At 45.7% G+C, this 115,480-nt stretch overlaps 2 protein-coding genes and 1 long non-coding RNA gene across 10 annotated transcripts; 1 reads left to right on the top strand and 2 right to left on the bottom strand.

Annotated features, from left to right (window-relative positions):
* Nucleotides 1–11,681: 11,681 nt before the first annotated feature.
* LOC120101536 (uncharacterized) lies at nt 11,682–12,457 on the bottom strand. Its single transcript, XR_005502121.2, has 2 exons — nt 12,319–12,457; nt 11,682–11,990 (listed from the first exon to the last, which is right to left on the bottom strand). It is a non-coding gene; the product is annotated as an uncharacterized LOC120101536 (long non-coding RNA).
* A 25,379-nt stretch (nt 12,458–37,836) lies between these two features.
* Nucleotides 37,837–94,624, bottom strand: Mrrf (mitochondrial ribosome recycling factor). 8 transcript variants are annotated; one of them, NM_001008354.1, is made up of 7 exons: nt 94,485–94,505; nt 89,504–89,715; nt 82,982–83,137; nt 78,487–78,605; nt 72,445–72,536; nt 52,537–52,696; nt 37,837–40,653 (listed from the first exon to the last, which is right to left on the bottom strand). In NM_001008354.1, the coding sequence occupies exons 2-7, from the start codon at nt 89,685–89,687 to the stop codon at nt 40,576–40,578; spliced, it is 789 nt and encodes a 262-aa protein (NP_001008355.1). In that variant the 5' UTR covers nt 89,688–89,715; nt 94,485–94,505; the 3' UTR covers nt 37,837–40,575. The 8 variants fall into 8 exon arrangements, with proteins under 8 accessions (NP_001008355.1, XP_038961194.1, XP_038961196.1 ...); XM_039105266.2 differs by lacking the exon at nt 94,485–94,505 and adding an exon at nt 93,872–94,208; XM_039105268.1 differs by lacking the exon at nt 94,485–94,505 and adding an exon at nt 83,597–83,693 and having other exon boundaries at nt 89,504–89,641.
* Rbm18 (RNA binding motif protein 18) lies at nt 94,577–114,415 on the top strand. The gene is made up of 6 exons (NM_001107838.1): nt 94,577–94,710; nt 97,660–97,788; nt 104,780–104,906; nt 107,736–107,822; nt 109,503–109,588; nt 112,507–114,415. Exons 2-6 carry the CDS (start codon nt 97,676–97,678, stop codon nt 112,664–112,666), a joined length of 573 nt encoding a protein of 190 aa, NP_001101308.1. The 5' UTR covers nt 94,577–94,710; nt 97,660–97,675; the 3' UTR covers nt 112,667–114,415.
* Nucleotides 114,416–115,480: the final 1,065 nt, after the last annotated feature.

The raw sequence follows: 115,480 nt of genomic DNA, 5'->3' as shown, positions 1-115,480 counted from the left end.
CATCCAAGTGAATGCCCAGGTTGGGGGAACATCCTTGTTCTTCTAGAAGGCTCACAGTTCAGGGTCACCTTTCCCAGCTCTCCTGTTCCAGAGCCAATGTCCTGAATGTGGACCCTGTAGAGGGCAGCTGACCCTCTGGTTGTTGAGATGTCTCTTCTGCTCCAGGTCAGGTAAAGGAAATTCTACCACCCAAGATGGGACTAGATCGAAGTTGCCCTTCCATTCCTCCTTTGAGCTGTCAATGTTTTGGTCACTCTGGCCTCCTTAAACCCAAGAACAGGGTCTAGCTGACTGAAAATGTCACAAGAGGCTGGTTGCTTGTATGGGACGAGCACTGGTGTGAATAATCCAGGAAAGGGGTTGCAGAGATGGCTGGGCAGTTGGGAGCACTTGCTGTGCTTGCAGAAGACTTGAGCTTGGTTCCCAGCAGCAGCCCCATGGTGGCTCACAACTGCCTCTAACTCCAGTCCCAAGGAAGCTGACACCCTCTTCTGTCCTCTTTGAACACCAGTCACACCTATGGGGCATGCGTGCACCCGTGTGTGTGTGTGTGTGTGTGTGTGTGTGTGTGTGTGTGTGTGTGTAAGCAAAAACACTTAATACAACATAAAATAAAAAGAATCTAAAGTAAAAATGGTCAAATAATAATGAACAGGGAAAACTCATGTGACTGAGGAGACCAGAGCCAAGTTCATCAAGGTGCCAGCTGGTTCATCCGTCTGCCAGGGTAACCACGAGGATGTTGTTGTCTGCCTCAGTTTCCCACTGAACCCACTGGTCAACACTCCCAGCAGCCCCACAGGCATCTCTGGACACAGAGCCGGAGATGACCAAAGAACCCAAGCTATTCTGAGGCAAGGTAGCAAGAGCCGATTCCCTACCCCCACCCCACTAGTGAGTGACAAGGTTTTCTCTCTGAGGGCCCCACCCCCTGCCACATACACACACACACACACACACACACACACACACACACACACACCAGTCACATGCCCTCCTGCCTACCTAGCTCACATCTGAAAGTTACTGGGGAGGCCCCACCCAGCATTTGGAAATCCCAAGCTGACTCTCACCTGAATCATTTATGAGCCCAACTACACCCACCCCACCTCTGCCGCTGGTTCAGGGAACAGGAAAGTTCTGTCGTCAGTGGCCTCAAATCTCCTCAAAGCTTGGTCCCAAACTCTGGTTGCTCTCCACTCTCACCACAGCCTTAGGCTTTCTGCTGCCTTTTGTGAGACTCAGTTTCCCCCATCTGAAAAATGGGGTTACTACTTCCATTTCTGCAGGAGTCACCCCAGGTGGGCATCCAGCCTTCACCAGCATTGACCCTTCGTTTCCTTCCCTCCTGAGCAGGAGTGGCTTCGTGGAAAGGTCCCTTCCTCTCCTCTGTACCTGCTCAGTGCCAACCTTTCACTATGTATTGGAGATAATGAAAATAGGATTTCTTATGTATCCTACTATGTATATGTCACCTCCAAGGGGTGTGTGTGTGTGTGTGTGTGTGTGTGTGTGTGTGTCCCTTTCCCACTGGACTATGAATCCAATAGTGTCGTTTCCATTTACAGAGAAAGAAGACTGAGGCCCAGAACTTTAGTGGTTTGCTCGAGGTTACACTAAGAGAAAACAGAACCCCTGCAGGCAGTGGGTAGCTGGGATGGGGACTTGGGGGGGGGGTGTCCCATTAAGTTACACAACTCAGTCCACCAGAGAGCCAAGGATTGAAAGCCACAAAATCCACTTGTTTGTCTTTCTTACTTAATCCCCAAAAACAGCTCTGAGAGGAAAGTATCACAATGCAGAAGGAGAGGCAGAGGCTCAAGGATTCCTCTAAACCTTGGCTGAGTAGAGGAGGGGGAAAAGGAGGAACTATAGCCACCACCATAGCAATTTGTAAGCCACAGGCAGGGAAGTCAAGGCTTCCGTGCATCATCTCTTTCGAGTGACAACAGCCCCATGTGGTAGGTTTGTTTCTTCCTATTTCTATGAACAGGCGAGCAAGCTGACCTGCTAGAAGCTACAAGCTGTTGGTGATGGAGCTGAGATCGGAGCCCTGATCTGTTGGATCTCAACTTACAGGTTTAATAACCTGCCACATTTTATCACTGCCTCTCCTGGACTCCCAGTCCTGAGTCTCCAAGAGACAAACACCCAGATCCTGCCAGGGATGAGCAGAACAAATAGGTAGGCAGGAGGCTGTTGTATGGAGAGTTCCCTGTTCCTCTGGGAAGTTTCCACTGCAGTGTCTGGACAAATCTCACCACCCGATTAGCCCTGTGGTCCTTCTACCAGTGTCCTCCTCACCCTGCCCCTACCATCTGAGGAATCTACAGAGAATCAGATATCAGTTCCTGAGATCATGGGGGCTCAGTTGCCTGTGTGTGTGTGTGTGTGTGTGTGTGTGTGTGTGTGTGTGTGTGTGTGTAAGGGACCAGATTTTTTCAAGTGGTGGCTGTGACTATAAAATATCACTCTGCCCCAGCCTACCCCAATCACAGTTGAAGAAAAGATAATGCCACAGCGTTCCTTTGATATGTGAATTACCTTTATAACTGCTTAGAACCTTCCATAGCTCCCACTGCCCTTGAACCTTAGCCTAGACTTCTAGCCTTATCACTGCCTAAAGAGCCAAGGAATGGGGAACCCAGAAGATCTGATTTCTTGTAACTAAACCCCTTGAAATTCCTGTGCAACCTTGAGTAAGTCACCTTCCCTCTCGGCTTTCAGTTTCCCTACTTGATAATCGAGCTACTGAGCATGAGGAATTGGGGGTTTGGGGGGGGGGTCCCCAGAGTCTGACCTACCTAGGTTTAGAACCTGACTTTCATGGTTGAGCTGTGTGATTCTAGTAGCTCATTTGATGTCTTTGAGCCCGTTTTCCTCATTGGGCGATGAAGACAATAATAGCTACAATGAAGAGATCGCTTAGCCCAACTCATAGCTCCCAGGAGGCATTTGGGAAATGACCAGTACTTGGTGTCATAATTATAAGTAATAACTATACGATGAATTCGAGTCTGTCACTGCGGTCCTAGATTATGGCTATCTAGAGGGAACTTTAGAGAGAATGATGGCAGGCATGGGCTGGCTTCCTGTGTCAGGATATGTTTAGCTGCACATGACAAAAAAAAAAAAAAAACATGGGAAATTTTAATCAAAAGATGGGGAATTTTCTTCCTCCAATGGCAGGAAGTGTCATGGCAGAGATTCCAGTCGAGTCCAGTCATGTCATGAGGACCTTATGTCAGTCCTGTCATGTCAGTCAGTCCTTATGCTGGCTATATCTGTGTGTTGCCACCCCCAGGGACCGTGCTCCAAGTGTAGCCCAAAGATTCCCACTTCTCTTCCGCCAGTGTGTGTCACGTGGTCTCCCTTGACCGCAAAGGAGCTTGGGAAATGGAGTTTTGTAACGGGCAAGCAAAGGGCAAGACGTGTGGAATGGAGCTTGGCGGCTGGCTATCAGATGTCTGTCAAAAGTCAAAAAAAGAGTGTCTGTGGGGTGGGCTGACTCCTCTGAAGAACACAGGCACAATCAGAAACTGCAGTTCCAAGGCGAGTCACACTTTCCAGCCAAAGGAAGTTCAAAAATAGCAGGACCATAGTGAGGCACAGCCAGGAGCACCCAGAGAAAGTCCAATTCAGCTGCCAACAGGTAGCAGAATTTAATGTCTCCTCTGTACCCTGTGGCCTCTTATAAAATGAACCAATCATGTAAGAAGCAGCCATGTCTAGACACAGGGCACCTCATCCTTGGCAAACTTATGCAGTGTGGCTTAGAAACTTAGAGGGCAAGAATTCATACTTCAAACAACTCCTCAGTTCTCCGGCCATAGCCCTACAAGTCCACTGTCTGGAGCCTCTCAGACAGGAGTGGACTGGCTTGCCCCATGTACGGAATGTGTTCCAGCTTTAATGTTTTGTTAATCGCTCAGCGCCATTTAGCCATATATAGCCAGGAAACATTCTCGCTCATAACCGGCTTCTTATTTAATCTCCGAAGCAACTCTTCGATGTGAGGGGGTTCACCTATGAATGGGGGCGGGGGAGTTGGAGAAGCAGGGATCGTTTCCAATGTAAGAAACAGACATTTAAGGTCACTTTGGCAAAGTTGCTGAAAATTGGAGGACAGATATGGCTACATCCAAATTCATATTCATTCCCCTCTCCCAGGACTTGAGTTTCTCCAGGTTCACACTGCCCTCATGCAGTCCTGTAAGATAGGATGACATCTTTCCCCTAACGGTGTCACAGAAGTGAGACTATTCAGATAGTTCTGCCTCAGCTCTGGCAGCCACTCTTGAACCAACTGCTATCACCAGGAAGACGTAATGCCCTGATTATTCTGGCTGATCAGTGTTAGACTGTGCCTTCTGCATGACAGATTTGGGAACAGGGTGTTTCCACAAGAAACCAGAGGGCAGCTATCAGAAGAAGAAGACCAGGTTTGCTAGGGCGATGGCTTGGACAGTACTTGGTAAAGTACTTGTCTTGCAAGCATGAGGAGCTAGATTCAGATTCCCCAGGACCCACATAAAGAGCCTGGTGCTGCAGTGCCTGCCCATAATTCCAGCTCTTGGCAGAGACAGGAGGATCCCTGGTGTTTGCTGGCCAGCTAGACTAGACTAATCTGTGAGGTCCAGACACAGTGAGAGCCTCTATCTCGAAAAATAGGGCAGAAAGCAATTGAGGACGATAGCCACTATCAAACTCAGGCTGCACATATACACACACACGTGTATACACACAAACGTGTGTTGCACACACAGTTTTGTACATAAGTCAAATTAAAAGAGGAAGGAAGAGAGGCAGACAACAACTGGGGTCCCTCTCTCCCTCTAGGCAACAAGGAAAGAGCAGGTATACACTAAGAGGCAAGGAAACTTTGCCTCCAGGCAATCCCATAGCTGGAAGGCGAAGGAAGGAAGCCTTTGACCTTGGACCTGCATGGAGAGATGGACATGTTGAGGAGAGCCCAGCCTACTGCAGCATCCAGGTGTCTTCTTCTCTGCCCTCAAGGCACTGAGGATGGTTTGTTGGAGAAGCTAGGGTCCAGGCTGGAGCAGGAGAGGACATCGGCAGAGTAGCCAAGGCTCACAAGGACAATGAGACACTGTTCAGACCCACTGTTACAGGGTGAAACCAGGGTTCCCTCTGTTGGCTTCTTAGTCTCTGTAGTGAAAAACAGACTCCAACGGAGCCTAGAGTTTTATTAGAGTGTAAGAGAAACAACAGGGCAGGTAAGCTATAAATCTTAGAGGGAGAGAGGGAGAGAGAGAGGCAGAGGCAGAGGCAGATACAGGGACAGGGCTGGAGTCATTTCTTTTACAACTGGCATCAGCAAACAGTCTCATGGCATGAAGGGAGGGAGGGGGCCGCTTCAAGGAACCAGTGAGAAAGCCTCACGTCTGGGAAAGCACTCAGCTTTGGCCAGTAAGTATCTAAGAAATAAGGAAAAAGTTACACAGTGAGTTAGGGCTCAGATGCGTGGGCAAGCATGGCAGGGCTCCACTGTGGTGCCTGGTGGAAGCTCTGTAAGCATCTGTCTCCAGGGCAGGGCTTCTGGGAAGGGAAAGTATATTATCTCGTTAAGATCATTCATCAAACCCCCTCCTTAGCATGTCTCCTCCAGATGACTCAGATTTGGAGAGGTCTTGGCTGAGTGATTGACAGGCCCAGCTGCATTAGGGACAGGCCCGGAGGATCTTGGGTCTCCTCCCAGGGCCAGAAGTAGATACTTAGACACTAATTTTTTGCCCGGGAGGAAGTACCTTTGCCTTAACGGGCTTCATCCTCCACCTTTTCATATGGTAATCTGAATTTTAAGGAAGGACAATATTGATATCAACAGGGAAACAAAGATGGGGTCCAAAGCGTCCAAGGCTATTTAGAACTCTCTCTGAAGCTTAAGACAAAAGCCATTAAGGAACCAAACCAGAAACTAAAACCCTCATACTATCAGCATGTCTTGACTCCAGCTAGGACAGGATCAAAGACATTTCAGGCTTCTAGCTAAGATACAAACCCCTATCTTCAACTGCATTAAACCAACTCTGATTATATCTCTTGTCCCCATCAACCTGATGAAACACCATGGCCAATCAAGTTGGGGAAGAAAGGAGTTTGGCTCACAAGTCCACATCGCTGTTCATCATCCAGAACTCAAACAGGGCAGGAACCTGGAGGCAGGAGCTGATGCAGAGGCCATGGAGGGATGTTGCTTAGTGGCTTGCTCCCCATGGCTTGCTCAGCCTGCTTTCTTATAGAACCCAGGACCACAAGCCCAGGATGGCCCCACTCACAATGGTCCAGACCCTGCCCCATTGATCACTAATTAAGAAAATTTCTTACAGGTTTGCCTGAAGCCCGATCTTATGGAGGCATTCTCTCAACTAAGCCTGCTTCCTCCCTGATGACTAGAGCTTGTGTCAAGCAGACATAAAACTAGCCAGCACAGTCTCTAACTATGTTTTTTTAGAGGTGGTGTCTGAGCCTCACAAAGACAAAGTCACTTGTGCAAGTCACACAGTCAGAATGGCAAGTCAAGGCTCAACCCAAGTCTGGAATGATTCCCAGGATTGTACTCCCTCTTAAATAGTTTATTCATGTGTGCTAACTGACATTTTGTGAGGGACTGGCCTACACAGGACAAGAAGCTAATAGTGAGCTAATGGTGATCATAGTGTGTCACCAACCCAAACTCATATCCCTGCAGGCCCAGCTACAGTCCCAACTCCCTCTTCCATCACCCCGTGCAAGCTGGGCTCCTCCCATTGGGCACAATGCCTGCCACAAAGAAAGCTCTTAGCAGGCACATGTTAAATGAATGAATGAACTACTCCAGGAGAAATGATCTCATACAGATCCCAGCAGGACCATTCACTATCTGGATGTCATTGAACAAGTTATTTGGCCTCTCTGGGCCTTGGTTTCCACATCTGTAAAATGGAGGTGATGCCAGTACCCTCTTAGGGCTGTTACAGTATTCGTGTGAGTTTTGCAAAACATCTAAGATCCTGCCTGGTGCATTACGCCAGTATTTATTAAGTAAGTTAGCAAGAGTGAACGAATGTCTAGTGTGTGTGTGTGTGTGTGTGTGTGTGTGTGTGTGTGTGTGTGTAGGGGGTAACTGTGTTCTCATTACACACCTTGCACACATTCTTGTGTTTGTGATTTTTCTGGAGCCTCTCCTTACTGGGAGGAGAGCTAAAGTGGGAGAGCAAGAGAAAGAGAGAGAGACAAACAGACGGAGACAGAGAGAGCAAGAGAGAGAGCAAGTGAGAGACAGAGACAGAGATGACAGAGACAGAGAGTAAACGAGAGACAGAGAGAGCAAGTGAGAGAGAATGAGAGACGACAGAGAGAGTGAGTGAGAGACAGAGTGAGTGAGAGACAGAGAGTGAGTGAGAGAGAGTGAGAGACGACAGAGACAGAGAAAGCTAGAGAGACAGAGAGAGTGAGAGACAGACAGAGAGTGAGCGAGAGACAGAGAGAGCAAGTGAGAGAGAGAGATGCACCTGTGAATCACTGAGGTTCTGGAAAGGAAGCAAAGCATCCACCCCAGACCACAGGACCACAAGAAAGCACTGGGTGGTAAACACTGAATCCTGGTCAACCACATGCCCATACCACCCGCTCCCTGAAGCAGATTGGGTATGTGGACATTTTAGAACCCCAAAACTTGGGGCCCTCCCCCACTCCACCTTCTGGATAGCACACAGGAGTGAGCTCACAGCTCTGCTCCATTCCACCCACCCCATAAATACCCAGCTGGCATCCTAGCCAGCTGCTAGGCAGCCCCTTGACACCAATACGAGTCCTCTCAGCAATCTGGCATACTGTGGGGCGTGCATCCAGAATGGAAGGGGAAGGGTGGGGAAGGAGTTGGGGTTGCCTTGCAAGAACCGACCAGCCTAGACCTTAGGAGGCTCCCAGCTCCCAGTGCTGAAGGTCACGAATCAGCATGTGCCTTGCCACTGCCCAGCAGGAGCTACAGACAGAGATCCCAAGGACAATGGCATCTTCTCTTCTTTTACTGCCCTTAAATCCACCTAATCCAGTCCTCTCTGGCACTCGCCTTCCATCCTCCTTCAAACCCATGCCTCTCCCGCTGGTTTGTCACTCCTCAGCTCACATCCCAGCCTTTCTGTTCTCTTTTCACTCTCTTGCCAGAGAAGACCATGCCTGCCTATGCTTTCATCACAGTGTGGCCCTGGCATTGTTTCAGTTCCTTAGGCCGTAGTTTCTCTACAGCACAGTGAAGGAGCCTGGGAAGGATTTAATGTAACAGTAGGTGTGAAAATACTAAACACACAGTAGGTGTTCAGTTAGTACTACATTTTCCCCCAAGAGCCTAAGAGGCTGAGAGGAAGCATTCTGACCTCTACTTTCCCCTTTTGGTCTTTAAAAAGTCCTCCAAGGCCAAGCAGTGATGATGCACACCTTTAGTCCCAGCTCCCAGGAGGCAGAAGCAGGTGAATCCCTGACTTCAAGGCCGGCCTGGTCTGTAGAGCCAGTTCCAGGACAGCCAGGGCTACACACCGAAACCCTGTTTCAAAAAAATGTAAATTGAAAATTTGCACCTAGAACTCCAGAACTTGACAGGCAGAGACAAGTGGATCTCTGTGAATTCCAGGTTAGCCAGAGTTACACAGTAAGACTCTGTTGCAAAAGGAGGAGGAAGAGGAGGAAGAAGAGGAAAAGGAGGAAGGGGAGGAAGAAAAGGAGGAGGAGGAGGAATAAGAAGAAAAACAAACTAAAACCAACAATAAAAAACCCTCAACAAAAAACCCTCAATCAAACAAACAAACTAACTTCCTGCTTGTAATTCAATATGTGCATATGAGTGTGTGTATGTGCACATGCCTGGATACAAGTATGTATGTGTTGCATGGTGAGTCTGCAGAAGTTTGTGCACGTATGTGTTCCTGCAAGTGTGTGCATGTATCTCTGTGTAAAAAGATAGGTGTCTGACTATGCACGTGCATCTCTGATGTGCACACATACATCTGTGTGTATATATACATATATATAATATATATACATATATATGTGTTTGTATGTGTTGTATGTATGCCTGTAAGTGCACAGTATTTGTATATGCATATGTGTGTGCAACTATACTGTGTGAGTATAGGTATATGTATTGTAGTATAGATGTGTGCTTACATCTGCCTGCTTTTGTTTATGTGTACAAGTATATATGACTGAGTGGATATGAATGGATGGGTATTTCTATATATGCCCATGTGTTTGATATATAGTTGTTTCTATGCACACATATGTATATGAGTGTGCAACTTTTATGTGGATTTAACTATGTGCACAAACTTTTGAGGGGACATGTGTGGATGGGCACATGCACCCACATGTATCAGCATTTTCTAATGTGTATATTATGTATGTGGATTTCTTGTGTGTGTGTGTGTATATGTGATTATGTATACTTGTGTATGTGTTTGTCTATTTGTGTATGTATGTGTACAAATATATATGTATGTTTGCCTATATGCACATTCCTGTGTGAACTTGTTTGTGTACATGTATCCAAGTGTGTGTACATATATTTGTTTAGTTTGCATATGTGAGAGTAAATGTATGCACATGCGCACACACATGTAATCATATTTGTGTATGTAATCTGTGTGTGCATATGTATGTATATGTATGTGTTGTGTGTAGCTTTGCTACCCCACCAAAGCTCCAGGAACAGGCATACTACCAGCCCTCACCCAGCTTCCCTTATCTACAGATAAACGACACGGACACACACATTGTTCATTTTCAGCTTGCCTTCTTGGCACAATTGCTGGGCATTATTAAGCTCCCACAGCTAGCACGCCCTTATCAGTACTCTTAGCTCCACACCTGTCTTAAACTTTAGTTACATCTAGTTTCTGCTAAACACCCATAACCACCCACCCATAGGAGTGGCCTATGTGACCACTCCACTTTGAGATCTCAAGTGGCTAGTCAACTCTTCTCCATCAGAAGCATGATGAAATTCTCCTCTCCTCCCTTGCTTCTGTCTGCTTGTCTCCAGGACCCAGAAGTCCCAACCTATTCCTTCCACCTAGCTTTTGGCTCATGCCTTCTTTACTGACGGATCAAGAACCAATTGGGAACAGGACCTTATCATCAGAACCACCCCCTACATATATGTCTGCACATGTACAAGATACTGCATATATGTTTCATGCTTGTGTGTAGACATGCATGTACAGATCCATACATGTTTATTATGTTTGCATGTGTGTATTCATGTGTGTGTCATCTGTGTGTATATGTATTGGGAGGGTGTGTGTTTGTATCTATACATGCATCACATTTAGTATGTCCCCGTGCGTATGTGTGCAAGCATGTATTTGTGAATGTGTGCACATACTTGTTTACATATATCCACAAATGTATGTGTTCGTGTGTTTATGGGTGTGAGCCTATATCTTTGTGTATTTGTGCATTTGCGTATGTATGTATACATGCATTTACTTGTGTACCTGTGTGTTTATGTGCTCATGTGTGTTTTTATGTATTTTATGTATTTATGTGTGTATGTGTTTCCATATGACTTTAACTGTGTACACATGGGATATTTTATCTGTGTCCATATATGGGTGTGTGTGCATGACTCTGTGTGTGTGTGTGTGTGTGTGTGTGTGTGTGTGTGTGTAATCTGAAGAAACACTGGGAGGTGATTTCTCATTACTTCCAATACTTTGGCAATGCTCCATTTGAGAATTCAGATCTGGACTCTCCATCACTCCACAAAGGAGTTCACTAGGGCCCAGTACCTTGCAGGGCGATGGCTGCCTCCAACTGCAGGAGCCACATGCTCTGTCCTTGGCTCCTCTGCCACACAGACCTCATTCTACTGTCCCTGCCCTCTTTTCTTGTCATTATTTATGCATTCTGTGCTCTCTCCCTCCCTCATTCTGACCGTGGGTAGCCCTGCCTCTTCGTCTCTGCCCTGACTTGACCTCTCTGGCTATCTCTGTGCTCCGCGTCTCTCTCAGGTTCTAACTCTTCCCCCTCTGCCTGTGTCTGTCAGTGTTGCTGGCCAGACTTGCTTCATGTTCCACACTTCCCCCGGGAGTATTCTAATCAAAGATGCCTCCTTCCTTCCACCACCAACCTCCAGCCTTCCCCACTCCTTCCCTCCTCCTCCCACCCCCACCCCCCTCTACACCCCCACCAGGAAAAACTGTCTGAGGAGCCCTTAGAGGATGTAGCACTGTGCCTAGAGTACTAAACTCTGGAGCTAAAGCGCCCCTCCCTCCCAGCCAGGAGACCTGAGCAGGCACAGCACTGAGAGAGACTGTGAGGGGCTTCCCAGGACCAACAGGAGTCAGATGAATGGAGGGGAGCATGGTGCTTCATATCTCAGACTCTGAACACAGAGGAAGGAGATTCGGGTGCAGGAAAGTAAGGGGCAGAGAGCCCACCCACAAAAGCCACATGACTGACAGTCTCCGTGGGAGGCGAGGGCACCAGAAGCAGTCTGTTTGCTGCTTTGGTGGTTGATTGTCCTGCAGCACTAACTTAGCCTTCTCCCAACTCCGGGAGGGCGGGGGTTGGGGGGGGGGGGGCACCAGACACAAGAAGGAACACCTCTGGTCCAAGGCAGAAAAGAAAACCAAGCTGAGGGCTACCCACCTCCTCCCACACACACACCACAGGCAAGAGGAGAGTTTACCACACCAAATTCAGAATTCAGCCACCAAGCCCTTGGTCACAGCTCCCTGCCCAGCCAGGTACACCCCCCAAGACTGCCTCAGGCAGATCAAAAGCCTCCGGGCTGAGAGCCAGGGCTGCATTCCTTCTGCCCCACCCACCACCAGCCTCCCGGGCAGTCCAGGTTCCAACAGGAACCCGTTTTTTCCCCAAGAACAGGGCCGGGCAGAGGAAGGACCCTTCATGCTCCGTGTCGCCGCACCAGCGTTCTGGAGGTGGCTCTTGGCACAGTTTGGCCCTTCTTCCTTGGAACTCTAGGATATCTGAAAATAGAAAAGGAGAAGAAAAAGCTGTGGTCGCTGTGGTGGACAGAGGAGAAGCAGGGTGGGGGTGGGGCTGAGCCTGTGGACAGAAGACACATCAAACCTGACCTCCAGGCTCCTCTGCGACCTGCTCTGCACCCCTTGAGTCTCTCTGCAGTCACCCACCCACACCTCTGTTCAACAGCAGGAGACTGAGGTCCCCCTCACCCTCACAGGAAAGGTTGACCAAGAACACATTACAGAGCTCAGCCCAGAGCTCCTGGCCCCCAGAACTCTCCCAGTAGATTCTCAGGGTAAGAGTCAGTTTGAGGGCTTGATTTCTGCTTACCTGCTCTGAGGGTCAAGTTCAAGTGGTCCACTCCCAAACCCTAGAGTGCCTTTTCTCTCAGTGCCAGAGTTCAGCCTGTGCCTGGAAACCCTGAATCCTGGCTCCCTCCCAGGGGCTTCCTCCCTCTTCCCTCTTCCCTCTTCCCTCCTCCCTCCCCCCTCATCCCTCCTCCCTCCTCCCTCTGCTCTCTGGATGACCTCTACCCAGGCGATCTTCCTTCCCCTTTTTCAGGCCCTCTCTCTCCACCCAACCCTGGGCTCAACAGAGACTGGGACAGATGTGAAGGGCCCTAGGCCCTAGCCTCCCAGACAGCAGTGTGTGGACCTCAAACGGCCTTTGGCAGAAGGATAGAACTACCCTGTGTACAGCCTCCTCCCCTCCCCCAACCTCATGGCAGATGGTGGGGAGGGCTACCTGTGTACTAGCTCCTTTACCTGAGGCAGTTTGGGGAGGGGGGCTACACTTTGTGCTGGCTCCTACCCCCTCCTCTGGCAGATGAGTGGGGCTACCCTATGTGTCTTCCCCCCCCCCTCACCAGAACACAGCCTCCTCCTAGGAAGGCACTGGAGCATATGAAAATGGAATTTAATTTTCTAATCTCCAGAACCCGTGTGTGGTACACTGTCTCCTGTCTTCCTGTGCCTCACGGCCCTTTAGGCGGGCTGCCACCAAGCCCCTTTCAAAAGGCCGTTCAGGAGCCAGAGTCCTGCCTGGCTTTCCATGTGCCCACGAGCCCGCGGGAGAGTCGCCTGTGAGCTTCTCTAACATGGAGATAATTAGACACACAAGGATCTAAATGAGAAACACGATGGCGTGAAGGCTTGGCCCTAAACCTGTCGTGCGGTTACTGTGCTTGAGCGGGTAACAGGCTCCTTATTAGACCTGTGCCTTCTGCATGCAGATCCTTTCTCCAGATCTGGTTTTCAAGTTCCATCCTGTGGTGAGGAGTTAAGAATTAACTTAATAACTGGCTGCCCGGTGCTTACTCTGTCTGAGCACCAGGATGGGAAAGGACAGGAGAGACACCCTCTTGCCCTGCTCAGGGGGAGATGGGCACAGACAACTGGCAAGGCTGTGGAGATGATAGAAGAGGCAGAAACATACACAAAAGGCACCTAGCTCAACCCTAATGCTCTTCCCAGAGACAGCAGCATGTGCAAAGGTCCAGGGGTTGAGGGGCGGGGCCTCTGGGAAACAGATGGGAACTGTGTACTAATGGTTAAAACTGCGAATGCACATAAGCACCACAGCATTCTAGATACGTCTGTGTAGTCATGGACTGGGCTTCACCCTAGGCTTCTGGCAAGTTCTCTGGACCTTCTGAATGTTCTGTCTCCTTGGGGCAGACTAGATACTCTCACAGATGTGACTCGGGTTGGGCTAACCACGCTTGCCTTGTCTTAGGGTGGGGGACTGGCCGTGGGAGAAACCAAGCACATGGCTTAAGTCATGGGACTTTGGATCAGGCAATATCCATCAGTCTGGAGACAGAATGTGGGGACGCTAACCAATCCCCCCATCCCAGTGACACCATGCAAATCATCTCAGAACATGGAAGTGCAGGTAAAGGTGACCCCCTGGACATACTCCATAATATCACACCCTTTTTTGGGAGCAGCACATCCAGACAGACAGAAAGTAACACAGGGCTCTGTCTTTTCCTTCAGTCGCCCTTCACACGCACCCTCCCTGAAACTAACCCGTAACCTGAGCACACCAGCTCCTGGGGAAGTTCTGTGAGTCCTTCTAGAGGATTCTCAAACCTGAGAGTGGTTCAAGGAACCCCTCGCCTAGCAGGTGGAGTGCCACAAGTCAAGACAGCCCTGCCTGAGCATGGCTCCTCTAACCTTGTAGAGGACCCAACTTATTAGATGGGATTTCTTCTCACCTGAAAGATATCTCCCTGAAGGAGGCATGGTCATCTTTACTCTGCTTTCTAGACTGGGGCACTGAGTCAAGCAACCCGACTGAGGTCGCAGGACCATCTAATACCAAACGTGAGCTCTGAAAGTGGAGCCAGGCACTGGAATGCGGGCCTGGACCACTGTGAGGCACTTCCCAGAGGCTGCGCAGGGAACAGGGGAAGATGGGACTGGAGCTGAGCTGGTCTTCAAGATGGATAGCAGGAGATGTATTCCGTAGCTGCCTAGCGGGTCTGGGGTCCCAAGAAAATAACCACACGATCCCAAGTATTTCAGCAGGGCAGTAAGTTTGATTTGTGCAGAGGGTGCACAGTCATACCAAACCAGTCGGAGAGTGGGTCCTGCGCACCAGGGTTCCTTCCGCCTCACATCCTTACGTGACGGCTCATTTAAAGTGTCACCGTTGATAATCGGGATGTGATTTTGAGCAACTAGTACACACATTTTTGACTTCAGGAAGCGCTGACCTCGGGGCTGGAGGCGCGGCTTCTAGAACTTTCACGGGGAGAACCAACCACCTGAAACTCCAATCCTAAGGGATCTGACGCCCTCTTTCGGCTTTCCTGGGCATCAGGAACACCAACAGGCTTGTGGGCAAAACACACAGATACATAACAAACAAAACTCCAGATTAAGAAAATAAGTGCTGACAAGGAAGGAATTTGACTGTCTTCCAAGTAGCTTCTTTATATTTGTTTTTAAATGAAACGTGTCTTGTTATGTGTTTAGAAAGATACTGAGTTTCCTTTTTACATTTTCCACACAGGCTGGATTTGAAATGAAGAGAAAGGAAGGAGCTAATTATGAACTTCAGGCTTCTGCACACACAGCCAGGGTTCTGGATTCCCATGCCCAGTAAACACAAAAAGCAAGGCACGTGATAGGCTCGTACCTCGGTCCTTAGAGCAGCTTTGCGCAACCCCCCACCCCGCGCGCGCACAGGACCGTATTCCGAAGTGACCACAAGGTGGCAGCAGAGGCCACCTTTTTCATGTCTGCTCGGGCAAGACTCTCTGGAGAAGGAGGCTTCCTGCTGGCCAGGCTGGAGGGTTTGTCTGCCCCTGACCATGGTGGAACTGGAATGGGACCTCTGCCAGGGCCTCTCAGAAACAAATTCCTGCACTCACGGGGTTCAAAGGGCCTGGTGAAGAAGGCAGGAGAAGTGGGCTCCTGCACTGCTTAGCCAGAGCAGGTGTCCTACCTACCCTGTGAGGCTTGTTTGGGAATTGAGGTAACATTTTTTGTTTGAAGCAAAGTCCTGAGACAGCCGCAAGTCTACCCACATTGGAAAACTGAGACCAAACTTACACCGGCCTGCTATTGTTAGAGTGGAGTTGGGAAACCTTGAACAGCCGGAAACCCCCTCACCTGTCTTCATCCCTATTACTCCAGTGTCTTGCCCACGCACCCAAACAGCACCAGGCGATCTGTGGCGCACATCCTTATCGATTCCGTGAGAATTCCCTCCTGCCCCTCTCCCACCCCACTGAGTGGACCCCACCCCCCAACATCAGCCCTGGAGGCTTCCCAGGAAAGGTGCCGTATCCCCTCCCCCACACTGTCCTGTTGTTTGCACCTCGGCCCTACAGCAGGCGCTCCAAGCAGAACCTGAGTGTCCAGGGTAGGAGGCTATGCTTGACTGCCTGGGAGCAGTATGCCTAGCCTCCCCCAAGTGGAAGCCAGCCGAGACCAGTGCACAGGGAAATGTGTGGCTTCTGCACAGAGATCACGGTCAATGCAGAGGTGGTGGCCGGTAAACTCATCACAGGTCACATGCAGGAAGCCTCCCTGGCTGGCTGTTCGCTGAGCACTTACTATCTACTACGGGCACAGTTCCAGGCCTTGCGATCAGCACCGAGGAAGACAGAGGGGTGGGGCTGAATTGCAGACAGCACGCACCCAGGGACAAAGCTTCACCGGCTAGGAAGACTGGTGTCCCTTCTTTACCCAAGGACCCTGTCTGCTCACGGAGCTGCAGGAGGGGGAATGCCCTCTCACAACAGGACTTCCCCACCGCCACTCTAGGTGCTCAGTCAGCGGGGACCCCTCCTGTACCCCTGCGACTGTGCCAGGCTGCTTACAGATCAGGCAAGGGATTAGCACCAAGACTAGCACACTGGAACCTATTCATTTTGGTGTCGGGAGGAAATGATGGGCCAACACGCTGCAGGCAGTCACTCAGAAAAGGCACAGAAAGACAGAAGGGGCCAACAAGACAAATCAGCAGGCAAAGGTAATTGCCTGAGTTCCATCCCCCCCAATCCATATAGCAGCAGAAGAAAGGCTACCCCTGAAAATTGTCCTCTACACACACACACACACACACACACACACACACACACACACACGGGCGGGGGGGTGGATACAAAATATTTTGAAAAAAAATCAAGTAAGTGGGTTTTCAAACTATGTTCTTCAAACTAGGGATCTGCAGGAGTGTCCTGGGTCACCACCAGGGAACAGGGGAAAGGCCACTCAGGCATCAGCCCCGTAGCCTTCCACCTTTGCTGGTCACAGATCCATCCTGGGCTTCACAGGTCAGTTCTTGTTTGAAGAAGAATCCTGCTGGCTCAGGAAAGGCAAGAGGTTTGGCTAGAGTCACACAGGAGAACTGAAAGCCAAGGCCGACAAGAGACACCTGAGATCAGAGGTCAGCCTGGAGCTCCCAAGTCAGAGCCAGAGACAGTAGAACACAGCTAGAACAGGAAGCCACAGAAACTGGAGCCGGAAACCAAAAGAGGGTGAAGTTGTCATGACGTGGGGTCTGGAGGTCAGGGCCAAGGTCACATCCCATTGTCGGAGGTCAGTGAGAGCCATTCCGTATAGGTGGGGAGGGGGCTGCATTCAGTAGGTATTTGTTGAGCATATGCGTAGGCCCAGAACTACAACCCACGGTCATGAGCAAAGCAAACCCTTTGCTCTCCCTCAGCTACCTGGGGTACAAGGTAAACACTATCAGAAGAAATAACTGCTAGGCATCTGAGCTGAAGGAAAGACTGCTTGTAGGTGGGCTGGTTCCTATGGGGTGGTCAAGGAAGGCCTCCCTGAGGAGGTGACATTCGAGCCCTAGACTGTCTGAACCTGGGCCAGCTGTTCAGATCCTATCCTGAAAGCCTGCAGATCCACTCTGGAAGGAGAGGCTGCCAGAGGGGCAGGAAGTCTGGCCCCCTGTAACTATATCCCCAGGAAGGAGGAAGCCTGGACTCGCTTTCAGCAGCCCTATTCATCAAGGCCCAGCTCTAACCCCAGGCAGTACCCGAGGCTCTGCCTGGGGAGGAGGCAATGAGGGAGAGAGGGGAGAAAGGGTGGGAGGGAGGGTAGCAGGGAGAGAGCCCTGCAGACAATAAATGCTTCCAGGTTCCCGGGAGCATTCTGCGGGTCACTGCCACATCTGATTTCAATTACCCTCGGTGTAGGGTTCCCGGGTGGGGGGCAGGGGTGGAGAAGAGGCAGTTCCTCCATGATCAGAATCTCTAGGCCCAGCCATCCAAGGTACTTCAGGACAGGTCCCCAACATTTCAATAGGCAAGAGACAGAATCCAGAAAGAGAGGTCCGGGTCCAACTGTGGGTGGAGGTCACCTTACTTCACAGCCATTTTGCTGTGTGACCTCAGCCACATAGTGACAGGACATCTCTGAGTCTCTGATTCTTCCTGCCTCACTGCAGAAGGTATGGGAACTCAGTGAGTAACTGTGCAGCTCGTTCACCCTCATAGTTAATTAGGTACCAACTAATAATCAATGATTATTAATTAATTAGCACCCTTACTAACACCTAAAATAGTGTCAATTCGATCTGCTACAACCCACAGCCACAAAGGTGACTGTCTCAGGCACACATAGAGAAGGCCCCTGGGATTATCAAACTTCTGAGCTAGCAAGTCTTTGTGATTGGCAACCTTAAGCCAATATTGTCCTCTCCCAGGCCTCAGTTTCCCCATCCATCACAATACTCGCAGGCAAATCCCTGCCCAGAAGAGGGCCTTTTAGGCTCTAATGTAGGAAGCCCCCTTTTGCAGCAAGAGAACTCAGTAGAGCCCTGTTACTAGTTTTTCTTCAGCTAGTAAAACTCCTCTTCGGAGGTGGGCTGAAGAGTGAGGAAGCTAGAGGGAGTTAAGGGCATCTCGGATCTGACCCTGAGCTGTGCTATGGAGGAAATTAAAGGAGACTGCATACAGGGATTCGAACCTAGATCCAAGAGCTTTAGAGCAGAGCGGATGCCAGGGGTCAGCAGAGCGCGAGTTGCAGGCGGACACAGCTCTCCTCTCCCCAGTGCGCGCAGACCGGGAACTCCCCTCCGGCCTCAGCCAGGGAACAATGCGCGGCTTCCTGCCCGCCCTGCGCCGCCGGGAAACCAGTTCCCCCTTCGGGTACACGAGGTCGCGCCCCGGGAGACCGCAGGAGGAGCCTCCCCAGCCCGCTGGGCAGCGCGCAGGAGTAATCCGGGAGGCCAGGTTATTGCCTGGATGCTCAGTGCATCCGCGGTGCCAGGCACTGGTCCTACTCCCCGGGTGGAGCGCTGTGTCTCAGCGCCTGAGCCTCAGTCGTTGCTGCTTCAGCAGACACAGCTTGGGCAGCAACCCAGGCCCTTGGCTAGACACTGGGAACTGAGGCACCTGATTTAGCGAGCTAGTGAGGAAGAAAGCCAGCCATGGGCTTGTCAATCACTGTGCAAGCAAGAAGACCTTTGTTCGAATCCCCAACGTCTACAAAAGAAGTCATCCAGGTGCCTGTGCCTCTGCAATTTGTGTGGGAGAACAGAGACAGGTGGGTCGTAGGCGTTCACTGAAATATGCTCTCCTGTGGTCTCTGACTGCTTGGGCACGCACCACTGCACCACCAAAATGTGCATAATCCACTCAAAATGAGTGATGTCTTACATTAAAGTTACGTTATATTTTGTAGAGCACAATAAGGAGACTGTCGTGGGGACAGGGCTGTCCTGAATGCAGTCGTTATTAATAATTTAGTTTTAGGACGACATTTAGCAACAGCACACAGAACATGCATTGCTAATAAACAGACGAATCTCGAGAGCAGATACAACATACCAACCAATCCACACACCGCACCCTGGTTTACACGCACGCACGCACCCGCACAGCCACATACATCTAAGCACTATGCATGTGCAATACGTGTGTCCACTGTTTTTGTACTATACACAGGCCATGCCTGCTCCTTGAGTGGCTGTCACTACTCTGTGTAAGTTCATCTGTGTCATAGATCTCAACTATGTGTTCCCTAATTTCAAAAGTCATGTGTGCGTATCAGTCATCTCAGGACACCCTTCCACAAGGATTTGTATGTCAAGTGTTGTGATCTTCATGTGAAATGTACAGGCGTGTGTGGATCACGAGCCCTTTGAAAGTGTAATCAACACACGACATGTAAGCACAGACGAGCTTCCTGCATGTTCTGCACACATTCTCAAAGCTAGGGTATGCCGCATGTGCACATATCATGTGGGTTCTGGCTGTGTGCTCGACCGGATGGAGCTTAGTAGATTATGTCAGTCACTACTTAGGAGACATCTGTGCCATAGGTGCTCCCACTCATCCAGGCGGAGCGACGTTACCTCACGCAGCAGTCAGACTACCTAGGTTTGAATCTGAATCCTGCTTCACTAATACCCAGCCTGCTGAGGGCGTCTGTTTCCCCGTTAAAGGTCATAAGCACACAGTACAGCACCAGGGATCTACCTGTTCAGCAAGTGACGGCCGAGAGGCTTGGAGCGGTGGGCAATAGACCTACCGTGGAGGTAAATGTCGACTGCCAACTCCACACTATCTGAAATCACCATGGAGACGAATCTCTGGGCATGTCTGTGAGGGAGCTTGTCGACTGGGTTAACTGAGGTGGATTTAAATGTAGGCAGCACCATCCCACGGCTAGGGAAGGGCTGTATAAAAAGGAGAGGGGATGGAACAGCATTGCTCTCTTCCTGACTATGGGAGCCGTGGGAGTAGACGTTCACGTGACATGCCTTGCCGCCATGGTTGACTGGACCTCCAGACTGTGAGATAAAATAATATAAAATAACATAATAAAAGGAAAGGGGTATTTTTCACCTTTATTTATCTATGTGTGTGAGTGTTTGGGGTGGGGGGAAACATGCTACATGTGTGTGGAGATCAGAGACCAGCCCCATGGGAGTCCATTCTATCTATCCACCAGGCTGGTTCCAGGGATCAAACCCAGGTCCTCAGTCTTGGCAGCCAGAACTTTTACTCACTGAGCCCCAACCCTTCTTCTATAGAGTTTTTAGTTATTTCTAACAAGTGTTTTAGTCAGAAACAATGAAAGTGACAAGTACATCCAGGCCCACACAACCAGTCAGTGGAGAAGGCAGGCCTTGGTCCCAAATCTCCATCACCATAGTTCAAGGTTCTGAAGTACTTCATAGTCCTGATCCACAGCTCATGACCCCAGATGAGAGCGCTCTCTCTCTCTCTCTCTCTCTCTCTCTCTCTCTCTCTCTCATACACACATGGTCACTCACATACCCACATGCATACTACCTTACACACTCACACACTCTCACAAACATAGTCACACACACACTCTTACACTCACACACACACACACTCACATAGTCCCCCCCACACACACTCTCTCACATAGTCTTATACACACAGTCTCTCACATAGTCTTATACACAGTCTCACACACACACATACTCTCTCCCACACTTACACATACTCACACACATACTCCTACACACATTCATATCCACATTGACACACACACAGTCACACATGAACACACTCACACATAGTCACACACATGAACACACTCACGCACACTCATACACATTCACACAGTCACACACTCACACACATACACTCCATACATATTGTCACACACACACTCACTACACACTCACAACACACACTCACACTATCTCTCACACATACACTTATACACATTTACACATACACTCACACTCTCTCACACACTCATACACATGCACACACATATAGTCACACACACATTTACACATACACTTACACACTTACATATATACTCACACACACACTCAACATATACTTGCACATACACTCACACACATGCACACACACACGATCTCTAGGCTATCTATGCTTATAGCACATGACTCTCTGGTGTCTATCTAGAGATTCAACTCACTCACCAGCTCTATAACCAATTCCATGCACCTCCAGGCATGCACTGCACTGGAGCTGAGGGACTTGATCCACGGCAAACCAGCACACGCTGAGAACACATACCGTATGTAACCTGTGTACACATGGCCTACATATGTACCCATATCTGATATCTCAGCAGCATTAATACACAGCATAAGTATGTGGCCCTCCCGTGTGCCAAACAGATGGATCAGCCACACACCGACCATGCACACACATGACTTCTGTGTCATTTGCACCCATCTTCACACCTGCACTCCACGCACCCCACATACAGTGTGCATGCCACAGATGCTATACGCATCTCCTGCGTTGTGGCATCTGTATCCTGCTAGTGCACACATTCAGCACAACCTGAGGTCAGATGTCACTCGTCACCAGTGAGGGTGACTTCTGTGCCCATTTCCAAGTCCCTATTGACGTCCGAGTCCAGTTCTTCTGGGTGGGAAGGCATAGAAATGTGGGTCAGTGAAGTAGGGCCTGGACACCCACTGCAGGAGAAAGAAGGTGGCCACTGGCTTCACAGTTGATGACCAGGAAATTATAGTCGACACAAAACCAAAGCAGCCTCTTCGCAGGCCAGGTAATCAGGCCTCTCGCAGATTTGGCCTGACAGTTTAAATGTTCTAATTCCGCTGCCAAGACAGGCTCCCCCAGCTCCAGTCTCGGCCCAGGCCTGGCCTGCTGTCATCGTAATTAGACCCACGTTTTCATTACCCTGAGATTAGACAGGTCCCCTCCGGCTGGCCAGAGGACGCCCACAGCTGCGTGGTAACCATCCTCTGCATGCCTGTATTTACCTGATTATGGAGTTTACTTTATAGCAATTGCTCCAGAGCCCTGAGGCCTCTTTTGCCCCACTTTTGCCCTCCCCCCCCAGGCCCTAGAGGCCTCAAGCAAACCTGGACAAGTGGATTCTGCCTGACATCCTGACGTCACCTCACTGAGCCCTATGGTCCTGGAGGCCCTACACAGACCTGGGACCTCTTTATAAAATACTCTTAAATTTGGGAAAGGAAAGAAAAACATCTCAAGAAGCTTCTCTTGGGGTACATAGGAGTCCCTACAGGGAACCTTCCCTCCAAAGCTGTGTTTCATTTATTCATTCAACAAACACATACTCAGTTCCTGAGTTGAAACGTTCTTCTGGACGAGGGAATCCATTCATTATACACCAGCTGCGTGCCAGAAGAGACTGCGCACAGGGCCACTGCCCTCTGGGAGATCCATCTGGAGGGGAAACCTGTGGATTTTCACAGCCTTTGCCGTGCGTTAAAGTAGAGTCATTCGGTCTACAGGGTCATGTAGAGTTAGTGGGGGGATGGAAGACCCAGACAATGTGGCGGTCTGCAGAAGAAAAAAAAAGTGGCGTGTGGAAGGAACTGAAAAGAGGAAGAATAATAAGGTGACTAAAGATAGAGCTTGGGGTGCAGAGAACAAAGCGAGACCTGAGACAGGGGCCCAAGCCCTGACAGCCAGGCCTGATTACCTCCATGTTATCCTGAGGACATAGGAGCCACGGGAGAGTCTTGAACAAGAAAGGGACTCACTCACTGTGTGCCAGGCATGGATCCAAGCATCCTGCATACAGTGGCTCAGCATTCCCTCACGCCAACCCCATGAGGCCGGCGATGCAGGACCACAGTCTCATCTTCAGTGAGCTTCGGGCATCTGACGTTAAAGCCCACCCAAGGTAAGACAGGCTGTTTGGACATTGTCTCCCACGACCTGACGCACACGTTCCTGTCTTGTGGAAGATATTCGTGGACTTGCCCATGAGAGGCGCCCAGGCCCCAGACAGTATAAGAGAGGGCTCTCTTTGGTTCGCTGACTGGCTGGCTGACCTGCAGCACAGGCTGACTTTGAACTTGCTGCGTAGCCAAGAATGACCTTGGAGCTCTGATCTTCCTCCTCCACCTCCCAGGTGCAGCCATGGGCCACTGTGCCCAGCTTCATTAATACTTGGAGTTGAACCCAGGGCCTCATATATGCTACACAAGAACACAGCCAACTGAGTCACTGCGTCTGCTGGACTTTACAATCGAAAAGGCTCGCGCCTACCCGACTTCTCTGGTTACAGGGCAGGCGCTGTAGATGGGAAATCTTTAGTACACAGCTGAGGCGTCTGTCACAGGCTAAGATCAATGCCTACTGCAGGGGATGCCCTGGAGCAGAGACTGCAGTTGGAGCCACAGACTGACCATAGCACACTCGTGAGCATGAGAGCACACACACACACACACACACACACACACACACACACAGAGAGAGAGAGAGAGAGAGAGAGAGAGAGAGAGAGAGAGAGACTCTTTTGGGTTTTGATATGGGCTCTGGGCCTGGTCCAGGGGTAGTGCTGGTCCCTAAACCAGCTCTATATCCATCCCTGTGCTTGCAGGCACAGCCCTGCCTTACAGCTGGTGAGCACAGGCATCGGACTTGACTAAAGTCCTAAAGCAAGAGGACAGGACTGGGGCGGGCTGCATGGTGTCATTAGGATTTTTCTGGGAGGGGGTGGGGGGACAGCAAGAAGAAGGCATTAACTGTACCAAATGGGGCAGGAAAAAATGTACTCCTCAAACGCAGAACAAGGTCAGAAGCCCTAGGACCAGGTAACCAGACAGCTTAGCCCCAGGACCTAGGCACAGCCAAGCTCATGACCCTCCCTTCCCAGCTCTTCCAGAAAACCCTCCTTGATTCCTTTGAGTCGGGCTCCCCCTTCTATGCATCCAGACCCTCTGACAAGGCCCTTGTTACCCCCCTCACTCAAAGAAGGTGTTTCTGAGGCATGTTACATACACGGCTTCTCCTCTCTAGAGATGCAGGGTCTTGGAAAACAGTGCCAGCAGGGGACTGAGCACTCAGTTCTGAAGGCAGCTAAGTTAGGGTTTGAATCCCAGAAAGGACCCTTGAAGATGTCATCTCTTTCTCTGAGTCTCAATTTGTCCTTCAGAAGGTGAAACGAATGGACTGGTGTGAGAACAGACAAGACCCCCATCTGGAGCGACCGGTGCTGCTGTGGGCACTCTCGCTTTGCTGACACCTAGCAAAGTCCTCCAGTAATCCCTTCATGCCTTTCCTCGAAACAGACAGTGCCCAGTGTAAGCCAATCAAGCAAAGGCCTCCAGCCTGCTCGCCCAACTGCACAGTGGAGCCCTCTGCCTCTCCTACCTGACACTTCCTTGGGATCCTTGGCTGCAGCTGGTTTGGATATCTGTGCCCCTGTCCCGGGGTTTCTCTCATTCACACTCACTCCCACACCATTCCTGACCCCAGTCCCTCTGCATGCCCGTGTCTGCCTGCTTCAATTCTACCACTCACTGCCAATTCAGTCACTTACTCCTAGCAAGTGTTTTTCTTCAATGTTTACATTGTGCTCAGACCTGATGGTGGCGGAGACAGGACCACCCTCGTCTGCTTAGTGAGTGGTGCAAGCCTTGAGTTCTCAGCCCCATCCTCCAGATGGCTAAGAGCAGGCCTGCCACCGCTTGGTCTACTTTATGTGTTCCGTCCCGTTCCATCACGTCTAGAATAACGACCAGTCTGATCATGCCTTTGATAAGTATGATAACTTGCACGTCTGCATGCCTTCTTTTTCCTTCTGGGCCTCAGACTCTTGACTACCTGTGTCATATCTCTAACGAATGAAAGATGGTTGCCTCCCTGCTGTCCTTGACCAGGAGGAGAAGATGGATGGCCAGGGAAGGCCATTGTAGGAAGGTTCTGGAGAAGTCAGAAATCAGCCTACCTTGCTCCTCTCTCCAGGAGTCGAAGCTCTATGTGGGACAGCTCTGCGGTCTCAGATCACCCTGTTCTATTCAGAGGCTCACTCTGGCCACAGCAACAGACACCACCGAGAGCAGAGAACAGGCCAAGGGACCAAGCTAGATAGAGCTAGGAAAAGGCAGAGGGAGAAATGTGCCCACTTGCATAGTAGAGGCCAGAAGGCCCAGGAAAAGCAGAAGGTAGACTGCACAAGCAACTCGGGGTGACGCTGGAGATGGGAATGGTCCCCAATGGGCAGCCAGAACAAGGAAGCCCCTCCAGACCACAGCAGAAGATTCTGGCTTCAATACTGTGTGACTTTTTTTTACTAACCCTTCCCCTCTCTAGACCTCAATGGCTCTACTGGTTTAAATACAGATTCCCGAGTGTCCACAAACCCAGTCTAGGGAAGGGACAGAAGGGCCTGAGTCAGGCTGTGCAGCACTGATTACGACCCGTTCATGCTCCATGGCTGGCAGTCACTCTATCTACTTCGGGGGCCCCATTGTGTCCAGGGTGAAGATAATAGGTCAGGTACATCCCTACAAGGGCCCCCCCACAATGTGTGCATGTGCACATCTATCTCTAGGTCCCAGCTACTCTGTTCTTAGTGTGCCACATCTGCATTCAGAGGGAGCTTTCCTAAAGAAGTTACCAGAAGGAAGTGAGGTGGGACACAAACAGACCTGCCTTCTGGGCACCGGCAGCTTCGATGCTGTCTCTTTGGTAGTTTAAAGTGTACAGCGGGATTCCCTTTCATCTCCTTTCCCCATGGCCTCCATCAAGATGCTGGTTTCACCCAGGTCTAGGACCCATGAAAGCCACTAGGAACACCTGGAGGCAAACACTGACGAGGGGCTCAAGTCAGCCTTAGAGACTCTTTCCAGCTCTAGGGAAGGTGACTTAACTCCCATGGTGGACTTGCTACCTGCTGACCTCAAGGCTACTACGAGGTGAGCAGCAGAGATGGGCTGAGAGGTCCAGAGCCAAGGTGCAGACAGACCGGTGCTTCATCAAAGGGTCCTGGGAGCCGGAAATGAGTTCTGCATGGAGAGAGCTACCCAGTCCGAGGGGAACAAGCAGAGTCGCCAAACATCTGTAAAGTAGGCATCTCAACTCTTAGACTATTCTCTTCCTTCATCACAAAAGAGCTGGAGAAATTGAGAAAGAGACCCGGAGAACAACTGCTCCAGACAGGTTTCAACTCTGCCAAGTGTCTTAGGCTGGCTTTCACCGTTTGCTGATTGCTCTCAGGACCACAGCGTAAGCTCCCACAAGGAATAATGATGCTCTGTAATGATAATAACAACAGCGCCGTGGGCTCTCATCAGGTCAGAGCCACCACGTAGCACGAATGCTCAGGGAGACCCACCAGCTGGTTGCTAAAACCGTAAAACACATGTTGTTAAAGAGTCTCTGCCGAATCACCTCTAACATCCCTCCGCGAGCCCAGGTGCCGAGGTCAGGGGCGCCACTGTCCATTTTGGGCCCAGGTAGAGAGTCTGCACTCTGAGCATGACTATGCCTCGGATCACCTGGAGAACCGACTGGGAGCCCTGGACCGGCGTTAAGGCTAGACACAAGTCCCCTCCACCGCACATCACCCCTGGCTCCTCGAAGCCCTGGCTCCTCGAAGCCCCTCTCCCAAAGCCTGAGCAATCAAGGCTGCCGCCTCCCCCGGCTGGAGCTAGTGCCCGCCTCCTCTCAGCCCCTCCCCTCCGCTGCAAACCCAGCTCATTTGCATGTGGATCGCGCCTGCCACCATGGGTGCTGGGGTCAATTGAAACTCAAGAAAAGAGAAGAAATTTATGCAAAACTGTTGATTGCATTTGTATGTAATGAAATCATCCAATATTCATCTGACTATAGAATCTAATCTGAGAAGAGAACTGAAGGACATGAGTGTCACTGCAAAAGCGTAATGAGCCACTGTAGTGATTAAAAAAGCTCTTGAGCCTTCTGAAAAATCCAGGCAGAAATAGCGTCTAATCAACTCTGAATATAGGAGGCGAGATTGGGCTGGCGCGCTGCGCACGGCCCGCCCGGGCTCTGGGGGTGCGCGGTAAACCCTGGCGGTCGCGGTCTGTGGGTGCCAAGCGCCTGGCCACAATCAGCTGAGGCCTCAGTGCACAAAGCAACCCGCCTCTCTCCACGCAGAAAGAACCCAGTGACAGCGGCTGCGTGCGAAGAGCGGCTTGAGGTTTCCGCGCCGCCTCACCCACCCACCCACCCACCCACGGCACAGAAGACCCCCTCCTGAGTCTTTGCTCCAACCGGAAGGGTTTGAGAATCCGGGTCTGCCACACCTGGATGCTCCTTGGGTCCAACCAACCACAAGCAGGGGAGAGTCGTGTCTCTTGGAAGCCTGGACTGATCCCACTGAGAGAGGTGTTCTCTGACAAAATCCCTCTCTACTCTGGCGACGGGCTTGGTCTTCCTATACTTGGCATTATCTTATGACTTTACCTGGGGCGGGGGGAGGGGAGGGTGTCAGTCTCCTCCTTCAGGCTGAGAGATCAGCAACCGTGTGGTCACTGGTTCACCTCTGGGACCTGTGGAGGCAGCCTCAGAGGATATTCAACAAGCATGGACTAAGACGCAGACGCGTTTGAGGACTGATAAACCCACCCCATCCAGCAGACAAATGCGTTAAATCCATTTGTTCATTCAGCCGGTCCTTGCCAAATGGACAGTGTGTGAGGCTTCCTTGGTGGCACTGAGCAGGCTGTGGGGATTAAGAAGGTTCTTGCTCTCTCAGTACTCACAGCCTGGGCAGAAGAAAGATACAAGACTACACACAATCAGATCCGTTGTTGTGGTGAGGCGGAAGGTCCAGGGGCATGGGATAGCTTTCAGTGGACACTGATAAAACAGCCTGGGATCTGAGTCTGGAGATGAGGTGCTGGGTTTCCCAGGTTCCAGTGCCCCTTCACAGTGAACTGTACGGAGACACATGGATGGTTTCAGGAAAGGAGACACAGAGGGGCTGCTGGGACATGTCCTCCACTGTGGTCTGGTTCCAAGAAGGCAAGGAAGGAGAGAAGTGAGGCAGGTCCTCAGTTGTGAGTCATTTATGAAGGACCCACCCCTCCCAAGTTCAGGTGACTTGGGCTTTCTAGAGCTGCTCCCCTGGCTAATGCTCTCTTAAACTGTAGTTTAAGGGCTCCCAGCCTCTCCGCATCCCCTTTTGTGTGCGAATCTCTGGGATGTTTTATTCTTTTTGTCTCACTAACTCATCTAGGGAAGGCTACCAAAGGCTACTTACTCCATGCAGCCGTGGTCACTTCAGTCGGGAGCATTCTGGGCAGAGGGAAGACTATGCAAAGTCTCGGAGGGGATGGGGAACTGGACTGAGCAAGGGGACCCAGCTGGAGCGAGGATCCTGGTGAGCACCTGTCCTGGTCAACTTCCTCTTAAGACCTTAGGGCAGGAATGCTAATTTCTGGGAGCAGTAGAGAGCCTCTGCCAGGGAGGGTCATGGTTTGCATTTTGAAGAGTTAGTCAAATAGAGAAAGACCAGTTAGGGGGCTCCTAGTCTCTGGTGGAACAGAGATGGCCCCAGGTTGGCCATCCTCCAGCCATGGGGAGTCACTGGAGGCTGTGAGGAGGGCCACCCCACTGGAAAGGCTGTCCCGAGAGGTTTGAACTGATGGTAAGGGATGGAGCAGAGGAAGGGGGGAGTCAGAAGCAGGAGCCAGCTGCAGCGGCCCACAGGTCAGCATTGCATCTCTGTGGGAAAGCGGTCTTTCTCCTCGTTCGAATTTATGGCCAAGACAAGTTGCGTATTATTAAGACGGTTCTAAGTGGGAATCAATCGGTTCTGAGAATCCAGGACACGCTATGATGAAACTCCTTGTTTTAAAAACAAACAAACAAACAAACAAACAAACAAGCCCAAGCAGGGAACTGGTGACGCCAAAGGACCTTTGTGAGTCATTTGCAGACTTTCAGTCTTAAATTCACCAAAACCGAGGAGTCCAAGTGGATGAGCTCTGGATTCTTTCCCTGTTTCCCAACATCTGTGCTTTTGATCCCTATGAAGAGCTAAAGACACCTCTGGATCCGTTGTCTTAAAAAAAAATCCCAGTGTGGTATCTGACAAGCTATAGATGAGACTCCTACAGAGAGTGGAGACAGGAGACAGTCAGGAAATGTGGGCTCAAGACCCAACTTGGACACTCACTTTTGCTTTTGATGGGCAGTTCACCCACATGTGCATACACATGTGTGAGCACTGGCACACACGCGCGCGCACACACACACACACACACACACACAATATCACACACACACCATATCGCACACACCTTCACCTCACTAGCACCTTCTCTACACCAGGTGGAGTGTCCTGAAGTGGTGAAGGCTCTCAACTTGCCAGTTCCCAGATCCACCCTCACACAACGTTCTTGAGTCCCAGATCCCAGGAGTTACTGCTTCGTATGAGGCAGCCCGCCTTTCTGTCTCACCCTCTCTGCAAATAGTGGATGCCCAGGAATTGGGGAGGGGTAGGGCTGATATCTTCTTTGTCATCCTCCACAGTTGCCTCATCTTATTGCATTTTGGTTTCTCTGGGGCTGGTAGAATTTGGGGTACAAGACTGTAGGGTTTAAGCATTTTAAGTGTATGTGTGTACACATGTGAGTGCACGCATGTTGTCATAGCACATGTGTAGAGGTCAGGGGAGAACTTTCAAGAATCAGTTCTTTCCTTCTACCAAGTAGGTCCTGGGGATGAAACTCTGTCTCCAGGCTTGATGGTAGATACTTTTACTTACTCTGGGCCATTTCACTGGGCCCCAAAGCAGTGGGTCTTGTTAACAATGTTGTTACAACAGTTCCCCAGATACAGTGCCCAATGTGGTCTTCTCTTTCCTCCCAACATCATTACAGCAGCTGCCCCTGACTCATTCCCATTCTAGAAGCCATGTGTGGGATTTCAAGAGTCTACACTCCCCCAGCCCCTTGTCTGACTGTGTGTTGTGAGATGTGATCAGAGCACCCTGACTTAACTTCACAGGAGGACTAGATCTAGTCTCAGACACCTGAACAACCCCCGGAGTTGGCCCTGTGCATGAGGCCCCTGCTCCTAAGAGGCTGCTTTGCGGGGATATAGGAACATCATTATAGGGGACATGGGAGGAACGTTCTTAAAACTCTTAGCAAGAGGAGACCAGAGAGGAATCCTGGGAAGGGAGATCCCCTCATGTGGAGTCATTTAGGGTAGGAGGTCTCAAGCTCTCTCCCTCCCTCCCCTTCTCCCTCTTCCAGTCCTTCTCTTCCCTTTCTCACTCCCTTTCCTTTTTTGAAAACTACTTAAAAGGCAAGCCTGATGGGAAAGGTGAGATGGCTCAGTGCGCGGTCGCCGCTGAACCTGACAGCCTGAACTCCATCCTCCGGAAGTTGTCCTTTAATTTACACACACACACGCATGCACACGACATGTGCACACACTCATACACCAGATATGTGAATAAACACACAGACATAAAAGCGATGGGTGGGAAAAATAGAACTGGAGAGTGCTGTGTATGCAGGTCACGCCTACGTACAGTCTCAGTATGTAGGAGGCTGAGACAGATGGAGTTAGAATTTGAGGCCAGCCTGGACTACAGAGGGGGCCCCTATCTCAAAATTAAAAATAGAAATACTCAGGGCCAGGCATGATCGCACACATGCTCAGAAGCCAAAGGTAGGCAGATCTCTATGAGTTCAATGCCAGCCTGGTCTACAGAGCAAGTCCCAGGGCAACCAGAGCTACACAGTGAAACCCTGACTCAAGAGAACCAAAACCAAAACTGGGGCTGGAGAGATGGCTCAGCCATTAAGAGCACTGGCTAATCTTCCAGGGGACTTGGGTTCAAATCCCAGCACCCACATGGTGACTTTCGGCTGTCTATAAATTCAGTCCTAGGGGATTGTATACCCTCTTCTGGCTTCCATGGGCACTGCTCACATACGTGAATATACATGCAGCCCAAATACCCATTTAAAAATAAAATCAACTAAAACAACGCCCAGAATACACAGTAACAACCATCCCTGTGAAAACATACGCGTACACATAAATATCTATACATTCTATGTGATTGTCAGGGTACCACTCCCCAGTGGTTTATAATGTAATAGCTTTCTCTCACAACCCGCTCTCCTTTTCACTTTCTAATGCAAAAAGAAATAAAGGAAAGAGAGAAAAAAAAAGTCGGCAGTCATTTTAGGAACAGTTGCTATGTGTGACCGTCTGGATTATGAAAGCAATGTTGTGTATGTGGTCGTGCTTCCTTCTTCTACGGCCTTTGTGCTTAGAAGCTCCATTCTACCACCCTGGCTTCTCAAGACCTGTCCCTTAAAGGTCCACTACTGACCTTCCAGGTAGAGGGAGGGGCTTGAGCAGAAGCCCCAGAGGAGTTCAGGTGTACTCTGGACACAGAGAGGGTGTGGGGACAGGCCCTCAATTATCCCACTTCTTTGCTCTCCCTGGGGAAGCTTCTGCTGTTCTTTGTATTCATTGTCTCTTTAATGACCTGCTGGAGTCAAGTACCCATTGTTCTCTAGGCTGGGGCAGCCTCCCAGGCTTTCCTTCCCTGCCTTCCTCTGGCAAGAGCCCTTATCTAGTCCTGCAGCCTGCCAGCCCCAGCTGATGCAGCTTCCTCCACCCACACCCCTCCAGGGCCCGGGCTGCTGCGCAGAGTGGGGGGGGGGCATCAGCTTCCACCCACCTCCAGGCTGCTGCTGGTGGCGGGGATCAGCTTCCACCCACCTCTCTCCCACTTTTCTTTTTAAAAAGCTGACTCCTCTCTGTCTTCAGTTTCTATCACCCCCATGTATCTCAGCCCCTGTATGGGTAAGCGTCTCCCATGGCAACATGAAACGTCTCTGTCACTGTCACACTCCTCACCATCTCCCCTCTCGCTGTCAGTCTCTACCTGGGAATATCTGTGCTTGCAAGTGTGTGGCAGTGCTTCAGATCTCCATGTTTGTCTCTGTCCCCTTTCTGTGCAGCACTGTCTTCTCTATCTCCCTCTTCTCTCTGAGGACGTGCCTCCCCTATGCCCCCTCCTCCCTTTCCCCACTTGCTCCACTCTAAACCCTCCTGATTGACTATTCTCCTGTTTTCAACCCTGGCCTCACCACCACTGCATGTTCACCCAGGGGTCTCTGACACAAAACAGGGGTCAAACCGCCTCCATTAGCTCCTTTTCTCCCTAGTTCTAGCTCCAGCTTCTCTCAGATGTCAGCACCAGGAGTGGGCGTGAGGTCCGATAGCTCCCAGACTCTGAGATTCGGGCATCTGCTGAGTTAAAAATAGACAAACAAATAGGAACCGGCAGAAGTTAAAAAAATAAATAAATAAAGACCAGAGAGATGGCTCTGCGGGCAAAGGCACCCGCAGCCAAGCCGTGTGACCTGAGTTCTGTCCCCAGAACCCACGTGGTAGGGGAGAGCCAACTCCTGAAAGTTGGCCTCTGACCTCCACACATGGGCCCATGCACGTACGCACAAAATAATGTGATTTGAAATAAATGGTAGGTGAGAACCAGTAAGTGTGCAAGACCTCATTTTTTTAAACGGGCTTAAAAAAAAAAAAGGCAGCAGCAGCATTGGCTTCTCATTACACAATAGAATGTTTAACACCGAAGACAGGAGGAAGAGCAAGAACCAGGGATATGCCACCATCTTAACTGACATTTCTAGGTTAAATTTAGACAAAGTCTATGAATGTGAGAGATGGTTTAAGAGATCGTTTGCTGTATTGACTGTATTCTACTTATTTTGCCTTAGGTGAAGCTGATAGGGCTCCCCAACAGGGCCCCTCTTCCTGGTACCTGTAGAAAAGCACAGTGACTTTTATTAATAAAAAGCACAAACTGGAGCAGGATCTAGAACCCCTCCAAGGCCACTCAGCACCCCATAGAGTCCTTTCCAGCCCCCCTACTCTCAGTCTCTCAGTTAACTTCTGGGGGTGCCTGGCTTGGAGTCAGGCATCAGACTGTCTGGATTCCCAGCATCCTTTGTATCTTTGGCTAAGTAAATTGATCTCTGTGTGTCTATCCTCATCCATAAAATACCAAGTGGCCCCTAGGTTGCCAGAATAGTAGGGCCCAGCACTTGTTAGCCACTCGTATTATCTGGAAGGAAGGGGTGGGGAGCTATTTTCATTGAGACCAAAGCCTGGAGAGGAAAAAAGACATGTGACCAGCACTGTCCGTGGGCCATCAGGGAGCCCCACCACAGAGAATGAGTCAGTTTGGAGAAGTGCCTTAGAAAAACTTTAGACAGGGGCTTGGAATCTCACCCAGGATGCCTTGGAATGCAGGGGTCAAAAGGTAGGCACAGGATTAGGTTGAAGACAACTGTAGCAGGCTGTGTACCAAACCCAGGAGCTAGCCCTTGTCAGGAAAGAGGGCACTCTTATTAGGAGCAATGGGAAGCCTGCTTATTAATGGACATTGCTGGCTACAGAGGCCAGCCACAAGGTGCCTGCGTGGAGGGAAGAATGGTAATGCCAGTCCTAGGGACAGTACACAGTGCCTTCCAGAGTAGCCCAGAACCCCTCGTGCAGGCTTAGCCAGTGAAGACTGAAGGTCCAGGGTGAACATGTTCCAAAGACTACAGAGACTTTGAGTGACTGGAGAAAATGGGACGTCATTTGTCTTCAAGACTAAGCAGACCCTTGGAAGTGGGCAAAATGTTTCTTCCAGCCCTAGTCTGCACCAAATACAGTGCTGGGCAGAGATGTAAACCCTGCAAGGAACACAGAGATCCTTGCAAGACACTTGCAAGGGGCTCCTCTAGAGTTAGGTACAATTGCCTCACGGGTGGAGCAAAGAGTGCAGAGCCCCTGTGGAGGTTTCCTGGGACCTCTGCCAACCCTGTCCCAGTAAGAACCTCCCAAGGATTTGTCTTGAACAGAGAGTCACTTTGAAGAGAGGAGATGACTTATTGGACAGAGAACGGCAGATGGTTAAAATGTCTCAAAACATATGGTTTGGCCCTGGGCGGGTAAACCTGCCATTTAAGTAAGGACATAGAGAAGGCGGGGTCTGCTGAGTCTGAAGGTGTGAGGTTGTTAAAGCAGAAGGAACAAGTGAGTAGGAAGGTGCACTTGCTGAGAGGAATGGGGAACAAAGAGCCTCCAAGTCTTGGCGACTTTTGCCCATTGGGGCAGGTTTAGGGCAGGACACACTACCCAAAGAACATGGTGGAAGGAAAGATGGAAAGTGTGAGAAAGCTGCCTGCCATCTGAGGAAGGGTAACAAGGATCCAAGTGGTGGTTGTACCTAGGTGGTTTGAGAGCTACTTCCTAAGGAGATACCGAAGCCGGAAGTCAATAGGAGGAGGCTAAAGAGTCTGTCTAATTCACTGGCAGTGTGGGATGGGGCAATAAAAGGGTTCTGGGGAGCTGGGCAGTGGTAGCTCGCACCTTTAATCCCAGCACTCAGGAGGCAGAGGCAGATGGATCTCTGAGTTCATGGCCAGTCTGGTCTGCAGAGCGAGTTGCAGAACAGCCAGGGCTACACAGAAAACCCCTTTCTCAAAAGAGAGAGACAGAGACAGAAAGAGAGACACAGAGACACAGAGACAGAAGGGGGTAGTTCCAGAAAGTTTTGGACCTTCTTTTCAGGTTTACTTTACTCACAGCACAGGAGGAAGGATAGAAGAGGACTGGAATGGAACAAGAGACCAAGGTCATCACTATTTATTTGCTCATCCAGTCAACCCCCTCCTCCCTCTGAGCAGAAGCAACTGTTCTCAGTCTTAGTGTCAGTATTGCAGAGCAAGTGAGGTCTCTAAACACGTCAGCATTGTCAGTGTAAAACGATGGCAGGGAGCTTTGTGAACACCCAGATATAACTCATGCATGGATGAATGCTCTTTATTATTGGAAAAGAAAAATTCTGTAACATGAATATTAAGGACCTAACCCAAGTAAAATAAACCAGTCATAAGCAGGTTTTGCGTAAGTCTTCACAGGAGGATCCTGAAAGAGAAAAGACAGTGCTGGCCCAGGGTCCGGAAAGTGAGACAGAAGTAGTACTTGTTAGATGGGTATAGGTTTCAGTTTTTTGAGATGAAGAGTTCTGGAGATCTTCTGGACAGTGTTCGATGACAAAATACACTTAACCACTCCAGCCCTCCACTTCTTCCTCCCCTTCATCCTCCATTTTTGTTTGATGTACATTGGTGTTTTGCCTATATGAGGGTGTCATATCACCTGGAGCTGGATTACGGACAGTTGTGAGCTGCCATGTGGTTGCTGGGAAATTGAACTTGGGTCCTCTAGAAGAACAGCCACTGTTTTTAACCACTGAGCCATCTCTCCACCCCCCCTTCGTTCCTCCCTCCCTCTCTTTTCTTTCTTTCCTTTTTTCCCTCTGAGCCAGTGTTTTTCTTTGCAGCCCTGGCAGTCCTAGAACTTGCTTTGTAGACCAGGCTGGCCTTGAACTCTGAAGGCACATGCCACCACCACCCAGTTTAAGAACACCATTTCTAAACTTTATTTCTTGGGTGCATATAAATGTTGTCCTCAGCATGGAGATTGCTCCTTAGCTGTATATCATGGAATCTGAGCTCACAGAGAAGGCGTCAGCAGCAGCTTCAGGAGCATGGGCCTTTATGGCAAGTCTCTTTCCTAACAGCAGAGTTGGGCTTACTGGCTCCCAAGGGGAAAGAGGAAGGCACACTCTGCAAACCAAATGGCACCTAGCAAACCAGGCACTGGCTGCTGCTGCTGCTATTGTACCGCTATTGACTACATGCTTGTCATTTTGCTCACCCCATGTTCTCTGACAGGCTCTAGAGAAGGGGCTGCCAGGTGAGGTGAGAATTTGCTATCCTACCATCTCACTGGGTGTTTAAGGGGCCAGGGCCTACGGATACTATCTTAGGTGGTCTTCCGTCTGAAATGGCTTGCTGCTTTATTCAGCAAGGGGCTTCTCTTCCATTATTGTCCCTTCCCGTGAGAGCACCCCATGCATTTGGAATAACTACCAGTGAAGCACGTAGTTTATGATTCTGCTTCAAAGTTAGATCTAGGTTTGCTCTAGTGCTTGCTAGGCTGCATGACTGCGGTTACATAAACACAGGTAACAGTAGTACCTATGTCAACTAAAATTCAGTGGAGTGACGCATGTTAAGGTCTGGCATGGTGCCTAGTTCACAGTGGACATTCAGCATACACGTCTGCAGCTACAGGACAAAGAGTGGAATTTACCAGATCATCTGAGAATAGGGATCTTTGGTTTTGTTTTGTTTTTTTAATAAAAAGTTAACAATTATTTTCTGTGTGAGTACGTGTGTATCACAGCACGCATATGGAGATCAGAGGACAACCTGAGGGAGTCAGTCCTCTCTCCTTCCACCATGTAGGTCCCTAGGATTGAACTCGGTCAGGCTTGGCAGTAAGAGGTTTTACTTGCTGAGCTGCTGCACCCACTTTTTTTTAAAAGATGGGATTAGCCCAGGCTGGCCTTAGCCTCTTGCCTCTGCCTCCCAAGTGTGAGGTTATACCCGTAAGTCATAAATCTGGTGAACAGTGATCCTTTAATCATCAAAAAGAGAAAAAATTATAAGTAAAAACATCCTTCGGTGCACTGGATTACAAAAACAGACCGTAGTGCAGGGGAAGGGGCTGTCTATATATACACATGGACAGATGGCCACAACAGCTTTAGGTTAAGAAAAATAAACCAGAATATGAGCAAGTAGCCCTCCTCTATTCATACTTTATTTTAAATGAAGCTAAGGCTGGAGTTGTGAGAAATTATTTTAAAAATTTGTATGAACATGTGAGTGTACAGGTGCATTTGTGTGTGGGGGCACATGTGAGTGTGCAGGTGCATTTGTGTATGGGGGCACATGTGAGTGTGCAGGTACATTTGTGTGTAGGGGGAACATGTGAATGTACAGGTGCATTTGTGTGTGGGGGCACACGAGTGTTCAGGTGCATTTGTGTATGGGGGCACATGTGAGTGTGCAGGTGCATCTGTGTAGGAGAGCGGCACATGTGAGTGTGCAGGTGCATGCAGCCAAATGAGTGCAGGAGTCAGAAGAGGATGGCAGGTACCATCTTGTTACTTCTTACCTTATTCTCTTGAGACGGGCTTTCTCACTGAATTGGACACCCATTCTTTGGGCTCCAGTGGGGTGGGGGAACACATAGCTCCTGGGATCTGTCTCTCTCAGCCTACCTAGTGTTGGAGTTATATGTCTGGCTTTTTATGTGGGTGTTGAGTAAATCGTAGGTCAAAGTACGTGCAGTCAGCACCCTTAGCAGCCAAACCATCTCCCCAGTCCTGTGAAAGGTCATTTAAACATTTTTAAATTTCTTTTTGTGTTTTTGTGCATACATATAGACCAAAAGTAAAGTTTTTCTAAACAGGCTAAAACTGAATTTTTTTTTTTTTATTTTTGAGAGCTACTAAACTGAGTAGAGGAGGTAGTTAATGCTAGGCTAGTGTGAGAACTTTGATACCCGGCTAGCTCTTCTTAAGACAGAGACTGTCAGGGGAGGAGGGGATGGAGTTAGCAGTTCCTGCATGCTGCTACCTCAGCACACCCAACCAGGCAGTCGCCTTCTGGTCCCCGCCACCAGCACACCCTAACACACAGGCCAGCAGAGCCTCTTTGATAAATATCGACCGAAATAGAGCAATCAGCTGAAAACCATTTGCTGAGCTGTCTCACCGCCCTGGGCTCAGGGCTTTCCTTTATTCATTTATCATGATATATGGCTTTGGCCAACATACACACAGGAGAGAAATTGTTGACATGTGGAACCCAAGTACTGAAAATCTTTCATCCCTCCCCACCCCCGTCTGTTCACCAAATAAGTTTTGTTTATTTAAAGACTACAGAGGATTTGGCTGTTAAGAACCAAATGCCTTTGGAGTGGAGTTACAACATAATTTATCATTTCCTCTGTTTATTAAAAAAAAATCCTGCATCTTTGAGCAGCACATTTGCAGCGAGAATTCTGGTCACTCGCAGAACTGAACCCTGGCAAAGCCTCCACCTTGTGGCTCCAGAAGCTCTCCCCTGGCAGCCTAACTTCCCATTTGTCTCTGGCTTTGAGGGTAAGTAAATGGGGTGGGAGGGCATGTTAGTTCCTTTCATCCCTGGCCTAGTCCTAATTCGCACTGGCTATTTCCCAGCAGGTCCCACTAGTGTGGGCAGAGGCAGCAGCAGCAGCAGCTTTAGTAGCTAGCGCAGGTTCCTTGAGCCACATCTCACCACCTAGACCTCGAACAGACCTTCCTGCTTGGGGCACTGTGAGGGCCACTCAGTTCAGTGTAGTGGCACTGCTCAAAGCCAGCAGTCACAGCCCAGCAGCCTCTGTGTTCTAGCACATAATAGGGCACGGGAGAAACAGCTGGTGCCCACTGCGTCCTGACAGGACAGCAGGTGGCAGTGGCTTCTTCAGGTTGGACAATCTGGCAGTGCTGGGAATGTGGCCACCCAGGGTGCCTCGGAGCATATTCCTGCTTCCCAGTATCCCACCTCCCCTAATCCCCTGAATCGTGTTCATCTGTACGCCTCAGAGCATGCTTTATAAAAAGCCAGAAAACCTACCTCCCAAGCCCTGAGCATCATCCGCTGATTAACCAGATCAAAGGGGGGGGCCGGGAACTAGGTTTGTGTGGTCCAGACTTGCGATTGTTGTCAGAAAAATAGGGCATTTTTCAGGGCGGAGTGCAGAACCCCAGACTCCACAGGTAGTTATGTCTCAGAATTGACTCCATACCGGATACCTGGTTGGTCTGCACTGGAGAACCGCTCGGTATGTGGTGGAAATGGTCATTCGCCTCTCACTCTGTTCGGTGGAAAGAACAGACTCTGGAATCAAGCCTACAACTTTTCTCTCTGCCTAGCCGCTTGCTGGCTGTATGACAGGGCTTGAGAAACTGCATCTTGTACAATGGAAATGCCCCTAGCTGGGCAGTGGCCCACACCTTTAAACTAAGCACTCGAGAAGCTGAGGCAGGAGTACCGAGTTCAAGGCCAGCACAGTTGGTATACAGAGTGAGCTCCAGGACAGTTAGGGCTATGTAGAGTGACCTTGTTATCAGAAAAAGAAAGGAAAATAAAATGTCCCACCACTTTCCCACTCCACTGTCTGGAGGACTCAGTACCTAACACTGCCGTGCCAGTTTCCATATTTGTAAGTGCAGGTATCTGTCTCGTTTTGTGATTACAAATAATGCCTAAATATAGCTTTATTATAATTAAATGAATGAAGGAATGTCTGCAGGGGAAGGGAAAAATGACTGACTTAACTTGGCACTGAAAGCCACAGCGCAGCAAGTGAGATGACTCAGCAGACAAAGGTGCTTGGTAGGGAGGATCTGGGTCCATCCCACAAGGTGAGAGCTGACTCCTGGGAGCTGTCTGACCTGACCTCTACACGAAAGCGATGGCACGGCAAACAGCAATGAAAAGAAGAAGAAAAAGACAGTCACAACAAAGGACCTGTCTATCAGGAGAAATAGTAGCTCATTACCAAATAAATGTTGACAGAGACAAGAGTGGAGTGACGGAGAGAAGAAAAACATTTGGAGAGCAGCTAACAATCTCACAGCATAAATACATGGACAACTTCAAGTGTTACTGTGTCATTCTCTCTGGTAATTTTTCTCCAGATATAGACTAACAGAAAAGAAAAACAGAGGTTTAAATAAGAGTAGCCCAGCCAAAACTGGGGCCTAATCTGGAGGCAGAGAGACTGCCCAGAGGGAGCAACTGACCACAGTAAACAGGGCTGGTTGTTAGGAGCGGAAGCTCGGTCCACATAGAACAGCATGTGGGACGACAACCTAGAGGCAAAAGCATTGCTCTTGGTTGCTTTATAAACAAGCACTGGGGCTTTCCATCCAAACCTCTCTCTCTTTCCTCTGTGGTTGTTATTTTCCAATTTATTTAGGCTTGATCATTAGCAGTTGGACTGAAGGTCCACGTTAATCCAAATGAGTTTAACACAAGGGCAGGGGATGATTCACAGTTTGAAAGGAGGCTCCTATGTTGAAGAGAGGAGCTGCTAAGCCTGACGGTGGCCCTAGTCTTGCCATGACACCACAGTCATGGTCACTGCCAGAGTAAAGGTCCTCTGCCTTCACACCAGGAGACATTCTCTGAGGGCCTTCACACCAGGAGACATTCTCTGAGGGCCTTCACACCAGGAGATTCTGAGCAGAGCAAGGAAACGAGGAAGAGATTCCATACGTCTGAGCATCCCAACAGGAAGCTGAGTGGCTGACGGAGGAGCAGCAGTGTCAGCCTCCCATGGATGGTCAGGGCAGTGGGCGCACACGCTTGCCACCCACTGCATGATGGATGGTCAGGGCAGTGGGCGCACACGCTTGCCACCCACTGCATGAGCAGACACTGGTGCTCGGCTGTGACTGCTGACTTTCATCCAAGAAGTTCTTTGGTCTTTGCTGCCAGATGCCGGTCCAGCTCCGCCACCGTGTCGTCTGCCATTTGGCTGATCTGCAAGGACAATTTAAGTTTGATGACTGGGGCAGGGGGCAAGTGTTTCTGAAACGTGCAAAGGTTACTGGGAAATACTGAGAGTGACAAAGCTCACATTACTGAGGCCAGCCAGGCTCTGCACTAAGAAATGTATGCTGATACTGTTATTGATTATTAACGACGATCCTGCAGGGTAGGTATGATTATTCCTCTTTTACAACAAGAAACCCAAGACAGATCATTTATTCCGGGCGACAGTCAGAAGTCAGAATACTGAACTTTAACACACAGGAGTCTGACTGTACAGCCAACGTTTAAAACTGTAACACGGTGCAGAAAAGTCAGCCTTGCTGCCTCTTAGTAAGCCCCACAGCAGTGGTTCAACCTTCCCAGTACCGTCACACTTTAATACAGTTCCTCAGCTGTGCTGACCCCAACCATAAGATTATTTCCGTTGCTACTTTTTTTTTTTTTTTTTGTTCTTTTTTTCGGAGCTGGGGACCGAACCCAGGGCCTTGCGCTTCCTAGGCAAGCGCTCTACCACTGAGCTAAATCCCCAACCCCCCGTTGCTACTTTTTAACTGTGATTTTACTACTGCTGTGAATCATGATGTAAATGTCTGATATGCAGGATATGTGACCCCTGTGAAAGGGCCGTTTGACTCCACAAAGGGGTCGTTGCAACCCACAGTTTGAGAACAACTGTTCTAGAACATCTACACCTCAGCTACTCTATTTCAGAAGGCCTTTAGATGAACGGATGTTAAAGACAGTAAGACCTTAGAGGTAAACAGAAAGAGAAATGCACATCCGATCAACAAACACAGCCAATTCAATAGACACAAAAATGCAAATTAAAACAAGATACACCTTCAGCTGTCATTGCTAACAAAACTTGATGTTGTGGTTTCTAATTGCAATATTCAAACCCAGCAAGCTACAGTGAATGGATACGATTCCTTATCACAGGTAGAAATTCAAACAGGCACAAATGTTTCAACTGCAATATTATCAAGCCAACATGATCTGAACATAAGATTCTTCTATTCTAATATTTTATGTATGTGTTTTGGCCATGTGTGTGTCTGTGTATCATGTATGTGACTAGTGCCTGAGAAGGCCAGAGAGTCCCTGAAACTGGAGTTATAATGAGCCACCACATAGATGCTGGGAATCAGACCTGGGTTCTCTAGAATAGCCAGTACTTTAAACCACTCTGCCAGCTCTCTAATCCCAAGTTGCTGTTGTTGGGTTTTTTTTTTTTTTATTGTTTTTATTTATATGAGTATGGGTACCATGTGTGTGCCTGATGCCTTGTGAACTCCCTGAAACCAGAGTTATGGATGCCATGAACTCCCATGTGGGTCCTGGGAGCTGAGTCTGAGAATGAGGGGTGTTGCTCACCAATGAGCCCACTCCCCTGCCCCTGGCCTCCACAAACGCTGAGGCTCAGCGTGTAAAGATGTTGATGCTGTCTTTTTAAAATCCTTGACGTTTTTACGTCTGCATAAGTTTATGTGCACTGCATTAAGTGTTGGTGCTGAGGAGGCTTAAAGGGCTTGTCATATCACTTGGAATGGATGTGGGTGATGGGAACTGAACTTGGGTCCTCTGTAAGAGCAGAAGTACTCCTAACTGTGGAACCAACTCTCTACTTCCCCAGCCCCTGGCTTAATTTTGAATAGTAAAAAAACTCAGAAAATCTACAGTTGCAGGATAGGAAGCAGATGAATACAGACAGGTATTGCAATGGTCATGTCAAATTCTCAAGGAGAAAAAGTACAATTCAAGTTTGGGTTACATTTGTAATAATAAAAAATGCATTTGAAATATGCTCCAAGATACTCATAATATCTTGGAGACATGTTCATGCTTTCTTTCAATTAAAGAAGAAAATAATTCAAGATTGAAACTTCTGTTTGAATATCTATAGAAGAACTAATCTATAAAATATCTAAACAAAAGTTATACACTTTAAAAAACAAAGACACGTCCCCAAATCTTTCAATTTTCTTTAAACATTCTTTCGTAACACATTCCTTTTCCTTCTTCAACTCCTCCCAGACCTTCCCCACCTCCCTACTCACCCAACTTCATTTCTTTCTCCCCCCTTTCTTCTCTCTCTCTCTCTATAAAGAAAGAAAGAAAAACGAAGGGAAGGAAGGGATGAAGTCTGTGTAGTGTGTTTACTGCTTGCTGGTCAGTTACTCCTGGACATAGGGCATGTCCAGTGACACTCCGTTTGAGAAAGCTCATCTTCCCTCTTCCAGAAGGTTCATCCACAAACAGCTTCTTGGTTAGGGTTGGGACCCTGTGTGCACTTCCCTTCTCCATGCTGGGATGTTGTCTAGTTCACACCTGTGTAGGTCTTGTGTTTGCTGTCCCTGTCCCTGTGAGTTCATGTATATTAGGCCTGTTGCGTCAGAAGGCACTGTTTCCTTGGAGCCATTCTCCACCTCTGGCTCTTAACAATCTTTCTGCTTTCCTCTTGCACATGAATGCTTGAGTCTTGGAAGGAGGGATTTGTTAAAGAAACCCTTTAAGAGCTGAGCGCTCCGAAGTCTCAGCCTTTGACCAGTTGTGTTTCTGTGCTAATTACTATCCACTGCAGCAAGCTTTTCTGATGAGGGCTAATCGATACTCTGTTCCTTCAGCAGAATAATAACGGTAGGTTTTCCCTAGCCACATGACCTGCCTAGTCTCAGTTTCTTGGCAACTTTATCAGTGTCATGGATGGGTTACATTGCATGGAATGGGCAAACAAAAGCAAAAATAAAGGGAGTGGTTTGGTTACTCCTATAACATGTGCGTCATTATTACATCACCATATCTGGCGGGCAAGCATCTGTTGTAGGTCACAGGACTGATTTATAGCTAGGTGAAAGTGATTACTCTTCTCTGCCAGGACCATGCAAAGGACTTCCTAGCACCATGAAAGCTAGTTGGTAGGAGTGAACTTCCAGTTTGAAACCAGCTCCATTTACAAATTTGACAACAGAAGTAAATTGTCTTCAGTAATAGGGCTTATCATCAGCTTATAGAGAGTAATCAATAGTCTTAGTGACTCCTTGAGTTTTTCTTTAAAAGGAAGTGGTCTATGGGAACTTTATGGCCAGCAACTCAACAAGATGTAACCCATTCTTGGCAGTGGAAGTTTTATTTGGTGGCATAAGACATATAGTTGGGGTATTGTCTACCCAATATATGGTGACTTCATTTAAATTCCTTTTATATATGTATACAACACACTAAAATCTTAACATTCTATCTTTTAGTGATGGGAAGATAAACGATGTGTTATTCAGGTCTGTATTGGTCATATACCTAAGACAGAGCACATAGCAAGTTCTCAGGAAGTACTTATTAAGAGAAAAATTGTTAAAGTTCTCTGTGTTTTTCTGCAGTAAGTATGCGTGCCTTTCTAAAAATGAAAACATGATTTAGTAGGTGGGTGCTGCAGGCTCCCTTCTAAGTCTAAGTGGAGCTGAAATGAAGGCAGGCAGCTTTGGCAGGAAGCTCCGAGGGCTGGCCCAGTGTGCAGATCTTGTGCTCGGCAGCACGGCAGCTGCTTGACATCTTTATTCGCCGACCACAGGCCTCAGCCAGGAATTAGAAACTAAATACATAGTTAGAAAGAGCAGAAACTGAAAAGGAGTTGCAGCACTCGGTCCCAGGCAGGAACATAGCCAAGCTCTCGTCTCGCCATGCTAAAAGCTACACAGCTTTCAGCTGGGAAAGCACAGCTCCTGGGGCTGCCAGATCCTCTGGAAGAGTGGCTAGACTCAGAATGGCAGCTTGTTCCCTCCTCAGGAGTCAAGTCACAACTGTCTGAGATGCCATTCTCCCTGGAGCTGCCTCAGGTAGGCCAGGAGCTGTGCCTAGCAACACCAGCACTACAGGCTGCCAGCCTGGGCCAGCCAAGGGTGAAGGCTGTAGTAAGGTTATCTGAGCAGGAGGACTGAGAAATTGAGGGGAAGGCCCAGGCTAACAGTCTGAGAACACAGGAGAAGACAAACAAGTGACATTTCCACTCTTGAGTCCGTGTCCTCACCCATCAAACTGAGGGTGCAAGTCCCTTCTCTTCAGCTAGCAGTTTAGTAAAAAACAAGGCTATACCAGCATGCAATAATCTGGTTATCCTATGCTGGCTGTGTTCCTGCGACTTTTACCACCACTTTCTGACTTCAAGCTAAGCCATCAACAAGAGTATCTATTCACCTTTTACCAAGCCCTTGGCAAGCGTCTACCTGCAGGTTTACCATTTTTACCTCAGACTTTGTCAGACTGATGATTAGTGTCACCCACCAGCTCCTATTGCCCAGTGCTTACTGCATGACAGGCCTGGTTAGCACTCCACACTGTCTTCTTTAGTATGCTTTCACCTAGCAGTTGCATAAAAGTTCTCCTGTATGAAATGTTTCTGTTAACTCATTTGTTGACATCTGACCATTCCACATTACCCCTATAACGCAGACACAACAGCTACTGTGCCCATTCTACAGAGAAGTAAGCCAAGGTCATTTGGGCAAGCCTGCTCTGCCCGCTAACTTTTTATGTGACATGTCATGGCTCCTGATGGACAGTGTAACAACTGCACTCCACAACGCCCAGCCTACCCTTCCTTATTCAGCCACATCTTGCTAGAGTCACTGAAAGGGTCAGTTCCATTTTCTTTAAAATCACAAGGTTGAGAACCAGAGGGGGAGAACAAACAGTGACCATTATCAAGGAGCATCACACAGTAGTCACATTAAGCATGTGTGCCTGCCTGCTGCTCCTCCTGTCACTCCTGTGAGATGGACACAGACCGTCCCACCTGACAGGTGGGCATAGGGGCTCCCAGATGAGTGAAGCCATTTGCTCCCTTTCACAGCTGGGAAGGTAAAGAGCTAGGGTCTGAATGCCTGACTCCAAAGCAGGAACCATTTTCTCAGGCCTTGCTTTATGAGAGTAAACAACATTATCACCACCAGCAGCACCAGCGGCACCAGCGGCACCAGCACTGTGTGTCTGCTGGTTACAAGTCCAGGAAATGGAAGGAAGCCAAGGACAGAGAAAGGAGCATAGGAGCACAGAGAACAGCTCCAGGCAGGCCTGCACAAGCCATTCTTCCTGCGGCTCGCCTTACCAGGTCTAGCCCTGTCTGCCTCCTGCCTGCAGGGGCCCTCCCTTCCTTTAGCCCCACCAGCACCCGGCTTCCTTCATTTCAGAGAGTGCTGTTTCACAGAGAAAGACAGCAGTGAAAGGATCTTGGCCAGAGCCACTGGTGGTTCCTGCCAAATGCTTTAATGTTCAGCAGCCCATTTATGGCGAACTGAAGTGAAGGTACCACAGCAGGCTGGCAGATGTCAGGTCCTGAGTAGGAACATCTTGGTCCTGTAGCAGAGGTGCCTGGGCTGAGGGCTGAGAGACTCGGGGGCAGACACAGTGACTGAGACAGACCTACAGCTCAGTCGTTTCAACTGTATGCACCAAAGATGAAAGAAATACTGTTACAAAATATTTCAAGAGAATCTGGCCTCAGAAGAATTTTGAAAACTATTTAAAAAGAGGTCAATTTCACAAAATAAAAGGCTGTTCAGAATCCCATCAGTGAACATTTTGATAATTACAAGTTACCAATCTTTGTATGTCTATGTATCTTTAAAACTTTTTTATTAGATTTATTAGTTTCATTTTATGTGTGAGTATTTTGTGTGCACATATATATGCATGCACACCACACACATGCTTGGTGCCCACAGAGGTCAGATCCCCTGGAACTGGAGTTATAGGTGGTATCTGAACCTGGGTGCTCTTAACGACTAAGCCATCTCTCCGGTCACAATTTTCTTTATAAAAATATAATCGTAATGTTACTATATAGTCCGCTGTTTAAAAATAACACTAAAGTCATCTGGGCAGTGGTGGTGCATATCTTTAATGCCAGCATTTGGGAAGTGGAGGCTGAGTTCTAGACTAGCTTGGTCAACAAAATGAGTTCTAGAACAGCCAAGAATTAATCAGAGGAGGGCTGGAGAGATGGCTCAGTGGTTAAGAGTGGTTGCTCTTCCACAGGTCCTGAGTTCAATTCCCAGCAACCACATGGTGGCTCACAACCATCTGTAATGGGATCTGATGCCCTCTTCTGGTGTCTGAAGATAGCTACAGTGTATTTAAATAAATAAATAAATAAATAAATAAATAAATAAATAAATCTTTCAAAACAGAAAAAGAAAAAAGTTAAAAAAGAAAAAAGAATTAAACAGAGAAACCCTACCTCCAAAAAAAGGGTAAGTTAATAGATAATTCTAAAAATGCCCATATCAATGAAGTGAAATATGTTTTTTAACTTCTATATAGATTTCGATTAAGATAATTCCAATGGACATAAAATTTTCCAGAAGCTTGGTTTCTAGTTTTTCTGCTATTATACATAGCACACTAATGGCATACACAGTCCCACTGATTAAGGCTGACAATTTCTTTTAGATATATCCCTAAGCCATATTTCAAAAACAAAGAGTTTTAGGTATCTGTCACACTATCCTCTATGAAAACTACACAGATTTATAATAACAAGAACATACAGACAAACTTTGAAAGGGGATATAATGCTAATGGTTTGTCAGTTCTCATTCTGTCACGTGATAGATAGGTGGATACAAATAAATTCAACAAAAAAAAACGTAAGTCCAAGCGAAGTACGACAGATAGGGTGGCCTCAATGAACAAAATCATACAGGTGTTTGTCTGTGTGTCTGTGTGTCTGTCGTGCTTGCTGGCCTTGGGGCTGGAGTTACAGGTGGTTGTGAGTCACCTTGTGGCTGCTGGGAACAGGACCTCTGGAAAAGCAGCTAGAGCTCTTTACTGCTGAGCTTCTCTAAGCCCCAAGAATGGTTATTCTGACTATACGGAAGTTCGGTGAAATATAGACTTTAACTTAATTTTAGTGTGCAATGGTTTTTATAATCAAGGTTATTTAAAAAATAAATATATTTTAAAAATAACCCATTTCTCAAGAGTGCAAAAATAAAGATGATGATTTTAGGACAAATTGTAAGCTCATGTTAAATTGTTTTAATTCAGCCAGCTATGGTGGCACATGCCTGCAATCTTTGTACTCAGGAGACTAAGAACTATGATGAATCTACATAACAAATACCTGGACAGCTAGGATTACACAGCAGGGTAATGTCTCATAAAAAGGGAACTTGAGTTTAATGTTAGGACCCAGTAAGAGGTAAAAGAATCTGGGTACAGTGGTGCACATCTGTGACCCAGCACTAAGAAGACCTGGGCAAGAAGATCATGAGCCCCAACTCAGGTACATAAAGGAAACCACGCATGTGTGCTAGAGACACTTATATTCTAAAAGCTTGAAGTGACTTGGGAAAGATATATTAAGAGCCTTAAAAATAATGCATTTCTAGACTGGGGGAGAGGTTAGTGGTAGAGCACTTACAAAGTGTATACAAGGTTCTCAGTTCAATCACCAGCACTGGGGAGACAAGACCTAAGAAACCACTGCATTTTTCTATTCACTAATCTACACTTGGTATGTTCCACCCTAAGAAAACAAAGATTTGTAAAGAAGATATTCTTTGTAACTTTGTTAATATAATTTTTTTTAAAAAATCAAACAAAAATTTTAAAATAAAAATATCTAAGCACATGAAACTCAAGAAGGATGACCAAAATGCAAATGTTTCACTCCTTCTTTAAAAGGGGAACAAGAATACCCTTGGGAGGGAATAGGGAGGCAAAGTTTAGAACAGAGGCAGAAGGAACACCCATTCAGAGCCTGCCCCACATGTGGCCCATACATATATAGCCATGGATGAAGCAAAGAAGTGCAGGCCGACAGGAACTGGATGTAGATCTCTCCCGAGAGACACAGCCAGAATACAGCAAATACATAGGCGAAAGCCAGCAGCAAACCACTGAACTGAGAACGGGATCCCCGTTGAAGGAATCAGAGAAAGGACTGGAAGAGCTTGAAGGGGCTTGAGACCCCATATGAACAACAATGCCAAGCAACCAGAGCTTCCAGGGACTAAGCCACTACCCAAAGACTATACATGGACTGACCCTGGACTCTGACCTCATAGGTAGCAATGAATAGCCTAGTAAGAGCACCAGTGGAAGGGGAAGTCCTTGGTCCTGCCAAGACTGAACCCCCAGTGAATGTGACTGTTGGGGGAGGGCAGTAATGGGGGGAGGATGGGGAGGGGAACACTCATACAGAAGGGGAGGCGGAAGGGTTAGGGGGATGTTGGCCCGGATATTGTGAAAGGGAATAACAATCGAAATGTAAATAAGAAATACCCAAGTTAATAAAGATGGAGAAAAAAATATCTAAAAGCAGAGCTTCTAAGAGACAATTTTGCATATGACAAGCCATGAGAAGTGGCCATTTGCAAAGATTTTACAAACACATAAACAGCCAGTGCCTTTAATAACAAATGAGAAATTAAACATGGACTCAAAGCTATGCACTGAAGGAAAGGAAAGGACTATTTCAAATGCTGAGAGATGCCTCCGCACTGCACTTACGGGGGTGATTCTCCTCAAACTGTTAGACAGTCTTCATATTTTTATAATGAGCAGATATTACTTTGATAGTTAAGAACAAAAGTAATAAAGAACTTAAACTGTTGATGAGGGAATAATCAGCTAGCAGCTTTGATTATATAAAGCAAAACAAAACCCAAAGCAATGGCAAACCCCCTTTGGTGCTGTCTGAAAGGAGAAAGGAGCATGTTGAAGAGGGCACAGGGCTGCCTCCAGCTGTTTTCCGACCCAAACTCCAAACACTGGGCTATTAGCAGTTGCTAGCAAGGCTAGGAATTAACATGGAAATGACATGTGTCCACTGCAAACCTTTACACCAAGAGACCACGACACAGTGTGCGAGGTGATATTTCACAGCCTGCAGGCGCCCCCTCAGATGCTGATGACGGTCAACTGAGACAGCGGTGACTGTCTTCATGCTGCCTCACAATAACCAGGCACCAGTTCAGTCTCAGAAGAACAGAGTATTTTCACTTTGAAAGAGTAACAAACAATAGGAAACACTGAAAAGAAAGGACAATCTGAAAAGGATGGGCAGCCAGTGGCAGAAAGGCGGCTTCTAGCAAGGTCTCTGTCAAGTGTGTTTTAACAAGAACCCTGATCACCTATCTGATCATTCTTTCTTCAAGGAACATGGACTCTGCACTCTAAGGCAGACTCCAACTTGCTGAATGAGGAGAGGAGCCTGGCAGCTTGGGTGATCCGTGCAGACTACTACCAGGAAGCACACAAAGGCCCTGTGTCCACTGCAGAGATGGATCCCCTAGGATATCAAGACAGAGCAGGCTCTCCTTGGGGAGATAGCTTAACCTATGAATGTCCCTTTGAGCAAACACAGGAGGTTAAAAAACAGGAGAGGATTTAAATGCTAGGCATCCTAACAGCACCTTCTAACATCCCAGGAGCCCTTTCAGAGTAGGAATTACCAAACCCTATTACAGGAAAAACAGATCCAGGGGTCAAGCAATCTTTCCAAGGTCACAGGACAGCAGCTGCAGAATGGTTTTTCCTTTTGCACACATGCTTCTGGTTCTCCTTTACAGTATGTGTTTACAGAATTATCAGGGAAACATTTAAACCACATGCCTCAAAGCTAGAGGTGGCTCAGCAGTTCAGAGCACTTACTGCTCTTGCAGAGGATCCAAGTTCATTCCCAACACTTACATCAGGTGCTTTAGCAACTCCAACCCTTGCCCCAGGGGATCTGAGATCCTCTTCTGGACCTTTGCAGGAACTTCACTCACCTGTATAACCCTCACCTAAACACACATGTATACATAATGTTAAAAATCTTAAAAGACAGAAAACAAAAAACAACAACAAACCCACCAGATCTAGGCAATATACTGAATGAGAAAATGTAGGAGCAATACCCAGGAGTCAAAACTCCCCAGAGGACTGCTGGCTGATCTATAACGAGAATACTAACTACTGATCCAAATGAGAGTAGTGACTCATTCCATCCCCTCTCCTTCTCTGTCTGCTGCTGCTTCTTTCATGCTCCATCCTGCCCCGTCTTATTTTCAGCTTCCCTAACATGATACTTTCATTGTGCACACGGCAGCTTTGGGGCCTATGAAACACTTAGTTTGATTCTGAACATTACTCAGTCCATCTTCTAAATCCTGATAAATCCCCTTTCTGTCTCCGATCTTGCTCCTACAATGTTGTCTACCTGGTCACTGCTACTTTTCATAAGCACACATGTGATCTCTCTGTCTGAAATACAAGATCTTTCAAAATAGTCAGTGTGTGAGAACTGCTTGGGAAGCAATTAAAAATTCCCAGGTACCATTCCAGGTTCACTGACTTAGAACCTGGAACAGGCCTCGAGACAGGGGGGTGGGTACAAGTGCACACGTGTGCGCACACATGTGAAGACCATGCCTTTTTTATCAATCACTTTCCACCTTGAGTTTTGGATCAGGGTCTCTCACTAAACCCGGAGCTCACCTTCAGCTGGAATGTCTGGCCAGTGAGGCCCAGGGTTCCTATCTCCACACACCTCCAAACCCTCTGCTGGGATTACAGGCAAGCCCTCTACACTCCGCTTTTCATGTGGGTTCTGAGGGATCTAACTCAAGTCTTTATTCTTGTGCAGCAAACATGTTTCTGACTGAATCACCTCCCTAAGTCCATACACCTTCCTTTCCCTAAGGGTAAAGTATTATTCATCAAATATTCACACACGCCCTTTAGACCTCTCTGAAGTCAGCGTATACTTCTTGGCAGCAATGCTATCTGGCTTGGGCTGAATAACAACAAGTTAGCCAATGGGAAAGGCCAAGAGCAGGTCCTTAAAACAAGCTTAGGTGCTTGGATTTATACACTTGCTGACTCTGGAAGACTGAGATACACAAAACACACATGAGCCCAACCAGTGATGTGAAGCTGAGCTCACAAGCCCAACCTAGAACAGATACACCCATCTGCCCCACAGAGAGAAGAATAAGAAATGATGTGGATTTTCTAAATCACCCCATTTTGGGTAGCTAGTTATGCACTATTATTGTGGCTACTGGTAACGGATACAGATGTATAGCCTGGTGTGAGGACATTCTGGGCATGTTCACACTCAAACTCCTCACTCTGCTACATAAAACCTTTTATGACATGGTCACTCTGTTTTCTTACCCATCGCCTAGACTCATCCTAGGATTAAGACCTGCAGGACCAAAGGTAGTGCACACCTTTAATCCAAGCTCTTGGGAGGCAGAGGCAGGCAAATCTCTGTGAGTTTGATGCCAGTCTGGTATACAGAGGGGGTTCTTAAAACAGCCAGGATAAACACCACACCTCTGCCCACCCTGAGCTCCCTGGCCCCTGTCTCACCCCTTCCCATACCAGCACTCAGCACACCGAGAACATGGCTGTTCACTCCTTGGCAGTTAGAAAGCAAAGCAAGTAGCTCTAGGGTCAGTTTGCCTAGGTTTGGATTCCATTTCTACTACTGTGAGCAAGAGGGCTTGCAGAGGTCCTCTGACTTCCCTGGAGCTGGCCTCCTCTCTGTCCCTTACAGCTCTGGGGTGCTGCTGTTTCAGCAATGGGGACTGGACCGAGGGCCTGGTGAACGAAGGCCCTTAGGTACGCCTGCAGCCTCTAACTGGGTTTTGTAGTGAGAAATAGTGTCCAGCACAGAGCCTAGCACCACTCAAGGATCAACAGCATTGTATCTGTTCCTATGGATCCTTCCAGGGTCTAACACTGGGCTAGTCTTAGAATAGAGACACGGTGTTGACCCTGTGAATTAAGTGACCAGAGCTTCTGGTTTGCTGGCCTTGCTTCAGGCACGAGCACACAGATTCCTTGGGTGAGATACACAGATGCTCCATCTGTTGGCCACAGTACCTGCTTCTCGATGAGCCTAATGGTGTCCTCTGAGGTTTTGTCCTTTGACTTCTTCAGTTTATTCATTGCATTAGTGCGAACCTTCCGTAAATTTTCTTTGGCTTTGTTGGTGTTCTGTTTGGCCAGTTTCACCAGCATTTCTCTGTGTTCCCTGGTTACTCTGAAAAAGACACACACACAGTTCAACAAAACTATTCTTTCTAGTAAGACCCTGACCTCCAGCCAAGAATGTCATACTCTTCTGTTCACTAGCCCAGCAGTCTACTGCTCTGACCCCTCAGCTCGTGACCTTCACACTGCCAACAGATGTCAATGGACATGCTCAGTCCTGTGAGTTATCAGGTAAAAGCACGTAAGAGACACTAGGGAACTAGAGAGAATAGGCAGACCCAGAGTCAAAACTCAACCAAGCTACTTAAAAGATACAGACATGCCTTCTCCTCAAAATCCCTGCTGTCCGTGGGACAGCTGTCTAATGTCTGTCGGGTAGGAAGAAGCTGAGTAAGATGAGTCTGTAGTGAGATGAGCATTTAGCATGGACCCTGACACATTTGATTTAATTTAATGTAATTATTTTGTTTTTTTCCAGATAGGGTTTCTCTGTGTATCCCTCGCCATCCTAAACTTCACTCTGTAGATCAGGCTAGCCTCAAACTGTGATCTGGTTGTCTCTGCCTCCCTAGTGCTGGATTGAAAGCCACACCCAGATGAGTGTTGGTTCATATTATCAGCATCCTCATCATAAATACAAGTGTAAACCACAAAGAAAGGCATGTGACCACACACCGCAGTTCCTATTCCCATTGAATCACCATGACAACCTATAACACAGCCCAGCATAAATGTCCTGTCTTCCTTTCTCCATCTTGTCAATACCAAGGGCTAGGAGCTGAGGTAATGGATTAGGATGAGGACAGCAGAACTTCATCCTGCCCATAAGGAAATCAGCTAAAAAAAGAGTCAAAAAGTTATTTACCAGAATGTAAGAAGTGTTGTGGTGACCAATGTGGGGAAAGAGAAGGAGCCTCAGAGCCGCAGCTCTGCTCGACAGAATGAGGTCTAAACGTGGTAGGTCACTAGGTCCACTCACCACTGCTCTGTCTCTTGCTCAGGGCAGAAGCAGGAACACATGTTCCCCACCCTGAGATGAGGCTACACAAACTGAATGACCTAAGGAAATGTGTACACACATGTTGGACTAACTCAGCTGGCTGCTTTGTCTTCAGAGCTTGTCTTTACTTAAAATTCTTTTTTGTTATGGGAGAAAATGGTATGTAGATCCAGGGCAGAAGACTTTAGAGGCAACATGTTCCCCTGGATTACAGTACAAGCTAAGACAGGCCCTCCATCAGCTCAGGTCTAGGATGACTATAAAGAACAGCACCTGACCATAGTTTGAGAAATACACTCAGCTGTTAGAATCCACAGTGAAGTGCTATAAACCATGGTGATATGAAGACTGCTTGTTACTGCAGCATAATCCACATTATCCTAATATACCTCACTAGATCTAAAGAGTAAGATATATTTCATTATTACTGTTTGTTATTGAAGGAAATCAGGATAGGAACTCAAATAGGGCAGGACACCTGGAGACAGGAGCTGATGCAGAGGCCATGGAGGGGTGCTGCTTACTGGCTTGCTCACCATGGCTTGCTCAGCCTGCTTTCTGATAAACCCCAGGACCACCAGCCCAGCTGTAGTCCCCATCAATTACTAATTAAGGAAATGTCCTACAGGCTAGACTACAGCCCGATTTTATAGAGGCATTTTCTCAGCTGAAGCTCCTTTCTCTCCAGTAACTCTAGCATATATCAAGTCAACATAGCACTTTCCAGCACAAACCCCATTTTATATGTGAAGAAAAGCAGGTCCTACCAAGTGTAGAATCTTCGTTGCTGTTTGGGGGGGTTTTGAGAAAGTCTCACTATGTCACCCATTCTCAGTTGGAAATTATGATCTTCTTGCTTCAATCACCTGAGTGCTATGATTATTAGGCACACACTGCCAAGTCCAGCCAAAGTCTGGTATATTATGTGACATCAAACCTGGAGTGGCCTGTCTGAAAGGCCACTGGTTGGTTTATTATAACAAAATGCTCTGCTCTGAAGTGGCATCATTGGCAATGCTTCTTGACCTCAGATCAACAATCCTGAGGAGGCTGAGGAGGAGCACCCCACGTTCTGGGAGCACGCTCAGTGTGCACCAGTGAGAGTATATGACATCTATATGCTGCTTTTTCCCACAACAAAAAGAATTTTAAGTAAAGACAACCTCTGAAGACAAAGCAGCCAGCTGAGTTAGTGACCCACTAACCCTCTGCAAACCTTCCCTCAAATTAAGAGTCCCATTCTTCTCAAAGGAGAAACTGAGTCTCAGAGACGGTAAGTGACTGCCCATGAGCTTGAGTGACAGGACTGGGACTCAAACCTCGTTCTTTCTGGCCTGTACCCTTGTAATCTATTTCAAATAAATCATGAACTTTTGCTTCCAGGCAGAAAGCTTTCAAAGTCGTAACACGAAGCTTGGGGCTGAAAAGGACAAAACCACCATGTCAGGAGTTTAGGGATTTGGATCTGATCTTGTTACTTTTATGGTTTTTAATTCACTGAACAAAAATCATGCTGACAAGTTTAGGTCTCTTTTTTGTTTTGCCAAAGCATATGTCAGTATAAGAAAGGAACAGGAAAATTAAAATATGATCCACTGATTCAAAAAACCTAATCCTGCTGAAATACTAGGAGGGGCAGAAAAGAAGCAGGGCGAAGGCTGGAAGAAACATCTTAAACCTCTCCAGAAAGATCTTCTTGAAGTACTGCGATCTTGTGTTTCATTCATAATTTCCAATAGGTATCCCACTGCTGAGAAACCTTTAACAAAAAAAGCTAACTAACTTTTCACTGCTTTGTTTATATTTCAAATGGGAGGGAAAAAAAACCCACACATTAAAAAAAAAACAAACATGAGTTAGGACTTTAAAAATACTCAAAAATAAAAGGATATATATATAAAATTACATGTAGCATTGCCATAAATATCAGTTTCCAAGGATAGCAGTGTATGACTTTTACACTGTTAAAAAACATTTGTGTTAGGATTCAAATACACAGCCAACTGTCAAAAAATGTATAAGGGAGAGGAGTAAGGTATATATGAGGAGAGAGGAGCTGGGGGTACTATGCAGAGGAAGTGCCAACAGGAAGAAGGGCAGATGCACTGGTGGATACTGAGTGTGTACTGTGAAGAAATACAGAGCAGACGGTCCCACCATATTACCGTCTCTGTCACCCAGAAGACACTCATCAAAGATGAGAACGACGTCTCAGAGAGGAACTCGGAGAAGCAGATATAAGAACACGGAGTATAAGAGACAGAGCACAGTAGCCTCAGATGCATCACAGTGCTTATGGACGTCTTAATCAAACACATTTAATGATTTCCTCATGAAGCAACAAGGGCACATCTGCTTCAGAAAAAGAAACACACCACATAATATTATGGAAATGCCCTAATCCCTTTCCAGTCCAGTGACTATATACATCTGATCATCTGCAGCTCACATTCATGGGACTCGGGAGCGCACTCATGTTTGTATTCCAGGCGCCTCAGTGGCCACTCCAAACCGGTGCACACTTGTTTCTCGAGCAACGGTTGAGCTCCTCATGCTCCATGCTCCATCCCGTGCTGGCTGATATGCAGAAGAGGCACGCCTGGTCCTTTCTCAGAGACTGAAGAAAGGCAATGTGACCAGACTGGAGAAAGTGGGAGACAAAGACTATCCAAAGTGAGGATGCTGGAAGGGCTGACAGGTGAGACACACAAGCCCTTCAATGTCATACTGGGCCAGATGCTATTCAGCCTTCAAGACGATTGTGATTCTGATACACATACACATGGACAACCTCAACTGAAACAAGCCCAACTCAAATGGACACATTGTATGACTCCATCCATGTAAGGTTTCTAGAGCAGGCAGAGGAAGAGGCAGAGGCAGGAAGCAGAATGATTCCTAGGGACTGTGTGCATGTGTATGTAACTCTGACACGTACAGTTTCCTAGGGACTGTGCATGTATACATAACTCTGACATGTACAGTTTCAATTTTACAAGGCCCTTACACTGACAAGTAATTTTTAAAAACTAAAAACTGGTATTTTATTACAATTTTGGTTTTGTCTTTGTTTCTGTTTTGAGACAGGGTTTTTCTATGTAGCCCTGACTATCCGAGACCTCGATCTGTAGACCAGGCTAGCCTCAAACTCAGATGTCTGGCTGCCTTCGCTGCTGAGCACTGGGATTAAATGCATGCACAATCACAGCCCAGCTCACCATTTTGGGCTTTTTTTTTTTTTTCCATTTTTGGTTTTTTTAAAGAGAGGAGCCCTGGCAGATTGTTCCTACAAACAACATGAAACACCATAAAAGAGGCTCAGGAGGCAAAGGAAACCCAACTAGACCTGCATTTTGTATAGACAACAATGTGCATACCATATCTAAGGAGAGGGAAGCCAGGGCCCCACCCTGCAGTGCGGCAGCCTCTTGGCTGGGTGATGAAGACAGCAGCCTTTTCCGCCAGGGTCACAGAGCCTCCCAGCACGGAGGCAGGGGTTTTGGCTGGGCCGGCAGGGTCATACTTTGTTTGTACAAACTCCGCCAGGCAGGTCTTCCAGTAACATCCTGGATGGGGGCCTTCCTGCAGAATTCCTTGAGCATGTTCCCATGAACAATAAGCAGAGGGCATGCCCCTCTGGTAACCAACACAGAGAAACCCACCGGCTGAAATGATACTCCCATTGTTTCTACCAAATGGGACACATGTACCAAGTTACTCAGGGAAATCCCTGTTGAGTTGGGTCATTACAGCAAACCCACTTAGGATGTTTTTGGTCACTTAAAAGATGGCATTAAACACAGAAAGGCCTAGAAGTAGAATCCAAGAGCTGTGCTACTTGCTGGCTTCAGAACTTTGAATACCATACTCAGCCTCTCCAAACTCAGTTTCTTCATACTTAGGAGAGTGTGGCTATTACTAAAAGGCGGATGCAAGGATTAAATGAAATGACGGGTGGCAAGGGCTTGGCACACTGCCAGCACATATGCACTGCAGGAGTGCTACACAGGATGGCTGCACTAATTGTTCTAACCACAGACTCTCCAAGGCTCAGGGACAATAGGATATGAGTGGGGAGGGAGAAAACACTCAAAAAGGGTTTGGTTCCTTAAAGCTTTGGCCAGAGTGGATGGATAACACAAAGGATAGGAAGGACAGAGGGCCAAGCCAGTGGCACAGCCTGTAACCTCCATTACCTGGGAGCTAAGGCAAGAGGACAGCCAAGTTCAAGATCTTCCTGGACTACAGGGTGCGTTCAAGGCCTGTTTTGGCAACTTTGTGGGACCATCTCAAAACAAAAAGTAGAAAGAGGGCCAGGACATAGCTCAGTGGAGGGGCACTGGCTCTAGCATATGGGAGGTCCTGAGTTCAATATCAGCACTACCAAGAAAAGAAAAAAACAGGAGAGGGCAGCAACAGGCAGTGGGGCTGCAGAGACCGTGACTTCTGCTCTGACAGCAGAGAGAGCACAGTAAGAAGGCAGCTGCACTCTAGGGAAAAGCGTATGAAAACACATCCCTGACAATTCCAGAGAGAGCGTGTCACCCCCTCGCTGGGCAGCTGGGAGCCTTCCCTCCCAGGAGCACAGACCAGCAATCAGTCGCAGACACATGCCCTGCTTCGTTGTTTGCTGGTATGAGCTACTCAATGGTTTGGGGCTTCAAGCCCTGAAGGAAATGTTTTTGTTTGTGCAGCCCGGCCAGATTTCCTATGCTTCTACATACCCTACCCCACCCTCCCATTATCCCATCTTGCATCTTGATCTCTCATAAAGACATCAGACCAAAGAGAATCATACGCTTGGGAAGGATTCCTACCACCTATGCTAACAGAGAAAGGAGAGAGGTCAGGAGTCCCAACTCCAACTCTCAGCTGACACACACGCGCGCGCGCGCACACACACGCGCGCGCGCGCGCACACACACACACACACACACACACACAGACACACACACACACACACACACACACACACACACACACACACAAGCACAGGTTTGTGGACAAGTGAGACCAGACCTCTCTAACCTCTGCTCTGCCAGTCTGAGTAACCATGACACTAGCTTTTCCTCTGCAACTGTGGACTGGTGGAGCACTTGAGGCAGGTCTCCGAAGATATTAGTGAGGTTTGAGGCCCAGATTTTTCATGTCTAAGCTTGTCTCAGTTTCCCTGCCTGTCAAACACATCGAAGTCTACATCGAAGTTAACTGGATTATGTGGGAGAAATATGATGGTACAAAGTGGTGTACTCGTAAACATTATCCACTATTACTTTCTCATCTATTAGATATAAGACTGGGGACGAGGTGGGGACGAGGGAATGTTGCCTTCTGGACATTAAGACACTCAGCTGGAAGTGCGTTTACTGCTGAGTCTGAGAACCTGAATGTGATTCCTGGGATCTCACAGTGGAAGGCGAGAACCAGCCCCTGAAGTTTTCCTATGACCTCCACACATGCTGTGTGTGGCATACAAACCATAAGCAATGGTAAGTAAATGTTTTAAACCACTGTCTTCCACAAAGACTAAATGGTAGATGCTGGTAAGGGAAAGCATATGCAGGCACTAAACGACAAATTCTTTAAGTTGTCAACATAAAGAATAAATGATGGAGCGCCAGGGTATAAATCAGTGGTAGAGCATTTGTCAAGCATGTGCTAGTTTCCACACCCAGCACCAAGGAAAGAACCCAAAAGGCGCTGTCTTTTACTGAAGAACAGCTCAGTGGCTACAAGCTTAGGCTCTGGAGAAAGGTGACCCATCCCTACACCTACTCCCAGTGTGGCACTAGTCACAGAGATCCAAAGAACTTCCTTCCCTGTGACTGGGGTTTTCTATTCTATAAAACAGGGATGATAACAGGGCCCGAGGGCTGTTATGATCGTATAATATAATACACAGTAGACCAGGAAAAGCAGGTTACACATAGTGGATGCTCACACTCATTCATACCACAAACACTGGTACTATTACTACATACTTACTACATGCTAAACCCCATTCCAGGGGCTAGGGATACATAGATGAATACAATTAACACAGCTCTTCTTCTCCTCAGAGTACTCACATTCAAGCAAAGGAGAGACAGACAGTATACAAGTAAATATACAAAATGGCATAAATGTATGAGAACAATAGAGCGAGAGCCTTGCTATCTGTGGTATGGTGACATTTTGCTCAACCATATCTGCCTCGCCATCTGACTCTAACATCCTTTCTGCTTCAGTAACGGTAACACCTGCAGAGCTCTTTCCAAGTGCCAAGCTCTAAGCTGATGCGTGCTGTATTAACTCAGTGAATGTCATAACACTTCAGTGACATTAGTGTATGCCCTGGGTTTTATAAATTACAAAGCAGAGACTCAGATGAAACAGTAGGCCTAAGCTCCTGCTAGACTGACCTGAATTAATGGCAGAGGGTGGTGACACAGAAGCTCAGGAGAGACCCAGCAATTGCTACAGTACAGTTCAAAGTCACCAAGCCCAAGTCAGACCATCGGGCTTTCTTCTGACTTGATTTTTTCTTTCAAAATTACCAAAGTCTATATATGTGTAGGCCGTATAATCAAGCAGCTTTACCAATACGTCCTGGGATGTGCCAACCATGCACACTCCCCTGTAACAAGAGCTATACGGCCGGAGAGAAAAATAAAGGGAACAATTGGTAACACGGTTAAATCACGAACTCCGGAAGCAGATGGGTTCAAGTCTGAAAAACAGCTCTTCCACTTATGAAGAGCCTGGGCAAGTTTTTAAACTTCCTAGCCCCAGCTTCCCCGTTTTACTGTAGTCACTTCAAAAGGTTACTTCTATAGCTGAAAAAAAAAATGAGACAACTATGAAAAGATATGTGCAAAATAATAAAGCAACCTATGGTACCACAGACATTTAATCCCATGTCCATAACTTGACTTAGGGTGGGGAGGGAGCTCATTATAAACTACAGATCACCTGGTTTGAAAATGTACTACTTTACACACCTAGCCTTTCCAGCCATGCAGTCTGCCAACACAGCACTCCTCCTGGTGATCACGTTGCTGGCTGGGAGCCATGACTCACTATCCCTACCAGGATCACTGTGATTACTAGTCCAAGGAGAAAAAAAATATACAAAATTCAAAGTATTGCTTCTACTAAACACTAACACACACACACACACACACACACACACACACACACACACACACACCCCACAAGAGTAAATGCCATGATTATTCTATTTTATATATAGTATGTAGGGTTCAGAGAGCTGGTTATCCTGCCCAAGAACACAGCACTTTTTATATTGGTTTTCTTAGGGCTGTCCTCTAACTCTGCCATGGCTCTCCCTGGCTACATAGCAATTTTCTTCCTTATCCAACTAAGCTAGAGCTCATCCTACCCATCTCATCCAGCTTGTTGCTATGGGCAAACTTCCTGGAGAAATCATGTGTATTTGTGTGTCGGGGAAAGGCAGCCTGGGAGAAAGGCAGCCGAGACTTCTTGTTATCTTGGAAACTCTGGTCTAATTCTAGGAAGAATTCTCCTTTGATCACCTCAGAACTTTGGTGTGGAGGAGGAAACCAGCAAGGCCTCAGATTTCCCATCCAATGTCCAGATGAACAGAGGGGGCTAATGTTGGTAAAACTCCAATGAGAAGCATCAGGAGGGAACTGGGTGGGGAGGAGAGCTAGCATCTCTGGCTTTACCAGAAACATAACGCCAAACTATACTAGACTTTCCCATTTGGATATACCTTCCAAGGGGCCTTGTTCACTGTAATTCATATTCACAGAATAAACCAAGTGCTTATTAACAATCAAACTATGGTGCTCCTGAGCAACTCAAATTCCAAGATAATTACAACATAATGACTCAACTCCTCCCATCCCTAAAAGCAGAGCAACAAAAAAAAAGCCATGAGTGTGAGGCTGGGAGAGGGGTTAGTATGAAGGGGAAAGAAAGCATGATGGACCAGAGGAGAATCAGGGAGCAAAAGTAAAGGTAACCTTGATTTTACTCCCAAATAACCAGGATTAAAAAAAAAAAAAAAGCTGTGTCCAAGAATTGCTTAACTGAGAGAATGAATTCAAACACCAAAAGACAAGGAATTAAAACATACTGAGTACCTGTTCAGGGCCCCGGGAAGAAGTCCCACATACAATGTCTGATTGCTCCCCAAACCACTGACAGTCTCATTTTACAGATACGGTGGCTACTGTGGGAGGTGCACACCACCCTGACTGCACTCCCCAGGATGGGCTCTGAGGAGCACAGATGCCCATAGCTCCTGGCTTCCAAACTGTCAGACCCCTTCCATTACATTCAGCTGAGATCACCCCAAGCAGACTCTCTAACTACTCCTGGCCAACACTCAACCATTCATAACACTGACTATGGTAGGGCTCTGCCAGGGATAGCCTCTGCTCAGAATCACCCTAGGAGTTGTGCTGCATAACTTTCATCCTATGCTTTTGTTTAGACCTATGGTCAGATCTTGGCTGTCTTCTCCCCGCTGCCTCGGTCCCCGCCATCTTTCACACCTCTAATCCCATCTTGTGTGTTTCTTGGAGAATACAAACTGATATATTCCCATGGCAGAGCAACTGGGGATAAAGATCAGGGATAGAACACTTGCCTAGCATGTGCAAAGCTCTGTTTAATCCCCATTCCTGGGAAAAGGCGGTGCTGGCTGAGGATCAAACCTGCTTCATGTATGTCAGGCAAGTCCTCCCATTACAATGCCAGAGGCCAGCCTGCCACCAAATAGCACGAGCAGGCACCATTAAAATGATACAACGAGCAAGTGTGTGGTAGAGAGAGGGGAAAGAAGGAGAAGCGGACCAGTTTGTGCACTATGAAGAGAGGCAGAATGGAGACTCAAGGGTGCTGAGGAACACAGCCTAACATGAGTGGCCTGGGCTGCCATCTGAGGCCATGCTGATATCTGTACCTGTGCTGCCTTTGAGGAACATGTCTGAGTCTGTGGCCCTGTTACCAACAAAGGCCATTTGGACATTGGTAGTCTGGGCTGACACCTGGGGCCATGTACATATCCCAAGGGTGAGCTGACCTGAGCTGAGCTGAGCTGGGCTAGGATGGCTTCTCCTTTGCTGCCTCCTGCAGGAGGGAGAGCTGGCCCTGCCCCTCACCTAGGCAGTTTGGAAGAGCTAGCCCTGGCAGCATGGACCTGGAAGAATTGGCCTTGCCCCTTGCTGGGGTTGGCACAGGAGAGCTGGCCCTGATCCTTACCTGGCAACCACCCAGGCCCAGATCCAGGGCTTGGAGTTGGCCCACCTCAAACAACATCTACCCCATCTATGAGCTGATGGGTTTGCATGAAGAGGCCAGACTCCATGACACAGGGCAACAACAGGATATCCAAGAGGGATGGTGTAGCAGACCAGAGGCCTCCCAGGTCAGTAACTCATTACAATGAGCATCTGCAAGTAAAGCTGTTTGGGCAAAAGGCTATATTTTTAAAAGTTCTTCTTTTTGTATTTTTTGTTTTCTTTTGAAGGGTAGGTTGCGAGGGCAGAGGGCAGAGGGCAGATATAGAGGCACTGGAAGATGAGCAGGATGGGAAAGCATGATGTGAGGTTCACAAAGAATCAATAAAAAGTAAAATAAAAATTATTTTTTGTTTTTACTTATTTGTGTATTGGGGGTGGGTATGCGTGTGGCATAACTCATGAGTGGAGGTCAGTGGACAACTTTCAGGAGTTGGTTCTCTCTTTCTACCACAAGGACCCCAAGGATGAACTCAATGTTGTTAAGCTTGGCTGTTGAGCCACCTCCTTGGCCCTAACAATTAAAATTCACCCAGCATCCACACACCTCTCAGCAGCTCCATCATGAACCCCAGTCCAAGGTCAGCACTGTGTGTGGATGGTCCTTGGGTTTATCCTTTGCCTCCTTACAGAATACTCTTTACACCAGCAGCCAGTGCAATCTTAAGAAAACCTAAGCCACACTACTCCCCTGTTCAAAGTCCTTAATGGTTCTACTTTATTCTAAGTCAAAGCAAAAATCTTCATCACAGATTGTGAACTCTTACAGGCTTCGGCTTCCTCACTGCACTGACTTCATCCCTGAGCTCGCTTCCCTAGTGCACTCTGCCACAGCTTCTCAAATACCCACGGCAGACTCCCCCAGGCCCTCTGTTGAGGGTTAGACACAGGTACATGTGGCTCTCCCACACACTTCAGTTTCCTGCTGTGTGATCATGACAGCCACGAGTGACTTCAAGACTGTACCGCCATCTTCATCAGCTCTACTCATGGCATTCCATCCCTGCACACCTCACTTTTATGCAGGAGAGAGAACAAAATCATTCTTATCCAGGAGCCCCCTTCTCTCATTCTGTATGTGTTACTGAGCTCCTCTGCTCAAATTCCATATGGTGAATGGCTCAGTCTAGCCTGCTGTCCACCTGATCCTGTGTCTTCACTGTGCCTGCATATAGAACACACTCAATTATCTATTGAGTACGTTACTGACTCTCTAGAAGGCTTTCTATTTATGGAGGAAAGTCCAAAACAAAACAAACAAACAAACCCTTCTACATTCTTTTTTTTTTTAGATTTATTTTATTTATTCCATGTATATAAGTACACTGTTGCTGTCTTCATACACACCTGAAGGAGACATCGAATCCCATTATGGATGGTTGTGAGCCACCATGTGGTTGCTGGGAATTGAACTCAGGACCTCTAGAAGAGCAGTCAATGCTCTTAACTGCTGAGCCATCTCTCCAGCCCCCACTTCTACATTCTTATAAAACTAGATGGTTGTTGTGGTTTGCCCTGAAGTTATCTGTATTTTGATGCTAATTCCACTGCCCCAAGGACAGCTACCTAGTCACTACTCAGAAGTCAGATGACCTCACCAGAACCACCTCCCCATTGAATTTGTAAAGTACAGGTGAGGGGCAGGTACAAGATAGAAGGAAGCCTGTCATTGGAGGAGAAGGAAGGATGGGCGGAAGAGAAGTTTGAAGGAGGAGGAGGAGACTAGGAGAGAGAGGAAGAGACAGGACAGAGGAGAGAGAGAGGGGAGAAGCCATGGCAGGTGATGTTAAGATTCTGCTCTGTGTATTTACAGGTTGTTATCAATGTTCCTAAGGGATGGATGGTACCAGGCTTTGTATGTTTAAGTGGGCAATTATATCTTACCAATTGGGTCAAAGATTATTGTGTTGTGTGTTCTTTTATGTGAGGGTTTGAGTATAGGAAAGTGTGTGGAGGCAAGAGACTCTGGGTCGCCGAGGAGTAGGGATGTGTTTCCACCAAGATATCTAGCAGATATCTTGGGCACTGCTGTGCAGACCTAGCGGGATAAAAGACAACCATTACTCTTTTTTATTTTTATATTTTTACAATAACAGACGGTAGCTGTCTTATCAGAGGAGGAAACACGGATGGGTGGAAGATGGCCTGCCAAGAAGGAGATGGGAAATAAAAACTATTTTATATCTTGAGTGGAATGGTTGTTACAGGGACATGTAAGTTGTTCTAAACTCACCTTCATGTACATTTCATTTTTTTTTTAAATAAACTCACTCACATACACTTGATATTCAGTTATTTACTTATTTTGAGACAGTCTCATTATGTAACCCTGACTGGCCTAAAGCTCACTCTGTAGACCAGGCTATTTTTGAACTCAAAGAGATCTGCTTGCCTCTGCCTCCTGAGTATGTGATTGTGTTACCCCAGCCTAACATCATCTGCACTGGAAACAGTCCTCAGTAAACTTAAGATACATCTCTAAGTAGAGTTAAAGATTCCTGATGTACCGCACTTCAGAGTGCCCAACAAAAACATGGCATATAAATCCACTGTCAGATGGTGGATCCTGATTTGAGCATTGAAAATTATGTTTTTAAGATTAATTTACTTTTATTTTATGATTTATGAGTATTTTTTCCTGCATATATGTCCATCCCTGATGCTCACAGAAGCCATAAAATAACAACAGATCCCTTAGAACCATGTGAGCACTGGGAGCTCAATTTGGGACCTCTGCAAAAGCAGAAAGTGCTCTTACCCACTGAACCATTTCTCTGGGCCCTGGAAATAGCTTATTCTACATGACTTGGATTATCATTGTGGGGTCTGAATGAGAATGGCCCCCACAGTTCATATGCTTGAATGCTTTGTCCCTAGTTGGTGGACTATTCAGAATGGATTAGACGGCTGGAGTAGGTGCGTCTCCAAGGGTGGGATTTTAGGTTTCAAAAGTGCATGCCATGTCCTGTCTCTCTGCCTGTGGATCAGGATGTAGGTCTCAGCTATAGCTCTTTTGATCATGACTACCTGATACCATGCTGTCCTCCTTAGTGATCATACTTCTCAAATTGTAAGCGAGCCCCTAATTAAATGCTTTCTTTTATAAGTTGCCTTGGTCATGGTATCTCTTCACAATAATAAACGAGTAACTAAGACAATTATATTATCAAATTTTAAAATATCAATCTCTACACCCTTTACTATGAAAACAGGCAAATGTGAAACAGAAAGCACTCTTACAAGGCTACCGAAGCAAGACTATAAATCTGAGGTGAAACAGCTCCACATCTGGATCCTCTCACCTCTGCTTGGACTAGCTAACGAGCCTGAGTGAACTCCCAAAGGTTTACAGTGACATGTATACAACAAAAACCACACACACACAACAACAGGGCAGCCGAACGGGATGAGGCAAACACAGAGCACTGTCCCCTTGCTTACCGTTAGCTACTCTGTAAGCTAAAGGAGGCATCAACTACTATAGAGGTGTCCACAAGGATAACAACAGACTTGGGTCTGAGGAACAAAGGTATGCTGTAGATGGCTGTGGAGTCCTACACTGTCCATATCTCTAAGCAACTGAGCACTACACAGTGGTGCTGCAAACACAAGAAACATCAAGTAGCAAGAAAAACGCTCAGGCCCCATGGGCCCCACATTCCATATTCACTTCTTCCCCAACTCTCAACTCACCACTTCATCTGTTCTCAGCGGGACCCAGAGTCAGGCTTTAGAATTTACAAGAGCTAAAACACAGCTAAGAGGCTGGAAAGCCAGCCCAGCAGTTAAGAACACTGTTCACTCTCACAGAGGACTCAGGATGCTAATCAGCACCCACCTGGCCGCTCAGTCACCTAACTCCAGTTCTAAGAGATCTGAGACCCTCTTCTGACCTCCATTGGCATTAGGCACAGGCACACACACAGTGTACATACATACATGCAGGTAAAACACTCATACAACTAAATTAAAATAAACAAATCTAAGAAAAAAAACGTCACCAAAAGACAGTTTAAAACAAGATATCTGACATTTGGGAAATAGTTAATACTACGTATAAAATGCAAACACTGAACAACCTTTAAAAAGAATAAAGAAGCTGGGCAGTGGTGGCACATGCCTTAATCCCAGCACTTAGGAGGGAGAGGTAGGCTGATCTCTGAGTTCAAGGCCAGCCTGGTCTATAGAGCAAGTTCTAGAACAGCCAGGGATACATAGAGAAACCCTGTCTCAAAACACCAACAAGACAAAACAGAATAAGGAATAAACCATTTGTGTGGTGGTGCACATAAGAGCAAACATTCAAGGTCATTTTTAGCTAGCAAGTTTAGGGTTACCCTAGGCTACATAAGATCTTGTCTTGAAAAAAAATAGGGAATTTTCATAGAAAACATGGACATACTGCTTCATTTAGTGAGCATACAGTATAAAAGCTATTTCCGGAAGAACAGGGTGGAGTATTTTTACAAGAAAAGACAACATGACAAATTCCTACAGCCACCAAGCTTGTTGTCACAGGTGCTCAAGAGACAGAACCAGACAGATTTCTCTGAGTTCAAGGCCAGTCTGGTCTACATATGATAGGGAGCTCCAGACCAGTGAACACTATTTAAAATAAACAAAACAACTCTGGCCACACAGCTGATCTTTGGCAGCAAAAAGAGGAAAAGGACTACTCAGCTCCCTGGCCTGACCTCCTACCGTCTTATCTTCCACCTCTTCATTGATCAGAGCCATGAACTCAGCAAACTCATTTTTACAGATCTAAGACTCTAGAAAGTGGGATGACATGAGGTAGGAGCTCAGTTACAGGAGAACTGCAGTTGGACAAACAGAGTTAGGGCAAAAAAGCAAACTTGCAGATAACCCTGAGGCACAAGAGTCACAAATGGCCAGAGAAGGCAAATCTTCCTACGTAAGCTTGAAATCTTATAAACAGAAATGGATCTTAGTGACTTATTCGTCTTATTCTTTTATATTTCCCAAACTTGCTTTGGGTGTGCATGTGCCTTGCACCAACTGTGAGACCCAGAGCAGTGCTTCAGTTCTCTGACTCTATGTCCTTATCCCTATAAGGGGAATGAGGCCCTTACCTGTCTGTGAGAAGGAATGAAAGGAACAGCAGCATTTGATAGCGAAAAGTAAGTTCTGCCAAGTATTAACCGCTTCAAGCATATTATCACATTGTCTCCCAAGAACGACATAAATAATCCCATGAATTTAATTTTACAGATGCACTTCCAAGATTAAGAGCAATGAAAAGACTTGCTACTGATGGCTATTTGAGGCCAGCCTGGTCTAAAGAGTGAGTTCCAGAACAGCCAGAGCTAAACCCAGAAAAACCCTGTCTCAAAAGAACCAAAACAAACAAACCAAAGACAAACAAAAAGCAAAAAACAAAACAAAACAAAAAAAAACCCAATAGATTTTTAAACAGTACGAGGGGAATAGATTGTAGCCAGCACCCTCACCCTCTGGTTCTTAACCTCTCGTCTGCAGTCCTGGACAGGCCACTTCACTTCACTGAGCCTTGACTTCCTCCTGTCCCCGATGATGAGTCTGTCCTCAGATCTGCCAGGTCCCTCCACAGCCCCCAGATTCTGCAAAGCTATGAATCTGTGTTGCTCGTTTTCACTGTTCACTTGGGTTCACTTCAGAGCAGCCCAAACGTGTGTCACATTTATGTTTGAAAGATCAGACTGACATAACATGCATCTTTGCAACCCTGCTGGAGTTAACGGTTGCCCTTGGTGTGTCCAATATAAGTCTGAAGGATCTGTATGTTTAACTTGTAAATTTCAAAGACACAGGGATTCGTTACATTAATTCTTACAATATTTTATCTTGGCTAATGGATGTAATCCAAGAGAAAGTAGACAGACCAAAACCCTCTGCTCCTGCAAACCTCATTTTTTATATAGTTTCTTCTCTTTGACAAGGTGGCAGGGTCATGAGGCCCCTTACTGAATTATGTGTTTGGTAGTTTTCCAGGTTAAAAATGAATGGTCTGTTCTTTATTATGGAAGCTATGTCATCTGAGGGGATAAAAGTTGATTTTAAAGTAAAAGGACCAAAGTTTCCATTAGGTTTTGGCAGTGACTCCCACATGGCCCTAGTGACTTGCTGTGTTTAAATTACTATTTGTAAAGTAGGTAAAAGAGTACACAAAGACAGGCAGAGATTTCCTAAGGTTAAGAGAGACAATAAGCCGTGAGATCTGTTGGGAGGAAAGAAACTCCATTCACTGTTACTTCAGTGAACGGTGAACATTAAGAATGAAGAACAGTCAACACTGGACACCACTCTGCCAGGGGCTTTCAGGAGCCTGACACACAAGGCAGGCAGGAGAGTACATTGCTTAAATGTAAACTCTGCCGCCAACACATTCCAAATAAATGTAAGCCCTAAACTTAATTTAGTGTGTGTGTGTGTGTGTGTGTGTGTGTGTGTGTGTGTGTGTATGCGCGTGCACGTGCACGGGCATGGTCATATGCCAAATGTGTGTGGGTACTCCATGAGACCGGAGGAGGTCAGACCCTTGAGTTAAAGGCAGCTGTGAGCTGCCTGATAAGGTACTAGGAACTGAACTCGGGTCCTCTGGAAGGGCAGTAGCAGCCCTAACTGCTGAGCTGTCTCTGCAGCCCTTCTACTTGTGAATCTTGCTTCTGATACCCATGAGTACTTTCAGCACTTTCCAGAATCACTTATCTAAACAGAGGAATAGAAAACCTGTGATTCTCAAATTCTACCTATCTATCACTTACTGGTCAACTGATCTTGGGCAATTTCTTCATATCTCAGAGCTTCAGGACTTTTTTCCAATAAACTGTGGGCCACAGTAGCTTTCTCAAGCAAGCTGGAGGTAATACAAACATGAGGCCTGACAAATGACCTATGAACGAATATAAGGTAAACATAGGCCTATATGTCCCCAGCAGAGTCTGGTATAGACACACGCTCAGAAGACACCTCCCAAGTACACATATATTTGGACTTGAACCCATGTCTTTATGGCTGTTAAGTACTAGGTTATACTGTCTAATTCGCACAAGTTCAGAGCAGAGTGTTAATTCAAGGAAGTTCTTCGTTTCCTCAGTGTTCTGACTGGTTCTCGTGGCTGAGTATAAATTCTGCTTTCTGTACTCACAGCACTCTGAAGGCTGAGGCAGGCTGATCTCAAATACCTGGCCATATAAGAGGACTTCATCATAAAAAGGAAAAACAAAAGAAAGAAAAAAAGAAAAGAAAAAAATCATGATGCTATCATACTTTGTAACCAAGGAAACCTGAACTGAGCTCCCAGCTTTAGAAACGAAGGCCTCGAAGGCACTAGTTTACCTCTTTGAGCAGATCGTATGACAAATGAAGTAGTTTCCATAAAGTAATACAGCATGACAGGTGACACAATGGAACCCTGGTCATTTCATCTCCCTTCTAGTTATCTGGAAGATGTCATTCATTTGCTTTACATCATTCAGATGTCCCTTCCTTTATGAATCTTGCTTTTATAAAGCCCCCAAATTTCTCTAACTTTTTAAAAAGATTTTTTTAATTTATGTGTAGGTATTCATACCCACATGAGTTCCCGTGCACATAGATGTGCAAGCGCTCAAGAGGCCTGTGGTGGTTTGAAAGGGAACGAACCCCACTGGGTGCATGTATTTGAATACTTGGTCTCCAGTTGGTGGAACTGTGAAAGGATTTGGAGGTGTGGAGCTGGCTTTGAAGTTTCAGAAGGACTCTTGCCATCCCCCAGTGTACACTCTGCTTTCTGTCTGAGAGCTTTCAGCTGCTGGTCCAGCATCATGCCTGCCTGTCTACCACCATGCTCCCTGCTATGATGGTGATAGATTCCAATACCTCTGGAACTATCAGCCCCAAATAAATTCTTCCATGTATAGGCTGCCTTGGTTATGGTGTTTTATCACAGCAACAGTAACTAAGACAATGCCAGAAGACATATCAAATCTCTTAGATCTGGAGAAACAGTATCTAAACGTAGGTGCTGGGAACTGAAGCCAGGTCCTCTGCAAGAGCAGTTAAGTACTCTCGCCCGCTGAGCCGTCTTTCCTTATCTCTGCCCGGCTGGTTCTTCAGAGACATTAGCATCACTGGACAGTGCACTGGCAGTTTACTGTATCTGCTCCACTACCTCAGGTGAGCTTCAGAGGGTAAGGAGCTCTGTCGTTTTATTTACCGCTGTCCTGTGGTCAGTGCGTAGTACTTGTTGAATGGATAACACACTGATCCAGTGTGAGGAACTGTACAGTAGTAGTGGGCTTCCTTCCTCTGCTGTGTAACCATGGCTCATGTCTCACCTGGACTGCTGTAACTTTGACTGCTGACTTCTCTTTTCATGTCTACTGCCTCATAAATTCCACGTTAATTAGCAATGAGAGAGACACCCACAAAGCTCTATAAGATCATCAATCCTTTGCCTCAACCCATGCAACGGCTTTTCCTCACCATCAGAAGAAATCCCAGTTCCTCCCACTGCCTTGAACCTCCACCATCAGTCCTAGTCCAAACCTACTCTCGCTACCCTTTAGGCACTCCTGATTTCCTTTCACTCACTCAGTCATCATCCTGTCCATTCTTTCAAGAGTTACGTTGTATAGATCCGGCTGGCCTTGAACTTGTGACCCTCCTGACCCCACTTCCCAAGTATTATCTTTTCTTTTTAAAAGTAATTTTAATTGATTACCTGGGGGTGGGGAGTGGTTGCTGCCACAGCACACACATGGAGGCCAAAGGACAACTCCATGGCCAATTGTCTCTTCACCTTTATGTGGCTCAGGATTGAAGTCGATAGTCAGGCTTTTATGGCAAGGGTCCTTTTTAACCCACTGAACATCTCATCAGCCCTGCCTTCTCTTTTCAATTTTAGGAACAAAGACCTATTTTTAATCATTTAAAACTCCATTAAAAAACAAAACAAAAAACCATGACTCTGGATTTATGCCTTTAATTCTTCAATTAGCAAAGACTAATGTAAAAATAATTCAACAAGGAACATGGGGTTAGAGTTGACAGTGTCAAGTTGCTTTCTGATCTGAGGCTTGCCACTCACCCTTCCTGGAATGTTTCCTCTAGGCTGATGAGTCTGCCTCCTCATCAGGCTCTCTCTCAGCAGAAACATTAGCTCCTTACAGAATCCCCCACACTAAACCTGCCCTTTCCTCCGTCTCTCCCACCATGCGCTCTCACTTGGATACCAGTGGCTTTTATTTCCTCCTAGAATTTACTTAATGTGATCTGTAATGGCTCTGTGTGCTAACTTGTCCTAACTTTTCTGCCAAAAGTGTGAGGACAAGGTGTTCTGAAAGCTCACTGCTGTAGACCAAGCGTCCAGCACACATAGGTGTTGGGAACGAGTCTGTGCCAGCAAACTGATCTTATAGCACAGCCAGGGTGGAAGACGCAGGTAAGTGAGCCATGCCACTGGCCCAAGAGTGCTGCAGGATACTGGTTTTCATCCAAGGGCAACTACCCCCATCACTGGAATACATGGATTTCAGCCAAACTTACTTAGGAATGGGTACCCGAATTAGTGTTCCTTCCACTTCTGGGTTCAGATTCATTCCACTTTCTCTTATAGCCTTGATAGCTGCAGCTGTACACTGAAAACCAGATCAAAAGGTAAACAGAATTAGTAAATAATTATTACCAGATGCAAGCCCTCTGTCGATAACTGGCAACCCATCTTGGCAGAACATGGAAACATTTAGTTCTGTTACCAGTAAGATCAGGAAGTTACACTGGTGTAGAGTGCTTTGATCAAGCTGAATAGCAAACTATGTCCACTCCTGGTACCAGTGTATTGCGGAAGGAAAAAAGAAAGAGTAGAAAAAATAAAAAGAAAACAGCTCTGCTTCTTTGAAAAGATTTCAATGGTTTGAGGCAACACAGATCAAAACCACAATAAATCCTCAAGGGAGGAGGACTGGTCTGTGCAAAGATCGGTGCAAAGACAGATGAAAGATTTCATACGTTAAAAATTCCAGTTGACATTTTACACTCAAAATATACCAGTGCCGATGTGGAATGAGTAAATAAATTTAACTCGTTCAGACCTACACTCAATCCCAAGCTCACACTTCGGCCTGAGAGTAAACCTCCTCCGTGTGCACAGCAAAGGGCAGAATGGACAAGAGTCACAGCGTGGGTCTTGGGAGTCAGAAAAGCTTCAGCTTATGTCTAGCTCTGGGACAAGGTTCCCTGAACAATAAATTTGACCATTCACAATCTGAGATGACCTGGTACCCAAACATCATTAAGACGGTGAACTAATGTGCCTTACTCAGTGCTGTTAATGCCCAGTAAGAGCAGTTAGGATACGAATAACCCATGTCCATGTACTGAGCACGTGTAAAGTCCTCAAATCAATGTCAGAGTTAATGTACGAGTTACACTGAAACACTGTCGTCGTCCTAACATCCTCCAGGATCTCCTCTGACAGGCTCACTCACTAGTACAGAGTCCCTAATGTCCAGCCTAGTATCGATCCTAAAAGCAAAAGAAAGTGAATGGAAGAGATTCCCACTAGATGACAATGAACTCCTAAGAACGAGGCTTCTGACATGCTCGAAAGAGTTTTAGGTTTCCCAGGCTGATCCGCCTCACTTGATCTCGAAGGCCAGCTCCTGACTTGAGCTCTTCCCCAGCTTTTACATCTGAAAGCATGGAGGGTGGCACATAGCTAATTTATTTCTCCAAGCATCTCACTGTTAATGTAAAAACTTCCCATCCCATCTTTAAATAACCTTAATCCTATACCCGTATGGGGTCAAAATGGCAAACTAGAACATCCACATGAAGATGTGAAGAATCTAAAGCTTTAAAATGGCACCTCTGGCCACAGGCTCTCAGGTTGCAAAGGGACCTGTGACATAACCAAGCTCCAGCTGTTGACTGTGAACAAGGCAAGGGGCCTACAGGGTAAAGCCAAATCCTTTAGAACAGAGAGTATTCCCTGACAACCCAAGAAATGCACAATAAGGACATGACCTGTCAAACCCCAGTTGCTCTCAGGGGTAAGGAGAAGCTGAACTACATTTAGTCCAACGTTGTTGTGCTGTCTTTACTCTTCAAAGATCCCCAAGCTCAGTGTACTCAGTAATTATTACATAAGGAAAGGACTGTGAGTACTACCTGTCTATGTGGAGCCGGAGAGAAGGCTCAGCAGTCAGTAACACTTGCTGCTTTTGCAAAGGATCTGAGTTTGTTTCTCACCACCCATGAGGCAGCCACTAACCATATGTAACCCCAGTTCCAGGGGACTCATCACCATCTTCTGGCCCTGTGGGCACTGCATGCACATAGTACGCACATAAACAGTAAAACACTCCCAGACATGAAGTCAAATTAAAAAGGTTAACTAGGTAAAGACATAAAGTTAGTATCCTCTGCAGAGAAGAACAGTCATCCTTAACAAAATCATTCATTGGTGGAGTTAAGAGTGAAAGAGAGGACCCCCATTTCATGGAGGAAGCTTTATCTCCCATCCCCCAGTCTTCTCACCATAAAACCAAGAAAACACTGCTTATAATCCCCCTACCACCACCGAGCTCCTTTCAGATGAATATATTCCATGCAACCTTCCCCTTAGACACGAGAGTACTGACTCACCAAGCCAGGCAGGAAATGTGCCCCAAAAATTTCACCTTCACAGTAGAAGGTCCAGTGCCAGGTGAAGTACAAGGCAAGTGGGCACCAACAACTTGAACAAATACTAGTAATCTTCCTTAAATAAATCTATTAGAAAATGCATCTCCTGACTTTACTTCAAAACCTTACTTTTTACATTTTAGTTTTTATATGTCTTCATATTCAGGGAAAAATGTTAAGTGAGGGGTTTTTTTTGTTTTTTTTTTTGTTGTTGTTTTTTTGTTTTGTTTTTTTAAAGAAACCCTCAGAAAGTAATTCTTCTAATTTATCCTTGCTATGTGTATTTTGGTTTCACATGGTAGGACACAGACCTCAGGAAATTATAATCATCTCCCTAACAGTATTAAGCAATTCATGGGTCAAAGAAACAAACAAAATGCATACATGCATATATAATTCCCTTGCCTCATCCTAGCCTTTATTCACTCACTAGAGGGGGACAATCACTCACTGGTATCACAAGGCAGACTAGTTGCTTTGCTCTTAATACTAACCAACTGGTTACAACTGCTAGAATACTGTATATAGTGAGAAAGATCACTGACCCCATCTGGGGACAGGCAGAGAAGAGTTACATTATCAATTATAATGCTTGCCCTTGCTATTCTTAAGCTAATCCACCATGATGGATAAGGAATGGCAAAATGTCTGTAGACGGGTAAACAGCCAACCCTGTTAGTGCCATATTGATTACTGGCCTTCCACATTCTCTACACCTCAGTGGGCCCTTATAATACAAGGCACATGAAAACAGACCTCTAGGCTCTCTTAATCATCTATGAGTTCTGGACTAAAATAAGAAACCACTCAATTGGAGGGCTCAAAAGACACGGATGCATTAGTGGAGGATGAGGAAGAGCCCAAGCCTCCATGTCAAGCAGAGCTCTGTGCAGTAGGAAGCTAGGGGAGGTTGGTCCCTTCCCTGAGCTGTTGCCTCACCCACAAAACAGAACCGTTGTGTTGATCTTACTGTTAATGTGTGACGGAAGCTCTAAGAAGGTGACTGACAACCCAGCAGAGACTTCCGCACATCAGTTTTCTTCCTTCCATAGAGAAGTGATGGAGACTGTGAATTTTGCTGTCGTCGTTCTTTGCTTTATTCAAATGACGCTATGGTTTTTATTCACTACTTTTCTTTCCCATCATTAGCTGTAGCTTCATGCATGTTTAGGGAAGAGAGCAACTGTGTGCACCATTTATCAAGCAGAATACATGCCAAACAAATGCAACAGTTTTTGCCTTCAATTCGTTTGAAAGATTATACATGTAAATCTGCATTGTGTCACAACAGCATGACACAGAAATGCTCAGGTTTGGAAAGAAAGCCAACTGCACGTGAAACAGAAAGGAATTCTATAAACACAAGGAGGATTAGCTCAGCATTCTGAAGCTATGAACCTCAGTACTCTATGGGCAGCTTCTAAAGCTGGAGGAAGGAAATGTTTAGTTAGAGCTGTTTGTTTAATGTATACGCCAGATGAGAACAAGAAATTCAAAGGACAACATAACTCCCACTTCCTCCCTGTGCATGTACATGGACCCCATAACTGAGACACTGGTAAAGCTTTTCCCAGATAGTTTAGCTGAAAGATGAAAATATACTCCAACTTCCTAGGAAAAATTAAGCAGTTAATACCTCCTCTTGCTTCATAAGAGATGCTCTGGTGGCCAATCAGGTGCTACTTCTGTGAATATCATTTGCTATTTAATACCAGAAGTGGCTGGCTCTAAAAAGCAATCTGTCTGATGAGGTCCTCAAGCTGTGTAATTAGGAGGCTATTCCCTAAATTGGCCTACAGTGCCTATGGGATTAGATGAACAGGGCAGAGAGGCCTCAGTGGTTCAGAGGGGGCCAAGGAGGAAAGGAGTTGACAGTTCTCTTTGCATCCATGTCTACGCTCCTCAGTAATGCCACAAGTGAGTGTTCCCCTTCCATAAAACTAGTAACACATATCCGCCAACTTAAGGGCAGTGTATGGAATGCTTCTGTGGGTCAGGCACTGTGTTGGATGTGGATACAATGAATACACTGTATACACTCTTCTACTGAGAGCTTACAACCTAGTGGAAAACTGACACTCACGTTGTACCTCCACACAGGAGTAGTAAATAGCCAGCCTAATGTTCAAGCCACACAGGCAGTACCTACAAAGGCCCAAAGAGCGCAAAAGGCATAATGTGTTTTAAGGCCAGGATCAGAGAGCAGTGTACCAGGATACAGTGCCACAGGACTGCAAAGACTGGAAGCAGGCCAAAGCCAGATCACCTAAAGCCTTCTTGATCACAGTAGAGATTTGGGGCTTTCATTTCTTAAAGATTGTTTGAATTATGAGAATGATACAATCCAATGCTTTGAAGCATTCAAGTTCACTGCGGCTGTAGGACTGAGACTGGCGTGGGTCAGAGTGAGCAACTATAGCTCTAGAATTGCATCCACCTATCAGCCTCACGAGTCTTCCAATTGGAGACAGTCTGTTCTGCTCCTGCTGCTAAGCGAGTTTGTCAGATCCAGCACACAGCCTGCTGTGGATGAGTCTCCTGAAACAGAGACCAGAGCAGGAAGGTGAGGAAATGGAAGCCCAGGGAGGAAGTAACTTGCCAGAGGACCAGGCCAGTTGGAGGTGGAGACAGGACTAGATTTCTGGTTCTCTAGGTTTCTCAACTACAGCCTGAAGGTGAAATGCAGCTCATCCTCCAGTCTCTAAAGTCAGGCACTCTATGTATTGATATCTAGTCTGAACAAAAGTGAATTCCTGGAGGGTCTTCTCCAAATTCTAATACAGGGTCAAAAATGGCACTGTTTTACCTGTCTCAAGAGTTTCTAGTTTATTTTGAGGCAATTTCATTGATCTTCCTGCCTCCCACCCCTAAAAGCTGAGATAACAGACACATGTCAGCACTCCTGGCTGCCCAACATTTTTTTTTTTTAAAGATTTATTCATTTATTATATGTGAGTACACTGTAGCTGTCTTCAGATACACCAGAAGAGGGCATCGGATCTCTTTACAGATGGTTGTGAGCCACCATGTGGTTGCTGGGAATTGAACTCATGACCTCTGAAAGAGCAGTCAGGGTGCTCTTAACCGCTGAGCCATCTCTCCAGCCCGCTGCCCAACATTTTTAAAAGAGAAAAGTCAATTAGTCCAAACCATTTAGAGAAGGAAGATACTTTGTATGTCATTTAGGGTTATTAGCTTCTTTGGAAACTAAAAACTGGAGCATCTGTTAATACTAATTACCATGCCTACATTCCTACCTGGCAATCTTCAGCAAGAACTGAGCAGAGGTGTCCCAGAAACAGGCCACATGACTACTTCCAGGTGTGGTGGTTTGAATGAGAATGGCCCCCTTAGGTGCATATATTTGAATGTTCGGTCCCCATTTTGTGGAACTGTTTGGGAAGGATTATTATGTGTGGCCTTGGAGGAGGTACGTCACTGGGGGTCAACTTTAAAGTTTCAAAGGCTTTTAGCTATGCTCCAGCTCCATATCTGTCTGCCTGCTACCATGCCCCTGGTAGAGAATAAGCCCCTGGAACTGTGAGCCTCAAATTAAGTGCTATCTTCTAGAAGTTGCCTTGGTCATGGTGTTTTTGTTATGGCAATAGAAAAGTAACTAAGACAGTAGGTTACCAGAGCCTCACATTCCCCCAAGAGACAATCACGGCTCTCCATTATTGTTTTTCAAATTACTTGAAAAGTAAGTACTTGGTCACTGTAATATTTGAGTAATATTTGAGTTTAACAGGTAAGAAATACAAAAATAAGAAAGCTTTCTTTATCCTAAATTTTGTTTAATAAATTTCTTTCAAAACAGAAGGGAACATTTCCTTCTGACCTAATCAAACCTCCTTTATTCCAAAAGAAACTCTGAAGACAGACCCTTACAATAAGGCACCTTACCTCTGGGAAGCTGGCCATATTCACCAGAATCAACTGTGGCGACTTCATGGAGATCTGGCCAATCTGGTTTAGAGCAAGCTTCCCATCAGCAGTTACCACAGTAATATGATCAAGGGATCCTAAAGAAAAAGTAATAAGGTTTTAGGATTCTAAAGGACCTTAGAAGCCTTTATCTCTTTATCTAATTCAGATTCACAAACATACATAAACCCCTTACCAATGGGACAAGGCTGTTCATAGGAAGCTTCAGGCAGCAGAGAGAGAATGTATGTAACACTAGAAGAACCACATTGGAATTCCTTACTGGAACCAAGGTGAGTAACCATTCTGGTGTGCCTGGACTTAAAGCCTTTCCTTTGACATAGGACAGCTCATCTCTGATGGAAGTCAGGACAGAAACTTAAGCAGTGCTGGAACCTGGAGCAGGAGCTGATGCAGAAGCCATAGAGGGGTACCGCTTACTAGCTTGTCCCCACAGCTTGCTCACCCTGCTTTCTTATGGAGCTCAGGAGCAGCAGCCCAGGAGTGGCCCTCTCCCATCAATCACTAATTAGGAAATACCCTACAGGCCTGCCTACAGTCTGATCTTCTAGAGGCTTTTCCTCAGTTCAGGCTCCCTCCTCTCACATGACTAGCTTAGGTGAGGCTGACATACGACTACCTATCTAGCACAGAGCTGAAACTGAAAAAGATCCTCCTTCCAACAGTGCTGCCACTCAGCTACAACAGCACAGAGAAACCAATCACTTATCCTTCTGTGTGCCCTGGTTTCCAACGAGCTTAAAAAGAGTGGCTGCTTGCATCACGACAATGATCACTACAGCTGAACAGAAACTACGGAAGATACGGAAGAACCACGCTGAGAAGTTACCTTGTATTCCTCCTCTCTCACTTCAACCATCACTTTATAGCTGAGGAAGTGAGACTTGAGAAAAATAAACAGCAAGACCACAGGGCTGACAAGTGAAAGACAATCCAGAGCCAAGAGTCTAACTCATGTGTGCTCATGTCTGATTTCTAAGTTCTCCTCTATACAGAACTGTGCACACAATCACCAGGGCTTTAGCCTTTACGCTTGCCACCCCCACACCCGCCCCCAGAGATCCCGAGTCTGTTGTAATGTTTTGAATTCACCACACAATTCTAGCATACAGCCGGTTCAGAACAACTTCCTTACGTTTGTTCCCTTGCCTTTGGTCCTGAAACCCTCTTCAGAAACAAGCCCAGGAAAACAAAGCACAGATCATAAACCTCACTGCTACCCTAGATCTGATCCTTTTCCAGACCTGAGGAAAACTTTCATTAGTCAAAAAAGATAAATAAATCCACAGCTCTACATGGAAAATTATTCAAAGTCCCTGATTTCCTATGCAAATGGAACTAGCAGAAAACCCTTATCACTCACAGTAGGGACCACTCACCACTCGTGGATGGCTTATTCAGAGACACAAAATAGGGTCCTGGAGGTGGGGGAGGGATCCTTCAATACACTGAAGCTACTCTGACAATATGTTGTAGGATTAATGCATCACCACAGATCAGACTTGAAGTACTCATCCAGATTCAGTGTCATCATAAGATGACAGACAGTAGTTGGCAACACTGGCTTTAACCTGCCAAATGTATAATGATAAAAAAAACTCCACAATTCTAAAATTCCACGGACTTAATACCAACTCACTGCTCCAAGACTCTAAGCCCCTTCTGGGTGTCCACTTCCTGATCTTTAAATGAGACAATGTACATAAAGTGCTTTTATGAGAATTAGACCCAATAGTATACTGAAAAGCATTTATAACTATGACCCAATAGTACTGCTATGATTTTTGGAAGTTTTGTGTTTTAATCAAACTAACATCCTTGCACGTAATTTCCCTTCTATCAGGAATATACTTCCCTTTTTTTGAAATTATAAAAGTTATTTACTTTACCATAGGTTTGAGAAATACCAATGCTCAGACTACTTAATCATTTTTAAATGACCACACCACCCAAAGTGATCCAAGGAATCAGTCATTGATTGGTATAAATTAGTTGGCTGAATCACCTTATAAATTATTTACAGTTTTCTCATCTTTTAAAATTAACTATAATCACTTAGAAGTTTTAGTTTCCGGTTTCCAGACATTAATAGATGTAGCAGAAGAGAACTAATACCTCAATAACATCGGATCTTTCACTCCATAGTATTTTAGATTCACTTATAATTTTCCTCAACATTTCTTAAATAAATCTTATTTAAAGCTAGGTTTATTGACTCACTCCCATGATCCTAGTGTTTTAGAACTCAATATGTAAGCCATTATGTAGAAATATACTTCTTTACTCAGATACATCTTTGCCCCCTCTTTAACGTCTCTCTGTAGTGGTACAGGAACCCTGTCTGACTCTTCAGCTTTTGGACCTTTCTTACAAGCCCTCAAGCATCCTAAGCATGCTTCAACAACAACGATGGTAGCCTTAAGTTACTGACTATGTCCTATAAGCAGTGCTTCAAGATAATACTCTTTAATGCTCTCATTAACTTATAAGATGATTATTATTGCCATCATTTCACAGATGAGGAAACTGAGGCAAACAGAATGATTTGCCCACTGTCAAAACAGCTCTTAAATCCCAGTACAAGCATGACCATGCCCAGCTGTGTATTCACTGCTCTGCTGTGGTATGTGGTTTTATACACAGTGGTTTCCCTGTCTGCCCTTTCATAGGAGGTTCTAAGTTCCTGGACGTTAGGAACCAGATCTCCCTTCCCCATGTCTGTACCTAAGTGCCACAGAGTGTGTGCTCAGCAGCACTGCGGCAAGCGAACACACGGACGATAAAGGATGAGGGAAAGCAGCACAAGGACAGGACAAGCCTGCATAGAGGGCAAACACCGGCATAAGTCCGCTGTCTCTGAGATGGTCATGGGATAGATCCAAGTGAAGAGGAAAAGTGTGGCTGGCTCAAGTAGCAGAGAGAGATGAAATGGAAGAACCTGTCTAGCAGAGAGTCTGGCTAAGTCTAGCTTGTTTCGCACAGCTTCTTTACAGCCTCAAATTCTACACAAAACATTACACAAACTCAACCCAAAGAGAAGGAAAAGGAGAGGTCTGCTACAGATGGGTCTTAGCTCAGCCTCCCCGACGGGCTCTGAGAGCCTGTGCCACAGAAGTTGCCTCCTGCACATGTAAGTGTGCAGTTGCGGTGGTTCCTATCCCTTCAATCCATATCGACATAATGCATCAAATCCTTCCCTCAATCTGTCCCCAGTGAGAATCTCCCTCAAGCTCACTCCTGCCCCTCATTTTCTCAGAGGTTAACATTTAACAAATTACACTCCCACCCTCTTTCCGAGCCCATCATCTTTTTAAGTTCAACAAGAGTGGAACTGGCTGGCTCATTTTAAGTATCACGTTTCTCCCTGGGCTTCTCTCAAGCTGCTCTCTGGTTTCGGCTGCAGAATGTTAACAGGCCAGAAAGCACAGGGGAGACAGAGCACTTTATCAGTTTCATACCTAAAATAATAATCAAGCTTAAAATAAACAGTTGGGAGAGATTGAATGGCACGCTGTACTGTCAGCAGAGGCAGAAACACCCCAGAACAAAGGTTAACAAATGCCAGGAACTGCCTTCTAGTCTCCCGCCAGATCGCATCTCTGAACTCAACATGGTTCTGATCATTTTTATAATGAACTGAGGACTTTTCACAAACAAGTTCATGAAATACCTTCTATTTTCCTTACGAACTTCCCCAATCAAAACACGAATGGGAGAGGCTGAAGCTCCTGCAGATACCTTCAGAGGGGGTCCCAGGCTTAACTATAGGATGATGACAATTTGCAAAAGGCCAATTTAACAGCAATTGGATTTTTCCTGCCTGCTTGCACCATTAGCTGACAACCCACTTCTCCATCACATCTGCAAACAGTTCTCTTAGACAGCTCTGACATTTCCCACTTAGAAAAGCCACTTTCAGGAAGCTATTAACCTAAACGGAATCTTCCTGGTCAAGCTCTTGGGCACAAAAAGGCCTCAGGTGGGCAAGTCTATAGACTCTGGTTTTCAGTACAGGCTAAGAACTACCAAATAGGACAAACTGGGGAAGAAGCAGACTAAGGACATGAGCTATGAGCCTAGATGCCTACATTTGCTTACAGTACCCACAACTATAAAAGAACCCATCTTTTCTAGAGTGTAGTTCCACAAAAGCACTGGGGACAGCTTTTCTCACCACAATGCTAATTCTCAGTAGGCCAAGCCCCGATATCCCACAGGAGACAGAGCTTAAATGGACACATCCAACACTACTCCAGAGCCAGAAGATACATTAACTCAGTTACAGTCTACTGCCCCACTGTCTACGGCAGGCACTGGACAAGGAAACACCTCAGTTATGGAAAAGTAACTGCTCAGAAACACCAAGTAGTGAGGCCAAAGCTGGAGCTGACACGGTGACACGGCCAAGTTCTTTCCCACTGTAACACTCCCTGAAACGGGTTCAGCCACTAACCTGGTGCAGTCCTTATGTTGAGAGTCTTATTGAAATTATCTTTAAGTGCTTCCATCACAGATTTCATGTCTTCATCCACCTCTTCCAAACTGATTATGTCCTCAACCAAGGCAGTGTTAATGTTCACTCTGGCCTGGGGCTGTCCTTTCCCTTTGGCTAAAAAGTGAACATCCAGTGAACAACAGAATAGAAGCACATCACAAATAACAAGCATTGGCCATTTCTAAAAGTGCCTGCTGTGCACAGGGCAAATTGTCAAGGGCTAGAATTTTATAAAAATCATCTCTGCCCTACGCCGGAGCTCACATCTACTGGGTGTCAGCCAGCTCCCACATCAGTGCTCAATCCTTGCACATTAGCAAGGGCACAGGCCTTCCAGTTAGACATTCTGGGTTTAACCAACCGCAGAGCACACTGGCTCTGTGACGTTAGGCAAGCCTCTCTCTCTCTCTTTGTAAAAGACTAATAAAGTCTGTATTATAAAGCTGCTACAGGAATACAAATGAAGTTACTTACATACCCAAAAGAGTACTGTACATATACCAAGGAATCCAGGAGGAAATTAATACCTTATTTTTCAGAGAAACAGAAGACAAGAAAGGTAAAGTAACTTGCCTAAGGTCACAGGTCAGGAAATGATCAAGTCAAGATTTGGTCCCAGATCTGTCTAATTTTAAGCCCATGAACTTTTCGTAAGACCATCTCCACAAATCTAATGGAGAGAAAGGAAGTGCATTAATTCGGTTTCAATCATACTAAGACAAGGTTAGGCTCAGCACTGTGTGGCTGATCTGGACAAAATGAACTGCAGAGACACTACACTCTACCCACCAGAGCACATTGACGAGCGGGTTAGAAAATCAACAGTGCTGGAGGGCGGATGGGATCTGGTTTCATGTCTAAACGTCAGGGGGTTTTCACATACGCTCTGTAATATGCATATGACACAAATACTCTTGTATTTCTACATGGGGGTAGGAAAGGAGCAGAAAAATGAAAATACCTAAATAATATCTCTGTAATGAAGACTATTTAACAAAACAAAGTTCATTCAGCAATTTTTATTTCTATAGCGAGCTTGACTGTTCTGTGTTTATAATGCAATTTCGAATACCTTCTTCCATTTGATACTCAAGACAGTTCACTGAGGTAGGAAAATAAGAGCTCTGGGATGCAAGCCATTTAAATATTTGCCCAAAGTAACAAATGAACAAGAAGCAAAGTGACTTTTCCCAAAGGTCTGTTCAAGTCACCATCCTGCTTGAAGTCCCCACTGCTTTTGAGTAAACAAGCTAAGGGGCTTATTATTTTTGGAACTGATAAAAGATGTCAATTCAAAAACACTCATTACAAGCAGAACAGTAGAAGCTAATCCATATTTAGGCAGATTGTGAATAAGGAAGACCAAAGACATACAGATCACTCTAAAAGCTGAAGAGAAAAGACAGACTTATCCATAGGGGTCAAAATTACATGCTGAATGAAGAGGCTGGACACAGAAACACATACTACAGTAAAAAACAAAAGCCATATATGAGAATAGATCCTGAGTAGTATGTAACAGACAAAGCCGACCCATGACAGCAGACATCTGAGTAATAAGTACCCTCAGGAGACACGGGGAAAGGACACTCACGAGATGTGGGTGGAAAGGGACTTCTGATGTGGGAGAGGGCTCTACCATTGAGCTACAGTACCAGCCCTCTGGTTTCTGAATGTCTTGCTAGGTCTGTCTGCCTGTCTGTCTATCTGCTTCAGCCTCCTGAGGACTAAAATTATAGGGATGGGTCCCCACACACCGGTCCTTGATTGAGGGGTAAGAGGAGTCTTGGCTACACTAGTGATTTCAGTTTGTGAAAATTGGCAAGTTGTAGTTTTATTTCTATGAAAAGACTAAAAAAAAAAGTTAAGGGTAACTAGCCAAGTAAAGACAGATGGTTATACGCACATAGTCTGCAAATCAGCAGAAATGAAAAAGGAATAAAGAAACCTGATTAACTTAATAGAAAGGAAGAAAAAGAAAAAACCACAAGAAAAGTACAAAACAAAATTAAAATGTAAATACTCAACAAAATAAGATAAACAGAAATGAACCAAAATGACTAGCCAAAAGCTCAAGGCTCTCAGTAAGACTTTAATTTAACCATTCAGAATATACAAGAAAATGTATAAATATATGAAATTACAGGTTTAATGGATAGGAAAAATTTTATAAACCTGAAAAATAATGATGAAAATAAAGTCAGTTTTACTATATCAATAGCAAGCAAAATATTTTAAGACAATGCATTGTTAGAAATGAGGGCTTCTTCAAAATAGTATCAAAAGACATGTAATAATTCAGGTGTAAAATATGCACATATACATAAGGTAGCCTCAAAATGAAAAAGGGTTACTGTCCACTCTACAACCCTACCAGGAGATCTTAACACATTTTTCTTGGTAAATGCTAAGCAGAGCAAATAAAAAGCACATGGAAAATGTGATCCTAAGCATGGCTACTTTACTGCCATCACTCAGGAAGCTACCACATCTGTGAGTTCAAGGCCATCTCCGTCTACACTGTTGAGTTCCAGGACAGCCAGAGGCACATGTTGAGACCTCATCTCAAAAAAAAAGTAAGTAGAAAACACAAAAATATTATTTATCAACAAAATAAGAGACACAACATTAAAAATTACTTAAAGCTTGTAACACTGATAGTCTTCTGACAGAATGGTGATATGAAAGATATAAACACAAGCTAAGAAAAAGAGAACATATAAGATTTATCAAAACAGTAAAAAATTTCATCTTAAGAGGCTATTGGGCACAATTTTAGACCAACAGCTTTGAAACAGAAAAAAAAATCAAATACAGAAAATATAAGCAGTCTCATAATTACTAAACAGACTGAATCTGTAATTTTAAGTCTATATATGCATACCAGATCCAGATGAATTTACAGGCAGTTTCTACTACCAATGAGGCAAGGACCTCATTAGTCTGACTTTAAACCATCCTATTACAAGAGAGATGTGCTCCTCTCACAGCATGAGGCTAATGTAAACAGCAAAACCTAAAACGACAGAGTTCAGTTTGTGGAATTACATTCAGGCAAATTTTATACATGCAAACACAGACTAAAGAGCCTAATACTTAATCCAATATACAAGCTTGATAAATCCAGCAACGAATACACAGATTGTGGACCAAGCAAGATATATACAAATTATTACCAAGAACAAGTAGAGATCTCATCAAAAATGCAAAAATCGTTTAACAGAAAAGTTATGATGTTGAGTTATTCTATTAGATTAAAAGCAGCGGAGTGTAGGGGATTTGGAACAGAGTAGAGCACATGCTTAGCACACACCAGGCCCTGAGTTCAATCCCCAGTAGTGCAAAAACTAAAGGTAAGGAGATAGAACCATCTCACTAAACATGGTGTATCATTTCATTAGAATTTAATGTCTTTTTAAAAAGTTCAAGAATTAGATTATTTGCTTTAAAAAAGACTATGAAAAATATAAAGGAAACATTCTTCACGTCATATATAAGAAGTATTCTATCTAAAGTCAAGAATAAATGAGGGATGCCCAATATCACCAATGGCACCTACTTAAATTAGACTAGGGTTCCTGGGCAATGCAGTGAGGGTGTAAAGGGAGAATGGGGATTTATGTGCATGCACACTCACCAAAGCACATATATGAGAACGTTTATATTTTAACAATATTTTGAGTTTAACTCCAAATTGGAAGCCACCCAGATGCCACTACAGGATAGCTACGTAAACTGCAGCACACTCAGAACACTATAAAAATCAAAGCATACAGCAACTGTTGCAGGAACAGGCAAATACCTCACGAGACATCTGTCACCCCACAAAGCCAGACAAAGAGTTCAAAAAGAATAAAATTAATCTATGGTGTTAAGGCCAATCACTTGGAGAAGATTCTAGAGTATAAAAATATTTTCTTCCTCTTTTCTTTTTCTTTTTTATAACTTTTGTTTCTGTTTTCATTTGGATGTTACTTTGTGGTTACTGTTTTGAGACACTGTCACTGTGTAACTATGGCTGGCCTAAAATTTGCTATTGTAGTGACCTTCGGCTTCTGACTCCCAAGTGTCAGGATTACAGGCATGTGATACCATGCCATGCCAGACTTTATTTCTCTTCGTTTTATTTTATTTTCCTATTTTATGCATTCCTGCACCACATGTGTGCCTGGTACCCAGGGAAGCCAGAAGAGGGTATTGGATCCTCTGGAATCGTAGTTACAGTTGTAAGATACCATGTAGGTGCTAGGAATCAAACTCTGGTCCTCTGAAAGAGCAGCCAGTGCTCTTAACTGCTAAACCATCTCTCCAGTCTCGCTACTTTTTATTTCTTGATCTAGGAGATAGATAAATGGTTGTGTACACCTTCCAAAAATCCAGAGCCAATCACTTAACAACATAATTATGTGCTTTTCTGTATACATTATACCTCAAAATAAAGTATGAGTATATCATAAAGTGATATAATAATGATACCATTTTCTAGAAAATGTTGGTTTGTGACTAACAAAAGAAGAAACAGTCACACAGAAGAAAAAGGCAAGGAAAAATGTGTGTAATAGGTAGAGGTCTGCAACAATGTGTGTGATAGGCAAAGATCTGCAGTAAAGTGTGTGATAAGCAGAGATCTACAGTAATGTGTGTGATAGAGATCTACAATAATGTCTGTGACAGGCAGAGATCTGCAGCACAGCATACAAGGCTTTACGGCTGATTTATGGAAGGAAGAGCAATTTGGTGTAGAAACAAAGCAGTTCAACAAAAACCACGCACATAAGGGAATGTGGCACACAACATACGCGTTCACACCAACTGGATGACCGAGTCCTGGCCACACGGCTTACAGCCTACTTGGAAAGAAAACCAAAACTGAGTTTTAGTTTCTGAGTTTTTTTGTTTTTGTTTTTGTTTTGTTTTTTTTTTTTTTTTTTTGAGGGAAAAAAAAAATCTCGCTCTACAAACCAGGGTGTAGCCTAGAATTCACTATGCAGTCCAGGAACACCTTGAGCCAGAAGTAATCCTCCTGCCTCAGACTCTCAAGCACTGGGATTACAGGTGTGAGCCACCACAGTCAGTTTAACAGTTAAGATTATTAATTCATAACACATTCAGAAATAAAATCCCTTGGGACAGAAACGAGTTCTTGAAAAAGATACAAAGAAAAGAACTGAAAATGACCACAGTAAAAGATATTCCTTCTAACACAAACACTAGGGACAGTATCCCCACTGTAGAAAGACTCCAGGAGGTTGGGGATTTAGCTCAGTGGTAGAGCGCTTGCCTAGGAAGCGCAAGGCCCTGGGTTCGATCCCCAGCTCCGAAAAAAAAGAACCAAAAAAAGAAAAGAAAGACTCCAGGAAATTTAAGAGACTGTCAGCAGCCAGAGGAAAGATGCTGCCTGCAGACCACACTGGGCCTCAGAAGCCACAGGTTCCCTGGATGAGTCCACGGGCAACTGTTAACATATTTGCAACATGTTAAAATCTGTATTCGTTAGTCATAAAGGTTTCTTTACTGTAAAATTGTAATTGTTTTCAATGGATAATGATAAGGATTTGATTAAAAAGTGGTAAAAATAGCATACAAATCAAACACTAACTTAACAGAAGATAAGTCTTGTAAGCATTACTTTTCCTTCATCAAAATGTCAATTCTCTTTTCAACAAAAAGCAAGTCTGGGTCTGTGTCAAAGCAAAAAGGAAAGTCGGGGGAGGGGGAGAGGGGAGAGGGTGGAATACCCAGCAGCTTCTTTCTAGCACCATCTTCAAGGGCGCTCCCTGACTAGCCCCTGCAAACAGCAGGCTTGCCTGATCATTTACTGTCACTCATTCATCCCACAAAGGCCCTGGAGAGTGCTAAACAACAAAAAAAGAAACTGACCTTCATCAGATCCAATAGGGCAGGCAGGTAACAACCAATAATCAATTTTACAACTGATTGGTGAGTTACTACAGTTCTAAGTGTGTCAAAGAAAAATAATAGTGTACATGAGTGCATGTAACAGGGGATCTGACCCAGGCTCAGGCCAAGGAAGGCATCCTAGAGGAAGTGGCATTTAAGCTAAGACCTGCCGTACATCAAAATCTCATTCTTAGATGACATAAACCATTAAGATCATCCATCTAAACCCATGGCTTTAGTGCTCCGTTCATCCAAAAACCCTTCTGGCTTTAATTATACCCCAATCTGAATCTTCCGAGAACTCGAGTGTATGCTTATCCCCCGCCACAAGCCCTCCAGTTTGCTTGGCACTTTTACCTCTAGTTCTGCATCTAAATGAAATAAATTAGGCATTTTCTGAGCCACTAACAAAAATAAATGGGGTATAATGGTAACAAAACAAGGTTCTAACACAGTTGGTCTGTGAACGTCTGAGAGATACCATTCCCTTACATGGGAAGAAAAGAAATTCAGGACATCTCTGAGATCTCTGCCAAACATGAGAGAGAGAGAGATGAGATTGGGAAGGAGATCCTCTACCTTTGGCCTTCTTGGTTGCAAACTGGCGAACTGGCACTGCTGGGTGGGCTGAGTACTGTATATGGTCACGTTGTCTTCCTCGCACTGTCTTCATGGGAACTTCTGAAACAGGTCTGCTCAAATCAGCCAGGTAGCTGCTAAAGGCAGGATGTAGTAGGCGAAAGCATCTTATTCCCAAGGCCATGACGGGAGAGAATCCTCAGAAGCAGCCACTACAAAGAAAAACACAAAAAGATCTCAGGAAGCTGGGTAGTGGTGGTGCCTGCCTTTAATTCAGCACTCAGGAGACAGAGGTAGGCAGATCTCTGGGCTGTCCTGGCCTACAGAGTGTTCCAGGACAGCCAGGGCCATGCAGAGAAACCCTGTCTCAAAGAGGAGAGGGGAGAATTTCACTAAAAGAAAAGCTACAGCAACTTACAAAATGAGTTTATGCCAACTTTCAAGCAACTCCTCAAAGTAAGCCATGACCTTGGCACTGTGTATACATTATCCCTAACCCTCTTCCCAGCAGCCCCGGGAAGAACTGTTATCCTCATTTCACAGGATGAAGAGACTGAGGCTCCTGACCCACCCAGTCTGCAGAGTTCCAGCGCATCTAAATGCCTGCTCAGCAAATGTGCAGCAGCCTAACTCTGCAATGACGCTAATTAAGCCCTTATACGAGCAGAAGCACCAAATCCTGATAAAGCTTAAGAGGAAGGGCCGAGTACTAGAAGGGAAGTTTAAGTAAGAAAAACATTTTAATAGGCATAAAATGACTACAAAACGTACATGGCGGCATTAAATTAAAATTTTCTTTGGTTCCTTATGCACTGATTACCAATTAGAATGCACTTTAATTTGAGTCTGAAGCATAAGTGAGGCTTGAGGTCTTCTCCGCAGTCTAGAACTGGGAAATGCCACCATCCACTCACTTAACACAACTTATACACACTTCCTGAGGTCTTTGACCATACAAAGATGCTCCTGCTTCCTCTGATACAGAACACAGTCCTAGCCAACCAGGAGAGCTTCTGCCAAGAGTCTGGCTATTAGCTAAAAACTAAGAACAATTAGTATCAAGTGTCGGGAAGCACTATCTTTGAAAAATCACATCTCGTTAGAAAACAACTGCTAAAATGTTGATGCAGCATAATGGAGTAACAAGAGCCAGCGGGAACATAAAACCCAATCCCAGATCCACCCCTGACTGACAGATCCACCCTGACAGATCCACCCTGACAGATCCACCCTGACAGATCCACCCCTGACAGATCCACCCCTGACAGATCCACCCCTGACAGACAGATCCACCCCTGACAGATCCACCCCTGACAGATCCACCCCGGGAGTCTCTGCCTCTTCATCTTCTCTTCTGTGAAATGAGATTGGTACTTATTTCTTCAGGTTGGGAATAATGAAGATTGGCAGGTAAAACCCTTGGCATGGTGACTACTAGACAGCAGCTATCAGCTTTCCTTAGGGTCAGATACAAGAAAGACACTTGCGGTGTCAGGACTGAGGTGTAAGGTGGCCTGGATTCAGTCAGACAGGGATGTGGATTGCTGTCTGGGGCAATTCATCCTTCCCCTCTCAATGAGAAAGATAAGCTTCATTTAAAAATGAAATACTGAGTACACATAAAAAAACATACACACACCTGGAAAACATCCAGCCTGGTACCTGGAATAGCTAACTGCTCAAGGCGTGTGACTATTACTACTATTGTGACTTCTTCTAAATGAAAAAGGGAATAACACATAATGCCATGTGTGGTGAGGCCTGCCTATAATCCCAGCAGTTAGGAGGTAAGGCAGGAGGAAGAGGGAGAAGAAGACGACTTCAAGGTCAGGCTCAGTTACACAGCAAACTAGAGGCCGGCTTAAGCTAGATGAGCTCCGTCTTAAAAAGCAAGCAAAAAAGAAAACAACATGAATAGTACAAAGGCAAACAATTCCTCCTGATGGAATTTTTGACAGCAAGTTATGCTGCATATCTGCCATCAGCCTGTGTAGTCTCTTCAAACACAGGCCTGGGCTGCTTGCTTTACTCGTATCCGTTCATTTACTCCTGTCAATAGAGCCACAGATAAAGCATCATGGTCCCCACTTTGTAGTCATTAAAACTGAGGCTCCGAGAGATTAAGTGTCCAAGGACACTGCTCACAAAAGTTTGGCTCTGAGTGATGCTTCTAAATCTAAGTTTCTACCTAATATAGCCAATACCCAACTCACATTTATACCCAAATATGGGTATATAATAATGTGCAGTGTTTTGTTTTTAATTGACAGGGTCTTGATCTGGCTGCAGGGTGTATGACAGGTTTCCTGGAGTTCCTGTTGTGGGCCATAACCCACAAGGCAACAGGAAACTAAAATGGGTTAGAAATAAACAACCTTTGACAGAAAATGCAGCACCAAAAAGCAGACCCAGTACAAGTGAACCGGAAGCCAATTCTATAAATAAACTGCATTGCTGGAATGCTTGAGGCATACGACGTATCACTGCAAAGAAGCCAGGACATTTCACAGTGGAAGTTCAATACAGCAGTCTTCTGGGTCTGTAACCTTAGGAACATGGTCAGGTCAGCACATATGAAGAACTGAAACTGAAGAAGAAACTTTTAGTTCTAGTCTGTTCCAATAACACTCACAGGAGGAACTGTTTCTCCACTCACTACATACGTGATCTTGAGAAGGTCAGTCCCACCACATCTCTTTTTCTTTTTAAATCATGAATATTTTAATAATGCTTTTTATTGACTCTTAATTTAAGAGTTTCGTACATTTATGAACCAACATCCTGGCTCGTCCACTGCTCCACCAACCTCTTACAACCAGCTATGTATTGGTATACAACATTTCTTTTTCTTTCTTTCTTTCTTTTTTTTTTTTTTTTTTTTTTTGGTTTTACAAGGCAGGGTTTCTCTGTGTAGCCCTGGCCATCCTGGAACTCAGTCTATAACCAGGCTGACCTTGAAATCAGATAAACTTCTTGCCTCTGCTTCCTGAGTGCTGGGATTAAAGGAGGGCATCGCCTCCATCCCCAATCCCCTGTTTGGAATGTTCTCCCTTTATCTCTTTAACCATCCATCTTTTCTTTACCATCCATCTTAACCATCACTCTGTCAGAGCACAGGGTCATTGGCCACCTCTTCCAACTAAACTAAGCTTTCACGCCCAATACTTCATCACAGTACACAGTTTCCACCAGTAAAAGTAAATGCATATGTAAGTACTTGATCCTTGTCTAGGCACCCCCATATGACTGCTGGCACTCCACAAAAGTTCTAGTGGATCAATCTACCCATTAATCTACCAGGTTAGCACTGTATCCTGAACTTAGTATAGTACAAATATACAGACATCATACAAATGTGTTAAGTATGGTAATGGACTTCCACAAAGATTAAATCCTTGTCCAATATCAACACCTCGGATGGCAGGTCTTGGGATCTTTTCTCAACACTGGTTCCACTATCCCCTGGATTTCCAGTTCTTTACTTGGTGTACTTCTTTTCAAAGTCAGTATCGGGTAAAGAAAGGTATTTGGAATATCTGACTCAATACAAAATCCAAATGTCCTTGGCACAAGCCAAAGGAGGAATAATAAAAACTTCACAAAGTGGACAAAAGGCCTCACCTTAAGACTAGAAGACCTGGATTTCAACATCCCCACCTCATCAATCCCTATCACATGCAACTGTGGAATTCACAACTACCCATATCCAAAGAGCATGGATCACCGCTCTACCGAGGATGAGAACTATAGTAAATCATTTCTCCTAGTTTGGTTTTGTAACCTCTGCCATTAACTGAAGGAATCAGATCAAGTTTCCTGACTTTCCCATGACGAGTTCTCCAAGATTCTGGGAAATACATTGGAATGTGGTCAAGAGAAAGCACTGCCTATTGGATCCACCCTCTGTGGTGGAACCACCCCCTAGATGAAGGCCTTTCCCGGGAAGAAATAAAGACCCTTACAGAGGAAGGTCGAGGTAGAGGTTGAACCCTCCTCAAACACTACAGAAAATGTAAAGGCCAAGATCCAAGATAAGGAAGGAATTCCTTCTGATCAGCAGAGAGGCTAATCTTTGTTGGTAAGCAGCTGGGAGATGGCCATATTTTGTAACATTCAAAAGGAGTTCACCCTTTCTCCTGTGCTGAGACTTCATGGTGGTCCTGAGAAAAGGATAAAGTCTTACACCACAGACAAGAAGCATAAGTGTAAGAGAAAGGTTAAGCTGGTTGTGCTGTAATATTAAGAAGTGGATGAAAAATGGCAAAATCACTCGACTTCGTTGAGTGTCCTTCTGATCAATATGATGCTACAGTGTTCAAGGCTAGTCGCTTTGACAGACATTACTGGGTCAAGTGTTGGCTGACTTACTGCTTCAACAATCCAGAAGACAAGGAGTTGTGTGTGAGTTAATAAAAACACAGAAATGGGAAAAAAGAAATGGGCCTAGGCAAGAGTCCTGCTTCTAGTGCTTCCTAAGTATGTGATCTTAATGCCAGAGTCACGGGAATGTTGAAGCACCATCGAAATGACAACTGTTTGCCCACAGGACGGCAGAATGACGATTTTAAAAGCCCAGGCGTTGGTCTCAGGCCTGGGTAGAATTCAAACTCCATCACTTGGGAGCTGTGCGACCTTGGTAGACACCGCTTGAGTTTTTGTTTCTTCATCATCGGGAATAATTACACCTCCGTGTGTAGGGCTATTTGGAAAAGGCATTATTCCTGTCAGGTGACGTCTTAAACATCAGGAACTAATTACAAGTTCCCTGGCAAGGCTCTAAATGTCGGCTGAGTGACACGAGCTCCGCCCCACCCTTGAGAGCATAGAAGTCCCGCCCCTGGTTTTAAGGTCGAGCCGAACTCTGCAGAACCAGTCACGGAGGTATCCTTAGCCCCACGAGGTCCCTCCGAGGTCCTAGAAAAAGTGTCACCGGTATCTGGATCCCGCCCACTTCTTGAGAGCCCCCCTCGAGGCCACTCACCAGCTACAGCCGGGATTATAGAGAAACACACGCGGGACAGCGGAGGCGGAGGTGCGGGCGTCATGACGTCACGGGCTGGCGCGGCGGCGCAGGCGTAGCGCGTCACGGGCGGCCGGGCGGCGAGCGGTGTTTCGGCAGAGGTAACCTCACGTCCCTCGCTCGGACCCCAGCGTCGGAAGCTGCTTTCGGGGCATGAGCTGAGAGGGCACGGCTCCGAGGCTAGCGGGTGAGTACCCGAAGCTCAGCACCATCCTGGCCGCGGGGACCTTGGCGAAGACTGCCCTCACCCGCAGGCTTCTAGGCCCCGCCCCGGATTGTCCTGTATCTGGCCGGAAATAACAATTCCATTAGTGACTTCGCTGCCAGGAATCGGGAAACCCTGGTTGCTGGCCTGACCCTGTGATTAGCGTGTAGGAATAAGCGACCCCAGAGCCCTCCAGAGCCCTCCTGACTACTAGAGTTGATACATCTCAGCTGGGAGGAATAGATTGGCATTTTATGAACTTGTTACTCTTAAGGAGTTGTCGCCTTTGCAACCCCCAAACGACTTGATAGTCACATACTTACTAGACTTTACTGTTTCTCAAAAACTCATGACCTGAGCTGGCACATGTATATTCTTATTTAAAATGACCACGTGATGCAGGAACAATTGTCTCCACCTGTGGAAAGATGAGACTTGACTTTGTTTCATTCATTCTCCAAGAAAATAGTACCAACTCTGAGCCAGGCAGTGTACTGTATCCTGGGTAAAGAACCATGATCAAGGCCCTGTGCTGTAGGGGTTTTTATTATTTTAGAAGAATAGGCAAAAAGTAAATTACCCAATGTATTCACATTATATGGGAAGGGGGAAGTGGCAGGGACAGAGAATGTGAGGACGATAACCTAAGGGAGGGACTGTTATTGAAGCCACAATTATTGAAAAAGTCCATTTTGAGTCCAGGTCTCTCTAGCCCCAGGTCTTGTATTCTTGGTATTGAAACATGGCCTCTTTGGCATTTTTAAGTATCTTTTGGTGTTACAGTTGCTTTTAGACATGAGAACATCAGAAGTTCTAGCATTGAAATCCAACTTTTCTCTGTCTAAAATAGTGCAGCCCCTAGTCACATCCTCCGTCTCAGTGTTGCATGAGTTCTCAGCGTGGTTCTGAAGGCTTCAGGGGTAGAACTTGGGAGAAGTACTACCATAATGAGATACTGCCCTCATAAGGGAACTGAACTGGCCTTGTTAAATGATAGTATCTGTCTCGGTATCTGTCATTAATTACTTCAATCAATATTTTCCTTTTTTTTTTCTTTTTTAAATTTAGTTTTCTTTCCCTTTCAAAAATTTCTGAGAATAGGGATTATTTTGTACAAGGCTGAGCTTGAGGCACTTCTAGATACAGAAGATAAATGTTTTGGTTTTAGGGTTTTGTTTTTTTTTTAAGTCTTTGTTTTCCTAGCAGGGAGGTCTGTAGTCTGGTATAGGCAGCTATCTTCCCTGTCCCGTTCTCTTTTCTTTATCATATTGTATATTTATTACAATTTCATTTTTCATCTGTAAACTCATTTTTTTCCTTCTCAGCAACCTTAACTAATAAGGAAAGCAGGGTATATCTTTACAGATCTTTCAGATTTATTTACTCTGTGTATGAGCCTTTTGCCTGCATCTGCGTATGTATGTGCACGGCATGTATACAGTGTTTCATCTTCCAGAACTGCAGGTAGTAAGCCATCAAGTGGGTGCTGGGAACTGAATTCCTGGGTCCTCTGCAAGAGCTCTTAACTGCTGAGTCATCTCTCCAGCCCCTCAGAGTTTACTTTAAAACATGAAGAAACTGGGCCAGCAAGATGGCTGACCAGTAAAAGTGCTTCCCATATAACCCAGACAGCCTGAGTCCAATCTCTAGGATCCAAGTAAAAGTGAAAAGAGAGAACCAGCTCTTGAAAGTTGTCTTCTGACTGCTGTCTGTGCTACATGATAGCCCAGCCCCCTCCCCAACCCATGATAATAAAGTAAAAACAAGGAAAGTGGGGTACCAAGAAAAATAACTTCCGGTGGAAATGGGACAATTTATAACGAAGTCTTCTGGCTCCAGGCTTTTTGCAGTATCCATTACCGCCTCCATCACAATCCTTTCTGTGAGGTGAGATGCTTCAGGAATGAAGACCAATAGTAATTTATCAGACTTTTTTTTTTTTAAAAAGACTTGTTTATTTTATGAGTACACTATAGCTGTCTTCAGACACACCAGAAGAGGGAATCAGATCCCATTACAGATGGTTGTGAGCCACCATGTGGTTGCTGGGAATTGAACTCAGGACCTCTGGAAAAGCACTCAGTGCTCTTAACCGCTGAGCCATCTCTCCAGCCCAATCTATCTATCAGTCTTGAATACTTCTAAGAAGCGTGGTTCTGAAGGCTTCAGGGGTAGAACTTGGCAGAGCTACATACCTTAATGAGATACTGTCCTCATAAGGGAACTGAACTGCAGTTGTTAGACAGCTTGCCACAGTTACACAAAGGAAGCAGATGGTGAACTGTAATAACTGAGGAGAAACATCTCTTGTTACTACCCGAACAGTAAACTCGATCAATAGCTAATATAGACTACTTACTGTTGTTAAATAGTGACTTTTTATGTATGCAATCCTCACAACTGTCCTATCAAATAAGAACGATTGCCTCTAATTTTACATTTGAGGAAATTGGGGGCCTATAAAATTTAGATAATTAGCTAAGTCACACACCTGCTTTCCTATCCATTCACCTCTAACTCCAGACTCTGCTCCTGTTTTTTTGTGCCACCTGCTCCCTGTACTTTGTGTTGCTCCAAGAAGAGCAAGAATATAAGCTGCTCTTCTATGTCTGTTGCCTTCAGCACCATCGAGACAGTTTTCCTTTTTTCCTGCAGTATTATGTGGTGATAGAGCCTTTGGCCTCCTGCGTCAGTCAGGGAGACTTAAGACTCTCCACACAACAGTACCTCTTTATCCTAAAAGGTAGCTCTGGCTGCCAGAAGTGCTGTCCCAAGGCAACTGGTCCAGGGCCCCAGTGAGGGAATAACAGGCCTTTAAAAGACTGCCCATAGAGCATGTCTTCCTTGGATATATATTTGGATTACATGTGAGGTCTCATGTTCACACAAAATTGTTTTAGTCTCCTGCCTGAACGTTCACATCGCCTTTAGTATTTTTTAGAGATTGATGGAAGCAGAAACCAAAACTCTTCCCCTGGAGAATGCATCCATCCTTTCAGAGGGCTCTCTACAAGAAGGACACCGATTATGGATTGGCAACCTGGATCCCAAAATCACAGAGTAAGTCCATTCGTTATGTGCAGAGAGATTCAGCATCTGCTATGGATGCTCTGGAGCCTTTTCAGAGCAGTGGTAGCATCTCCATCCCTTCATTTGTGTTCGAATTTTTCTCTGAAGGGGATATGATGCTGTGCTTAGCCTGTTCCCATTTTCCATACAACTGTGAGGACCCAGCTTTGCGTTTCCGCCAAGCATAAGCCTCTTTCTTCCTAGTCAACAAAGAGTGGGACTCTGTGCCAACTGTTCAACTCTGTTCCCAGCATTTCTAGAGAATCATTGTAGAACCAACCTGAGGCATATTTTGTCTCTCAAATGGAAGAACAAGAAATCGTCTTGATATCTTTGAAGATTTATTTCTTTTATGTATGAGTACACTGTCGCTGTCTTCAGACACACCAGAAGAGGATGCCAGATTCCATTACAGTTGGTTGTGAGCCACCATGTGGTTGCTGGGAATTGAACTCAGGACCTCTGGTAGAGCAGGCAGTGCTCTTGACCGCTGAACCATCTCTCCAGCCCGTCTTGATATCTTTGTGCATAAGCGTATGAGCCCCACTTAACCGATGGAAGGGAGCAGCCATGGAACCATAGACAGTGAGTGGGAAGGCATCTCAGAGATCACCCTTTGGTTTTCACTATTCACTAAGTGGTTGGAGTGCCTGTTGGGTGCCCAGCACCATGCTGATCAGTTTAAACAGGCTCTATGAGTCGTGATCACTTGGGGCCCTGACACCATCAACCCTCTTTCTCTGCAATAAAGGAAATGAGGCTCTAAGAGGCGAATTACCTTGCCCAAGATCACATTACTAATTGAATTCAGAGTCCTCACTCCCACTCATTTCATCAGACCCATTGCAGTGAAAAGGAATGTCTTGGCAGAGAATTACTAGGTCCATGGGGGCAGAAGGAGTAAGGGTGCCGGTGTCAGTGGTGGCAGAATTGTGAGGAGTGAGTAGACTGTCTACGTGGAGTCAGTGCTTAAAGCAAGCACGGAATAAACCAACAGTCCTGGAATTATTCCTAGAGTAGGGCTAAGTAAACACAAAGGTTTTGAGAGAGGAACCCTTTCATTTGAGTCTGAGATGAGATGAGGTGTATTTAAGGATTGGAGTTAGGAAAGAGGAAAAGAGATGTAATTTTACTTCACAACACAGAATTTCACTCCTAAACCTGCACTGGGCCCAGTCAGATGAGCGTAGGTCTCATTGGGTATAAATTACAGTGATACTGAGGATGCCTTATCTTCATGTCCTGTCGCTATGGTCATGGGAACATGAGTGTGGTTGTATTTATTACCATCCTTTCTTGTGGATGTGAGAATCAGCTCTTCATTAATGTCTGTTCATGTCAATTTTTCCATCCTCTAAAATGCAGGCTCTACAGGGATGCTCCCCAGAGTGGTTTCCATTCCCACCTCTCCTTGTCTGGATGAAAATCTAAAGCATGGAAACAGTGCCAGCCATGTTGGCTGCAGCTCTCTGTAATGAGGCTCCTGTGCTGCTCCTGTCCTGATGCTCATCGAAGGCTCACAGGGCATCTGCCCTGGGGCTTGTGTCAGAATGAGCGTATGACTGTAGTCCTGAATTACATCTTTAACAGGAACACTGGATTGAGACTTTCCCACATTTCAGTCAAAGGCAGATACTAAATGCCAACTGTGTGTCAGGGCCTTGCTGGCTAAAAGTGCTTTGCTGTGCTGTACCCGTAGTATCCCTATTTCTCTATTGCCAAAACAATTTTCTCTATCTTCCTTCTATGATTTCCATGCCTTGAAATGATTTGTCCTCAAAGAAACTGATTTGTTACATCATTTATCTTCAAAAACACAGCTTCCGATCAAAGCTCACGTACGGTTCACTCACATGAAAGCTTAGTATCACTTTGCTGGATTTCATGAGTCTTGTGGAAACAGTATTTCCTTCAAGTTCAAGGACCTGAACTTTTAGATCCTCCAAGGGCAGAAAATAGTGAACCCAGTTAAGTAACAATCGATCCCCAGCACTGAGGGCAGATGAACACCGGGAACTTGTGTTGTCAGTTGAATCCAAAGCTCTAATCTTCTAGTGACTCGAAAGGGAAGTTTGCAGAATGTCTTCCAGTTTTGCCCATTAAGTTACCCAACCGAAAACTGCTGCCATTTCCTCTTCATCAGATCCTTACGTCTCTTTCATATGCCTGTATCCCAGCTCCTTAACCTTATTTCTTAATCTTTCAGAACTTGCTTTGAGTGTTTGTCCTTTAAAAATATTCTGTTGCTTCTTTTCAGTCAACTGCGAGGACTAGTCACAAGGCTATCTAATACAGTGGTGGGTGGTGGGAGGGGGAAGGGGGCTTATATACACAGGGTTTTCTGGCTGCATGTGTGCCTGGTACACCACGTGTATGTCTAGTGTCCTGGGAGAGCAGAAGAGAGCATCAGATTCCCTGGAGGAAATAAAGTTACAGATGGTTGTGAGCTGCTGGGAGTGGAATCCAGGTCCTCTGGAAGAGCAGCCATTCTCTGAACCACTGGGCCATCTCTCCAGCCTTGATGGTAGATACTTTTCAAACAGCATTGAAAAATGCTGTCTGTCATTCATTTTCCCCACATTTTTTTTTAATCATTAGTTCTGGTTGCCCTGTGTATATCTGTGTCTTTTGATTATTAATCTGGGTTCTTCTCAAGTTATATTAGGACATCCTTGAGTGTTTTCAAGAATATGACAGTCTGGCACTCAAACATTATGCTGTTTGTGCTCATGGTGATTGACTCCTTATACACAGCTCAGCTACCTAAACTCTTGGGTCATGTTCTTCTGTGTTCGATACAATGAACATACATGAATAACTAGGATACAACCACTCCCAAATGTTGCTGTATTATAAGATAGAGCTTATGTGAACATAGCATCTTACTGTTTCACGACTATGCTGTATGCCAGAGGCATTCACGTGACTAAGTGGCTCTTGAGTGAGTGATGGACACCTATTCTTACAGCAGTAGTCAAGCCTGAATCCCACTAATTCCCCCTGTGTTCCAGTTCCCCGGCTTCTTTGTAAGTCAGGGTTTTGTAAAGTGAGAATGTTCAACTGAATAACAGAAACATTTCCTCTAACTCTCACTCTATGAAGTCCTCTTATTTTACCTCATAACAGCCTAGATGAGTGGAACAGATTAGCCATTCTTTATAGGAAAAGGAAAGTTATACAAGTTGGCTCAATTTACAAAGCAGTTTATGATAGCCCTAGCTTCCTCCTCCTAGTTAACTGCACCTTTACTCAGATGTTCTGGTAGTCAGAGCAACTGAATAATCACGACCTAAAGCATCCTGTTTTGAATTTAAACATGTGGAAACTTCTAAATTACTGTGAGACCTGAACTATAAGCTTAGAACTATAAATATCACCAATACTTTTAGCAGGGAAGCCAAAAAGTTAGTATCTTGGATGTTGATTGACATTCTGTACTTAGGGCTGACTTTCTTATTCAAATTTTAAATGTGCTCTATGAAATCAGAAAGTAACTTTTGCATTGTATGTAAGAGTGAGAGAGAACATCAGTAGAAATTTTAACAGTGCTTTCTAAGCAGAGGGGACACTATCAAATGTATGTAAGTCGGGGTTAAGAAAGAAGGCTCCATATAAACAGATCCAAAAGGACCTTTTGGCCTTAGGCAAGAATGAGTACCAAATGGTAATGAAGGCAGTTGGATAGGTAGAATACTGTCAGGTGACGCTGGGCTCTTTAAATTGTATTCAGACAAGTGAAGTTCGTGTAGAGTGCCCTGAGGATTTTCACAAGAACCTGATATCGAGGCGGTGATGTTTTAGTGGGGATTCAGCTGCACTTGTGCAAGGTAGGTTAGAAAGGCCAAGACTGAGGGTGCAGATCAGTTGGAGGATAGTGTGGACAGTGAACTTGGAGATTGGTGGGTGAGTCTGAGATGTGAAAACCAGAATAGAGGAGTGGAGAGGAAAGAGATTCTGAAGGGTGTTGCTATTTTCATTTTATAACACTAGGGCTCCAACTCAGCCTCAGCCACAGAGGGGTCTTGCCTGGGCAGTGTGAACAGCTCAAGTGCCTACTGACCATAGAGTAGTGGTAAAGAAGTCAGTTTGCAGCACAGTGAGTAAACTTAAAGGCCAAGAGGTAGAGAGCCACCAGGTGCAGTTGTCCTTGTGGTGCTGACTTTCGGGGATTAACTGGGTAAACCAGGACTCACTGCAAGCAGACGCACGAGCCGGTAGCAGCAGTTGCTTCCCTCACTCTCTTGCCTTCCCATATTCTTCCTTCATAGTCCGTGACTGGCGTGAAGTGATGTTTGCTGTTTTCTTACTTAAGTCTGAAACAATAAAGCATTTAGTAAGGTGTATAGCACAGGACACAAAGATTCTCTTCATAGTAATTTCTGTAGACTATAAAGAAAATTTTCTCTAAAATCACTATATAGTAAATTTTAAAATCCTAAAGGTCATTTCATTGGCTCTCTGTTGCCTCTCTGTTTCCTGTAACCTCAAAACAAAATTCCCTGTATACACATTCCTCAAGACCTGTCCTTCCTCTCTACTCTTCTCCAGACTTAACTTTTCTCATTGCATGGTATTCACTCATACTAACATACATTCAGATGTCCCTCTTTCTTAGGCTTTCCTACACTCCTCACTTCCAACCCCCAACCCCGAGTGATTATGCATATATTCCTCTACCCAGCATTGAGGGCCTAGAAGACAGTTCTATCCATCTAGAGGTCCTTGGCACATAGTAGGTATCTGTTTTAGCATTTGTACAGGTGATTGCTTCTGTGCCACCAAGCAGGAAGGCTATTTTAATGACTCATTAGGAGAAGAAAGCACTGATTGGGTTACAGAAGTGGGGGGGGGGTGGAGGACAAGCATACTAATCTCTCTGGAAGGCAGCAGGGTGCACATTTCGTTAAGGGAAGCGAGCCCGCTGCTGAGGACTGAGCTCCCATACTCCAGCAGCAGATGAAAGTGCTTGCAGATGTGGAAGCGAGAGGCTTCAGGCTTTTTTCACTATCTGAGCCTGCAGTCCCCATCTCCAGGAAGCAAAGTAGTAAACATTTCATTCCTTTTGTTTCAGTGTTCCGATAATTTCAAGAAATTATCAAACAAGAAAAGAAATCTTAGCGAAGTTGAAAGACACAGACCTAAGCAGATGTTCCTGGAATCTTAAGGTCACATTTCTCAGGCAGCGCGTGTTTGTTAGCTTTACAATGAATAATCTGTTGGCATTTTTTCCCTGAGTAAATTAAAATTCATTTCCTAGGAAATGCCAATCGCGTTACCTTCCTGCTATTTAGCAGAACGGAGCTAATGAAAAGATAGCTGTGCCATAGTAGCCTTCAAGTTTTGTTTTGTTTTAAATGGATTTGACCCACCATTCTGTGACATTGACATGGTGTGGAGGTTTGAATGGGTGTAGTAAGAACAGGTGTGGCTATGACTTAAAGCCTGTAGGGGAGACAGACTTGCTATAAGCCTGTCCAGATAATCAAGAACAGAGGTTTGAGGTGTCTCCAATCCCCCCTCCCTCCAAGAGTCCAGCATTCTCACTGGGTAATTGAGGTCTCCTGATGGGAGACAGTAATTAAGTACCAGGTCTTCCATTTCAAAACTAGTCCAAGGACCAGATTACTCTCCACAGTGGGGCTTGGGAGCCTTTCATCCTATCCCAGTACTAGACCTGTATTGTATCTTTCTACACCTGATTAACTATGATGGACTTGCTTATTGATACCCATCAGTGTCAGATTTAGTGCGGTATTTCCTATCTCTGCTTCCCAAAGGAGACCTTGCTCAAGAATATACTTGTGGTGTGTTTCTCCTAGAAAACAATGTGAATAGGACCTCCCTGACTCCCCGTGAGGTAGAATTCCGAGTAGTAACACATTTAGCATGTGGGCTGATAACCTTTTTAGTATCAAGGGGACAGCATTGTTTAGAGAAAGCCTTGACTCCATTTGAATAGCCTAGAGGATGCCAGGAGGAAGGCCAGAGGAAAAGGAAATGGGAGAGCTGTTGGTTTGTCTCACCCTTGCATCGGATGACAGGAAGTCAGAATGGAGATCAGCCATGGCAACCTGCTAAGGCCACATCTGTCCGAACAACCAAAAAGCCTTACAGGAACCAATGTGTGTTACCAGTGGGTCTATAAGAAAGGGAGAAGCAGAATGGCAAAGCAGTAGTTTGGGTGAACCTCTACCTGGAATAAATTCCTTCTTTGACTCTTTAATTTGACCATTTACCAGCGTATATACTGTATTATGGAAACAGGTTGGCTGATTCACAGAGCTGGCCAGTGTCCCTTATATGGTGAGAGCAGCCTCAGTCTTGTTTGGTTTCCGTGTTGTCCTAATTTCCAGTCACATTTTAAGTTCTGTAGAAGTGCCACTAACTACAGTTTGGATTCTAGCAGAGTCCCTCTCAGTACAGTTTGTGGTTAATGATTAGCTACAAAGTGTAATAGAGAGCTGTTTTGTATGTGTGAATAGGGATGGTTTTGCAATTTTGTTTATTTTTGATACAGAGTAGGTTTGGGGTATGTGTGTGCGTGTGTGTGTGTGCGTGTGTGTGTGTGTGTGTGTGTATGTGTGTGTGTGTGTGTGTTTCTGATGAAGTTTCAGATATTCATAAGAGCTATTTCATTGCCAAGAAGTTAAAAAATAAATAAATCGACACTATTTTTGAGTTTTTCTCCAAAAGCAAAACAAACAGTGCTTGTGTGCCAGACAGCTCTTTGTTAGGTGTGGTTCTGGTGTTTGGTATTTTGTGTTGGACAGATGCAGAGGCATGGCCATTCTAGTTCCCATTCCAAATACAGGCAAACAGTCTCGTTTCCCAAATAAACTAACAGCAGTCTATAGGAAAGCTTAGGGCATCGGCCAGGGAACCTTTTGCCTGAGGTAAACTACCTCCCTCTTTTATCTTACATTTGAGGCTGAGCAGCCAGCAGCATTCCCTGAGTGAACTCATGGCTCTTCTGTCTCCACAGATACCACCTCCTCAAGCTCCTCCAGAGGTTCGGCAAGGTGAAGCAATTCGATTTCCTCTTCCACAAGTCGGGTGCTTTGGAGGGCCAGCCCCGAGGGTACTGTTTTGTTAACTTTGAGACTAAGCAGGTAATTGAGCTCCTCTACCTCTTACAGTCTGCACTCTGTCGTAATCCGTTCTATATCTCCTGACCACCAGACCTCATGGGCAGGAGTCATGTCTGGTTATTCTCTGTGCACCTCACTCTGAGCTAAAGGCTGTGTCCTTCACTAGTGAATGTAAGTAGTACAGCCTCACAAACACCCTCTCCCTGGGTTCAAGAGAGTTACAGACTGCTGAGGTACAGATTCAGTGAGACTGCCACAAAAAACAAGGTTTGAGCACTGAGGGATGCATTCAGCGTTGGCCTTACCACACACTACTCGTATTACTCATGTGCATACATAATTTATATACATGTGTACAAAGTGTGTGTGTGTGTGTGTGTGTGTGTGTGTGTGTGTGTGTGTGTGTGTGTGTTTGTGTGTTTGTGCGCGTGTGCATGCTTGTGGGTCTCAGTCTCAGAAGTTACATACAAATTTTGTGTGATATTGGGATTAAACCCAAGGCCAGTATATCTTCTCCCCCCACCCCCCTTTGAGACAACCTCACTATGTAATCCCTCACAGAGTGCTTGCCTCTGCCTCCTCAGAGCTGGAATTAAAGCCATGCTCCATCATGCCTGTCTGAACCCAGGGTTAATATATGCTAGCTAGAGAAGTACCACTGAGATAACCCTGCTCAATAACACATGTTGATCCTCAGTGATCTGTATCATAGATTTATATATTTCACATGTGACTTGGAGTACAGTTCAGAAGTAAGCAGAAGGTGCAGCATGGGGTGATGACACTTGTGATCCCAGCAGTCAGGAAGCAGATGCAGGTGGGATCTCTGAATTTGAAGCCAGCCTGGTCTTATATAGTAGTTCTAATCCAGCCAAGGCTACATAGTGAGGCTCTGTCTTTAAGAAAGAAAAAAAAAAAAAAAAATCCTGAATTCTGATGACTGCATAATGTTATATGGGTTTGTTACCTGAACCCCAGTTGTTAGTTATTTAACTCACCAGCAGTGACTGACTGTATAGGCATGATGGAGTGGGTGTTGTTATAGCTCTATGTGCATCCACTGCATTTAGGGAAATGGAATGAATAGCATCACCAGGAGGCATCCATTTTAGCCAGGCGTAGTGCTGAGCTTTATCCTAGTGCTTCATCCCAGCACTCGGGAGGCAGAGGCAGGTTCATCTCTGAGTTCCAGGCCAGCCTGCTCTAGAATGAGTTACAGGACAGCCAGGGCTACGCAGAGAAACCCTGTCTCCAAACAAAACAAACCAGACAAAGGCATAATTGTTGTTAATGTAGTTGCCACAGCTGGGCCTGGCTGCACTGACAGTAAATCCAGCCCTGGGAGAAGGAGGCAAGGAGACTGAGAGTTGGAGGGCAGCCTGGACTACATAGTAAGGAAAAAAAGATACAGTTGCCACACTGACTACCAGAAGCAATGTATCAGAGTTACTTCTAAGGTCGCACAGGGCATCATTTATCCTCACCTTTGTCCACTCCTTTTTGGAGCAATTAAAGACTGTTCATGTAATAGCCATTTTTAAGTGTTTTTCCTTGATAGAGTGATGAGGATTCTTGCCAACAACTAAAACCAGAGCTCATGGTAGGGGCATGTAATATTTAAAAACCCTGGCCTAGTAGTCAAAACATACTTTATATTCCTGTATTTTTTTATTTTTTAACTTTGATCAAGTCTCTTTTGGCCTCAGTTTTATCTAAAAATGGAGAAGGGTAAGAGGTTCTCTTTTGCAAATTTGGAGAGACTGAGAATATGTAAGTGTAGATGTGACAGTACAGTGAACATATAGTATTAAATTTGTGAACTTTGAAACAATGTACAGAGATGGTAATTGTTCTTTTAGAATGCTTATCCCTTGTTGGCCTCTACTGCTGCTGCTACTTTAGGGCTAAGAGAACATTAAGGACATTGTAATCCCACAAGTGAAGCAAAGCGTGTCTCCTGTCTCGCTCTGTGTGCTCTGGTGGGGCCTTCTTACAGCGGGTGAGCAGCCAGTGCCTGACACACAGTGCATGGTGATGAAAGTGCATGGAATAGATGGCTGCTGAGTGCTACAGACTCACCGCTGTCCAAGTCTTCCTTTCGGGCCTCTTCACCCCTACTGGATGTGAGTTCCACTTAGTTGAATGCCTCATGGATACCAGTGGTTTGTCAGGATGGGAAGGTTTGCTGAGAGTGACTTCTCAGCTTTGGCGTTCCTTTTAACCTTGTCGCTGCTATGTCTGCTGATGAGAGGGTCGGGAGAGTTTGTGCTCTGAAAACCAGGCGCATAGGTTGACTCACAGATGCCTCGCTCAGTCTCTTGGATTAGCTCTGCCTTTTCCAGCCTGATTGCCTTCTTATCCTTGAGCTGTAGTCAAGGATATAACTCCATAGCTCCCGAGTGAGCACTGGTTCGTGATGTAGTCTGCACACCGGCTAACGCATGTGTGTGCAGAAAGATAGCACCTGAGGGGGCAGTGCTGTCAGCTCACACTGGAGCGCCTCCTCTGTGCGTCCTGCTTTTCATGCCCTCTGAAGACTCACAGCCACCCCTCGGGAACGAGTAGTAGTGACCATATTTTACAGCTGACAAATGTAGAGACTTTAAATACCTGCAAACCCTGCACTGCCAACAAGTGACAGAGGATTTGAAATCTTATTTCGTTTTTAAAATTCAAGATGTTATTGTTGTTTGACCATTTGAAATTATAAGCCAAGTTGAATTATAAGTCCAGTTACCAAAAGCAATTTGGTTAGAAACCCAGCTATCGAAACTTACTGAGGCCCTGTGAGAGTACAGGTAACTGATAAGTGTTTGAATTTCTGACTGACTCTTGTCCTGTCTTGGACAGGAAGCAGAACAAGCCATCCAGTGTCTCAATGGCAAGCTGGCGCTGTCTAAGAAGCTGGTTGTGCGATGGGCCCACGCTCAGGTCAAGGTGAGTGTAAGGGAGACAGACACAAAGCACCCACCCTGGCTGAGTCTCTGATGAGTAGCCCAGCTCTCCATTACGTGCGGCCTGTTTGTGCCACAGCCGTGCTTTGCTCTCCTCCACTTGAATTGACTATGTGTCTCGCCAGACTTTTCTTTTGAAAGCTGTTGGAGAGGAAGCAAGTTCCCTCATTGTTTCTCTGCACATGCTCACAGGTCCTGCTGTGATTGATTTTTGCACGTGGCTTATGTGTACACTGAAGCCTCTGTCTTTTTTTTTTTTTTTAATGGGAATTGTTCTTGGGGTGGAGAGTCTATGACTCTTCCCAGCCTCACATCTCTAAGGAGAGTTCCCATGTATTTATTGTTCTAAACACTTGAGAAGTGGGTAGGCTCTTTGTGCTTAAAGCACTATAGTCCCTCTCCTGCAGAGGTTGGGAGAATGACTAGAGTGTGGATTTGTGGAACTTTGCAGGGTCTGTATGGCTCCAGGCCTTGAAAAGTGGCACACTGCCCTGTCCACTTTATAGTTGGTCTCTTGGGGAAAGGTACTGTAAAAGCTGTGGCCATTTTTTTTAAGGCATTCTAACCAGGCTATAGTGGCACACGCTTTAATCCCAGCACATAGAAGGCAAAGGCAAGTGGATTTCTGTGAGTTCAAGGCCAGCTTAGTCTACAGGGCAAATTCCAGGACAGCTTGGCCTACACAAAGAAACTCTAGTTTACAAAAACCAAAACAAACAAGCAAAAAGGTATTCTGTTCCAGCTGGCACGCAAGTGGTAAGGGGTGGACTCCAGCAGTCCCAACAGACAGCCCTTGCTGCAAATCTGCCAGCAGACGGACTTGCAGCTGTCAGAGCTAGAGCGTCTGCTCTCAGCTAGATGAGCCCAGGTTCTGATCTGAGCCGTGCTGCCTGCTTCCTAGCACACTTCCCCATAAGAACTCAGACTAAATTGACATCTGAGTAGCATGTCCCTGCTGAAAAGCAGGCTGTATAAGCTGTGAGGCCTGTGCACATCCCAGGTCGCGATGGGACAGGCACCCTCAGTGTCTCAGCTAAGTTTCTCATCCTGCATCTCAGGAAGAGGCAAACAGGAGAAATCACCCTTCATCCTGCCTTTCATATGAAATGTCTACCTCGTGGTTTCTTTTCTGACCAGAGGCCCCTGATTGCTCTCAGTGTCATACTTTTCACAACAAGTACGTAATTATTTGACATCAAATTAAACTCCTTTCCTCTGTCCAACATGGAGTGTTGTTACTACTCCTCTTCTCCAGCAGGCCGATTAAGCGTTGAGTATTATACTTGTTACTTTGCAGAATCTAGCAGAATTTTAAAGTGGTTTGAATAAACCAATACTGTAAGAAGCATTATATGGCAGGTTTAAGACTGTGAGAGGGCAGGCAGCCCTGCTGTGCATTTGTACATCTGTGAGTTTGAGCAATGAAGTTCTTAGCTAGGAAATTCCTCCTCTCCCCAAAAAGACTAATGACGAGATAGAAGCTTTTTCTGGACTTCTTTTTCTAGGACAAAATTTTGCATTAATATTAAATATAAAACAGGCCTAGGGCTGTCTAGCAATACGCTGGTGGTAAAATGGATAGGATTGGCATATTTTACCCGTGTTGGACTTCTGTCAGCTAACTTCTGCCTGGGTGAAGTAATCTACCTTCTGTCCCTTTCAGAGATACGATCATAACAAGAATGATAAGATCCTTCCCATCAGCCTTGAGCCATCCTCAAGCACTGAAGCTACTCAGTCTAACCTCAGGTAAGGCAGCATCCGAGCACTGCCAACACTCTGATCACAGTATAGTGAGACGCGACAGGCTCTTAATCTAGAGTAGACCGCGGGTCTGTTGTGTTAAGAGAGAGATGGTCAGTGTATATTTCCTCTTTCTCCACACTCCCCCTTCATAATCATGTACCACCATTCATAGAATTCATTCACCGAAAAAGGAACAGGTTTAATGGTCACACACAGCTCCTTGAGCTAGCGCTAGGAGATAAATCACACACAGCCCTTTACCCTGAAAACAAGCATTCTAATGAGAGCTGTGTCCCTGGCATTTTCGTTATATACTAATTCCTCCCCGACTCTGGCCTCTCCTGTGCTCGCAGATGTTGATTCTGTGTCCCTGCAGCAGCTATAATAGTCTTGTTCCCATCTACATGGCTTGTCAGCTGCTTCTTTGGAGTTAATTCAAAACAGGGGCACCAAGAGTTGAATAGAGAAGGGGAGTTGAGTGGGTGGGGGAGCAGAAGCAGTTGTGTGTGTGTGGTGTTCAGGGATTTTGTTGGTTTTTGTTTTTTCTTTCTTTGCACTGTAGCTTAGGGAAAAATTTTAACAATAACAGTAACAATAGTCAGGATCTATTGAACTTTCTATAGCAAGAACTATGCTAAATACTTTATTTAGAGTATATACTTTAATACCATAAAAAGTACTTCACATATGGAAAAACCAAAGCTTAGAAAAGTGAAATATTACTGCTCAAACCATGCTCATAACAAAGAAACAAAACCAGAATTTAAAAACAGGCTTGATGGACCATCCTTGACTTATTACTTCAAAATTCCCCAGGTTATAAATGTCAAGATTCCTATTAAAGCCTGTTCAGGACAGCAGAGTGTGTGTGAGGGAACACCCATGGCTCAGAAGTCCACAGTTATGCTCAGTCTAACGCAGGATTATAAACTGCGATACCTATTTGGATAGAACCCCAGACAGGAAGGAAACATCTCCTCCCTATACGAACTGTTCGCTGAGCCACACAGAGTTAAAAGCATCTCACTAAACTGCAAGGAGGAAGATGGTCTAGAAATTAAAATAAATTACATAGGGAAAAAAACGTGATTTCTTTAGAGTCATTGAGAGCTCCTATCCATGTTCTGTCATCCCCACAACATCTAAAGCTCCTCGGTCACAGGTTGATCTCCATGGAGATTTTCATAGCCCTCCTACACAACTCTCTGACTTAGGCCTGATGCTCTCCCTATTGTAGTAGTGGACATGGCTTTAAGTTTTCCTCTGTACCTGTAGCTTGTTTGCCTAGTAGTTTCCATCTACTTTTAAATTGAGAGTGTTTTGGTCTTCATTTTTCTATTAGAACTGTGCTTCGGTAGAAGACAGTGGTGTTTCCCTATGACTCATGCAGATTGAAGTTTCGCTGTCTCATTAATGGAAGAAAGACCAAATTACATCCCTGTAACACAATGTAATGCACTTAGAAACACAGCGTAGAGCTACTTCTGCTGATAGCACGAATTTCAAAAACTTGCATGTATTTGTGTGGTCCACATGATGTTTGGATATGTGCGTGCAGGGAAAGCATCTGCCTTTTCCCATGTTTGATCCCTTCTAGTTGACTTAGTTTTTAATTGGTCACCCACAAAAATATGTGGGAATGATCAACTGCTGTATGCCATTTGCAGATCTCTAGAAGGCCATGTGAACACTCCTTACCAGCTATAGACCGTTGGCAGCATCAAGAATAAGAAATGGGGAATCTGGTGCAGCACATGACTGCCTGAGTGCAGGGGCCCGAGTCAGAAGTGACTGGTTCACGACTGACGCAGCACCCTCCCTTCATCCTCTCAGAGTCTGCAGAGCTATGCTGCCTCCTCTCTGATGCAGAGGAAAAACAAAGGCCTTTCCACAAAGGCCCAGTTTGTTAGCCTTGTGAACCCTGGGCACGTTAAGCCCCTCTGCATTTATCCCATAAAATCCTGAGGGTAGGTAACCCTTCTTGGGTTATTATAAGGACTAGAAGCAATAAAGTCCTGACACTGCTGGGTGTCTGGCTTGATGTAACATATTTGTTCATAAAAAGAAACTCAGGGCTGTAAATACGGTTCAGAGGTTAAGAACACTAGCTGTTCTTCCAGAGAACGTAGGTTCGATTCCCAGCACCTACATGGTGGCTCATAACTATCTGTAACTCCAGTTCTAGGGAATTTGATGTACTCTTCTAGACTCTGAGGGCACCAGACATAAACATATATAAAATACATGTTTTCTTTAAAAAGAGAAAAAAGAATTGATAAGATTTCTTTTAAAAAAAATGTTATATTACTCAGTGGTTAGAAAGGTACGGTAGTTGGTATTAGTTAATAACATGGACCTATGCGCCAGCTTGTATCCACATCTCAACTCTCACTCACAAGCCATGTAACATTTTCAAAACAAGAAATAGAACCTACCTTTAACACCATTGGCTGCAGAGATGGCTCAGCAGTTGTTAAGAGCACTGACTGTTCTTCCAGAGGTCCTGAGTTCCATTCCCAGCATCTACATGGTGGCTCACAACCATCTGTAATAGGATCCGATGCCCTCTTCTGGTGTGTCTGAAGACAGCTACAATGTACTCAATAAAATAAAATAATAAATTTTTAAAAAAGATGATGGGAAACAACATTGTCAGTCCTGTCTTTTGTTTACTTTCTGATAAGCACTGAGGTACTGCCTAAAGTCTGTGTCTCAGGACTGACTATGTAAGGGCATATGACACGCAGAACTGTGCCTGAGCTTATACTGTAAAAACTTAAGTCGTTTTCTGTTTCATTTTTCTCATTTTATAATTTTATGTCGTGTTGGCTCCTAACACACGTCGGCATAGGAGAGGAGAGATGCAAGCATTTTCTGAATGTACCGCAGCCCACTCTGACCCTCTGCTGTGCTTTTTCCAGTGTCACTGCAAAGATAAAGGCCATTGAAGCAAAGCTGAAGATGATGGCAGAGAATCCTGACGCAGAGTACCCAGCAGCGCCTGTTTATTCCTACTTTAAACCGCCTGATAAAAAAAGGACTACTCCATACTCGAGAACAGCCTGGAAGTCTCGAAGATGATGGTCAGGAGTTACAGAGCAGCAGAGGCAATGTCTGCACCCCAGAAGTCCTTAGCCTCTGTACTTTGTAGGTGTGGATGGTAACCAACAGAGCACAGTCTTGTTAGGCCGGTGACGCAGCGCGTTTGGGTGTTCATATGGATGTGTCTTCCCTGAACTATGTGTTGAGTTGAGCATCATCCAGAATAAATAGGAATAAGTCCAGACTGTGATTTGAACACTGAGACGCTCTAGTTGGCTGCTTTGTTTGGATTTGTAACTCTAGAAACACAGTTGCCAGAGAGAGAAACAAGCATACAAAGTTGTTACTTAAATCAGGAAACTAAATTTATTAACATCCACCAAAAACTTTTGGCATTTTTATGTGTACACATCTCTTCAACATAAACAAAAATAAGGGGAGGGTGGGAAGTGAGAGACATTTTCAGTCGTTTTTAGAACTGTTTGAGAGTGTTCTGCGGAAATCCTTCAGTTTGGCTAAAAAGAGAATTCTTGGCAAAAAGCAGCCGACCCCTTGAGTGAATGTTGTAGCAATCTGTTTCAGAATTATGCTTCTTATTTCCAAACCTCAATTAGGAAAACGTGGTGTATGTCTTAAAATTGTTTATGTCAACAAAGTGCAGAATCACATTTAGCATTTTATACCACAGCAGATACTCTATTTGAAAATCCAGCCTTTATTCTCTGGCAATCATGGTTTTGAATATGAAGGACCTTGCCGTCTGTAATACCAATGTTATTACTCACCTGGATCTTAGTACGCGTGCATGGGATCGCTTTATAGCATGACGTTGTTCCAGTTAGAATTGTATCATGATCAGTCTAAGTAGAAAAGCGGAATTTCTCTGAAAACCTCAAGTTTACTGTATTGGCCGCTCTCAGCCATTGCTCTCTCACAGTTGTGTGTGGGACTGCAGGAAGCGGCTGAGTGGCCTTTTTGCAGCTGAGAAGGGAAGTGCAGTGAGCAGCAGGAGTCAGCAGCCAGTGCTCAGGCACCAAGACCATAGCAACCACACGGGTTCTGTCCTTTCGGAAGACTGCACAGCCTAAAAGTGAGCGTTATTTTGACAGCATGACAGTTAGATCTCCAGATATCATTGTCTCTTTGGGCACGCTGAATATGGTAGTATAGAGACATACATAAATGGGCAGCCTTGGGAATGTGTTTGTTCAGCTCAGGGCTGACTGCTTTGGTGCCAGGCCTGACAGACTGTTTCATTAGCAGCACCATTCTTCACTGAGCAGATCACTGCTGCTCACCGCAGGTGCCACCCATGATGACTTGGGTTGCAGAGGCTCAAGTCTTCCTGGGGTTAAGACGCTTGACCTCTGGGGTTTCAGAATCCACAGAACTGCTTCAGAGGAATTCTTACTGCTTTTCCCAAGGCCAGTCTTTTTTAGCTATCTTTAGATACTGAATAAGTCCCAGATTTATCAGTTGTGTATATCTGTGATACAGGAAACTCTTCCACTTGGGAGCTCGTTCAGGGAAGTGGGAACACCGGCTCCCATTTGTCTGGTGACTTCTTAGAATATAGAATTCACCATTTCATCCTTAAGTTCTCAAAGGGTTGTAGGTGGAGTAGAATTTGATGCCAATAGCCTTCTATTTTTAATAGGAACCTAGAGAATACTTTAGGATTATCTAGAGTTGTTTCTTTAGAATCTAGAATTATTTATTTGTATTTAAACAATGTCTATGATTTGTACCAATTCTTACCCCTTTATGTGAATAAATGCAAGACGGTATCTGTGTGGTCTTCTCGTCTTTTGTCTGCGTTCTGGATCACAGCCCTCTAGCAGCCTGGTTTCCACTCAAGTTGGCCAGTACCTTATCCAGGTGACGTGCTGCTTTTCAGTGCCTCTGTCCAGAAGGCTCCATGGACAGAGTCTCTCCACCCCTCTGCCTGCCTAGCCTTGCCATTTAGAGGTGAGGAAGGGGACTCAGTGGTCTCCTGGCACAGGTGGCTGAAAGGAAAATGGAAGGCTGAAGTCCCTGCATGTATCATGAACGTGCCTTCTCTCTAAGTACAAGTTTTCACAGAATGAATGTGCACATTGTAAATATGCTGAAAGGGCCTGATGAACCTCCCAATTACAGATGTGAACCCGGGCTAGTAAGAGATCATCTGTACTTTGGAATTATTCCTTGTCAAAATCATCTCACTTTTAAGTTTGACTTATTTGAGTGGAGGATTGGTGGGAATACTTAGGTGGGGGTGGAGGATTGGTGGGAATACTTAGGTGGGGGTGGAGGATTGGTGGGAATACTTAGGTGGGAGTGGAGGATTGGTGGGAATACTTAGGTGGGGGTGGAGGATTGGTGGGAATACTTAGGTGGGGGTGGAGGATTGGTGGGAATACTTAGGTGGGGGTGGAGGATTGGTGGGAATACTTAGGTGGGGGTGGAGGATTGGTGGGAATACTTAGGTGGGAGTGGAGGATTGGTGGGAATACTTAGGTGGGAGTGGAGGATTGGTGGGAATACTTAGGTGGGGGTGGAGGATTGGTGGGAATACTTAGGTGGGGGTGGAGGGTTGGTGAGAATACTTAGGTGGGGGTGGAGGGTTGGTGGGAATACTTAGGTGGGGGTGGAGGATTGGTGGGAATACTTAGGTGGGGGTGGAGGATTGGTGGGAATACTTAGGTGGGAGTGGAGGATTGGTGGGAATACTTAGGTGGGAGTGGAGGATTGGTGGGAATACTTAGGTGGGGGTGGAGGGTTGGTGGGAATACTTAGGTGGGAGTGGAGGATTGGTGGGAATACTTAGGTGGGAGTGGAGGATTGGTGGGAATACTTAGGTGGGGTGGAGGA

This window comes from Rattus norvegicus, chromosome 3 (assembly GCF_036323735.1).
Source record: "Rattus norvegicus strain BN/NHsdMcwi chromosome 3, GRCr8, whole genome shotgun sequence".
Taxonomy (NCBI): domain Eukaryota; kingdom Metazoa; phylum Chordata; class Mammalia; order Rodentia; family Muridae; genus Rattus; species Rattus norvegicus.
This window is presented reverse-complemented; position numbering and strand designations above follow the sequence as displayed.

Bases quoted from the DNA above. Each gene is read 5' to 3' on its own strand.
- Rbm18 (NM_001107838.1), top strand. From the start codon at position 97,676: ATGGAAGCAGAAACCAAAACTCTTCCCCTGGAGAATGCATCCATCCTT. The intron at 107,823-109,502 runs GTGAGTGTAAGG...TGTCCCTTTCAG, and splicing joins GGGCCCACGCTCAGGTCAAG to AGATACGATCATAACAAGAA. The intron at 109,589-112,506 runs GTAAGGCAGCAT...TGCTTTTTCCAG, and splicing joins GCTACTCAGTCTAACCTCAG to TGTCACTGCAAAGATAAAGG.
- Mrrf (NM_001008354.1), bottom strand. From the start codon at position 89,687: ATGGCCTTGGGAATAAGATGCTTTCGCCTACTACATCCTGCCTTTAGC. The intron at 52,697-72,444 runs GTAAGTTTGGCT...TGTCTTTTTCAG, and splicing joins ATTCGGGTACCCATTCCTAA to AGTAACCAGGGAACACAGAG. The intron at 40,654-52,536 runs GTACTGTGGCCA...TTGTCCTTGCAG, and splicing joins TTAGGCTCATCGAGAAGCAG to ATCAGCCAAATGGCAGACGA.